Below are 144,179 nucleotides of genomic sequence, written 5' to 3' on the forward strand. Positions count from 1 at the left end.
TAAACCCTCATATAAAAAAGACGTCTGTGAGATGTGAATGTGTGATGTTTGAGGTTATTTTTAAACTTCTAAATCAAACTGGAAGTCTTTATTATTTCAGAAATCCCTAAACTGAATCTCTGCTAAATAATACAGTCTAGTAACACTGTAACAGAAATAATGAAATCTAAAGATGTATTAATATCAATAAACAAATATGAGGTGACTTGGTTTATATCTGGGATCATAGGTTATTGGACAATGGAGTACTATTCTCTATGAGAGACATGTTTGACATTAACTTCTTTTTTTCTTTTTTTAACAGCAGGAAGAATCCTTATACACATTTTTTTAAAGGTTTAAAAGATTTAGATATTTTTCCATTTGTTACTTTGTATTCATTATTTGTTGAATAGTTAAATAAACAGATTGTGATATTTTTCTCAGTTTCTGAAATAAACTTACATCACAGAAAATGTAATTTTTAACAATAATACCTAGACCTGATCATTTTTTTTTTTTTTTTAATAAAAACCTTGGGGGATATAATTTTTATAATCTAATATAATTATATTGTGACTCTGCCAAGTTCATGTGGAGAACGCATTTAATTAACAACCAAAAATATGTGTTTTGTTATTATGATTTTGTAATCCAAGTTATTAAGACCAAAATAGTTCTGTGAAACGGAAATTGAGATGTCAATATGAATGTGTACATGAAATACATGTATAGAATATAGGCATATTCTATTGTTATTTATCCATTCAGTTCACCTTTATTGGGATAATCCAGAGATCCAGAGGAGATACACCATACCAGTGTTTCCACATATGACTGGTATCACACAAACATTCAGCCTTGATTTGACAGCAACATTATAATAGCATTCTGAGAATCATTCAAACAACAAACACATTTTCTCATTTCTCAAAAAAATGTTTGGGTTCAATATAGAGGTCGACCGATATATCGGGCCGATATTTGTCATTTTTTAATATATCGGCATCGGCTGATATCCGTGTTTAGTAGCGCCGATTTAAAGTCAGGCACGTCGGCGGGCAGCCCCGTGTTATTGGTGCGGTGGAAAGTGCTGCTGCCACTGCATGTGAAGCACCCCAAGCCAAAAGTTTTGGAAGATTCAACAGCAGTCCTGGGAGATAAAGGTAGTCAGAGAATTTCACTCTGTAAATGGGGTGGAGAAGTTGGCAGCTCTAACAAACACTGCAGCGTGACGTTACCAAAGTAAACAGTCTCTGACGTTACTCCGCCCCGCTCACAGACAGCAGCGTGCTCGGAGAGACAGCTGTACTGGAGCTGCTCAGAACGGTGAAGGACATTTGTTCGGAAGCATGGTTTGATGCAGACAATAACCAGTTTTCCATCCAACTCATTTGTATTTAGGGATGTCAATATTCGATAATTTCCATGATCGATCGTCGTTTAAATTAATGATCAAAATGCGTCTGCAGCGGTATTATTATTATGTGCAAAAGCCACTTGGAAAAAAAGCTTTCTCGCCCGAATTAAAGGGGTTTTAGTCTGAATAAAATGCTAGTAGCAGGACTATAAAATGAATAGATGTGATTATGATCATTTGATTAAATGAAGAGAGCGCGCCATACGTTGGAGATCATTTTACTTTGTTGACTGTTTCTCGTCAAGGAGACCGCTGAATGCGCCTCTTTAAATGGTTTCGTGGTGCTCGTTGTTGTATTTTAAAACGCATCTGCAATGTTTTCAAATGACACACTATAGTAGTGGTGCAACGGATCATTGATCAATATCTTCGGTTTGGCACACACGTGACCCCCGGATTGATTTATGAAAGAAAAAAAAAGTTGCGCATGTTCAGTCCACACTCAGTGGTAATGGCGAGCGGAGGAATGGAGGAGCTTGAACGCCCTGCGCATTTTGGATTCCCTGTCAGATATAATGATGAAGGAAAGAGGTTAGAGTGAAAAGATTGTGCCAGATCTTTATGAACAGGAGAAGAAAAAAGTTGTGGATGAACTATCCCGAGCATCCTCTGTTGCGCTCAGGACAGACGGGTGGACGTCCAGGGGGACGGAGAGCTCTGTGATGATAACTGCTCACTTCATCACAGCACACTGGAAAATGAGAAGTCGGGCTATTATGTTAAAAAGAAGATATTATGTGCACTTTAAAGGAACACTCCGACTTTTTGGGACTTTAGCTTATTCACAGTATCCCCCAGTGTTAGATAAGTCCATACATACCTTTTTCATTTCTGTGCGTTCTGTAAGTGTTATCTGACGCACCCACCGCTAGCCTAGCTTAGCACAAAGACTGGATGTAAATGGATACTGGTAGCATAGTAATCCCAATAAGTGACAAAATAATGCAAACATTTTACTATTTACATGTTGTGATCTGTATAGTCACAGCGTGTACAAATAACAAGGCTATATGAGACAGAGACCATTTTTAATCGTATAAATAGTGGGAACTATATTCTCACTAGGCGTAGGAGCACAGCTAACGTTACTTGGGCGGATTGGCTACTTGGGCGGAGTGATTAGCGCAACACACGAGACGCGCCGTGGTGAGGAGCAGAGAGTTCGCTCAGAGTTGGAGTAATAGAGTCAGCAATTACTAGATAGTAGATTTATAGTGTACAATCATGGGTGTTCGCTGTATTGTAAATAACTGCGACAATAAACAGGGGAGACCAGGTATTACTATGATGTTTCATAGAGTTCCAACCACAAACGCTGACCTGATGAATCGATGGCTACTTGCTCTGGAAATAGATCCAAACACACCTGTAAACACCATCACGAAGTATTTCGTTTGCTCTGAACATTTTACTGTAGACGACTATTTTGAAGAAATGCAAGTTGCCACACGGACCATGAAACGTGTGCTAAAGGATACAGCCATCCCATCGATAATAAAGACAGGACAAATTGGATCACCTGTTGCTGCGGTAAGTGTTCCGTTATGTTTTGAGATGACTAACATTAGCCATACTGTAACAGTGCCATGCTAATGTAATATAACCTTAGTAGTGAAACTATTACGTGAATAGGGGGTCCGTGTATCCCCTTTATTGTTATTATTGTGACACACTGTATGCAATAGCTATACTACAATTTCATTGAACTATGAATGATCATTATAACAAAATCACTTACTTGGTGGACAGCTGACCATTAGGTTCACTCGGCATGGGGCGTTTCTTCCAGTTGATCTTGTCACAATGGGGGAAAAAAAGACAACTGCCGGGTGTATTAGGGCAGATAAATGTTCCGTGGTAGTGACGCAAATATTTTGATTGTCATCAAGCCTTGACATTGATGGCAATACCCGGTCCCATTCATTACAACAAAGGCACTTGGTTTCTGTAGGCATAGGTTGGCATGTTCCACATTTACAGCACCAGTCCGTGTTCGTTCTGATTCTCCCTTCGTCTTACAGCTTCCAAAGTTTGTAACTCCTCATCTGTGTATTCTGGCTCAAAACTATATGGTTCTGGATCTTGGTTTGATACACAGTAAAATTCCTGACAATTCCTCAAAGTCAGCCATGATCACGAGTCACGTCTAGCTAGTTAGTTACGTTTGTTTTGTTTACGGTCTCGTGTGCTGCGCTAATCACTCCGCCCAAGTAGCCACTTCGCCCAAGTAACGTTAGCTGTGCTCCTTCACCTAGTGAGAATATAGTTCCCAGTATTTATACGATTAAAATGGTCTCTGTCTCATATAGCCTTGTTATTTGTACACGCTGTGACTATACAGATCACAACATGTAAATAGGAAAATGTTTGCATTATTTTGTCACTTATTGGGATTACTATGCTACCAGTACCCATTTACATCCAGTCTTTGTGCTAAGCTAGGCTAGCGGTGGGTGCGTCAAATAACACTTACAGAATGCACAGAAATGAAAAAGGTATGTATGGACTTATCTAACTCTGGGGGATACTGTGAATAAGCTAAAGTCCTAAAAAGTCGGAGTGTTCCTTTAAGTTGATTTCTGTCACGTCCCCGGGCTGATCTGTCTGTTTTTCAATAGTGTGTGTGGTTGTTTACACTTACCATGTGCTTCTGTGTCACCGTGGTGCCCATCTCCGCCCTCTAGTTTCATTATTATCTTGTTATTGGTCACCATCACCTGCTCTGCATCATGATAATCACTCCTTCTCTATTTAGTCTCCTCATGTGTGCTGTCTGTTGTCAGATCGTCGTGTTCTCATCCATGTCTCAGTTTTGTCCTCATCTCCTGTTAAGCCTGCACAGAGATCGTGCCCGTTTTGTTTTCATTGTCTAGTTTGTTGTTTTTTCCCTCTTCCCCCTGCTTTCAGGCAGCGCTACTCTCCAGCCTTCCGTGCTAGCGATCACCGATCGCCGTCACTCTTCTTCTTCGCCGCGCCGCAGCGCGCCACCAGTTCCCGCCTCAACAGCGCCCCCCGCCTCCCTGTCAGCTTATCCGGGCATTGCATCAGTGGATTTCCAAGTGGAATTCGTCCAGGAGGCTCCTTGGATCTGCTCCAGACTGCCCTGTTCCTGGATAGTTTTTTGTTAACTTTTTTATTTTTTATTTTTTGTCCTTTGAAATTTAAAACCAATCTAATAAACTGACCTTTTTGAGCACCTGCAACTGAGTCCCAGTCTCGCCTTGACAGAACGATCTGACCACCATGGACTCAGCAGGTGCAGATCCCCTCAGATCAGCTGTCACCCAGTAGGGCATTCTCTTGGGCCAGCATGCCTCCCAGTTAACATCCACGTCCCGGGAGGTTGAGTTCCTTAATGCCAAGTTGTCGGAGGTGACTGCCCAGCTCCAGGAACTTCGCAGACAGACATCTGCCAGATCGGAGGACCCCACTAGCCTTTTCTCTACCCGTCATGACCCTGAGCCTCATGTCAACAACCCACCTCCCTATGATGGGAACCCTAACTCTTGCAGAGCCTTCCTGTCTCAGTGCTCCCTAGTCTTCGGCCTCCAGCTCCGCCGGTATGCCCAGGAAGAGACTAAGGTGGCTTATGTTTTGACCCTCCTCACAGGCAGGGCCTGTGACTGGGGAACTTCAGTATGGGAGGCCCGGGATCCCTTTTGTGCTTCTTTTGAGTCCTTTCGACTGGAGATGGTCAAATTAATTGATCGTTCTGCTCGGGGTGATGAGGCGGCAGCCCAGCTGGCACGGCTACGGCAAGGAGGCCGTTCAGTGACTGAGTTTGCCATTGAATTCAAGACCTTAGCAGCGGCCTGTGACTGGAATGAGGGGTCTTGCAGAGCTGTGTTCCGTGCTGGTCTTGACGAGGAGATCCAAGACAAGATTGCCACCCAAGAGCTTCCACGTAGTTTTGATGATCTGATCGACTTGGCTCTCCGTGTTGAGAGCCGCCTTCGCCTTCGTCACCAACAATTGTCTGCTCGTACTTCTTGGAGGGTGGGAGAAATGACCAGCGAATCCACCCCGGTCCTGCCTCTGCCATCTCCTGCTGACCCTGAACCTATGCAGGTGGGACGTCTGCATCTCACTCCCCAGCAGAAGCAAGAGAGACTCACCCGGGGCTTATGTCTCTACTGTGGGAGGGCCGGACACTTCGTCGGGAAATGCCCACTAAAAGCCAGGGCCCATCAGTAACCAGGGGGATCCTGGTGGGCACATCTCCTCTTAATTTCCCCCACTCTTCCCGCACACTACTTCCCGTGGGTGTCCAGTTCGGAGGTTCTACTCACTCCTGTTCGGCCCTGGTGGATTCTGGGGCTGGTGGCAGTTTCATGGACACGGCACTGGCCAAGCAGTGGGGAATTCCTGCCATTCCCCTCTCTACTCCTATCTCTGTTCGGTCTCTTGATGATTCCCCTATCACCACCATCACTCACCTCACCCCTCCTGTAAGTCTTATCGTTTCTGGCAATCACCATGAGATAACCGAGCTGTACCTTCTTGACTCCCCGAGTGCTCCCGTGGTTCTGGGACACCCGTGGTTGGTGCAGCACGGCCCTCATGTGGATTGGGCCAGAAACTCAGTTTTGTCTTGGAAGCAGTCTTGTCTTGAGTCTTGTTTGGGTTCTGCCTCTTTTCCTGGTGCTGTGTTTCCTGTTGTGCAGGTGGATGATGCTGATCTGTCCGGGGTGCCGGAGGAGTACTGCGATCTGCGGCAGGTCTTCAGCAAGTCCCGGGCTGTGTCCCTGCCTCCTCACCGGCCTTATGATTGTGCCATCAACCTCCTCCCAGGCACTTCTCCGCCCAGGGGTCGATTATATTCCCTGTCTGGTCCAGAAAGAGAGGCTATGGACAAATATATTTGTGAGTCCCTTGATGCCGGTCTCATCCGTCCCTCCTCGTCTCCTGCTGGCACAGGATTTTTCTTTGTTAAAAAGAAGGATGGCTCCTTGCGCCCTTGTATTGATTACAGAGATTTGAATGACATTACCATTAAGAATAGGTACCCCCTGCCCTTAATGTCGTCTGCCTTTGAACTCTTGCAGGGAGCCAAGGTCTTCAGTAAGTTGGACCTCCGTAATGCTTATCACCTGGTTCGGATTCGAGAGGGGGATGAGTGGAAGACAGCATTCAACACTCCTTCGGGACATTATGAGTACCGGGTGCTACCCTTTGGCCTGACAAATGCCCCAGCTGTCTTCCAGGCCCTGGTTATTGACGTGTTGCGAGACATGGTTAACAAGTGTGTCTTTGTGTACCTTGATGACATTCTCATTTTTTCTCCTTCACTTCAGGTACACACCCAACACGTGCGCCAGGTGCTACAATGGCTGCTTGAGAACCAGCTATATGTTAAAGCGGAGAAGTGCGTTTTCCACTCCAAGTCAGTTCCCTTCCTGGGCTATATCATTTTGGCGGAGGGAATCAAAGCCGATCCCGCTAAGGTAAGGGCCGTAGCCGAGTGGCCACCTCCAGACTCACGCAAGGCACTGCAGCGGTTTCTGGGATTTGCCAACTTCTACAGGCGCTTCATCAGAAACTTTAGTCAGGTTGCTGCACCCTTGACAGCTCTTACCTCCACTAAGGTACCGTTTAGGTGGAATTTGAAGGCTCAGGAGGCCTTTAATGACCTGAAGTCCCGATTCATTTCTGCTCCTGTTCTTTCGTTTCCAGACCCTGAACGTCAGTTTATTGTGGAGGTGGATGCTTCTGAGATTGGAGTAGGTGCGGTCCTTTCTCAGAGATCCCCCAGAGATGGGAAGGTACATCCCTGTGCCTACTACTCTCACCGCCTGAGCCCAGCAGAACGGAATTATGACGTAGGGAACCGGGAGCTGTTGGCGGTCAGACTGGCCTTGGGTGAGTGGCGTCACTGGTTGGAGGGGTCAGCGCAGCCCTTCTTGGTTTGGACGGACCATAAGAATTTGGAATACGTCCGTTCGGCCAAGAGGGTGAGTTCACGCCAGGCTCGATGGGCACTCTTCTTTGGCCGGTTCAACTTCTCTCTCTCGTATCGCCCAGGCTCCAAGAATGTAAAACCTGATGCCCTCTCCCGTCTTTACAGTGATATTAAGAGAACCGGTTCATCAACTGAAACCATTGTCCCTAAAGAAATTGTGGTGGGGTCCCTCTCCTGGGACGTGGAGAGGAGAGTGCTGGAAGCCATACGAGAGAGAGAGGTACCAAGGGGGTGCCCGGAGGGTAGGCTCTTCGTGCCAGCTGTGCTACGCCCTGAAGTTCTCCGGTGGGGGCATTCATCCAAGTTAGTCTGTCATCCTGGGGTTCGGAGATCTCTGGCTGCTATCCGCCAGCGATTTTGGTGGCCATCCATGGCCCAGGACGTCAGGCAGTTTGTGTTTGCCTGCCCAATTTGCGCCCAGAACAAGAGTTCGAATCAGCCTCCTGTTGGTCTGCTACACCCATTACCCATCCCCTCCCGCCCCTGGTCACACATAGCCCTTGACTTTGTCACTGGTCTTTCACCATCGAGGGGTAACACCGTAGTATTGACGGTGGTTGATCGCTTTTCTAAAGCAGCCCATTTCATCCCCCTTCCCAAACTGCCTTCGGCTAAGGAGACAGCTCAAGTGGTGGTTGACCACATCTTCCAGATTCATGGCCTTCCGGTAGACGTGGTTTCTGATAGGGGGCCACAGTTTGTCTCCCGGTTCTGGAAGGAGTTCTGTTGACAGATCGGGGCCTCTACGAGTCTGTCGTCAGGTTTTCACCCTCAGACCAATGGGCAGTCCGAGCGGGCAAACCAGGTTCTGGAACAAGCTCTCCGCTGCCTGACGTCCCATAATCCGAGTTCCTGGAGCCAACAGTTATCCTGGATTGAATATGCCTATAACTCCTTGCCAGCGGCGGCCACAGGTATGTCTCCATTTCAGTGCTCCATTGGTTTTCAACCTCCTATGTTCCCCTCACAGGAGCCCGATGCTGCTGTTCCGTCTGCCTTAGCCTTCGTCCGCAGGTGTCGCCGCACCTGGAGGAGGGCTGAGGAAACCTTGGCTCGGGTTTCCAGACGAACCAAAGCAGCGGCTGACCGTCACCGTACTCCTGCTCCCCGTTACGTAAGTTGTCAGAGAGTATGGCTGTCAACCAAGGACCTTCCTCTCCGGGTGGCTTCTCGCAAGTTAGCCCCCAGGTTCATGGGGCCATATCAGATCACCAAGGTATTGAGTCCGGTGGCGGTAAAGCTCAAGTTACCTCCCATACTTGGTCGGGTACACCCAGTCTTTCATGTTTCTCGGGTCAAGCCTGTGTTTCATTCTCACCTTAACCCATCTGCTACTAACCCCCCCCCCACCCCCCACCCCCCTCCCCGTCTAGTGGATGGTTCCCCAGCCTTCACTGTAAGGAGGTTGCTGGATGTCAGACGTCGAGGTCGGGGATTTCAGTATCTGGTGGACTGGGAGGGATATGGTCTGGATGAGAGGAGCTGGGTCCCGGCTCGGGATATTCTGGATCGGTCGCTGATCGAGGACTTCAACCGGCAGGGTGGTGGTTCCTTCCCTTGAGCGCCAGGGAGCGCTCCTGGGGAGGGGGTAATGTCACGTCCCCGGGCTGATCTGTCTGTTTTTCAATAGTGTGTGTGGTTGTTTACACTTACCATGTGCTTCTGTGTCACCGTGGTGCCCGTCTCCGCCCTCTTGTTTCATTATTATCTTGTTATTGGTCACCATCACCTGCTCTGCATCATGATAATCACTCCTTCTCTATTTAGTCTCCTCATGTGTGCTGTCTGTTGTCAGATCGTCGTGTTCTCGTCCATGTCTCAGTTTTGTCCACATCTCCTGTTTAGCCTGCACAGAGATCGTGCCCGTTTTGTTTTCATTCTCTAGTTTGTTGTTTTTTCCCTCTTCCCCCTGCTTTCAGGCAGCGCTACTCTCCAGCCTTCCGTGCTAGCGATCACCGATCGCCGTCACTCTTCTTCTTCGCCGCGCCGCAGCGCGCCACCAGTTCCCCGCCTCAACAGTGCCCCCCGCCTCCCTGTCAGCTTATCCGGGCATTGCATCAGTGGATTTCCAAGTGGAATTCGTCCAGGAGGCTCCTTGGATCTGCTCCAGACTGCCCTGTTCCTGGATAGTTTTTTGTTAACTTTTTTATTTTAAATTTTTTGTCCTTTGAAATTTAAAACCAATCTAATAAACTGACCATTTTGAGCACCTGCAACTGAGCCCCAGTCTCGCCTTGACAGATTTCATATATTTTAATTTAATAATTTAATGTTAATAAAAAAAGACAAAACGTATGTTTATTTGTCTTGGCCTTTTTTCTTTTTTTTTTTGCTGATCCGAAAAATGATCCGATCCATACGAGGACGAGCGAGTGCGGGTTTGACTAGATGTATTTGGAGGTTATTGCTCACGTCTCGTTCTGCACATATCCAAATGTTTCCATATTCGCAATGTATCTGAATCTTAAACTATAATATTTTTTATTTATTTAATGTAAACTAGACGGAAAGATCATCCTCTACACATGAGCAAAAACGTCCTTGGAATAACATCAGAGTGGACCGGTATACTACGGTCTATTTAAACTGACCAGTGTAACCTTTTATATGTTTGGTTGACTGTACTTTATTTTAATAATGAACAGACTGCGATGTAAGTTTGAAATTAGAATTCACTTTAGATGTTCTGTGTCATTTATACCAAACACAAATGTTGCTGGTTGCTAGTGTGTTTGCAGCACTACTGTTATTTATTTTTTATATATTTATTTTTTTATATTTTTCAGTTTAATTGATTTTTATTTCTAAAAATGTATTTATTTAAATGTATATTTAAATTTACATTTATGTTCCAACAAACTTGAAAAATTCTACTTGATAAATGCTCTAAAACTTTAATGCAAATGATTTACTTATATATATATATATATATATATATATATATATTACCTGTTTTATATATTTAATACTTGGTCAGTTTATTGATTTTGTTTGGTTAACTTTGGATACATTTTTTATTTTAATACCGTGCAGTGCACAAAATTAAGATTCAAGAGATGGTTCAAGTCAGTGCTCAATAAATGATGATAAGTTTAGAAATGTTGTGCATCCACTTATTATTAGTGTGACATTTTTGCATGCAAATGAAGGGGAAAACTTCAAGATATCGGCCCTAAAAATCGGCAGCACATATCGGCCATCGGCTGACCCTGACCTCTAAACATCGGCATCGGCATCGGCTATAGAAAAACCCATATCGGTCGATCTCTAGTTCAATACCACTTTTGCACCCACAATTAATGTTGACCCAATATTGAAATTAACGCACACACACACAAACTTATTTAATATTGTTGGATAAACATTACAATGTAATGTTGATTCTAAACCACTTTTATTTTTTTTTAATACTACTGAACTGTCATCGTGAAACAATGTTGCCATCTGTGTTCAACAACCATTCAATAGCACATCAACAAATTCTTGACCATTTCAAAGACTTGGGAAAACCTTTTAAAATCAGAAGGACAAATTTTCAGCAGCTAAGTCACTTGATTTTAAAAAGTTTAACACAACCAATGACAAAAACATTAGTCTTTAAAAAATAAAAGTGGACAAAAATGGACAATAGCACTACAACCTTAAAGGGGTCATATGATGTTGCTAAAAAAAACATTGTTTTGTGTATTTGGCATTATGAAATGTGTTTATGTGGTTTAAGATTCAAAAACATATTATTTTCCACATACTATACATTATTGTTTCTCCTCAACGCCCCGCCTTCTGAAACGCATATAGTTTTTAATTTTTTTTTACAAATCTCATCGTTCTGAAAAGCGAGGTATGCTTTGATTGGCCAGCTATCCAGTGCTTTGTGATTGGCCGAATGTTTCAAGCGTGTGATGGAAATGTTATTGACATGCTCCCTACACAGTGTTCATCCCTGAGCAGGGGAAATCTGTTGAAGTTTACTTCACTTCAGAACATTCATTCACAGATTTGCGCTGCGAAACGTCTTCACACATGGACAAGTGTGACCTCATATACCTCTGTAAATAAATACAATTTAAATTTACATCTCGCAGACTTCAATGCATTTTGATGAAACATTAATTTGCTTCGAACTGTAATCATGGCAGAATATCCTGAGATGTCCACTTCACAGGGCACTTACGTTTGAAAAGAACTGAAGCCATAAGAGAAACATACAAAATGTGCAGAGCAGGGGGCGCGAGGACTGGAATTGAGAACCGCTGCTCTACACTGCTCAAAACTTGCGTTTGAATCATCAGTGGCAAATCTTTTAAATATGTAAACGTACTTACAGACTGTGAGTCAGAACAGGCATTTTAGCCTTCTCTCCCAGGATCAGAAAACTGTCCTCCATAAAATGCACTGCACACTTCCAGAACAGTTTTGTAAATACAAATTAACCACTGATTTCTAGTTGTGTCCTCTTTTGGAAGACCACACAAAGTATTTTCACTTTCACAGCGTCTCCACAACATGGTGGAAGCAGCGATAGCAAGAATAAAAGTTACGCCTTCTTTCTTTGTGTGAACATTTGGGCGACATTATGCAAATCTTCCCACATCGTGACGTAGAGATGTGGGGCGTGTTTAAACGAGGTGTTTTAGGGGGCGTGGACAAGTCTTAACTTTCATAAAGAATATCTCTTTGGGTTTGAGACTTTAGTCTTTGCAATTTAAGGGATCTTATCTATTCACGAACGGCTTGTAACTCTCCAAAGAGAAAGAAAACTTGTAAATCACATCATTGTAACCCGAAGGTCGCAGATTTGAGTCTTGGTGCTGGCAGGAGTTGTAGGTGGGGGAAATTGAATGAACAATGTTCTCTTCCTCCCTCAATACCCATGACTGAAGTGCTCTTGAGCAAGTCACTGATCCCCCAGTTGCTCCCCGGCACTGGATATATAGCTGCCCACTGCTCCGAGTGTGTGTTCACCGTGTATTCACTTCTCACTGCTTTCTGCAGCAACTAATTAAAAGTTATGGCCGATTTGAAAATTTACGAGCGTGAATCTCCAATGTCCGACTGCAGTGAATGCAGCCAGCACGAGAGGACGACAGAGCGGCAAGAGACTGACTTGTTTAGAAAACTTTCTGAGTGCGCGAAGCGAGGGAACCAGGAGTTGTGAGGAGACACAGGAGGAAAGAGGTAAAAATGGATTATCTATCTATCAAGAAATGAAGCTATAATAAAAGCACAGTGCTAGCATAGCTGTAATGTTGACTTTTAGATGATAAATATCAGGTTGAAGAACGTTATTTCGCTAACTAATGTTACAGTGCACTGGTGTAGTCTACTACGTGATACATAACAACTTTTGTGTCAGAACTTTCACTTTCATTCATAAATTCACCCCGTCTCTGTTTGATGTCAGGCAGTGGCCAAAACTTACTGATAAAGGTAATTTATTGCCAACATAATGTAATAATGTAAAAATATGTAATGTAATTAAGAAGTGTATTAATTGATGACAACAATAAAACCGAACGCTGTCATTACCTGTTGTGTTGCTAATATGTTGACAAGCTCCATAAGTTTCAAATAACTATTAGGCCATCCTTAAAAATATTCTTGTTTGCCAATAACCTGACCGACCCAATTAATTATTTTTTTCCCCTTTTAGTCCGACCGACTTGCCGATTGTTAAGACCCACGGATAGAAAAATGATAGAAAAAATATCTCAGCTCTCAGATTCTGTCAATTTTATTATGAAATTCAAACAATAAATACTCCTCCGCTCGACCAGGAACTCTGTGTAATCCGTATGGCCGTAAACATGGGCAGTCAATGTGCAACAAATGTTCGTGAATTTCACTAATGGTTTTATTCCAGGTCTGTAGTTTTGTGCTGTTGTTAAAACAGCCAACCACACAGCACGCTCTTCCCGGCATCACTGGACAGCATAAAAAACTAAATAAAAATAACTTTTCATACAGCTAACATCTGCTACAGCCGCCTACCGGACGAACGCTACTTCTGCTACTTCCTTAGCAGCAAGGCACTCAGTAATGGTGGCGCTGCTTTTACTTCCGTGTTTCGCCGGGTTTGTGTATACTGACACATGATGTAGGCTACACATGTGCACGCCAGCGTGCTATGAAAGGATTTCACCAATTCATTTGAGAAAACTATCGTCATTCATTCGTATCGTATACACAGACAGAAACTGCAATGTCTTTATGACAACCTGTCAAAATAAAAAAATTTAAAACTGTTAAAATGACCTCAACAGAATCTGTACTTTAAATTTCTGTGTTTATATCTGGTTTTGGCAACTGAGAACCTTTAATAAAACCAAAATTGTGAGAAACAAAGATTAAAATGTGACACTGGTGTAAATCCTGCTGAATATGAAGCAGTGTTTTTTACTTATGTTTTTTTTATTTTGTGTATACAGTCACAGTCAAAAACAGTTTTCTTCCCCACTCATCAACGGTGTCTTAACCTTAATGTCTTCCCTGTGATAATGCCCTTTACTTCTATCTCCTCTTAAGTGAGATCACATTGTATGGTCACTTATTCCTTATACGAACTGTTTCAAATGCAAGACATTGATTACACAAGTTTGTAAATGGCAGCCTGTGCCCTTTTGTAGTGTGTACATATACTATTTATCATCAAACTGTGATAACTGTGACTAAATTTCAGTATGTACGTCTGTCATATATTGCCACCCCTCAAAAGTTCCTGCCCCCTTCTTGCCAATCCATCAATATTTTTCTAGATCTGCCCCTGGCTGTGTGTGTGCTCTTGGATGGGTTAAATGCAGAGCACCAATTCAGCGTATGAGCTACCATACTTGGCAAATGTCATGACTTTCATACGCCAGTGTTTTACTGCTCAGAAAATACAGGTAAAATGAGGACAAGTTCAAAAACTACTTTAAGGCATTCATGGTACTGTTTTCCACATAAAGCTGGACATTGTATGAATTGTAACATTTAAAGTGTGGTGTTCATGATGTTTAAGGATGCAGAGAGAAAAAAATATATCAGGAGTTGGAGAAACCTGATTACTATACATTATTAGGAAATGTATGATGAATATTAGTTATGTGTGCTGTACTTGATCAACTGCAATGATACACACTCATACCCTAGCCTTTCTTCTGGTAGAGAGAAGTTGGTAAGTGGGCATGTCGCACTGTAATTTTTCCTCTGAAGTATTTAGGGGAATAGAAAGACACTGTGAAGTCCATCACCTCAGAAAAAGCAGACATTGACTTGGTTATTGGTGTTCGAAGACCCCCTCTTGTGGTTGTTTATGGTACAGCACACATTGCAGACATCTGTGTTGCTTCTGCAGGTATGTATGTTATTTTCTAGATTGTGCAAAATTGCTTTGAAAGGGAGTTTGGAGGAAGTTGGCTTTGATTAGATCTTTCTGTACCAAAACCTGCTGATGGTGCGTCAGCTCAAACAGGTCAAATATAACAAATCTAATCAAGATTTTCCCAGAATGAAATCCATTTATTGTCTAGCTGTGACCTGTCGGAGTCAGTTGTACATGATTCATTTGAAAACTCTGTCTGGCTGTATTTATCTTGAAGTTGAACAATTTGTTTCATCAGTGCCACACGTATGCAAAATTGATGAACTGAACAATCAAATTCTAGGTTAGTGTTTTCACTATTAGATGAGTTGCATAGCTTCAACTGTAGGTTTAGGAGCTATTGTGTACAGAATGACGTGAAGTTTTTCTATGGCTGTTAAATAAATATGTTTGTTTAATAAATTACATCTTATTTAATTAAATTTAAAGTACCTGATTGACTGAAATAGGTCAGTGATGTGGATGTTAATGGTTACAATGTGCATGTAAGTCAGTCTATAACATGTTACTTTGTATGTAAAAAAAAATAAAAATGAATAAAATTTATGATTTTTAAGAGGTAATACTTAAATGTTAACGTGTTGTGAATAATGGCCTATCCTGTCTGTTTTTAAACTAACATAAACCACGAGTACTCAAGTAACTCCAGTATTGTTTTGAACAGTAGACAAGAAGAAAAAGCTATTTTTCCATCCACCGATTTTTATGCACATTTTGGAATATTGTAATTTTTCACAGGCAACATGGGAACACTGGTTCCTAAATTACATTTTGTGGAGAGAATGAGTTGGTGACAGGATGTAACTGTGTCGACCAATCTGACAATGTTGCAAACTGTTTAACTTTTTCCAAGTGAAGCCGGAGTTACAAATACGAGTGAAGTCTGTGTCAGAGTGCAGCCAAGTCACGACAGAATTTATGACACAGTTTCAGTGTTCTATATGATTTGTCTGTAAACACAAACATGTAATAAAATTATATGTGGAAAATAAACATCGTCATGTGAGCTTTGCTAAGTTTTCACACCCCATAGCATTTGCCCAGACATGTAACCAATTACGTCATTAGGGGAACGCCCACGATCGACTGAAACACGGAAACCAGCGGCACGCGGTGTGAACGGGGCTTTAACCTGTTTTTATACAGTCTATGGCTTTAACACGTGGAACTGAATTTTGACCCATGTGGCGTTCCGTACAGCGTGGCGCAGTTATCTTTGTACTGCGTCACATGATTTAGAATTTCTAGACAAGAAATGAACACAGAGCAGGTTCTGCCGGAGGAGGGGCGAGCCACTGAACCTATTTACAATTGGTCAAATTCACAGCGGAAGCGTTTTCTGATTGGTCATAGCAACAAATTGGATTTTTTTTATTATTACCATCAAAATCTTTTGCAGTTTGAATGTTAATGTTTTTGATCCATCTCTCTTTTACATGAATATTTATTAAGGTTCTCTCACTGTTAGGCAGCAGAATGTCGCGTGCTGTGAATGTAGCTCCGCCCCCTGCACGCTAGTGTTTCGCTCCTGTGAATGAGCGCTTCCTTCCACCCCACGTCGCTTCCGAGTCTTTCTTTTCCCCCGGTGCGATCTCAGTACGGTCGCACATGTCCATCTGCCGCACAACATCTAGAATGCCGTCTAAGACCCTGCCTGCAGCCGAGCCGAGCGCCCTGATGGAGGAGGTGGAGAGCGGCCCGCCGCTGCTGAAGGTGAGAACCGGTCCACACAGCGCTGACTGACGCTATATGATCACACACACACACCGCTAGCGGTACCGTCCTTAGAGTCCAGGGCGCGTATCACTCCTGCTCTGTTCGAGTCGGAATTCACACACTGCACGGTTTAGGGTTTTGATTTGTTTTTGTTTTCCCCAAAAGTGTTCATGAACTCACGTTAAGTCGAAATATGTGACGTAAGTTACATCTGCAATCACGTGTGATTAGCATGAACACTAACAGCACGTGTGTGTGTTGAGTTAGCGGCGATGACAAATATTAACGATTAGCGCTCTGTCATAACTGGGAAGCGACTGAGAAAGGATAAAATAAGAATCCACTGACATTTTATCATGATAAAAAGTTGTATTTCCGTGACTTGATTCATTTTATAATATTGGAGCACAGAACCGGTGTTGTGTAATATTCGGTTCCTGTCGTAAACTGTTCCTGTGGGAGGAGTTTACGTGAATATATTCATGAGGTCCCGTGTTATGGGCGTGTCCTTGAAACAATGCGCAAACGAACGGAACTGATATTATTAGTGCACGCTCCTCAAATCACTGCTTGTTTCATGGATTCTTTTGAACAGGTAATGATGTGTAAATGTTACACATTTAATAGCATTAAATTAAAGTTTTTTCACATACAGTCGGCATCTAGTCATAGCTGGGGGCGTGGCGAGTCGGCGTGGGGGAAAACACAGCGAACATTGTGTGTATCTGAATGACAAAAATGCACATATTGAGCGCTCATTCCCAGAGACGCGTAGAACAATTCTAGTCCCTTTTAACTTTAATATTTACATACACTAGTCCATATCGATATTTGATTCATTTTACAGCCCTAATATAGATGTATTCATTCAAAAATAGCCAAATTCCGTGGCGTTCTGCTTTATACAGCAAGTTCTGTTTTTGACTGGATTCCGCGATTCAATCGTTTCGCAAACACAGACGGGGTGAATTTATCAATGAAAATGTAAAAGTTCTGACACAAAACTAAGTTGTTACGTGTCCACACGCTTTTTTAAGTGGGTTTATGTTCGACACTGGGCTAACGTTACATAGTTTAGCTTCAGGTAGAATGATAAGGCTAATTATATATGCATGCCACTTTCTGAAACAACCTTACACAGTTTTGATAGCGTTAATAATGAACACAATGTTAATGTAGCCTGCCTGTGATGAATGCCGACTGCACACATTTCCACAACTTCCCTTGATCATCCTCACATCGCATTGCTTCTAGCCATTTTGTCCTCCTTTCCGGTTCTGTATGTTTATTAGGAAGGATGTAGAACTTTAATTAATAATTTGTTAGTTTATTGGAGGTACAGAAAACGACACAACAACTCTTCGGCGTGATTGTCCTGTGTATTTCAATTGGCGCCAAAGCAATGTTTCCCCCACGGGCTAAAGTCACATCACGTGACGGGGCGTTCCCGGGGGCGTTCCCAGACAACTGTCTGTATATACCTGTTTTTATACAGTCTGTGGTATATACACACCAGACACAGACACATATACACTGTATAGACCACTTAAAAGAGTTTTATTTTTTATTATTGAAATGTATCTGAAAGCTGAATAAATATATCCATTGTTGTATGGTTTTTTATGAGGACAATATTTGAAAATCTGGAATCTGAGGGTTTAAAAAAAATCTAAATATTGAGAAAATCATCTTTAAAGTTGTTCAAATGAAGCTCTTAGCAATGCATATTACTAATCAAAAATAAAGTTTTGGTATATTTACGTTGGGAAATTTACTAAATATCTTAATGGAACATGATCTTTACTTAATAATCTAATGAATTTTTGCATAAGAAAAATGTATAATTTTGACCCATACAATGTATTTTTGGCTATTGCTACAAATACACCCCAGAGACTTAAGACTGCTTTTGTGCTCCAGAGACACAGATAACATTGGCATTAAATCACAAAAACTAGTGAACTGTAGTTGTATTTATGAAAGTCATATTGTACTTTTAATGTGTGAAAGTATTATTCATGTTGACAATCAGTGGATGGGGAAAAGATAAATAATAGAATATAGAATATTAGAAATATCTTAATCCGCGATGTGCAGATGAATACGTTTTTTAACGAACAAATACAGCCTTGATGAGCATAAGAAGCTTCATTAAAAACATTAAACATATTACTGATCCCACACTTTAGAACGGTAGTGAATACACACACACACACACACACAACAAAAACAAGTAGATCCAATGGAAAAAGAATAGAGAAAACTAGTGTTAAAGGCCTTTTTTGTAAAGAAACAGAGAGAGCAAGTGTTAGAGGTTCAAGTCAACAAAAATATAAAATAGAATTCGAATAGAGAATGCTAGAGATACTGAAGTGAAATGACGAGTAGTTATCTAATAAAAGATCAATAATCAGACGTGGTAGATGTGAAATGTTTAGCGTTATTTCTCTGCTATGATCATCATAAATGATCACTGACGCTTTCCTGCTAGATGAGCCTCTCCTTCCTGCCTTTTGTTTCTCTCCAGAAAAAGAAAAAGAAAACGAAAGAGCAAAAGGAGACGGCCGAGGCAGAGTGTGATTCACCGGCTCCTAAGAAGAAGAAGGCTGAGAAGATGCCCACCGAGAGCACAGACATGAACGGAAACACGGACACAAGCCAGGTCAAGGTAACCCATTTCTCCTGATCTCATGTAAGTCTAAATCATTATTCTGCAGCTCGTGTGTCTTACTGAGGTCTCTGTGCAGCTGAAAAAGAAGAAAAAGGCAAAGGTGGAGGAGGTGATGGTTAACGGAGAGACTGCTCAAACAGTGGACACAGCTGGACCGTCCAGCGAGGACTCGGACAGCGACCGCGAGAAAGTGTGTACACGTCTACACTTCTGTTCATAGAGACACAACCTGATCAGATCAGTCTTCAAACTGCCTTCAGAAGAAGCAAAGCTTTCTCCAGTCAGATTAGATCACTAGATGCAGTCTCGGTTTGGATCGGAGTTTGTGCTGTTCAAAACATTTAGTAAGATTGGGTTACTTTTGACACCCCCCCCCCCCCCCCCCCCAAAAAAAAACTGTGTGGATTTCAGGATAAAAAAAATGCAAAAATTTGTAATATGCAATATATCCCCAAATCTACAAACAGCTGTAATATAATGTTTATTTAAAAGGTTGATATATTTTTTTTTAATAACTGACATTTACACAGTCATCAGAGATGGAGCGGTCAGAAGCAGTTATGTGTAAATGCAATGCAAAACACACAGCGTGTCCCTTTAGGGGCTCCGTAGAGCACCAGTAATCCAGATTTGGTGATTTCTGATGATCTGATCATTTCTTTAGGAAACTCCGGAGCAGAAAGAAGGAGCCTTCTCTAACTTCAGGATCTCCCCGAACACCATCAAACTGCTGCAGGGTAACACCGCTCACACAGCCTCGTGGACAGCTGCTCAAATACTCTGGGACTTTGAGCTAAAGTGTTTTCTCTTTCTTCTAGCCCGTGGTGTTTCATATCTCTTTGACATCCAAGTGAAGACCTTTAACTCTGTGTATGATGGGAAGGATGTCATCGGTCAGGCGAGGACCGGCACGGGGAAGACCTTCTCGTTCGCTGTTCCTCTGGTGGAGAAGCTGCAGTCCGGAGCGGAGGACAAGAGAAGAGGCCGGGCCCCGAAGGTACGGATCAACATCAACATGAACATGATGGACAGTAGTGCTGCGGTGTGGCTCACGCTGGAAACCAGGGCTTTTAAAATGCCGTGAAATATACAGTGCTGCTCAAAAGAGCACTCGTGAAAATGATGCTGTTCGCTTTTTTATATATATATATACATAAATACAGGCAAACAACAATGAAGTAAAACCGTATAAACCTATACACAACTAACCTACTGACAGATTTTCAATATGAATATACTATATTTAAATGTTCACCTCTACAAAGACTGAAAACCTTACCGAGTCCGGTTGAGTGCAGACGTGTGCATCCCCTTTGCAAGCCTCATTTATGTACTGCCAGTCCGAATCCTGTGGTGAAGCTCAGTGGTGCATCCTGGGATACTGAAGGATGAAGGAGCTCATGCTTTGCTGGTTTGCTTCATCATTCAAGAGTAATATATTTCTGGTACATGTTAAACCGTACTTTGTTTCACAGATCATGCATGCTTCAGTATTTGTGTAGTGAACAAAACTGCCATTCAGTGACACAGACAAGAGGAACATGCAGGATTCATATTTAAACCGTCTTTTTCAATTTTAATATTCACAGACACTAGTCCAGATCGCAATTTGAAATTGAGTTACAGACCTACTTTCAATATTAATCCAAAAATCCCGAGGCATTCGGTGCTATAGAGTGAATTAGGAATGGACTCGACGCTCCCGTCTTATGATGAAGGCAAAAATATGCCGGTTTACAAACATTATGAACACAGTTAGCAATATATATAATTACAGTTAGCAGTTGGTTGACGATATATCAGCCGATATTTGGCATATTTTCGATCGGTTGATAAGTTCTTCTGCTTGGGCGATGTGTTGGATGCGGGACTTTTATTTTGACGTCGCTGAGAGCAGCAGCTCACACTCTCTCCTGTTCACCGTCATCGCTCAGTTCTGTCTGATACAACCTTAGAACGTTGAACAAATTAATCAAAAAGTGTACAAAAAGTATTGTAACAATTGCTTTTAAATTATCGGGAACAGTACGGCAAACATACTTTCTCGTGTGCCGTCATCATTCAGCAAATACACATAATTTAAACGCCTATGAAAATTAAATTTCACAATAGTTGCAGGCAGCTGTGAGATCTTGTGAAGTGTGTGTCAGTATGTTTCCTGATGTGTGCTCTGCGTGACGGTCGATCTGGACAGGAGGAGAGGTCAGCTTCAAACTCCTGATTTCAAACTATGCTGCTTAATGCATTTGCACACCGTCATATTCATGTCATTTGCATGTTAAATGAGGGTTACCCTGGCTTTATATGAAAAAAATATGATTCCCAATGCACACAAACTTCCCAGAATACTGAGTGCCCTGTTGGTAACGGTGTTAACTTTCTATTTGTTTATATATATTTTAAAATATTTATTTGTGAAAATACTGTAATAGAATTATAGAAACAGGAAGTTGTCATCTAAATATTAAGTAAAATGAATTTTCAAAAACCCATATCAGTCGACCACTAGCTATTAGTTTCTCTCCACAACAAATCCTCTAAAGTTAAGGCTATGAAAAGATCAATCCAAAAACAATTAATTTAAGGTGAACTGATGCCTACCTCTCATTTGGCACGAAACCAAATATTTCCATGTTCGTGACACATCTGGGTGTTAAAATGTTATTATAGGCTAGGCTTTGTACCTTCATCACAGTGAGGCGCTGGTCAGGCTGAATGCACCGGAGCAGTTCAACTTTTTATACGTTTCTTTAACTATTTTATTTTGATAATGTTGAGTCTGTGACGTGAGGTGCATGTGTGATATTACACCAGCACTGGTTGGTGACAGACATCATTCGAAACTGTCAAGATTTGCCAAATAAAGTTAAAACAAAAATAAAACGTTCTGCCGTCTCGGTTTTCTTTCAGAGAACTTTTGATCATGTCACAACAAACTGAAACTCAGCGCATTCTTTTCTTTAGTTTTGTTAATCCGTCAATGATGGAAGTGAAATATATTTAGTGTATTAGCATATATATTCATGCCATTTTACCGAAATTTGGCACCGATTGACGCAATTTGGTCGGTACCCTTAAAAGTACAGGGTTTGGTACCCAGCCGTAATTAGGACAGGACAGTATGCAGACAGGAAGTGAAGTGGGAGGAGGGATCGGGAAAGGTGCATGAGCCGGGACTCGAACCCGGGACACCCAAAGCACAACAGCACTATATGTCACTTGGTGCATGGATTTTTTTTATCTTGAGAAATGAATTTAGTTGAATGTGTCCACATCTGTGTCCAGTGTTATATGAGTGTGATGTGCGTCCACACAGGTGCTGGTTCTGACACCGACTCGTGAGCTGGCCATCCAGGTGGCCAAAGACTTCAAAGACGTCACCAGGAAGCTGTCTGTCACCTGTTTCTACGGAGGAAGTTCATACAACCCACAGAGTAGGGCTTCCATCCTCACAGGCTTGCTTTTTGACACCGTAATGACTAACTGAATGATCAATGACAAAATCATTTGTAGTAATAATGGAAAAATAAATGTTTAGGTGTTTATTAACCTGACGATTGACTTGTGTCATCAGTGGAAGCGATCCGCAATGGCATCGACGTACTGGTGGGAACGCCGGGTCGCATCCGAGACCATCTGCAGAATAACAAGCTGGATCTGTCTCAGCTGAAGCACGTGGTGCTGGACGAGGTGGACCAGATGCTGGACATGGGCTTCGCTGAGCAGGTGGAGGAGATCCTGTCTGCGTCCTACAAGAAAGGTGATCCACACGCCTCATGCTCCTGAGCACACGGTGTTCGGCCCATCAGAAGATAAACGCTAAACCACGAGAGTCATGAGAGATCTACTTTAGGGCTGTGCGATTTGGAGAAAATCTCAAATTGTGAATAATATATATTTGTCAATTTTGACAAAGTCAAGCTTCAGCTTAATATTGTCAGTAGTGTGCAGCACAGTATGGATATCATTACACTGCTGAAAAAACTAATAGAAGCCATCACAGAAATTCTGATGGTTTCCATTTAAACATTTACTAAATAACTTTTTGTGATTTGGTCATTATTCCAATAGGAGCTCCACGTGGAGCATGCCCCCGATCCATGCCATGGTTCCCCGTTACCTGTTTGCATCTCGGAGTAATATTGTGTCCACATCACAGACTTTGCAATTAGCAAATCTCAGCGTCTCAAATGGCAATTTGATTTCGATTGACGGCACAGCCCTTTGCACGTCTGAACAGGGTTTCTGAACCTTTCTCTCACAGATGCAGAGGAGAAGCCGCAGACGCTGCTGTTCTCAGCGACATGTCCCTCCTGGGTTTACGACGTGGCCAAGAAATACATGCGCTCTCAGTTCATCCATGTGGATCTCATCGGGAAGAAGACCCAGAAAGCTGCCACCACAGTGGAGGTAAAGCCACGCACGTGCCTGTGTTAGTCAGTGAATAAAGGTCATTCTGAAATCCAGACGTATCAACACAAAGAAAACATGGTTTGAAGAACAAAATGTAACATTTCTTATTAATGCATAAAAGCGTTTAGTTAAACGATAACTTATGTCTACAACATTTCATCATCAGTCGAGGGTTTCCTCCTCTAGGTGGAGGCAGTCATTTATATATATATTCATCTAACCTGTTGGACAATAGTTTTAATGCAAACTGTAGAAGTGGTCAGTTACTGATACTCTGGTCTGTGGAATTTTGCTGCTTCAGAACAGAACAAACGTTTTTCTCATTACCTTTGTAATTTGCTTTAATAATTGGATCGCACATGTTCCCTGTGCCTGCTGTCAGTCCTCCATTATACGCAGCAGTTCTTGTTCTTGTTCTTGAGCGTGTGCCGTGTCTGAGCTGTTCTCTGTCGCGCAGCACCTGGCCATCGCGTGTCACTGGTCTCAGCGGGCGTCCGTCATCGGGGATGTCGTCCAGGTGTACAGCGGCAGCCACGGCCGGACCATCGTCTTCTGCGAGACCAAGAGAGAGGCCACAGAGCTCTCCATGAACACCTCCATCAAACAGGTGCAGTATATCATTCTGAATGATGAATCTGAGCCAACAAACACTGGGATGGGGACTCGAGAGCTGATGAGATGTTTTGCTTCGGTCATTTATGAAACTACTAAAACAACAGCTCGTTGCACGCCTCATGCGTCATTACACTATTTCTGCTTCATTGCACATGCGCAGGACTGTCCTGTCTCGGTTTACATGTGCTCTCAGATGAATTAAAAATGATCTACAGTACACCAGCCCTTTCAGTCTGATCAGAATGTCATTGGGATTGATTGAGGTGTTTGCATGAAGGCTTTTCAGTCTGATTGAGTGTTATTAAAACTATTAATGTTCTTAACTGTTGTGGTTCAGAGTGCGCAGTCGCTGCACGGAGACATTCCTCAGAAACAGAGAGAGATCACGCTCAAGGGCTTCAGGAACGGCACGTTCGAGGTGTTGGTGGCCACTAACGTGGCAGCGCGTGGCCTGGACATCCCCGAGGTGGACCTGGTCATTCAGTGCTCTCCTCCAAACGTACGGCTTTCCTCTTTTACTTCAACTGCACTGGTTTCCTCCACTCTCTAATTCAGTTCTAGTTACTGTGTTCATACATGTGGCCGGACCTTTGAAATGTTTCCTTCATTTGTATTTTGTCCTTGATGAGTCCCTGCTGATAGGATCTGTGTAGTTTAAGATGCTCTTGAACAGCGTAGACTTGTGTTGTGACTGCAGGATGTGGAATCATATATCCACCGGTCTGGACGTACTGGCAGAGCCGGAAGAACAGGCATCTGCATCTGTTTTTACCAGCGGAAGGAGGAGAGCCAGCTCAAGTTTGTGGAGCAGAAAGCGGTAAAAACCACTGAACATGGGTTGATCAACAAATGATGGATAAAGTGTGCGATCAGACAAAACGCTGACCAAACAATTCAAAAAGCTTTATTTGTCCATAAACCTTGTCCAGGATTTCTTTCTTATTATTGTATTATTTATATGTGACCCTGGAGCACAAAACCAGTCATAACGGTCCATTTTCTGAAATTAAGATTTATACATCATCTGAAAGCTGAATAAATCATCTCTCCATTGATGTGTGGTTTGTTAGAAGGACAATATTTGTCTGAGATACAACTATTAGAAAATCTGGAATCTGAGGGAGCAAAAAAGTCTAAATATTGAGAAAATCACCTTTAAAGTTGTTCAGATGAAGTTCTTAGCAATGCATATTACTAATCAAAAATGAAGGTTTGATATATTTACGGCTGGTTGATAGCCATAACCTTGTGTTCGCCTGCTCCAGGGAATCACCTTCAAACGGGTCGGAGTCCCAACAGCCAGCGACATCATCCAGTCCTCCAGTAAAGACGCCATGAGGTCCGAGACGTTCTCATACACAGAGTAATGTCTTCATTGGATGTATCAGAATGTGAACGTGATGTATGCTGCTGTTGGCAGGTTCCTGGACTCGGTCCCGGCCGTGGCGGTGGGGTATTTCCGCGAGGCGGCGCGTGAACTGATCGAGCAGCGCGGGGCGGAGGAGGCGCTGGCGGCGGCCCTCGCTCACATATCAGGAGCCACCAGCCTGGAGAACAGATCCCTCATCAGCTCCGACGCTGTACGTCAACACCACAGCAAACACTTCACACAGGATCTGCAAACACTAAACATTTGCTTCAGATGTAATACAGAGCTAGTAGTCTAGCAAAGGCCCAGGACGCGGCTCATTGAATACAGTGCTGGGAATCTGTGTGAAACTCCTGTCTTGTTCTCTCAGGGGTTCACCACCATCATACTGAACTGCTCTCAGGAAATGCACAACATCGGTTACGCCTGGCGCGGGCTGAAGGAGCAGCTCGGCGAGGGAATCGATGAGCACATCAAACGCATGACCTTCCTCAAGGGCAAGATGGTACGTCTGTGTTTTACTGAAGCCAAGACGTCATTTAGGAAAACATACAGTCTGATCTGTTTGCTGGGATGCATTGCCAAAACGTATGATTAGAAACTAATGACAGCTAAAAAATAGCAGAATTGAAGTAACGTTTATATATTTGTGTTTTCCTAACTCTCAGTGAATCTAAATCTTCATTAGGGGTCTAATATTAAATTTTCTTAATAGATTTCTCTCTTTTTTTTTTTTTCTGTGCTATGAATTAGTAGTGAGACTAGGGATGTGTGGTGTTCATCTTCGATTAATATCGAAATTGTTGTCTTAACAATGTGTGATTGACATTATCGAGTATATCGCAAAAACCATTTGAAACGATGAGCATTGGAACATCCCCTACAGAGTGCACTCAAACATTACATGAAGTCTAGTGTACGTATATTACTGTATGTTCTTTCTCTGCGTGATGCAGTCTATTAAAATACATCTAGAATTATCACAAAATTCAAGACATTGGGGCAGAAAATCTATATATTAATACCACTTCATATAGTTACTCAGTTTCACATGAAGAGGGACGTTTGTCTCTCCAAAAATTACCATCATTAAAAATATGATATAGATTTTTAAAAACCGTTCAATAAACAAGAAGGTAATTAAGATACTTGAGTTTTAAACACCGTATTGCATTTTTTTGCTCTCCTTTGACAACAACAATAATTGGAAACACAGCACTGTTTTCGGTCTCGGAGCAACATGATGATGTTTCATTCAGTTTAAATGATTCGGTTCAATCACAACGACTCACTTATTAACAGTGACCTGCTGCCACCTACTGGCCGTTTAAACACACGTGTAACTGCAGGTTAAAAACATCCCTGTCCTGCGTTAAACAGACGCAGCTTCTGTGTGTCCTCTGCACTGCAAAGATTAATTTAGTTGATAAGGATTTCATAATTCACTGATTGAATGGAAGAATTTGACTCAAAAGATTATGGACACTTTTAGAAAAAATGCCTTTATAGAAGTAAAAATAATTTGAAACTAATTGGAAAAGATTAATTTCTATCTCTGCTGCGAGCTGACCACCACACAGAACGTGAAGAACATCAAAAACTTTTTTTGAGACTGAGGATCTGCATCTCTGTTTGTTTTTGAGAGTTCAGGGCTTTGTTTCTAACAGCCCCTGTGTGTGTGTGTTTCTCTCAGGGTGTGTGCTTCGACGTCCCGGCCAACAAAGTGAAAGAGATGCAGGTATGACGATGCACTTGTGTGTTTTGAGCGGCTTGTACAGCGACGCTGGAGGGACGTGTCTGTACACACTGGCGTCTTCTTTCCCAAGCCACTGCCATGTGTTTGAGCGTCGGGTTTCACTAATGGAGGCTTGTCAACATGGCTCGTGTTTCTGTGTCTCTGCAGGACAAGTGGCAGGACAGCCGGCGCTGGCAGCTGAGCGTGGCCACAGAGCTCCCCGAGATGCAGGAGAGCATGCGGCAGAGCAACGAGCGATCCTCCGGAGGCTTCGGCGGACGAGGACGCCGCTCCTTTGGCTTCAGAGGAAACAACAGCTCCGGCGGCAGAAGAGGACGAGGAGGAGGAGGCGCTCAGAAACGCAGCTTCAGCCAGGCCTTCAATTACTGATCTGGACTCTGGGTCGTGTTTTTACTGCCATTTTGCTCTTTACTGGAGCCATCAAATACGCTGATTGCTGTAACTTGCAGTTACGCTATTTATACATTCTGTCCCACTGATATTAAAGTGGTGTTTAAACTACAGCACCGCTGTGTTTCATTGCTTGTAAAACTCTCTTGCTCTTCCGATGTGGAAGTGCTGGAATGACATGATCTTGAAAGAAATCACATTGTGGTAATATGATTAAAATCTCCCGACTTTCTTACGGTCTCTGAAAAGAGAGAAGCCTGTGATTATTAGTCGAGATGACCACGTTTCATCCAGCTAATCAAGGTCTTATATTTGGAGTTAAACGGGGACAGCCCTGGCAGATGCAGGAGGGAATGAAGGCCACACACAGTTTAATCCAAAGCATAAACTCAAGATTTATTGAAAGGTTTGGTGAACAAATAAAAATAGCTGATGTCTTCTTTAGTGACCAAGAAATTATTTTGCATAATTGAACATAATTACAAATCAAAATCATTCAGGCACAGTTTCACTGTCCACTTATTAACATGAATGACTATGCTTTTTCTTCACTTGCACTGCAAAAAATACAAATGCAGTAGTATGAACCTGCTGGTTTAGTTGGTCTAGTCGTATTGACCTGACGAGGTATTGTGAACGTTACAGTCAGTCTGGAAGGAGTAACCGGAAAACTCCATCGTCTCACCTGAAATCAGAGGAGTTCATAGATCTTCATAAGGACATGTAATTCTTATGGTTAGGGGAAACACTTTGTTGGAATGTTATTTTATTCTCCGGTGTTATCTGGGAATAGAAGTAGGATGTTGAGAGGTTTTCTTACACAGGCATCCCATCCACATGGAGTTGGGTCTCCAGCCCCGGTCGCTCTCGTACGAGGGACTCCAATGCTCCGGGTGCTTCAGGTGATCCACGATCTGCAGAATGAATGCACACGGTCTCAAATCAAACATAACTAGAAAAGAGTCGTTCAGAACAAACCTTGGCGTTGGCTTGGCAAAGCATTAGCTGGAGCTGAGATGAGTTCATGAAGGCCACAAAGGGATCATTCACCCAAAAATAACAATTGTGTTATTTAGATGTTTTGAAGAATGCTGGAAACCGTTGATGGTCCCCATGGGGTAAATAAATTACCATTTCCATTTTTGGGTTAACTCCATTTAAAGTGTTTTTTTTTTGAGTGGTTGACTGATACTAATTATTATTATTTTTTACCTGAGTAAACGGATAACCTCAACTTTCTGTTCCCAATAACAATGGAAGCCTGTTTCTGCCACTGATTAAAAAATAAGACGGGGTAATTGTGCATTTATATCTCACAATTCTGAGAGAAAAAAAGACAACCTTGTTTTATTTAGTGGCGGGAACAGGCTTCCATACAAAACAGGTATCCTAAAGGACAAAATACTATAGTAATTTATAGTAAATACTAGTAACTTGAACCATACTAGGGTAAAGAACTTGAGTTCATTTGTTGTGGTAATTCTATTGTTGCTGTGGTAATTTAACAATAGTGATATAAACAAATTACCCAATAAGGTACTAAGATTTCTACAACTATAGGGTATATTATACTACAATACAATACATGTTTAGTCAAAACTAAAGTATACTACAGTATTTTTTGCATTTATCAGTACACTACAGTATGCTGTAGCATTCATTAAAGTGTTATAAATACTATCATATATACAGTATAATAATACACTTTACTATAGTAAGGTATGATTCAAAAACACTAGTATTTACTATAAGATACAGTATTTTTTAAGTCTAAGGTTATAACAGTATTTTTTAAGTTTCAGGGTAAGTTGCCTTTGCAACAATTTAAAGACGGTTGTTCCTGCTGAGAGCAAGGCCCTGAAGATGCTTGTTTTCATGCAAGTGAGACACTTTTAATCTTTGGCATCCTGAGATCTCTTTCGCTCGAGTCGACTCCTAACCTGTGTTTGTGGTTTGTCAAGCCAACACGTCCATCAGAGAGAGATCTTACCTTCAGCACAGCTTCTCTTTGCTCGTGCTCATCTGTTTTGTTCAGCTGCAGTCCTGTGGAGATCATTCATTAGTCGCTTTTAAACCTTCGCTAGTCTTAATTATTGTCCACAGATGAGTACAGTTACCCTGTGAGAAGGTGATGACTGGTCTCTCCTCCTCCACACTGCCTCGGTCATCTGTGAGCTTCCAGAAAGCCTCTGTATCCAGACGGGAAAGATATGACATCTCCATTATAGTGGGGAAAGAAGTTTGTGTCTTAGCTGTAAATCTCTCCAGTGGTATGTTCCTCTGTGTTTGTGGAGACATTGCTGCTTTACTGTCGGTATCCAAACACCTTAAAGCTAAAGAGAAACCTCATCACAAACTCAGACTACTTATGCATTCATGAGAATAAACCAAATCACCTTTAGGAACTCAATATACACAGATGAACTATATGTGAAGTTTCCAGTAATATCCTGAAAGGTTCATATATGTGGAGATACCTTTGCGTCTTTTTACAGTTTTGTTGTGTGGGAGGAGAATATAAACTCTGAAAGCGTTGTGGCCTTTCTTGACGCTCTTGTCCTGAAGCTCTTTGACGTCTGTCAGGGAGTTGAGCGCACATCTGAAGTTTGCTTTCCACGTCTTGGGATCGGGTTCGTCTGTGCCGGGTTTGTACCGCCCTGAAATCCACAAGAGGAGAGGAGAGTATTCCTGGTCTGAACTTTCTGAGCTCAACTTCTCTTTTAAACATGTTTGGTAAAATTACAAATAATATAATGGCTACATTGAATGAGCAGTTCTGGTGCTTCATCTGGACATTTCAGAAGATTTGGGCAAAATCTCTGACTGGATTATATATTAAAATATCAAAAGAAGCCATATTTATTTTAAATAATTATAGATCACTTTTCAGACAAAATCACAAAATGAAGTGTTAGCTTACAAAAATAATACAAAACCTCTTCAACTCTTTCTGTTTGTCAAACTCTGTCTGAAATAAATCTTTTGGGAAAGCATCGTCTAAAAGGGGGTTGACATTTTGAATCAAATGAAAAGACCTTCAGACGTTTGTAAGTAACTTCAGTGTCCGAAGGCTGAGTGTTTGTGGATGAGTTTCGCAGACTCAAAACATCAAGCGAAACTTGACACTACAGCAAATGTGCATTCACTTCATGAAAATACAGATTTGGACACTCATAGGTCGTGTTCCTTAGGGTAACCAATGCATGAAGTACCATTTAATCAGACACATGTTAGTATATAGCATATTTATATAAATGTTTTCATTTGTTTATATGACATTGTGATCATTTCCTGATTGTTACAAGTATCAAAATTTGAATATGGAAAACTTTATATATGAATCATGTCCTGTCTGCTTCATTAGTCATTTTGATCATTTTTATCCATCTGCTGTAATCAGAGAAATCCGTCTCTGTACCTGTGTGGATGGCCCAGTTTCGAAACAGAGTCGCGTCCTTCTCGATATTCCAGCCGTGTCGGGCCGCATGCTTCCAGGGAATCTGGAAAACTCTGGCAGACTACAGAAACACAACACAAATGTATAGAGACTGACGTATCTACCCTTATGAAAAAGAAGTTTATTCAAGTGTGCTATTAGTATACTTCTTTTAAATAAAGAAAATAGGAAAGTATACTTTTTCAGTCTAACTTTTATGTACTTTTCTGGTGTGACATTCAAGTATACTTGTACAAAGTCTAGATATATTTGAGCTTCACTTGTGCTCCAGGAATCCACGTTTCATTGTTATATGGTAGGGGGCATTATTACACATCTTCTGTACAGAATTCCCAAAACACAATTGAAGAAGAAACTAAAACAACAGATGCTTCCACACATAATCTAACACGATCATCAGACATAAAACAGCATCAAAACTGTGTAATGTTATGGAATAAAACATCGACCCATGAAGAGGTAATGACAGTCAAGCTCGGGGTGCTGGTCGACTCCATCTACGTTTTGATTATCTTAAGTCTTTTTATTACAGCTTTTTGTTCAGAATGTTTTTTTCTTTCTTCCTTATTTCTTTCTTACTTACATCCAAGTGTTTATAAAAAATAATGCATGAAGCTAGAATAAAATGTTTTTGTTCCCTGACAGATACCCTGTTCTTTCTGGTGATGTTTGTACGTTCAGATATTCATATAACAAAATGTATACAAATTAATACCTAAATAAGCAGATATTAGTATACAGTGTTGGGTAAAGGATTACAGTAACTATATTACTTTTTTGGGTAACGAAGTAAAGTAACACATTACACTAATAATATTGGTAACTACACTACTTTACTAGACTATAGGAACGTGCTTTCCTAAAAAAAATTCCCTAAAAATGTTTAAAAATTAAAGTAAAGTAATAAGTAGTGAAGTTACTTTTCAAGTCTGAGCCTGGTTTCTCCCAAGGTTTTTTCTCCATTCTGTCACTGATGGAGTTCCGGTTCCTCTGGATTGCTTAGTTAGGATGCTATATTTCCAGCGATATCCTCGACTTGATAACACAAATACTATTTAGACTGAACTGAGCTGGATGATGAGTGTTCACTATTATTCTTCTGCATACTGAAACACATTTTCCTATTTGATACGGTAAAGTTGCTTTGACACAATCTTTAGTGCTAAAAGTGCTCTATAAATGAAGGTTGCTTGAAGCAGCTCTGTTAACTACAGATCTCACCTGGTCCAGCCACACGACTCCAGGGTATGTGCCGGATTCGATCTGTTCCTCCAGCCACGGCCGCAGACGCAGGCGTCCCTGATGCATCTCTGGCTCCGGAGTCTCGACGGACGGCCCTCAGTGTGCTTCTGACTCCAGATTCCTCCAGGAGTCTGTGTGACAGTCTTCAGTGTCGCCGCACCATCACACGCATGCACCACTGAAATCAGTGGCACGCACTCACATTACAGGAGGAAACTTCACACCTCAGTCTGTCAGTCAAAGCTCATACCTGCACCAACAGGTTTGGAGGGTTTCGTCACAACTGTGGGTAGATTTCTGTGGTACTGAGGGACCCGGCACAGTCCCGCCCCTATGCTTCAAACACTATTTTGATTTATTGCACTGAAAGGGAAACAAATACATCAGTACAGTCACTAATATTAACGACAGAATAGCTGGAGAAGGTATTTCCTGAAGGGCCAAACAAATAAACGAAATAGCGCAGGAGAATCTTCAGCTTCAGCTGATAAAAGGAGGTATTTAGCTCTGTGCGGCGGTGCTTTGAGGTTTCTCCAGTGTTATTGTAAGTGTGGTAAAATGCCCTTGAGAGTTACACTTCAGATTCTTATCAGGCAGTCGTGTGTTCTTGGTTACATTTTTGTGCTTCGACTCGTTTCCCGTGAACTTCCCTGAGCTGTTTATGCATCTTAGGTATTTTCCAATGAAACGATTATTAGTCTCGCTCTTTTCACAGTCAAGTCATTGCAAATATGTTGTTCTAATTAACAGTTCCAGCAAACAAACACGGAATGAATGTCAAAACAGTTCTTTGTCAACCAGTCCGTACAGACCATAGTTTGATCGCTGATTAAACGTTATTCTGAAATGAACATTTTCTGTATCAGGCCCATTTGGTAGTTCAGGTCTGTGTTTACAGCTGATAAAATGAGCATATGGAAAGTTAACCTTTATTATCTATGAATTACTCATGCATATTAATGTCAGTCGTGGAGATACTAATGTGTAAGTAGATTTAGGAGTCTTGCATAATGCACACATTCATCATTTACAGCACGCAGCACCAAGATGCATGAAATATATATGCTATATATGAAATCAGAGGTACACACACACACAAGACACAAATTGCAAAGAATAGTTTACATGTATGGAACTTTTTCCCCTTTATCTTCAGGCTGAATCGTACGTGCAGAACAGAAACGTAATATTTTAAGGAATGTGATTAACACACTCTTAATGACTGTAATTATGTAACGATGTTGTCTCTGGAGCTAGTGTGACAGCTACATACATCATATCAGTGTCATTTGAAACCACACCAACAAGTGCTGCTCAATCAGAAATAGGACATGAAATCTGAAATCCACACACTCAGGACAAAATTCAGTTTGACACACTGGTTCCCATACAGTAGAACTGGTTTACTTAAACAAAGCTGGAGAAGGTGCCGCTGTTGCTAGCCCTCATCACACACATCTTAATCTGACTCTGACTGTAATGAAGCTTACCACTGACTCACAGTTTCATGTTTGACTCAGATTAGCTGTGGTTGTCAAAGGTAGCCACAGTATCAGTATCGGTACTGAATGACCTAATTACAGGAGCAGATAATGACGTCTCTCACACACACACACACACACACACATAAACCTATTTTTTTTATTTGATTTGATTTTAATTTTAATGACCACACAGCCAAGCTGGTGGAATTTGTTTTCAGTACAGCTCTTTAGTACAGGTTCCAGCATTACATTAAACAAACAATAAACATATAAAATAAAATAACATACAGACAAACACATTAATACATAAGGGGTCATGCTTAATCCACAGCGGTCAGAGTTCAAAATGTTTATTGCTATTGGGATGAAACTGTTTTTGAAGCGAGTTGTTCTGGAGGCGATTGTCCTATAACGCCTCCCAGAGGGCAGTAGCTGGAAGGCATAGTGTGCAGGGTGGGTGATATTAGAAATTATTTTGTGGGCTCTGCGTAGTGTCCGTTTGTGGTAGAGTGATTCAAGGAATGGTAGGGGTGAACCAATGACTTTGGATGCTCTGTTGATAATGCGCTGTAATTTCTTCCGGGAAAGTGTGTCAAGACTGCCAAACCAAACTGTGATGGATGTGGTGAGGATGCTTTCAACGATGGCCGTATAGAAGCGGAGCAGGAGATGAAACCTTACTCTGAACTTCTTGAGCTGTCGGAGATGGAAAAGTCTTTGCTGGGCTTTTTTGTAGATATGATCTGTGTTGATTTTCCATTTGAGGTTGTTGCTGATATGGGTCCCAAGGAATTTAAATGTATCAATGATGGAGATGGGTTCACCTTCAATGAGCACTGGAGTTTTGGGGGATGGCTGACGTCTTAGGTCGACGATGAGTTCTTTTGTTTTTGATGTATTGAGTAGGAGATCATGGTCTGTACACCAGGTCACTGCTTGGTTGATCTGTGCACGGTATTCGGTTTCTTGGTTGTTGGTGATGAATCTTATGATGGTTGTATCGTCCGCATATTTGTATAGTCCGACAGATCTATGGTGTGATGTGAGCTGGTTTGTGTAGAGAGAGAATAGCCAGGGTGAGAGAACACAACCTTGAGGTGCGCCTGTACTGTGGAACAGAGGGGAGGATGTATAATTGTTAATCTTTAACTTCTGTTGCCTATTCCAGAGAAAACTGTGAATCCAGTGACAGATGCATGGGTCGATATTCATGTCCAGTAATATATTAAAAAGTTTGGCCGGGTTTATTGTATTGAATGCAGAACTGAAATCCATAAACAGGATGCGGGCATATGTATTTGCGGACTCAAGGTGGTTCAGTATGTGATGAATTGCTAAGTTGACGGTGTCCTCAACTGACCTGTTGGCTCTGTATGCAAATTGGAATGGGTCAATGAGGGGGGTGGTGACGGTTTTTAGGTGATTGAGTATGATGTGCTCGAATGATTTCATGACTGCTGAAGTCAAGGCAATAGGTCTGTAATCATTGAGGCAGGAGATGGTCTTGGTCTTAGGAACCGGGATGATAATGGATTCTTTGAAACACTTGGGTACTAAGTTTTGACAGAGGGAGGTATTGAAAATGTCGGCGAAGACCCCAGCCAGTTCTGCAGCGCAGTGGTGGAGAACGGTGGGGCTGATGTTGTCTGGGCCGAGGGCTTTATTCCTCTTAAGTCCCCTGAAGGTGCTCCTCACCTCCTCCTTGTAAATGGTAAAAGGGGGGGGGGGGGGGTCGGGAGGAGATGGTGGTGTAGCCGGTACCTGCTCAAACCTCCCATAAAAGAAGTTGAGTGTATCAGAGAGCTGATTATCGCCGTCAGGTATGGGGGTGGGTTTCTTTTTGTAATTTGTCATGTTTTGAAGTTTTTCCAGATAAAATGTGTATCATTAGAGGTGATTTGTTCTTCTAGTTTAGTAGCATAGTTGGATTTGGCTCTTCTTATTGCAGATCTCAGTTTCTATTTGGAAGCCATATATTTTTCTTTGTTTCCTGATAGATGAGCTGCATTTTTCTCCTTTCTTAACTGTTTAATATCGTTGTTAAACCACGGTTTGTTGTTATTGTAGTATTAGATTTTTTTGATTGGTATGCACAGGTCCACACAGTAATTGACGTATGACGTTATTGCGTCGGTGACGTCATGGAGATCGCCCGCAGTCTGTGCACGCGAAACAACCACACATTACCTTCTTCTGCTACCAACAAGGAACTAAAACAAAAAAATCATAGACAGTCCATACACATAAGATAGCAAAAACTAAAAGACAGGTGAGAGCCACAGACTAAATGTGTGTCATTCTAATTATTAATTGATTGATTATCTGGTTTTATTGGGACCATTTCATTACAATGTTGCTCAAGTAATTTAAAGTTGTTGTTCCTTATGTATTTAGTTTGAATATAATTTATTTTCTTATTTGCATTTAACACAGTTGTCCCTTGCCATCCATGACCCAAATCAGAGCCAGAGCCCGGACCTAGCACTATTTTCATGCCCTAGGTGCATAGTTTCCTATGGTGTTAACTACAAAACCTTTACACAAGTCTAATGTTCTCCTTCATCATTTGCAATATGGTTCATTTTCCACACAGATGTGTTGTCTATGGTCAGTGCTCTGCTGCTGTATTTCACTCGCCGATCACCAGAGGCCCTCAGCAGATCTTTTGTGTTTGTTCTTGAGTGTCTCTCTGTTGGTTGTGTTGTGCTGTCTGTGTTTTGGTTCCCTATGTGTGTCAGTTGTATTGTAAGCCCTGCTGGTTTTACCAACTATTGCTTTGTTTATGAAATATTTAAACTCAAGGACTTTCCACATTCCATTCGCTTCTCTCTGCCACCTTGATTCCTGTCAGTCTATACCTGTCCTATCACGGGAGGGGGGGGGGATGCATATTTTAGACCATAATATATGTGTGTGTGTGTGTGTGTAGGCTACACTATAAATATTTATTGAGCAGTAAATCATCAATCATCATATTTTCATGATTTCTGAAGATCATGTGACACTGAAGACTGGAGGAATGATGCTGAAAATACAGCTGCACATCACAGAAATACATTACACTTTAACACAGATTCACACAGAAAGAGTTATTTTAAATAGTAAAACTATTTCACAATATTACTGCTGTATTTTGGATCAAATAAATGCAGGCTTGGTGAGCAGAAGAGACTTAATATATATATATATATATATATAAACATTAAAAACCTTACTGTTCAAAAACTTTTGCCTGGTAGTGTATATTCTCCACCTGGGTCTCCACCTCCATCTGCCCCAGGTCTTTTTAAACTATGGGGGTGTTTTTTCCCCCAGTGTTCCCTGTGGTCCTTGGCTGCAACTGGTTCCCTTATGAAAAAGAAGTTTATTCAAGTGTGCTGTTAGTATACTTTTTTTAAACTAAAAAAAAAAAAAAAACAATAGGAAAGTTTTCTTTTTTACTTTCCTTTTTATGTACTTCTCAGATATGGGCTTTATGTGCTCCTCATAAATATACCTAAAATGGCATTTAAGTATACTTGATTTATACAAAAATATATTTGAGCTATTCCTAGTATCCGTGTTTTGATTATTATATGGTAGAGGGCGCTAGTGCGCATCTAAGACACAGAATAAAAGAAATAAAAAACACAAGTGAAGAAGAAAAAAGAACCAACAGATACTGACACATGTAATCTAACACGATCATCTGACATGAAACAGCATCAAAACTAACGTTATGGAATAAAATGTCAACCAATGAAGACGTAATAATTACAGTCAAGCATTAGGGTGTTTAACGACTCCATCTACATTTTGATTATCATTCTGAATCCAATTCATAGTCTTTTTTCAGCTTTTTGTTCAAAATGTTATTTCTTTATTTTTTTATGAAACTTAAAGTGTTTAAAAAAAAGAATGCATGAAGCTAGAATAAAGTGTTTTTGTTAACAAGCAGATATCCTTCTCTTTCTGGTGATGTTTGTATGTTCAGATATTCATATAACAAAATATATACCAATTAAAACCTAAATAGGTACATAGTAGTATACTTAAAGTATGATGTAAAGTTCACTTAAAGAAAACTTGAGTATACTTGCAGTATAAAACTAGTAGTTTAATGAGACTATACTTCAAAGTGTACAAAGTATTTAATTAGTAAACTAAACTTTTTACTTTTTTAACTTTTTTAAACTAAATTTTAACTTTTCTGAACTAAACTTAATCAGTTCAATTTTAGTATAATTGCAGTACAAACTAAAAACATAGAGGTAAACTAGTTGTGTACTCAAAGTTTGCTACTGTTATACTTAAAGTATACTTTAAGTCCCAAGTTTAGTCCCAAGGAGTATTGAAACAGTACACTTACAAGTATACTACTAGATTACTGATATTTGTATACTTGCAATATAAAGTATACTTAAAATATACTTGAACTTTACTTAAGTAAACTTGGTTGTAAGGGTTGTCCTGATATAATTTTCATGTTGCCTCCTCTCGAGTCCCAGCCCATGATTCCTTCTGTGTTTGAGGAGTGACAAACAAAACAGGAAATGGGCCCAGTTAAGATGTGCAGAAAGTAAGCAGTGTGTGATGATAGTTTTAATTATATTTTTTATTATATTTAATATTTTAAGTCTTCTGACTAGCCTTTGGATGAGCAGAGGTGTAAAAATCATTCAAAAATATACTCAAGTGAAAGTACTGACACTCAATGAAATTTTTACTCAAATAAAAGTACAGGTATCTGACCAAAATTATGCTAGAGTAAAAGTAGAAAAGTACAACTTACTTAAATATTTAAAAAGTAGAAGTATACTAAGGGATCCAAAAATGTGAATTTTATTAAAATCAATCACTGGACTGTAAAAAGTTAACTTTATAGTCCAGTGATTTTACATTTAAAAAAATACACTGGATAAAAATTTGGTCAAATGCAATGTCACTGGTCAAACGCATCTGTCTACTGCAACAACAATATCCTATAATGGGAAACTCCATGTGGCACACAGTCATGCTGTCCCATGTGTATATGACTGACTGTCTTCAGATGAACACAATCAAAGGGTTTTACAAAAAGATAAACCATCACCCTAAATATAATGGGATGTCCAAAAATGGAGCTTCAAAAGTTACACAAAGTGAACATGATGGAAACCTATATGACCCCTGCTGATGAATCAATGGCCAATTCTAGTGTTTTAAACCTGACCATCACATTCACTTTGTGTGGTTTTTGAAGTGGTCTTGTAAACTTCCATTATTTGCACTAAAAACATCTGTGAAAAAATCTTTTCATATGAAGAAAGTCAGCCATAAGCATCTGGGACGGTGTGAGGGCGAGAAAATGATGAGAGATTCATTACAGACGAAATACAAGAATGTGAGAAAAACAAACTTTACCGGTTCTCAACCAAAAAGCACAAATCCCCCAAACTAATACTTCATTACATTTATCAAGTAAAATGACTAATTTTACACCCCTGTGGCTGAGTAAACCAAACACTTTGAGTGACGGGACATTCAGCCAAGTATGGTGTCCCATACTCAGAAGTCGTGCTCTGCATTTAACCCATCCAAAGTGCACACACACAGAGCAGTGAACACACACACAAACCGTGAACACATACCAGGAGCAGTGGGCGCCTGGGGAGCAGTTGGGGGTTCAGTGCCTTACTCAAGGGAATCTAAGTCATGGTATTGCTGGCCCGAGACTCATACACACAACCCTAGGGTTAGAAGTCAAACTTTCTAACCACTAGTCCACAACTTCCCCCGTACAGGATCCACATACAGGATCCTCACATAAGTCCCTGTTTTGTCCAAATGTTTCAGGATGAAGTGCAATCCCATGTTGATCAAATCATCCACAGACCTGTTTGCTAAGTAAGCAAACTGCAGGGGGTCCAGTAAGGGTCCATTGATGTCCTTCAGATAAGCCAAAACCAGTTTTTCAAAGGACTTCATGGCGACAGACGTTAGAGCCACAGGTCTGTAGTCGTTAAGTCCTGTTATCTTGGGTTTCTTTGGAATGGGGATTATGGTGGAGCGTTTGAAGCAGGAAGGCACTTCACACAACTCCAGAGATCTGTTGAAGATCTGTGAAAAGATGGGGGCCAGCTGGTCAGCACAGATTTTCAGACAGGCTGGTGTAACGCCATCTGGGCCTGGTGCTTTTCTTCTATTGTTCTTCTTGAAGACCTGGCGCACATCATCTTCACAGATTTGAAGAGCAGGAGGTATGGAGAGGGGGATTGCAGGAGGTGTTAACGGATGTGAAGGGAGATGGTCAGAATGGGTGTGGTGGGTTTTCAATCTACAATAAAACTCATTCAGGTCGTTAGCAAGTCGTTGATTTGCCTCAGTGCAAGGGGATGGTGTCTTGTAGTTTGTGATGGCTCTCAGCCCTTTCCAGACTGAAGTTGAGTCGTTGGAAGTAAACTGGTCTTCCAAATTTAGGTAGGAATGCATATATCCTCACAAAAACTAATATAGGATGTCACAATCTCTATGAGTTTGTCCAGATCTGTGGTAGCAGCTTCAAAAACACTCCAGTAAGTGAGGTCAAAACAAAAAAAGCTTGTAAATGTTTCACTGGTCCACCTCTTCACAGTCTTTACTACAGGTTTAGCACATTTAAGTTTCTGTTTGTAGGTTGGTATGAGATGAACCAAACAATGATCAGAGTGCCCCAAAGCTGCCCATGGATAAGAGTGATATGCATCTTTTATTGTGGTGTAACAGTGATCCAACATATTACTGTCTCTGGTGGGACATGTAACATGCTGTCTGTATTTTTGCAGTTCATGGGAGAGATTGGCTTGATTAAAGTCCCCAAGAATGTGATCTCTGTGATCTGATCAGCGAGTTTCTGTAAAGCTGAGCTCAAGTGCACGTGCAGAGGAATGTAAACACTCATCAGAATGAACAAGTAAAACTCCTGCTGTGAATAGAACGGCTTGCAGTTAACAAAAAGCACTTCTAGATCTGAACAGCACATCTTTAATACAGTTACATCTGTACACCACCGTTCATTGATGTAAAAGCATGTCCCGCCGCCGCACGATTTCCCCGTTGATTCTGTGTCGCGGTCCGCTCTGAACAGCTGAAAGTCCGGCAGATGGAGCGCGCTGTCTGGAATGGCGTCATTCAGTCAGGTTTCCGTGAAACACAGAGCAGCCGAGTGTGAGAAATCCTTATTTGTCCATATTGTTGGGTAGAGACCGGAGATTTGCCAGATGGAGTCGGGGCCAGAGCCATCTCTCGTCTCTGGTCAGGGGCTGGATCCTTGGGGTCTGGGCCAGAGCCATCTTTTGGCTCTGGTCAGGGACTAGAGACATTTCTCAACTCAGGTCAGGGGCCAGAGCCAACAGACATTTCTTCTTCATTCTCCTTTTTTCGGCTGAGGTTAAGGAGATAGCTGCTGTCATCATAGGGCTTGGAAGTGAATCGACTGGTGGGCTTTACTGTGGATCAGCCAGCATTTCTGGGGTGAGGACTGAGAAGGAGCTTGGAACTGAAGACTGGAAAATGGATGCATATTTGAGCGCCGTTTGATGTAATGGGTGTAATGGGGGTAGTGGGTGATCAGATAGAAACATTACCAAGCTCAAAACATGTTACATGTTTCTGATGCAGAAAAGCTAGTTCATGCATTCATGACCTCTAGACTGGACTATTGTAATGCACTTCTAGGTGGTTGTCCTGCTTCTTTAATAAACAAGCTACAGGTAGTCCAAAATGCAGCAGCTAGAGTCCTTACCAGTTCAAGAAAATATGTTCATATTACCCCAATTTTACAGTCTTTGCACTGGCTACCTATTAAGTTCTGTATCAGTTACAAATTATCATTACTTACCTATAAGGCCCTAAATGGTTTAGCTCCTGCGTATCTAACTAGTCTTCTACCACGTTACAATCCATCACGCTCCCTAAGGTCACAAAGTGCTGGACTTTTGGTAGTTCCTAGGATAGCAAAGTCCACTAAAGGGCTTTTTCACATTTGGCTCCCAAAGTCTGAAATAGCCTTCCTGATAATGTTTGGGGTTCAGAAAAAACACATCTCTTTTGCCCAGCATTCAAATAATGCATCTCATAAATTGTGACTGCAGTTGCATCTGATCAAATGCACATTCTTATTCTTTATCTTTGGTTAAACTAATTAATTTTATTTTGTTGGATCAGCAGCTATGCTAATGATGTCTCTATTTGTTTCTCTGTTTCTGCTGGGATCTTCATCCTGAGAAGAGATGATGCTGACCCTCAGAGGACCCCAGATGATGCTAACCCTGAATCAACAAACAGAACTAACAAATATTGCTACAAGTGTGACTGCATCATATAATAATTGCTGTTAATAATGTTCATCGTCTGGTTGACTACGTCTTGTATTAATTTTTCTGAAAAATCCTGTCATATGCACACAAACTGACAGTCACCACTTACAAGCTACTACTAAATACTGTATAAACGTAATTTTCGGTAAAGTTGCTTTGTAATGATTTGTATAGTAAAAAGCGCTATACAAATAAACTTGAATTGAATTGAATTGATCTGAGCCATTGGTTAGGAATGTGGAGGGTCCCGGTCTGGGATGAGCTGGAGAGGCAAGGTGTGTTTCAGATGGAGCTGGATGAGGATGAATCCCATTCTTAACTTCTACCTTGTTCAAATAAATTCCCTACCGCAGACACCACAGCTGGTCCTCAGCCCAATTTATATTTGTTGGTCCGGTCTTCTAACAGCAAACAGGCCAGAAACACAGAGTAAGGTATGCAAAACAGCAGTTTTATTGGCAGACGGGCTGTGGCAATGTGAAGCAATGATCAGAAGGTGAGTAAGGAACTTTTGGTTGTTGGTTTACTGTGAGTCCTCTACCTCTTCTATTCTCCATCTATTGGACGGACAGTCAGATGAGTTAACACTCTTCTTGTCAGTTGGTCTACTGGCTTAATGTCTGGTCGGGTAGCCTTCCTATCAGTGAACTCTTGTACAGTAGATGCTGCGATGATTGTGGTTCTGGCTAATGTGGTTTTTCTGATGGCTGGCATTCCCATGGCAATTTCCAACACGTCAATAGCTCTAAGGCTCATTATTATTTGTTTTGGTCACTATTGGATTGAACCCCAACATGGAAATTGGATATACGCCCTGCTAACTAAAGGCTTTAAATGGGCACCTGCGTCTCGACTCCACGACATATGAACACTTCTGTACACTTGCTATCATTTGTCGCCCGCATTATTTACATCACTCGTCTAGAAGTACTTTCAGTATTCATCAGCCATGGTCTAGTGTGATCCTGTGAGTCTGGTCTAGCAACAGGGCTCAGAGGAAGCTTAAATGTTATCAAAGCAACTGCCGAACACTGGTCAACACAACTAGGATTGTCTCCATGGATAACGTTACCTCCCTTGGAAGTATTGTGGAGAAACACTGTGCTCTTCTTATTTGTCGCTCCATTTCTGATAAAGGTTCCTAAATAAACAAAATAATTATTGACAATAACCTGGATATGTTATTTCTTACCAAGACTTGTCAATCACCTGACTATTTACATCTAAATTTGCTTACCCCAACTGGATATCAATATCTGTCGAAACCTCGTACAGCTGGCAAAGGGGGTGGTCTTGCAGTCATTTATCATGTCTCCTAGAACTTACCCAACTTGATTTTCATAACACTGTGACATTTGAGTTTATGGTTATGAAGGTTGGTTTAAAACATCCCCTCATAGTAACATTGATTTATAGACCACCCAAGCAGCAAGCTGAATTCTTCTCAGAACTCAGTCAATTAATAACGTTAACCTGTGCTGTGTCATCCCAGGTTAATCCCATCTTACTTGGTGATTTTAACATCCATGTTGACACTTTCTGCTCTAATACTGCTCAACAATTGTCTGTACTGGACTGTTTTGATCTTATTCAGAATATAAAATTGTCAACTCACACTCATGGTCATACACTTGATCTGGTCTGTACATCTGGTTTGAATAATATTTCTGTCAGTGGTCTGGCTATTCCTATCTCTGACCACAAGCTTATTATTTTTGATTTTACATTAATCTGTCCAGCCAAATGCACTGATAACATAACTATTTCATAGCGTCATGTAAATGCTGTTGATACCAGTACGTTCTCTGCCTCTGTTGCTTCCTCTTCTGTTCCTGAAGTTTTAAATTTTACTTCTCCATCTATGATTTATGATATGTACCATTCTTTTATTTCTAACATCCTGGATGAGTACGCCCCAATTAGGACCAGGTCTTTTCCCATGTTTTACTCCTCTGCTTGGTTTGATTCAGAGCTTCACACTATGAAAGCAAAAAAACAGACAACTTGAACGTCTTTTTAGGAAAACAGGTTTAACTGTTCATTATCTTGTTTATTCTGATTACATCAATAACTATAAAACTGCCTTGAATACAGCCCACTCTTCTTATAGCTCCAGCTTCATTAACAAAGCTAGGCCTAAAGCACTATTTAGCATGGTAATCAAACTAATCCAGACACCAAATCATAGTATCAGCCTACATGAATCTGAAGATTTGTGTTGTACTTTTTTGCACCACTTCCAGGGAAACTTGGATGTTTAATGTGGGACTTTTGATGAGGAACCAACCATTTCTAATTGGGAGCAAACTCAATCTACCCAATCATTGACTACCTTAACCTTAACAAATCCATCTCTAATAGTTGATGTAATACAGAAATTGAATTCCTCTTCCAGCCAACTAGACCCTGCACCTACTTTTCTCCTGAAACACTGTTTCCCTGTTATGTCTGCCCCAATCTCACACCTCTTCAACATGTCTTTCATTTCTTCCACTGTTCCTATCTCACTCAAGACTGCTTCTGTTACTCCTATTCAGGGGTGGGTCTACGTGGTGGCAATTCGATTGGCCACCCCAGGTGCCCCCCCTCCTATAAAATGTCTTGTGATTGGTTCATTTTATGGCCAATCATTTTACAGACTCTACAGAAGTTCGCGATTCAAAGAAGTGCAGCGTCGTCAGAGCAACAACGCTCGTGCGGACTTGGACTTTTACTTTATCAAGTTTGGGAAGTCGAGACACTAGTGATGGGAAGTTCGGATCATTATACCGACTCAGACTTTTGAGTCGCGTTCAGCAAAATGAACAAATCTTTTTTCGAGTCATTTTAGCAAAATGCAATTAAAGTGTTACGTATTACTTCTCTAACACATCTAGTACTTATGCAAACGTTGACACTACAAACAATACAAAACTAAAACGCCATAAAGATACAGAAAATATTAATTAATTCTTTACCTGGGTCTTCAGTCACCTCTTGTCTGACAAGTCTTCGGGTTCAAATCATTCCTTAATCACGTGACAGCCCCTGTAGGATCTGTGGTGTGTTATTATTTTATAAATAAATAAAACCTTGTTATAAATAAAATATTGATTAATTTGTCTTTTTGACTGTCTATCAGTAAATAAACACTAGTCTACATAATAATATAATAATCCAAGTATTTATAGCCTAGTTTAATTTTTAATCCAATTTTGAGTTTGCTGGTATAATAATTGCTTAAATTGGTCTAATATATGTATAAGATGCTTATTCAAAAAGGACATAATGACATAAATTAAAAGCAAATAACATTTTGAATCCTAAACAAGTAACACTACAGTTCTATAGTCTAATCTGAAGGGTAAACTCAAAAGACAAATCATACAACAAGGTAATTTTTGAAGATTAGAATCCACTGGAAAAAAAAACAAACAAAAAAAACAATCAAAGTGATGTCGCCGTCATAGAGACGACTCCTTCTTCCCTAGTCACACTCAAGATTCGAATCGTTCAAGAACGACACATCACAAAACACCAAACAAAGATCTGGTAGGTAACCTTTATGTATGGTTTAACATGTTTGTATGGTTTTCTCAGGTCAATGTTTTTACCCCGTCAGGCTCTGCTCGCGTTGGTCGTGGTTGATTTCAATCGAATGTTCAGTCAACGTTTAATAAAACACAATAAAAGTAAAATACGCTGGGCGCTATCAAACAATATACAGTCATGGTGATTTGCATATTTTGTATCAGTTTATTTTGTGACAGTGACCACATAGCAAGATTGCACCAAATGACAATATGCACAGAATGTTCCATAATAATAATTGTCTGGTGACACGTTACTTGTTAAAGTCAGTTAGATAGTCAGTTAAATTGTCAGGCCTAACTTAGTCATTTACACGTGAAATGACATGGATGCATTCTGTGCATTTCATTCACAATTTGAATTTTTTTTTGAGATTTAGAATAACAGAAACACATAAGTGTTTCTTTTGAAGGCAGGGAAGACAGCAGTGCCAAGCCATGAAAAGAAGTAAAGGTAACACTTTATTTTGATGGTCCCCCTAGGGAGTTTCTTTCAAAGACTTTTTTTATTTTTTATTCTCAAATGTAACTTAATGGATATATACAGGCATGACAAAAAACTAAATTAATCAAAAATGTGCTTTATTACTGCATTTGTTTACAAGTAACTTTATTCAAGTTAAAAAAAATAATAAAATCAATAGGATTTACATTATATACTGTAGAATTTAGCTCTTTTTTTGTTTGTTTTTTTTCACTGGCGGCCACCCCATTCGGAGGCAGTGCCCCAGCATGGCCCCCCCACTAAAAATACTCTAGACACGCCCCTGCTCCTTTTCTCAAAAAACAAATCTGGATTCTGTAAATCTATCTGTTCAGAACTACCATCCTATCTCTAACCTGCCATTTGTATCTAAAATCAAGGAAAAGATGTCACGGTTGGTAAACCGTGATCTCTGGGTTTTGCACTTTGTGGTGAATCTGTGTGTTTCGCGTCTGCACTGATTAGTTTGTGGGCGTCTCTGTTAATTGTCATCAGCAGCAGCTGTCACCCATTACACACTCCCTATATATTGGCTTGTCTCACGTCTTGTGTTTGTGAGAATGTTGTTTCATGTCTGATCTCTGTCTCTTGCTTCTGTGTTGTTTGCGTTGGATGTCCGTGTCTTCCCCCGGAACCTCATCCATTCTCCGCACTTCCACAAAGCATCACGACTTACCTTCGGCTCGATTCCCTGCAGTTCCTGTGCCATCCTCTCCTGCTGCCTTCTCACCGTCACCATCCGGATTCCTCACCGCCGTCTTGGATTGTCGTCTTCCCAGCATTGTGTTGTACCCTTGTTTGTCTGTTTCATATTCATTAAACTGTTAAACTCGCACTTGTTTCCAGCTCCTCCTTCACCCAGTCATCACAAAAGACTGTTGCCTCTCAGCTGCAGTCATTTCTAGCTTGTAACAATCTCTGTGATATTTTTCAGTCTGGTTTTCGCACTTGGCACATTATGGAAACTGCTATAGTAAAGGTTGTCAATGATCTATTACTTTCTGGTGATTCAGGCACTTTATCAATTCTTTTATTACTTGACCTCAGTCCAGCTTTTGATACAGTTTGTCATAAGATATTACTCTCTCGCCTTGCAGAGGTTGGCATCTCAAGTTCTGCATTATCCTGGTTCTCCTCATGTCTCACAGATATGGCAATACTTTATCTCACTGCAAATCTTCCACTCCCTTGCTCATACAGGGAGTTCCCCAGGGCTCGGACCATTATTATTCATCCTCTACATTCAGCCTCTTGGCCAAATAATTTGTCGCCATGGTTTTAACTACCACTGTTATGCTGATGACATCCAGATATATACTGCTTGTCAACCAGATTCTACCCAGTCGATGGCATCCTTATCTTCATGTGTCAGTGAGTTAAAGGAATTGGCTACATTCTAATTTTCTTAGTCTGAACTTGAGTTCAGAACTTGAATTTTAATAATTGGTCCCCGATCTCTAATAAAAAATGAAACTGATGTTTCCAGTATTGACCTTGGTGATGTTTTTATTTTTCCACTGGCTACTGTTAGAAACTTAGGTATCTTTCTAGACCAGTGGTTCTCAACCCGCGGCCCGTCACAAATTCAAATGCGGCCCACCATATGCTGAACAAAAAAAAACCTTTTAGTTTTACAATTAATTTTATTTTTTACATTAATTAAAAAAAATGTAGGCTACTAAAAAAATATAAGCTATAGCCTAATGTTTTTCTGTGAAATTATTTTGTTTTTCAGAAATTATTTTCAGACATGAGCAGACTTACATAACATTATGAACACATAGGCTACAAACGCGCACTTTGGCAGAATTAAATTCAAATATTCATCAACAGCCATTAGTTCTGTAAAACTGAGCATCAGAAATGACACATTTGTTTTTAAGGGAGAAAAAAATAAATGTGGAGAATGCTAGCGAATGAACACAAAAAAATATTCACAGTATCAGTAGTGAAGGAGGATTTTCGGTTAGCCCCGCAACTCACTTGAAGAAGTTCAAGCAAATGGAAACACCATATACTACGCAGCAATCATCCTTAATTGAAGAAATGTGGCAAAACATCTCTGGAGAGAACCTCATAAAATTAAATTCGAAAGTGCTCTCCATATTTGGATCAACATAGGCTACATTTGTGAACGCACATTTTCTGCAATGTCGCGCGTCAAGTCATGCTCCCGTGCCCGTCTTACAGAATGCATCTTAAGAGAATGCTCTGTTAAACTTTCCGTGTCCGCGAGTCCGCTATGGACCGCTAGGTAGGCGTGATGTAAAAATCGTCATCAGAGAGTGTGTGCCGAGGCTTCGAGCAGACGACCGCGCGGACAGGTGCGCGTGGTCAGTAGTCTGCAAAAGCACAATTGCACATGTTCAGGCAGTGTGAAGAAGCCCATTGCCAATCGAACCTGTGCAATCCGTCAATGAAGAACATAAAGACAGCAATGTGCAATAATTCTGGGCAATTGTTTGTTCACATGTTTGTGGCAGAGCGGACCATCAGCGTATGCTTTTGGAAGTATAAATGGAAGTCCGCGTCAGTGCTGGCCGTGTCTGCGTCTGGATTGCTTATGCGGAAAGTATAACACAGGCTTTACAATCGCAACTTCACTGTGCTGTTACTACATCGAGCCGAATTTCACAAAATTGTTCAGCTCCCGACAACAAAAGGTGTTTTGTTTATGGAGAGTATAATTATTTCTTTATTTCTATGAATATAATCAATTAGATATCATCATTTTTAGGCTATAATATTATAAATCAGGTTGGTTTGTATTTGTGACTGTAACGCCACGCCAGCAGAGGGAGCCCTCACTGGAGTACTGACTGTTCACCACTCCCTCTGCTTCTACAGTCATTTCCTGTTTGGGACTATTTAACATGTGCATGACATTTGACTGCGAAGTATTGCCAGTTAACCTGCCTTACCGAGCATTTTCCTTGTGAGTATTCTGACTGCCTGTTTGATCACGAATCTGCCTGTTATCTCGTTCACGTCTCTTGGATTGCCCCTTTGGATATATTGCTTGATTTGACTGATCTTTGTGTTTGACCTGTTCGCCTGCCTACTCGTCTCTGCCTATTGGATAACCCCTGTGTATGTTGAAAGATCGGACTGCCCTTATGGTATTGACACATTGCCTGGTAACACGACTCTGATTGTATGATCTTCCTTTAATAAACTCCTGCAAATGGATTCACATTCTGCCTCAGCCTCTTCGTTACAGAATACTTCGCCTCAACTGAATCCAGCGGAAGTTTCTAACATGCAAGCGACATTCGCTTATCAAAGTGAAGTCTTAAAGGGGTACCAAGATCAGTTGAGTAAACTTCAAGCAATCAACGAGCACTTGACGAGCTACATCCAGTCACTTCCAGCAACCACGCCTAGAGCGGTGAGTTTCGCACTACCAGATAAATTTGATGGGTCTGCTGATAGATGTCGAGGCTTTGTTCATCAAGTAAAGATTTATTTCGACAATCAGGAGGACAAGTTTAATTCTGACGAAAAGAAATGTGCTGTCATGATGTCCTTGTTGTCTGGGAAGGTGATTGACTGGGCTGCAGCTGTTTGGGATACTGACATGAGATTCAGACGATCCTTTGACTATTTCCTGCAACAACTTCAAGAAGTGTTTGAATATCCCACAGGGGGCAAGGATATATCAACTCAACTTCTACAAATGTCGCAAGGAAACAGAACAGCCACCAAGTACGCCATCTTGTTTCGCACCCTCGCTGCTCAGAGTGGGAGGAATGACGTTTCCCTGAAAGCCGTATTCCAGAGAAGCCTCAACATGGATCTCCAGGCAGAGCTCGTATGTAAAGGAGAAAATTCATCATTTACTGACTTCGTCACGCTTGCAATTAGGATGGATAATTTGATGAGACAGACTCCGCGAGGAAAGTATATGAAGGCAATATCGCCTGTTACCACGACTGTAAATAAAACTATAACGCCCGAAGAACCTATGCAAGTCAACTATACCAAACTTTCTGAAAGTGAACGAGCACGGCGATGCCATCTCCGTCTCTGTTTCTACTGCGGTGAACCAGGCCATCGATGCCAGAGATGTCCACACAAGGCCCTGAAACTCATTCTGGTAGATATGGAACACTTGACTATACCTAATAATCAATCCTTCAAACATCCCCTTATCTTGAAAACTGAAGAGCTGTCCATTTCATTAACAGCAATGATCGATTCCGGAGCTGCATTAAATCTCATTCATGAAGATATCATCACGAAGTATAACTTACCCGTCCAACCATGTAACACACCCATCAAGATCAAAGTCATCAACGACACAGTAATTGGAACTGGAATAATTCAACAAACTAAGACACTTACATTGCAAGCGGGGTTATTTCACCAGGAGTTCATATCCTTCTATGTTGATAACTCACCTAAGCATGAAGTCATCCTAGGATTCCCATGGCTGTCCATTCACGACCCCATCCTGTCATGGCATCAGGGTGAGTTGACCAAGTGGTCAGCCTTTTGTGAAAGTCACTGTTTCTCGTCAGTTCCCCAGCCTTGCTGTATCACTAGTGTTGAAAGTCCTTAGAGTACTAAGACTGTCAATATTCCCTCCTGTTACGATGACCTAGCTGAGGTTTTTAGTAAAACTAAGGCAACACAACTACCACCTCATCGTCCTTGGGACTGTAATATTGATTTACTCCCCAATGCCATGCCCCCCAAGAGTTGTGTTTATCCCTTATCTCGCACAGAATCCCAAGCCATGGAGGATTATATTGAGGAGGCCCTGAGTTCAGGACTCATCCGACCTTCCACGTCTCCAGCTGCAGCGGGGTTCTTCTTTGTGGAGAAAAAGGACGGAGGACTCAGGCCCTGTATTGATTATCAGGAATTAAACAATGTCACAATAAAATTCTGCTACCCTTTACCACTGGTCCCTTCAGCTCTGGAACAGCTCCGTGAAGCAAGGATTTACACCAAATTAGACTTACGAAGTGCATACAACCTCATTCGCGGCAGAATGAGAGGCAGAACACGTTGACCATGTCAAGACCGTCCTCACTCGGCTTCTGATGAATCACCTGTAAGTCAAGGCAGAGAAATGTGAGTTTCATGTCAAGCAGACTTTATTCCTGGGTTATCACATTAGTCATCGGGGTGTCAAGATGGACGAGGCCATGGTAAAGGCAGTAACAGAATGGCCTTAACCTTCCACTATAAAGGAACTTCAGAGATTCCTGGGATTTGCTAACTTCTACAGAAGGTTCATTAGAAATTACAGCATGGTTGCAGCACCACTCAGGTGGAGTGAGGAGGCTAATCAAGCATTCAAAATCTTAAAAGTTACATTTACCACGCCTCCTATCCTCAAGCACCCTGACCCTAACTTACCATTCATCGTGGAAGTAGATGCCTCGGATTTAGGCATTTGAGCCGTACTCTCCCAGCGCCATGGTCAGCCGGGTAAACTGTACACTTGTGCATTCTTTTCCAGAAAGTTAACAGCAGCTGAACTGAAAACTATGATGTGGGGAATAAGGAACTCCTGTCTATGAAAGTGGCGATAGAGCAATGGAGGCACTGGCCTCGAGGGAGCAGTCCACCCATTCCAGGTGATTACAGATCATAAAAACCTTGAGTACATTAAAAGTGCAAAATGACTCAATCCTCGCCAAGCTCGTTGGTCCCTCTTCTTCACGCGCTTCCAATTCGCAGTAACTTATCGCCCAGGAAGTAAAAACAGTAAGGCAGATGCCCTATCCAGGCAGTATGATCTTCTCATGGACAACAAAACTCCACAATACATTCTTCCTCCATCAGTAATCATTGCCCCAATTACTTGGGATATCATGGAGGAGATCCAACGGGAGCAGATCCAAGACCCAGCTCCTACCAACTGCCCCCCTAACCTCCATTAGGTTCCACAGGGTCTGCGCCCCAGGGTAATTCAGTGGGTCCACTCCTCAGTCAGCTCTGGCCACCCAGGTATTTCCCGCACTCTACACCTGTTACTTAACTCATTCTGGTGGCCTTCAATATCCAAGGACGTCACTAATTACGTCAAAGCTTGTCAGGTTTGTGCTTGTAATGAGTGGTGCAAGGCCGAGAGACGTGGGAACAGGAGCGAGGCCAGTGGAGTGATTGGAAATGAGCGACACCTGCACGACCCACCGGACTCAAGTCCCACGGAGGAGATGGAGGGATATAAAACCGGAGCGACGACAGTGACCAGGCCTGGGTTTTAGTTGTGTTTGCTTTTTATTTGTGCGCATCAGTCGTCCGTGAGGGGCTGATGCGCTGTTTTATGTTTATTTTGAGCATTAAAGTTTCTTTTTGATTGTCCACCGGTTCCCGCCTCCATCTTCCCATAGTTATGGAGTTTTATCGTTACAGTGGGGCCGAAGCCCGGGAGAAGGAGGGACGCACTGCTGAAGATCCCTAGCCACTGTGGTGAATCCGCGGTGGCATCGAGCAGGCGAGGGAGTGTGCCGCCATGGACGCTCGACGCGGTGGGCTGGAGATCACCCAGCTGGTGGAGGGCCAAGCAGCAGTGCGTCTGGGAACCGGAATGTTTTTTTGTTTTTTTCTCTCTCCCTTCTCTTGTCTCTGTCGCTCCTCCTTCCATCTCCTTTTCTCTCGCCTCGTCTGTCCTACCCCCAGGTTCCCGCAGGTCCCTGTGAGCGGTCCCCCCCGGAGGGGGGGGGGGGGGGTAGAGGGTACAAAGGTGAGTGTGAGTGAGTTATGCATCAACAATACTCACATTGTAAAGAGAAATGTAAAAATGTTTTCCATAAATTTTCAAATATTTTCCTTAGCAGCCATATCACCCTGCAGCCCAAGACTGGTCACCCACTGAAGCTAAGCAGGGTTTGAGCTGGTCAGTACCTGGATGAAGGACCTCCTGGGAAAACTAGGTTGCTGCTGGAAGAGGTGCTAGTGAGGCCAGCAGGGGGCGCTCACCCTGTGGTCTGTGTGGGTCCTAGTGCCCCAGTGTAGTGATGGGGACACTATACTGTTAACAAGCACCGCCCTTCGGATGAGACCTTAAACCGAGGTCCTGACTCTCTGTGGACATTAAAAATCCCAGGATGTACCTCCTTCAAAAAAAGAGTAGGAGTATAACCCCGGCATCCTGGCTAAATTCGCCCATTGGGCTCTGACCATCATGGCCTCCTCACCTTCCCTATATATATATATATATATAAAACACATCAGATCATTCCTCCAAGTATATTGGTTCCAATATCCAATTAGTGCTGGTATAAATTAATGTTTCTTCTCCCCTGGGCAATTAATGCAGACCTAGACATTAGGTTTTGTTTAGTTGCATTTGGGACTCCACAATAAATGATGAACATTTCCCACAACCCGGATGCAAATGTCATGGGATGCTCCCCAGTTTCCACCAACACCTCAGTTATCTTTCTCGAGTTAACCAAATCATTCCAAACAACCAGTGTCGTGCACAGACCTCTGGAAAGGCAGGGGTGAAATGGTGTTATGAGGGGACAATCGTAGACGGGGTGGGGTGTGGTTGTGGGGTATGGTTAAGGTGTATGGGTTTGTTAGGGTGGGCGATATGGCAAAAAAATTAAAATAAATGTTTTAAATATCATGATTTTATCATGATTCTTTGTCATATTGTTTTTTCTATTTTGCAAGCTGTTTGAGCATCACAGCCAAACTGATTTCCCTATTATAAAGACAAAGCTTTTCACTTTAAGGTAACAAAATATGAAAAAGTATGGCGGATATTTAGGCCAAAGTGGGAGAAGATAAAAATCTTTGTTATTATCTTTGTTATTAAAAAAATATAGTATTTACTATATAAATAGTACAATAGTATTTAGCAGGAGCATTCAAAAAATGTAATGAACAAATAAAAATAAAACACTATATACATTGATTCCTATTAAAGCATCTGTTGTAGTTTTTCAGTCAATACACTGTAAAAAAAAAAAAAAAAAGTTGCGTCAACTTAAAAAAATAAGGCAACTTATAGCAATCGCTTTTTTGAGTAAACTTAACAAACTAGTAAAGTGAGTAAACTTAAACTTAAACTTTGAGTAAACTTAAACTTAACTAAAGTCCACCCAACTTAAAATAATAACTTAATATCACAAGTTGTCACAACATAAATAGTCATGTTATCCTAAAAAATATCAGAACAAAATATGTTTTGTTTACTGAACACAAGGCCTATTATCTATAAGCATACAGATTTTATATTTTATTCAAATAGTCTAAATAAATAAAAGACCATAACACGGGTCAAATAACTTTTTTATTATTGAAAGTTTGTGTCCAAAGCACAAGGACATATATTAACTTCTTTACTCAATGCATTTTAGACTGAACTCAACACATGGTACATAATGCATGTTAAATAAATCCAGTGTAAATTATACCTTCATATGTTAGCAGTCTTGTGGCATGAAGTACCTTTTCACATGTATTTAAAATTTTGTTTGTTTTTAAAGGAACTATTACGTGAACATTACTATATTGCGTATTTTAACATCAACCTAATCCACTGGGCAAAGTTACGTCCAGTGCACGTCTTTTTATGTCTTTGCAGACGTTGAAAAGACGTCCACTGAGGAGACAGAATGTTTTATGTCTTTTTTTATGTTTTTTATGTCTTCTGTACGTCTGATATAGACGTTCACAGATCCTCCTTACAAGGTTCTGTGACTTCATTTCTGTCAGACATCTAGAGAAGCTCTTATTGAGAATTAACAGAGGTTTAAATGTTGATACTTGATTCATTTGAAGTCACCATTGTGGTGGAAAGTGTTTGGTTTAGTTGCGATCTTGGTCCAGTTACTTCTTGTGTTAGCTTGTCTCTTGCTGCTGTAACGGTGTATTAGTGAAACACTGAAGATCTGGAATTCATGGCAGCTCTAAATGTTTCCTTTTTTATTATTGGTTTTATGAAGCATTCTAATTTGTTGAGATTTTTGGGTTTTTGTTAAATGTGAGCCAAAATCATCAAAATTACAGTCTGTGTGCATTGAATTTATTTAATACATGAGTTTCACAATTTGAGTTGAATTTCTGAAATAATTTAACTTTTCCACGACATTCTTAATATATATATATATGTGTGTGTGTGTGTGTGTGTGTGTGTGTATAAAACTTTGATGGACATCTGTATAATTACAATAAATGTATTATATTCTATTAAGTAAGCTTTATTTTGATGTGCTTATTTGTTTTAAATGTGTGAAATAAATAATCCCATTCATTCAAGGCAGAAGCAAATAGAAAACTGTCCTCCCATCGCTAGAGCGTGGCTGCAACTGGTGAACACTAAGCTCACATCACTGGACAGCAAAATCACTGCCATAATTGGGGAGGTCTGCCTATGTGGGATTGTGTTGGAAAAGTAAGGAGACACTGATGTGACTGAGGTCACAGAGGAACAAGGTTAAACAGATTTTAAACTTTTATTGTACATTCTGTGGGGGGGCAGGAATGTTGCAAATTGTTTGTCCTCCAGTCATTCCAGAATCTGCAGCAACAGCGAGACACAATAAACACTATTAACATAATTTCAGATGAGCTACGGCAGATGAGAGAAGCGTCTCAGGGGGAAGCATCTGTCCCCTGCAGGGTTATAATATTATATGTTATAGGCTATATCAGGACAAATGGCCACAAATGATGCGTTGTTAAACTCCTCAAGAAGCCAGCCATCACGTCCTGCCCCTGCCTGTAGTCAGTCCCTTACACTGCTATGTGTCAGAATAAAGGAATCATGTGCTGAGCCAGGCCAGCGTGCCACAATGTTTGTGGGGGTCATTTTAGAGTCACATATGACTTGCACATTAATAGAATACACATGCTTTCTGTTCACATAAACAAATTTGTTTTATATGGAGCCTTTATACCAATATGAGTGCAGTCAATTGCACTGATTACATTTGGGAAACCGGACATTGCTGCAAACTGCATTTTAATTTCGGCCTGTTCTCGCACAGTGTAGGGAAACAGTGGGGAAAGCCTTCTTCCTGTCAATCCCTGAGCATAAAACAACCATCCAAGAAGGTTTTCAGGAAGGAGAACTGTAAATTTACACCCTAATACATTGGCAGGGTCAACTCATGCTTCATGATTAGAATCCCAGCTTTCATGATCCCCAGATCCTTGAGAAGGATGCTAATAATGGTTTGTATGTTAGTGTCACACAAAAGAAACAGTATTTGATGAAAGAGGCAAACTGTTGAGATGTGATTATTTAAGTTTCTGTTTTATCAGAGGACATCTTTATCTATTTTCAGTGTTATTTACTGCGTAATAAACTGTTGTGCGTCATTTATTTGTCTCTTAAGAAGCATGTATTAGTTATAAAACAGCTCCTCTCCACCCTTGGACCTGACCCAGTATGTGTACTGTATATGCAGAATGAACAGCGTTTTCAATGAGAATTAAGCAGCCGATTATCTGCACACAAGGAATAGATTAATCAAGTCATTTCTGAAAGAAAATGTGTGTAACTCCTGTTCTTTATTGTATATAATGAGGGACACATCAGACATGTGAACATTTTGGGGGGATTTTACAGGTTAATGTGGTCCTGAAAGCAGCTGAAATGAGAAACTGCTGATTTATAAGGTCCTTCCCCTTCAATATTTATAAAATGTTCAAAACTTCATATTCTTACATAAGGATACATGGAATATAATAGTCATGTGAACTTTGGTCAGAGACATAAACAAGTTTTCCAATCAGATATGTAATAAGGATGTTGAGCTGGGATGAATCTCATGGATCTTTGAACTCTTTTATGGCCGTGAGCGCACTGATATTGCACCCATAACTTCAGATCAGATTTAAGACAGCTCTGCCTGGTAAGCACGACATAGCCCAGCACCGCTTTATGGAGTAAGTGTCAGCGTCTGGAAATGGAGGAACTGAAGCAGCGGGGACGCAAGAGGGAAGGCCGTCACAGGTGAAAGACACGGCATCATTAATATAATCAATCATCTGTTTACAGTTACTGATTAAAAGCTTTCATTGCATTTCTGTGGTAAAATATGTTGAATTCATCATGAACACAAAGCAGTGCTTTTAATTGAAAGTTAAACTCAGTATAGTACCACATTCAATCAACAGAATTAAAATATTTACAATTTTTATTATTTAGATTAATATTTTAAAAAATCGATTTAATCTTGAGCAAGACACAGCTGGATTAAAGTTTCACTGTGAAATTTGGACATTAAGAGTAGTCAGAAATAAATTAAATTACATGTGTGTGTGTGTGTGTGTGTGCACTAAAAGTGGTAACCTGTTATTGTTACATTAAAGAGCTACACCTGATCTTACCCTTACATTCAGTTTTGATGGTGTAACCTCATATATTTAGGTTAGTTCACTAATGCTAAGCAACACTATTTATTTATTTTTTTATTTGAGTATAATCAATACATTTAGATGTTTCCACAAAGCACATTTTTAGGTTACCCTGTCGTTGTTGTTTTAGTTTGTGTGTAAAAAGTGGTAACTTGTAATTGTTACATTAAAGAGCTATTTCTATCTGATCTTACCCTTACATTAAGTATTGATAGTATAACCTAATATATTTAGGTTGATTCATTAATGTTAAGTAAGATTATTTGAAATGTAGTTGTTACACATGAAGCACATTTTTAGGTTACTGTTTTTTCAGTGTGTGTGTGTGTGTGGGTACAGACAGTATATTGTAATATGCTACTAAGTATATTAATACTGACGTAATATAGCAACATTTTTAACATTCCTTTTGTCTTGTCTTTGTGTTTAATTAGCTCTTATATTCTCCAAACTGAGTAGCTACATTTATAGATATTTATATAGATATATATCTACTGGTATACAACCAGGAAAGGTCACATGTCAGTGTGGTGTGGTGAACGTGGTGAATGCCATTCTCACTTTAGATAAATGAGTGCATTAAACAATAAGGCCTGAAAGTGGCATATCGTAAAGTTATGTTGTTAAGCACGAAAAGCCATGGTGTGACTTTAAACTTTAATGGACATAAACTGTTTTACATATGAAGTTCACAACATGCTGAACTGATATAATGCATATTCATTTGACATTTTGTCATGAGGAGAACACACAGGTCTTTTCTTCAGTCTGAGTTTTGACCTTTCACAATGTCTGTGTGCCCAGGGACACCTGGGACCCCTTCCAGCTGAACCCGATCGGAGCTGAAAAAGAGAAGAAGAGAACACTCTTTCGAATCCTGCAGAACTTGGTGGCTGTTATCGTTGGCTTGCTTGTGTTGTTTAGCGGGGTTATGAGCAAGGTGAATCATAACTATTACATAAATATTTATAGAGGATAATTGCACCAACACCCATTACTGTTTACTCAGAGAGAGATTGTGTCTCCATAACAACGTGTACATTCACAAACATATCATGCTTGTGGATACATTCGTGCCAGTTTCTGTGAGTACACACACAGAGCTATTGAGTCATTTAATTATTTTTATCTTAATTGACCAAATATTAAGAAGGACTTGGGCAAAGGCCAATTAAACCATTATTCACTTCAAGACATAAAATATGACAAAATTGAACTCCAAATGCAATAAAACCTTACGTGTACCTTGGCCATGAAGAGGAAGCCACATCTCATCACATATCTCATCACATATCACATGGTCACATGACATATATGACTTTGTGTAATGATCCAACGCATTAAAGGCTTTTTTGTCTTTGTATTGTAGGGCTCTCTGCTGGTTTTGACCACTCTGACCAGTCCAGTGTCTTTGAGAAACAATGTGGACAAACAATTCTACACGCTGATTTTGATGTGTGTACTAGTGATGCCAAACCTGCTGATGTTCCTGAAGTCTCTGTGGAAATGTGTCTTCAAGAGCTATGTGGCCCCTAACCCACGGACACTGGGAATCGTGAGTTGAATGATGCAGATTAACACATAAGAACACTCCTTTCCCCAATATTATATAGAAAAACACATGCACAAGTCCAACAGTTCCTAATATGTGGTGGGCATGTAAGTGGGTAATGAGGAATGAAAAGGGTAAGACGAATGTGATGCATTGGACCATGAATCAAACTGGTAGAAATAGTTGGATAAATTACAAAGTAAACAGCTCACTTACTCAGATATCACTGCTTTTTTCTAAGTCTAAATAAAAAAATTGAAATGACTTCGAGAAATGTGAGGTGGCAGTGAGTAAAAATCAAAGGCACATCTCCATGTGCAAGACCATCATAACACCTGCAGTGTTTACTGAGTATGCTACTGACCGAGGCAAACATGTAAGGTATACACAACATCTGAAATGTGTTACATTATTCTAATGAAGTGGGGGTTTCTGACCTCACAGATTCCAGACTCCAACCTGCTCCAACAAACCTGTCTATAATTATCAGTTATCCCTAATGGCTTTGATTGTGTTGGAGCTGAACTCAACAGCATAGATGTTCAACCCTGCTCCTGCACTGAAAACCCTAATAAGTTGATTGAACTAAATTGATTGAGTAAACTTGTTGCCTCAATTTAATTGAGTAATGGAGTCTCCCAAAACTTACATATTTAAGTTTATTTAACTTGACGGTTTTGTAGACTGTACTTAAATCACTAAATCACAGAGGTTTAAATGTTGATACTTGATTCATTTGAAGTCACCATTGTGGTGGAAAGTGTTTGGTTTAGTTGGGATCTTGGTCCAGTTACTTCCTATGTTAGTTTGTCTCTTGCTGTTGTATTGGAGAATTTTAAAACACTGTGTTTGTGGCGAAAAAAGACAAATTTAAATGAGCTCAGGTGTTATCAGATGTGTTTTGTTGAGGAGAAAGTCATCACATAAGTATTTGGGATCAGAAAATAAGTTTTGTTTGATATTTTTAACAGGCACCAAGAGCAAAATACTTATTTTGAAGATGGACAAAATGAATGTGTTTGAAATAATTTGAGTAAAAGGATCAAGTACTCACACACACAGACTTCTAGATTTAGCATATGCATCACAGTAATGGTGACAAACAAAAGCGCTCCATAGCACAAACCCATCCTTATTTTACAGCCTTTTTTGTTCTGATTGTCACCATTGATGTGATGCATATCCAAAATCTTGATGTCTGTTTGTGACGATGTGATCTGTTTTCTAAAAGTAAGTACATTATTTTATCTACAAGGTTTCTATCCATAAAATTAAATCCACAGTTGCAGCAATACATTTTATTTTACTATACTTTGTCTCCATTACAAGCAAGATGTGTATGTTTGATATCAACTCTCTTTGCCACAATAACAGTGTTTTACAACACACAAGTTACAGCAGCAAGAGACAAGCTAACACTAATAAAGAGCTGATGACACCGGAGCTCATTTAACTTTTGTCTTTCTTCGCCACAAAAACAGCGTTTTAAAATACACTGTTACAGCAGCAAAAGACAAGCTAACACAAGCAGTAACTGGACCAAGATCCCAACTAAACCAAACACTTTCCACCACAATGGTGACTTCAAATGAATCAAATATCAACATTTAAACCTCTGTTAATTCTCAATAAGAGCTTCTCTAGCCCCCGGTTTCACAGACAAGGCTTAAGCCTAGTCCTAGACTAAAATGCAAGTCTGAGTTGTTTCAAATGAAAGAAACTTGTACTGATTGATCTTAAAATATATCAGTGCCTTTGTTTTGTCTCAAGATGCACACCAGTAATGTTTTTTTCTAAGGCATGTTTATAAAAATTACTTAAATGTCCTAATTGAACTATGGCCTAATCCTGGTTTAGGCTAAACCCTGTCTATGAAACCAGGCCTAGATGTCTGACAGAAATTAAGTCACAGAACCTTGTAAGGAGGATCTGTGAACGTCTATATCGGATGTACAGAAGACATAAAAACATTTAAAAAAAAAGACATCATAAAACATTCTGCCTCCTCAGTGGACGTCTTTTCAAAATCTGCATAGACATAAAAAGACGTCCACTGGACGTAACTTTGCCCAATGGATTAGGATGATGTTAAAATACGCAAACATAGTAATTTTTTGTTAAGTTTACTCAAAAAAGCACTTGCGATAAGACAACTTTTTTTTACAGTGCAGTATAGGGTTTACTGTATTTTCATAAATATTGTGACATTTTGTCAAAAGGTCAAAGATTAAATATGCTGTTATTTGTTTTACTTCAATGTGCAAAAAGTGTGCGGTCGAAAATAAGAACATAATTTACATGTTGAGTTAACTTAAATATATAAGTACACTTGAAATTAATACCAAGTTAAGGGAAAATAAGTGTTTAAGTACATTAAATAAAAGAACCAAGTTTGGTGAACTGAGTGATTTAAGTACAGTCTACAAAACCGTCAAGTTAAATAAACTTAAATATGTAAGTTTTGGGAGACTCCATTACTCAATTAAATTGAGGCAACGAGTTTACTCAATCAATTTAGTTCAGTCAACTTATTAGGGTTTCCAGTGTATGGGTCTAACGAGTTAAGCAGTAACTTTAGCTGCCATGTTCTTTCTCTTAAAGGAAAATGATTGGGCCACTTCATCAAACACTTAAATTGTCGTTTCAATAATCATACCATATCAAAATCACGTACCACCAGGATTTAAATCAACATATTTCACTAGTGGAAATCATGCAAAACAACTTTATATCTACATAATTTTACTCACCTAACATAATACACTAAAAAAAAATGTCTTCTTGAAATGTAGTTCAGCAACCAAACAGACCAAAAGGACGATTTTTGTAATCCACCAATCAGTGCTTTTGTTCTGTGTTGCTAGGCAGAATTCCTCCCATGGCCAATCACATTAAAGCAAGAACAGAGTGAGGTTGAGTTTTTCCAAAGGATTACTCATGATTTTGAGCTCACAACACTTGAAATCTTAAGCTTATGCATTTTGAAGGTAAATTAGTTAAATTAACTCATATTTTTAAGTGACAGGGCCAAAATGCAAAATTTTAAGTAATGTTTAGTCAACATTACTTGATTTTTTAAGTCAAGACAACATTAGGGTTTACAGTGTGGTGCCCACTGTCCTGCACAGTTTCTTTCCAACCTACTTCAGCTACTGCTGGAGAGTGGGAGCAAGTTTTAAGACAAATGCTCTGTAGCACTCCAGGAACAGAGTTGGATACCCCTCCTTTAAAGCACTACAAATAAAAATATTACATCTAAAATGTGAGCTGACATACTCTTTTGATGGGCAATGATCTACTAGTGAACCATCCTGATCTAACCCCTTGCCAAGGTGGTCTACCTGCACTAACCCGACAAGTTTATGCACCTAGATACCTGTGGCCCTGGGAACTTGCCAACCAAAGAGCTTGAAAGACCCGCTTTGATTCCCTATGCAAAACAAAGCTAAATTTATTTGGATTTTACAGTAGGTTAGACATACTAGACGATCATTTAGTGTAGGATGCTCACTCAGTCTGCTCATGCTGTTATACAATGACAATGAATTGATGGCAGAGGAGTGACTCCTGGTGTAGCTCCTGTACTTTAGACATGCATGAACTGATGAAATGTGTACCTTGAATGCTATGGAAGTCTCATTGTGCACATGTAATGATTGTTGTAAACGCTTTTGCAGATGTGTGGGATTGAGAGTCTTGTGGCCGTGGGGACCGCGATCCTGGTGCTCATTGTGATGCCTAAGCTTGACGTTTTGACAAACCTCTGCATCCCCGGAGGCATCTGCATCCTTTCGGCCGTGTTTCAGATCGCCTTTCGATTGCAGACACGGAGCTGGATGATCCTCTACCCTATATGCTCCCTAATCCTAGTGCTCAGCGGCTACGTTCTATTGGCAGTCGACTACTATGTGAGGGAGTCCTCTTATGTGCCAGGACAAGTAGATGGTAGCTACATTTATGTAGGCATTGCAATTTTTGCAACGCTGCTAATTTCTCTAAACTGGTGGGAGAACCCTTTTCAGGCCAGCACTAACATTCAGGAAATGCTCAGCGAACTGGACACTTTCCGAGATGCCATTTATCTGTTCACCAGCCTCATTCGAATAGCACTGACCTTGGGGGTGTACTTTCTGTATTACTGCCTGATTGTTGAAGCCGATGCTCGCATTAAATGGGATTCTTTCACCAAAGCCAGTAAAGGCACGGTAGAGATAGGCATTGGGCTGTTTTGCCTGCAGGCATTCTTTTCTGCTGCCTGCCACTGGTTCGGAGTCGTGGCCTGCAAGATCCACTCCATGACATTTGCTTTTGCTCTGCCCGTGTCGTTAACTGGTCCAGTGACGCTAATCCTGGGTATGATACTGTTCTTGACACAAGCTGAGAGTTTGGTCTCTTTATCACAAACTGCTAACTTATATACCTCCAGTAATAATTTTACAGTTAAAACTCCTTTCTGGCCATTTTGTCATGAACTTGAAACTCTCAAAGACGTCAACACCACCCCAGTCGTGATGCTGGAAATTTCATATAGTATCTGCAAAACGTCACTCAACAACCCGAACGCCATGTGGCCTTTCTCCATGCTGGCGCTGGAGGGGGTCTGCATGTGGCTCGGCCTGGTCTCATGCACATATTATGTGTGGAAAATCAAGGTGCAGAGGATCGAACGCACATCCCAACTTTTCGTACGCCGCCTGTATGAATCTGCCTTCATTGACCTCTCTATGCTGCTGAACACTAAAATGAAAGCGGTTCGTACGGCAAACAAGGAGAGGTACATATAAAGCAATGATGTCTTTGAAATGGTACACATAATACTGTACAAATGCATGAATTAAGTCAAAATCTGATTGTTTCCTTTCCTTTTATCTGCCGTATAGTAGTGGTAATGATCATGTGGAAAACTGTGTCATTTACCTGTGTGCAACAATGTGGCATGAAACATACGATGAGATGCTAAAAATCATGACTTCAATGTTCAGGTATGTATACAAGTGATGGATGGGTATTGCAAATATATTTCAGCTCCCCGGAGCCTAGTTGATTGAAAACCCTTAAGCAAAGAAAACACCTAGTTGTAAATGACCGTTAAAGATTTTCTTCAACTAAGGGGTTTTAAACCCCCAGCTGCAGTTCTTCATTCCTTTGGCTTGATTGTTGGTTTCAGATTGGACAGATACCGAGGGGATCCGAAGGAGGAACACAAGGACTGCTTTGACTTTGAATGCCATATTTATGTTGACGATGGCTTCATGTATGAAACAGACACTGAGACAAAGCTTGTCAACAGCTATGTCTGCGACCTTATACAAGTAGTCATGGAGGTGTACAGGTAAGGCAAAGGTTTCCTGTCCGGGATAAGCAAACAGACTGAACAGACTGATGTCAATTATATATATTTCACAACCAACTGTAAACTAAATGTCACCATTTTGCCTTCAAGGGTATTTACAAATAAGGAGCCAGACGAAGTTTCCATCATTGAAACACCATATGGTGGTCGTCTTGTGGTTGTCATGCCAGAGGGAAACATGCTTTACATCCACCTTAAAGACAAAAAACTGATTCGAAACAAAAAGAGATGGTCACAGGTGAACGTCAAAATCATATTCCTTAGTATGAAAAATAATTCAGTCTTTGCAACACTGTTTATTTTGAACATTTGTCTGAATCTGACTGAGCATGTGTCCATTTTCAGATCATGTACCTGTATTACCTGCTTGGCTGGAAAGGATACAATGTCAAAAACCCTCAGAAAATAACAGTAAGTTTTCTTTTTGGTCCTTTAGTACTGAGCATTCGGTCACTAGTGATGTTGGATAAGTCAAGCTTCCCTACTGCTATTGCTCATAAGTTGGTTTACTGATTGAAATAAACCCCTATTCTCCTTGGGCCATGTGCATAAATCATACCGCTTTAAAGTGATCAAACATGGTCAAAAAAGGTCAGACACGTGTATATTGAAGAGAAACAGATGACCTAGTGAGCATATATGGCTGAAGATAACTGTTTTTGACACTGTTTGTTCTTACAGAGACAAAACAACCCGAGTCGAGCCAGTCTCATTTCACTAGATGGTGAGAGTTATTTGCTACCTTCTTATGACAATGACAGCAAGAGGAGGCATATATCTGACGACAACACATATATCATGGCCTTGGATGGAGACACAGACTTCCACCCCGCTGCTCTGATTCTGCTCGTCGATCGTCTGAGAATGTATGACACCGTGGGTGCAGCCTGTGGACGAATCCACCCCACTGGAATGGGTAAAAATCATATGTATTCAGAGAGAAAAATCAAACAACCGAACAGAAATGGTCATTATAGGGAATGTAGGATGTCAAATTTCATAACAGTATTACATAAAACTCACAATAACCTGTACATGACTTAAAAGGAAGAAAGAAGCTGCAGTCTGGATTCTATAGCAGATAATGATGTGCCCTTTTATAGGCCTGCTTTTCAAATGCTGATCAACATACAAAGTCCACTTACATAAATGCTTCTTCACAATCACTGCAGTTTTAACACTGCATACTAGAAAGAGCCATTGAGATGATCAGAAAGCTAATCTCAACAACAAAGGACAGCCAGGATTTACAATATGATAACATTGCTCAACTATGTGAAAGACATAACCTGAATATAAAAATGCTCAGATGCAGTATGCGCACCACACTCCATTCATGTTCCTCTGCCCCATGTTTCAGGCCCAATGGTGTGGTATCAGAAGTTTGAGTACGCAGTGGGTCATTGGCTTCAGAAGACAGCGGAGCACGTGTTTGGCTCGGTTCTGTGCAGTCCAGGCTGTTTCAGTCTGTTCAGAGGATCTGCACTGATGGACGACAACGTCCTGAAGCGATACACCACCAAAGCCACACGCGCCTCTGAGTATGTGCAGTATGACCAAGGTAAACCCTGTTTTTATAGCACTGAATATCTCACTAGCATGCTAACCATTCCACTAAAAGTATCGTTTATGCTTAATAAATAACTTGCAGTTACATTATCTTACACATTTGCCTTTACTCTGAACAGTATATCTTTTTCCTGGTGTGTATTGACACGTGTCACATCTAGTACGGCAGTGTTCGTAAATGCCTAATGGGTGAAAACGTGTTTTCTTTGGAACTGATTTCACCCAAATGCAGGTGAATGGCTAAAAATTTTTAAAAATTACAAATTATTAAAATTAAATTAAATAAAAAAGGCTTATCCCACATGTCAATGCCGTGTTACAAGATACTATTTAACAAAGAATACTTAAGGCCAGATTTACTAAAAGCTTTCATCAGCTCTAACATCTTTTGGTTTTAAAATATTACTACCAGGATTTACTAAAGACGAATTAGCGCTGAAAAGGCGTGGACACTGTTATTTTTGCGCCTGACCTAATCAGATATGCATTTGTAGGGGTTTCCCTTTCAGGCACAAAATTTATGGTAGGAGAAACATGTAATGCAATTTTCTCATTTTTACACTCGTCAAATTACTGGAATTCGCATCAATATTTAACCCCAAAAAAAGCATGTCTTAAAGCAGATGGTAATTAGTGCTGCTCTTGGTAGATTGCGCTGGTCATTATATAAATGATCTGGCTGTGTCTGTGTTCTTTAATGTGCACATTGTCAGTAAATCCCAAGCAGAGTTTGCCCTCCAATTGGTGCTTTTATGGAATTGCGCTCTAATGTGAATTTAGTTTAGTAAACTAAGACATATAACACAGATCTTTACATCAACTTTTGTAAACATTTTTTTCAGTGTCTTTGTTCCGTATAGTAGATGGTTAGCAAGACTTACTGCATCTGATGTTTCTGTGTAGATGATTCTGTATGAATGTATGAATGAGTCGGGTTCCTCTGTGCTCCACCAGTTCATCATGTTACTCATCCGCTCACATTTAGGTGAGGACCGTTGGCTGTGCACTCTTCTCCTGCAGCAGGGCTGGAGGGTGGAGTATAACGCTGCTTCAGACGCTTTCACCAACTCACCGCAAGAGTTCAAAGAGTTTTACAACCAAAGGCGTCGATGGGGTCCTTCAACACTGGCCAACACTCTTGATCTGCTCCACAGCGGGAAAGACACAGTAAAGAGGAACACCTCCATTTCCATCCTCTACATCTTATATCAGACCTTCACTGTGGCTTCCTCCATCCTGGGACCTGCCTCTGTCACCCTCATGGTAGCAGGTAAATATTCAAAGGATGTATTATAGTGATTTGACTGCTCTGCTAGAAATGTCTGCTTCTGATGGGACTGAGGCTGACCTGGTAGACCATTTGGTCAGCCTGTTTAGGGCTTGTGTATTGCCCAACCTGGTAGAGACCTGTTTGAGCTGGTTAACATTACAGACAAAGCTTGGTTTACCCACCTGAACTTCTTAGGCTGGTTTGACCAGGTCAAAAATACTATTTAGGGAATATATAAGTGTATGGAAACTGCTAATATTCTCTTTCTTTTCCGTTTTAGGAGCTTTCCAATTTGTGTTTGGAATTGAAGGCACTCTTTCCATAATAATTGCTGTTGTACCTCCAACTGTTTACATGATCATATGTTTTGTGGCCAAACCCAACTTCCAAATCACCATTGCTGCCATTCTCAGTGTCATTTATGCATTCCTGATGACTGCATCCTTCTTTTCCATTATTGGTAATCATTGCTTATTATCTTTTGTGTGTGTTTGTGTGTGTTTAAAACATGCTTGGTGATATTCCATTTCACTGGATATCTTATTTTAGGTGACATGGTTAAACAGGGAACATTTATAACTCCTACTGGACTCTTCCTGGTGTCTGGTGCGATCCTTTACATGGTGACAGCTATTCTTCACCCTCAGGAGTGCACTTTGATTATCTACGGTCTGATGTACTTCATCTGCATTCCCAGTGGATATCTTCTCCTCACCATATATTCCCTAGTCAACATGCACATTGTCTCATGGGGCACTCGAGAATCCAGCAAGGCGAAGGAGCATAAAAAGCAAGTGGGCATTGTGTGCAATCGTGACTGCAAAATGTGCTGTTGGGATGTGAAAATCCAAGTCACTCAAGAGACCGAAAATCTAGTCCTTCAACAAATTCAGCAAGCTGTCAATCCAAACCCACCAGCTGCCAAAATTGAGCCAGAAGAGCCAAAGGCTGAGACCACCAATGAAGTCGAGGACAGTTTAGATCAGAACAAACACATCCTTGACTACAACGAGGAGATGCCTCGTAAGAAGGACAATTCCAAAGAGAATCTCAACAAGGACAATGAAGAAAAAGACAGTTGCTCTGATAAAAGGTAAAGACTATGAACATGTGTTAGGATTACAATTACCATGCTGCTGAAAAGTTCTTATATTTCCCCAACTGTTGCTTCAAATAAATCTTACAGTGGGAGTTCCAAAAGCTGTGAGAAAAAAGCTGATCCATTTAACGATGACACAGACTATGATGAAGATGATGACGACGATGATGATTATGATTACAATGATTACGATACTCTGGAGCAGAAAGAATTTGTACCTGAGAGTGGTAAGAGATGACATCAATTCCTACAAGTATCTCTATTATCTAGCACACGTGATTCATGATTATCTTGTCAGTACAATGTTCTATGAACTGTCTCTGATTGGTAATGGAATGAGAATCTCTGATTCAAACCACATAACCCTCTCAAACGTACACTATTCTGAGTGTAGGGCTGGTCTGTGCACTGAATTATTGTTTATGTTGTTCTTATTCAAACGGACAGACTGGGTGGAGCCCGTGAAGACAGAGTTCCTGAAGAAACTGACGTATGCCAATCTGAAGAGAAACCTTCAGGAGCAGATCCGATACACACTGAGAAACAAGAACCAGGAGGATCTGTGCGAGGAACTGGTGTCGATCCTCAGCGACACCCTGAACGAGGAGCTGAGGGATAAAGTGGGTCCTGAGGACGTCTTGAGTGTGAGTCAGCTGGAGGAACTGCAGTATGCTCTGAATGAAGCCGCCAGGCGCATCGTGAAGTCCAACCGCATCGAGAACGGAGCGCAGAGACTGGAGAGGCGTGTCAAGAGGGCAATCGAAAGAACGCTTGTGGCTCCACAGGTTGAGAAGCTATCTGAGGTAATTATTTGTGGATGGTTCATGTTGTAATGAGATTTACACAAGTAGGACATGTTCCTTGATCTCCAATGCCATCAATACATCAACACTTTCCTCAGCGGTGTCCAAACATTTTTAAAGGGGGCCAGTTTCTGCGGTCTTTGACACTTATTCAAATCAATCCAATGTATGCAGAGTACATTGAATATGGGGCTATTGTTATACATTTCTTGTATTTTATACTTACAATTAGCAAAATAATTAAAAAATTAATGGGAAAAAGTGGAGATATGGTTAGAAAGCATGAAGATGACCGTGTCAGAATGCCAGTCTGTCAGTCAAGTCCGAATTAAGAGACGCAATAGCAACATGTTATGACAACGATGTATCAAATAATGTGAGAGCAGATAAAAGTAAATGATAAATGAATGAGTGATCGTTACAAAAGTGCTCATCAGATACACTGGACATGGAAGCTGGTTGACAGGAATAGTGTTCAAAGGCCATCAAATGGTGCCCTAACTACTCAAATGTCAGTGATTAATGAGAGGTATCAGATGTTATCATTGTAGGGCCTGGTACTTGACCAGTTATGAGTAGGAATTGATTAGGAATTTGGTTGGCTTTAACTGGTTTACAGGAATACTGTTCCAATATCAACCAAAAATGTATACTGATTTGAGTTAATCATGGTGGGAAAAGCTTCAGTAGATTTCCAATGGTTAAGTAATGCATTTGGCTAGATTAACTGGTTGACTGCACTCGAAATGTCAAGTCTGTAACATGACGCCACATTATATATATTTCCTGTTTTACCAGGATGAACATGATTTCTGGAATAAACTGATAGAGCGTTATCTACTACCCATACACGATGACAAAGCTCACCTAGATGAAGTGACACGGGAGCTAAAGTCGCTACGTAACAAGGTAAGTTTGGCAAGCGAATACTGCATCGCTCCTGGACCACAACTTCATATATTAAATGAGAACTACTCTCTCTGTTTTGCAGGCAGTGTTTTTGTACTTCATAATTAATGTCCTATGGATTGTAGCAACGTTCTTCCTTCAGGCCATTGGCACTGATGTTCTGAGCATCAATATTCCCAAGTACTATCCTAACGGTACTCAGGCACTAGAGCCCTTGAGAGTGGAGCCCTTGAGCTTGATGTTTCTGCTGTCCTTCGCCCTTCTGCTCATCATTCAGTTCTTGGCTATGCTTTACCACAGGTATAACACACATCACGTACTGCCACAGTGGCCCCTGAACAATTAGTCTACTATTATATACACGTTTTTTAATGGAGTCTCTTCTGCTCATCAAGGCTGTATTTATTTGACCAGAAATACAGAAAAAGTGTACATAAATATACGGGAACTTAATTATTTGAGATGTAAAGCCCTGTTGTTTGCCATTACAGAGTATACACCCTCATCCACGTGGTATCGTACAGAAGCACAGAGAAAGACTACAAAGAAAGAGATGAGGTGAGGAGCTGTGCTGCCGTTCAGCCATGGTTCAGGCTGCATATGAAGTGTTCTCCTTCTAAGAGGCAGATTGCATGTTTACACTGATTTAAACTTGGATTAGCTTGTTGTTTTTACAATGTTTTTTGTTTATCGCAGGAGGATGAAGATGAGGGACTGATCCTGGGGAATCCCGTTAATCTCACCGTCACTTCTGACGACTTGTGAAACGCTGATTCTTTCGCTCCTAGTTAGTGAAATTACAGTTGAAGTGAATGATTTCTCACACATGAAGAAGAAGAAGCCAGATTTACACCACATGCCTGAAACTGGAGCTAGGATTTGTTTACCGTAGATGTTTGCACTGACTACCAGTGATTTTTCTATGTATTCCTAGAACAATCCATTACTTGCAAGTTAGTTATTTCTGTGTTATTGTATTAGTTTGCCGAATATTAAACGTTCTGTAACCAAGCTGTCTGGGGGAGTTGGTTTCTGTGGAAAGCACATTTCACTCACAGCTGGATGAGAATCCGGTCATGTTTTTCAAAAGCTCTATGTTCTTACTCCATCAAACAGGATTTATTTGTAGAATATCCTGACCCTTTTCCACATGAGTTGAATTAACTCCATTAGGACAACAACATAAATGTTATGCAATGTCTTCTGAAGGTCTTTGACAGCTTTGTGTGAAGAACAGATAGAGGAGCAGATAAATAGACACTGGAGACATAGTCAAAAGAGCAAAAGCAACGTTTTATTTTCTCTGTAAACATTTTTAACACACACAATCGCATTATGCATGTAAATATATTAATCAAATATACATTACATACAAACCGTGACCTTCAGAGCTGTGTCGAAAGGCTTAAAATGTAATATGTGTAACAGAGAGGACATAGCATAAAATCTGTGTTCATGGATCGCTATTTGAAGTCGCAGTATCTGGTGGATCTCTACGAATCCAGACCGCGGTGCACATAAACCTTTATCATTTGGCCATCTTCTTCTCCATGCTGAGGAACACAATGAGAAACAGACATGGTGTTAGGCTAGCCTGAATACATGAATAACATCAGAGATCAGAAGGAAGGGTGAAAGGTGAAAGGACTTGCTTGTATTTGATGAGTCTGCTGCCCTGAGTGAGCTGAGCTGCTTCATTGGTTAAGTGGCAGGCGAACAGAAGCCAGTTTCTGGGCTGGACCTTATAGGCGAAGCGCATGAACAGCAGCGAGTAGCAGGTGAGAGCTGGGAAAACAAGAGCCAAATCACCTCCATTCACCTTTGACCTCACACTATCAAGCTGTTGTGCAAGCTGCTGGTGTTGTGTCACGTACCCAAGGTCATTCTGCCGCTGATGATCTCTGGACTCTTCTTCATGTCACTGATGGCAGCGATTGGCAGGCCCCAGTTTGCCACCGGACCCCAGAAGTGCTGGAAAACATGACACACGATGCCTATAACATGTGTGCTATGAGCCATGATTAGATTGTAAGATGATAGCACTGAGAACTCACTGTGCTGAGGTGAGAGAAGATCCCCCCGGAGGGGCAGATCGACCAGGAGAGGAAACCATCGTCACAAAGTTAATCACAACCAAACTCATCATATTCATATCACATTATCAATACATAAAGCTCTCTTAGAACAACCTAGGCCTTTCACATGTCACTTTCTGCCGTAAAAGCAATGCCATGCAAAAAAAATGTCATGCTTAGTATTGTTGTTTTCTAGTATAACTATGTAAATATTCCTGAATCAAGATTAATTTATTTGACAAGTAAAATGACTAAAGATAGGTCTTGTTTACTTTTTTAAAAATCTCATTTTTGTCATTTTTCTTGCTTAAAACAAGCAAAAATATCTGCCAATGTGGTAAGAAAAATAATCTTGGCAGATATCTTTGCTTGTGTAAAGCTAAAAATAAAAAGGGAGGGGGGGGGGGGCTTTTTTTCTTTTGCAATGTGTAATGAACACATAAGTAACAACGTAAAGAAGGTTTTATTTCACTGACAGTTTGACTGACGAAAGCATTCAAGCTATTATAAGGAGGAAAACAAATAAAATAAAATAAACCCGTCTTCCCACACTGTTAACGGTTTCTGATCAGAGCGCGGTGGGGTGAACTCTGACCCCGAGGCGCCGCCCTCCGGCTCTCAGCGGTACTGCAGCACTGTCCTTCACACAACAGTTATAGATCATATACACAGACATATTCACCTTCACACAGCAGTTACATATCATGTAACATTACACAGACATATTCACCTTCACACAGCAGTTATATATCATGTACACAGACATATTCACCTTCACACATCAGTTACATATCATGTACACAGACATATTCACCTTCACACATCAGTTATAAATCATGTACACAGACATATTCACCTTCACACAGCAGTTATAAATCATGTACACAGACATATTCACCTTCACACAGCAGTTATAGATCATGTATACAGTTCAAAGCGCTTTTCTGTGTTTATTACGAACGCTGTTCACACTCACAACAGTAATTGTCACACATCGACAGTGTTTATCTCGTTACTGACCTCATGAGATACTCTCTGAACTCTTTACCACGGACATAATCCACGGCTTTCCGCGCCAGAGTGCCAGCCATCGTCAGTCAAGAGATGATACAAGGACGCAGTGAAGTCTACAGTAAACTCTACTCGCTGCTGCAGCTACCAGACGTCAACTGAGAGAGGACAGAGTCACGCAGGCGCGGTAGTAGGCCACAGAGTCTGGACGATGGGGCGGGGCGACACGCCCACCTCAGCGCTTATTGGTTTATGATTAATGCTGCGTTCAAGTTCTCTTGGGAAGTTCGTACGCAAGAGTTGGGAAGTCGTGCTTACGAAGGCATGTGCGTTCAAGTCACTTTCGTAGGAGCAAGATGGCGGAGTACTTTCTCTTAACACAAAAATACAGCAATGTTCTTAAACTCTTGTTCTAGAAAATGAAGAACAAAGAATTGTGCATTAGGTATACTTCGTTTTTTAATGTTTTAAATTAATTTATGAAGCCACTGTCAACTTTATTGTTACAAGTTGCATTGTTATATTATAATGCCATCATATTATGCATCGTCGATTAACTTACTACGCTGTAAATAGAAAAGCCTGACCATATCACAGCTAAATACCTTTAAGTATTGTGTATTCCGCCATGTTAATCACTGACACGCCCCCAACTCGTACAGATCTGGGCTTAAAGAATATCCTGATCTCCCCACTGGTATTTACTATATTGTGGTGGCATTCATGTGCATTCAACTCCTAAATACGATTTATATGAGATGACTTGAACGCACCATAAAATGAGCTTATTGGTGTAGAGATGTATGATGCTGTGAGCAGGCTTGGAATGCGGAAGTAGACGTTCAGATAAATAAACTTTTAATATAAATTAATATATATTACGAATGGGGCTTAAGCCCGAATGTTTTGTCAAAAGCCCCGAATCTTTTAGTTTTTTTTAAAAAAACTTCATTTCCTCTCGGTCTTTCAGACTGGAGCGGCAAAACAATGTAACAAAATATCTATTACTGTGCGTGGTGGCAGACGGTAATGCATCGCGCATCACTCAGCTTGTTTGCCAACTGCCAATAAAAACTAACAAAGACTTCTTTGTCGTGTCATTAGGGGCTGGTGGGCTTTTTATTTCAACGGCGTCGTAGCGATCTCACTGTCTATCCGGCTGAAATTAACATTATGGACATAACAAATTTTTTCAAAGGAACACTAACAGTAAACCTCACCGACCAGAGAGAGATTCAAAAGCAATGTCAGTCGATTTGGGGGGTTACGTTTTCTCGTAAAACCGAAACACACCGCTTGTATCAAATGCTAAGTTATCTCAGGGCATGTTTTACAGCTAATCTCGGCACATTAGTGGGATAAGAAGAGAGATTTGCGTTTTCTGTGTCTTTACACACCAGAACCGTGCCTGACGCGGCGCTGGCGCGCTCCTGCTACTGTAGGTGACATAGAGGGAGACCGCCGACAGACCAGGATCTTGTCTTCACGACAACAATATCTATACTTCATGTTGAGCATAAATATAAAGCCTACTGATAAAGGACACCGTCAACAGTATATGTCTTGACCCCAAAAAAATTCTAACAAAACATTTCTCAGTGGTTTACAGTAGTATCAAATGTACTTAAAAACATACTAAAAGTTTACCAAAGTTTGACTCCAAGAAAGGCCCCATTTTCAAAATGGCAGCCGCCAGGTCCTTAAAATGACCATTACTCCTTTGTATTCCTCCTAGACCAGAAATATTGGTGCCTGATACATGTTTTGGCCATGTAATATTCTAACTAGCATATTTGCATGATAGATAAGTGATTACAAGTCCAATTATATATTAAAGAAATTGGTTACAAGCATATTTATGGGAAAAATATGTACAATTTCCCTTAAGTACAGGTACATGTAAAAAAGACAAATAGAATATCATGGAAAAGTTCTTTGTTTTTTTGGAATTTAATTTAAAAAAGCAAACTTTTTTATATTCTAGATTCATTGCACACAAACTGAACTATTTAAAGAGTTTTTTGTTTGAGTTCTGATAGTTACGACTTACAGCTTCAGTATCTCAAAAAAATTAGAATATTTTCTCAAAGATCAATCAAAAAAAGATTTACAAAACAGAAATGTTCAAGATCTCCAAAGTAGGTTTAATTATGCACTCAATACATGTTTGGGGCTCCTTTTGCAATTACTGTCTGTGGCACTGCAGGTGGCTTTGATGGGGCCTTCAGCTCCTCTGTATTGTTTTTCAGATGTTACTTATCTTCCTCTTCACAATACCCCATAGATTCTCTGTGAGGTTCAGGTCAGGTGAGTTGGCTTTCCAATCAAGCACAGTAATATCATGGTCAGCAAATCACTTGAAAGTGGTTTTGGCACTGTAGGTAGGTTGTCAGGGTTTTGCACTGTCACTTTGTTTTATATTTTGTTTCTTGTGTATAGTGTCAGCACATGGCCTTGTTAATTGTTTTCTCGGCCATGTGCTCCTTTAGGCCGTCCTCCTTTTTTCCTTTTTACCACACCCTCTTGTTAGCCTGATTAGTCTTATTGTGCTCACCTGTCCCTCATGTATTTTCCTCCCTATTTATAGTGCCCCTTACCCTTTTGTGTTTGCTGATTCATGGTCATTCTCAGCCCCTCTGTCTCTGGCTGAATATGTGTCTGTGTCTCCTTGGTCTTGTGCCCTTGTCTAGTCCTTGTAGTTCTTTGTTTTTGTCTTGCTCCTTATTTTAGTAATTTGTTTTTTCTTGCTTTTGGCTTTTAATTTGTAATATTTATTTAGTTTTTCTAGTCTTGATTCTTGGTTTTGTTTGATTTATTCTCTAAGTTGGTTAAATTGGTAATTTCTTATTTTGTTACTTAACCTTTTATTAGCTCATTGGCTTATATCTTTCCTTGTCTTGAGTTTAATTTTGTTTTTGTGGAGCTTTGTCCTGTCTAGTCTTGTGTTCGAGTTCCTGACCTGTCCCCGTGTGCCCTGTCCTGGTTCAACCTACCTGGCACTTGGTCTGTTTCAGAGTCAGTGGTCAAGTGTCTGAGCTCTGCTCTATGGTGCCTTGTGTGGTCTTCTCCATCAGCCTGGTTTAGCTTCCCCCCCTCTGTTGCAAGTATTCTGCCAGTTGTTTCCTGAAGCTTTCCCAGTGGCCTCCCCTAGCTGTTCCTGTTTACTGTTTTCCTGTTGTGGTATCTATTGTTCACTTCACTACCCTCTTGTATCAGTCTGTTTAGTCAATGAAACCTTATTACCTCACACTGCAATTGGGTCCTCCCTCCTAGATCCCTGACATAGGTGCTAAATTCATGCTGCAAAATTAAATCTGCATCTCCATTAAGCTTGTCAGTAGATGGAAGCATAAAGTGCTACAAAATCTCCTGGTAGATGGCTGCATTGACTTTGGTCTTGATAAAACATAATGAACCAACACCAGCAGACGTCACAGCACTCAAATCATCACTGACTTCAGAAACTTTACACTGGACTTTGGATTCTGTGCCTCTCCAGTCTTCCTCCAGACCTTGATTTCCAAATGAAATGCTAAATTTACTTCCATCTGAAAAGAGGGCTGTAAACCACTGAGCATCAGTCCAGTTCTTTTCCTCCTTACCCCAGGTGAAATGCTTCTGATGTTCTGGTTCAGGAGTGGCTTGGTTTTAGGAATGTGACAGCTGTAGCTTTTCCTGAAGATGTCGGATCGTGGTGACTCTTGATGCGCTGACCCCAGCTTCAGTCTACTCCTTGTGAAGCTCTCCTAAGTTCTTGAATCGGCTTTTCCTGAAATTCTTCCCAAGTCTGGTCATCCCTGTTGCCTGTGCACCTTTTGCTACCACACTTTATCCTTCCAGTCAACTTTCTATAAATATATTTTGATACAGCACTCTGTGAACAGCAGCCCTTTCAGCAATGACCTTCTGTGGCTTACCCTCCTCGTGTAGGATGTTGATGATTGTCTTCTGGACAACTGTCAAGTCAGTAGTCTTCCCCATAATTGTGGTTGCATGTTCTGAACTAGCCCAGGAGGTATCCAGTATTTTTACTCATAATTAATAAAACTAATCAAGCTCAAAATGGAATATTATAATTTTTAATACTGAATTAAAATACTGATTTTTATTTTCCCAAGCTGTAAGTCGTACACAAAATTATAACAAAAAACTCTTGAAATATTTCTGTTTGTGTGCATTGAATCTAGAATATACAAAAGTTTACTTTTTTTAATTAAATTACAAAAAATAAAGAACTTTTCTTTTTTTTAAGTAGTCAAGGATTAATTTTGTTTGAGCAAAATGGTATACACTGTGCTGCCAACAACATTACAATGAGTCAAGCAATATCAAATGTCAGTATTCTCTTCTACCATCTTCTGAATTGATGAAAATTGTGAATTTAGTTGTGTTGGGTTTAGTGTAATGCCATCTTTATACTCAAATACATCTATAGAGGATGCATTACATATGTATTACCTTATTAAAATTGAAATGAGTGACCATTTTAGAGGTTTCACACACAGGCCTCAGTTCGGGCTAATACAGGGTTGTTTATGATCAAAGTTATACAACTCCAATTTAAGTTACTTTTGGGTGCAATAACTTTTACATCGAATGTAAAGTCTGTGTTTTTGCAAAAAAAAAAAAAACACGTACTGAGTAGGAGTTACATGACATAGGCTAAATTGTTTACATCTCTGGTTCATCCCAAACAATGATAAAACCTCACAAAATCATGTATTTCATAAGTATGTAATCATGTCAGTGCAATTTAGACAAGTCCAATGGATTCATAGACCCAGAAAACATGGGGTTAGACACCAAGATTACTTGACTAAGTCAAATAATGAAGGAGTTAGGATATTTTAAGGGCTCCCTGCCCATCTTGGAATCCATCTTGAAAATGATCCCTTTCTAGTGGTCAAACTTTGGTAAACTTTTAGTATGTTATTAAGGACACCTAATCCTACAAAAAACAGCTGAGAAACCTTTTGTTAGAATTCTTTTAGGGTTAGGTGTTTTATTTTCATATGCAGCCGCCTATATGTTTGACAGGTGCAGTATGCCAGTGTGTCACCGGTCTAAGGTTTTCAAAAGGCATCACTCGAGTGTGAACATCACTACAACTAGGAAAAAATGATTGTAATTCAAACGCAGCTCCCGTCGGGATTTAAACAGACCTTTGCTCTAAATTCCGATCGGGCCAATGCAATAACGAAATCTGAGCAGGTCTAAAAACTGAAACTGTCTGTGCTGCACTTTACACTTTGGAAAAGTTATATATATATTTTAAATATGAGCAGGCCTACAAGCTGGGATTGGTAATGCTGCACTGTAATCATAGTTATTTATTTATATTTTTCATTATATTTTATTATGTGATATTGGTTTAAGACTGAGAGTATTTTATTTAGTGGAGAACTTTGCAGCAGTATTTTATTTCTTATTCTTTTTTTATTTTATATATATTTTATTTAAAAAGTATTTAAATATATGTACAGTACAGACCAAAAGTTTGGAAACTTTACTATTTTTAATGTTTTTGAAAGAAGTTTCTTCTGCTCATCAAGCCTGCATTTATTTGATCAAAAATACAGAAAAAAATGTAATATAGTGATATATTATTACAATTTAAAATAATTGTTTTTAAATGTTTTATACTTTAAATGATCATTTATTTCTGTGATGCAAAGCTGAATTTTTAGGATCATTATCACATGATCCTTTAGAAATCATTCTAAAAATATAAATATTTTGTTATAACAATATACACTACTGGTCAGTAATTTGGGGTCAGTAATTGTTTTTTTCTTTCTTCTTTTTAAATAAAATCAATACTTTTATTCGACAAGGATGTGTTAAATTGATAAAAAGTGATAGTAAAGAAAATATATTATTAGAATATATATTATTAGATTTTTATTTTTATTTTAAATAAATGCAGTTCTTTTTAACCTTTTATTCATAAAATACAGGGACGTGCACAGACATTTTGAGGGGCAGGGGCTCAAGTGAAATAAAGGGCACTTCTCACAATTAGTTTTTTTTTTTTTTTTTAAACAAAAAAGTATATATATATATATATATATATATATATATAGTGAAAGTGAAGTGACATTCAGCCAAGTATGGTGACCCATACTCAGAATTTGTGCTCTGCATTTAACCCATCCGAAATGTACACACACAGAGCAGTGAACACACACACACACACACTGTGAGCACACACCTGGAGCAGTGGGCAGCCATTTATGCTGCGGCGCCCGGGGAGCAGTTGGGGGTTCGATGCCTTGCTCAAGGGCACCTAAGTCGTGGTATTGAAGGTGGAGAGAGAACTGTACATGCACTCCCCCCACCCACAATTCCTGCCGGCCCGGGACTCGAATATATATATATATATATATATGTATATATGTATATATGTATATATATATATATGTATGTATATATATATATATGTATATATATATATATGTATATATATATATATGTATATATATATTTATGTATATATATATATATATATATATATGTATATATATATATATATATATATGTATATATATATATATATATATATATATATATATAAATATATTAACGCAACTCTGACTTCCTTTTAAAAAAAATAATTTAAAAAGTTAATTAATTTTATCTTCCTCAAACTCACGCAATTGTTTCATTTTCAAAAGATGTCTACAAAATAATCAGTTTACAGAAACCATGGTCTCCTTAGTATTCACTAGGTTTATAGAGCAGCAAAGGAAACCATTCCACAATCTGCATGTTCTGAACACATTTTCTATGCTGCTAGTTTCAAGTATATATGAAGAGTTCAGATGCAAAAGCCTCTAAGTGCCATCTGAAATTTTCTTATGAGGTTTTTTTTTATAAGCTCGTATTTAAGTTCAGTAATTTAACTTAAATGACAATTAATAGGTAATTTTCATTGCCAGTAATGTGAAATAAGTGAACATAAACATACAAGCTTGATAAAAATGATCATTATTGAAGGAAATTTCAGATGGCACTTAGAGGATTTTTCATCTGAAATCTTCATATTTAGAATAACCTAAAAAACAGGTTTCGAGGAAATAAAAAAAGTTAAATTACTTAAATAGTTAATTTATAAATTGTTATTTTTAAAGTTTAATGTTAACTTATTTCTACTCAGTTTTATTTATTAATGTACCAGATGCAGTTACTCAGATTTACTACATTTTTTAGAGTGTATCCTCCATCTGTTTGCATCTGTAGATTTCTTCTAAATTCACCAGTTTAGATTTCTAAATTTCAGGGGGAAAGACTCTTGATGTAAGTCAATAACTGGGGACGTTCTGTATGCAAATTAGGCATCAACTAGTTAAAATGCGCACATTTGCATCTAATTGACAGGGAAATGCAGGTAAATAGGATAAACAAAATAACTAAAGCATATCACCTGTTGGTGATATATGCTTATTTTATTAACTTATTTTATTACATGGCTTGGTTGAATTCCAATGTAGAATGCGGTGTGTTATAACCAACAGACCGCTGTGCGGAGTATAACAGAGCGTTGCCATGAAAAACAGAGCGTTGCTATGGACTCACAGGATTCTAACCGTAGAGACGGAGCGGACTATTTTCTTTAGCGGAAGCAATACAATCGGGTTTAACAATCGGGGGAGAGGGAGAGGGAGCGCCAGGGGCGCTGCACAAGATCCCGTGCCCTTATGCATAGGCAGTCCTAATGGGCCCCCCTCCCCTTGAAAATATATATTCCAGACTTTTCAAGGGCCCTCTCTTCCTTTGGGGCCCTGGTAATCAGTACTGGTTTTACCCCCAGTCCAGCGCCCCTGGGGAGCGCTTCAGAACTCCTGACCTGATATTTAGATACTATATTTCATTAAATATATTTTTTTGACAGGGAAGCTGTGTGCAAACAGAAATATATATTATTTTTCAAAAATAAAAAAAAAGCATCCCAGAAAAAAGGGCACTTTCTCTCCAAGAATAAAAAGGGCAGGTGCTCAAGCCCCCTTTCATCATGTCTATGTGTGCACGTGCCTGATCAAATATATGAGACAGCAGAACTGTTTCAACACTCATAATAAATCAGAATATTAGAATGATTTCTAAATGATCATGTGATAGACTGGATGTTACATGTGACACTGAAGGCTGGAGTAATGATGCTGAAAATACAGCTTTGCATCACAGGAATAAACTATTTTTTTTAAGTATATTCAAATAGAAAACAATTATTTTAAGTTGTAATAATATTTCACAATATTACAGTTTTTTCTGTATTTTTGATCAAATAAATGCAGGCTTGATGAGCAGAAGTAACTTCTTTCAAAAACATTAAAAATAGTAATGTTTCCAAACTTTTGGTGTGTGTGTGTGTGTGTGTGTGTAACAAATTGTCACCAGTCTCTGAACGCCACTAATATACTGAACATTGCCTTAGCCCCTACAAAAATTAACCGTGGTTTTGCTACAAAAACTATAGTTAACTATGGTGTTTTTATGGTTACAGATGGTAATCAATATGCCAATAAATATTTTTACTACAATGAATCCATGGCTTTTTGCAAGGAACTATACAGGTTCTAAAGAACTTGAACCCAAAAACACTTGTCACTTTTCCTATTATTTATCATCTGAGCTGCTCTACTGAAAACCTTATTAATCCTGAATTTTTGTAGTAACCCGCTTCTATATAAAATAATACATTTAATCGCCCCATTAAACATTTTCTAAAATCATTGGTAATTTAAATATTGCACAGAATTGTCACAACTAAATTAAGAATTCATTAATTAGATGGACTTAATGCCTGCCTAAAGCAATACATAGCAAATGTTACCATCAAATATGAGAAACCTTAAAGAACGATAGACTGATGTAAATGACTGAAACCTGTCATCATGCACGTGTTTGCCATAGCTTTTTATTAAAAGTCAAAGTCAAAGTCACCTTTATTTATATAGCGCTTTAAACAAAATACATTGCGTCAAAGCAACTGAACAACATTCGTTAGGAAAACAGTGTCAATAATGCAAAGATGATAGTTAAAGGCAGTTCATCATTGAATTCAGTGATGTCATCTCTGTTCAGTTAAATAGTGTCTGTGCATTTATTTGCAATCAAGTCAACGATATCGCTGTAGATGAAGTGTCCCCAACTAAGCAAGCCAGAGGCGACAGCGGCAAGGAACCGAAACTCCATCGGTGACAGAATGGAGAAAAAAACCTTGGGAGAAACCAGGCTCAGTTGGGGGCCGGTTCTCCTCTGACCAGACGAAACCAGTAGTTCAATTCCAGGCTGCAGCAAATTCAGATTGTGCAGAAGAATCATCTGTTTCCTCTGGTCTTGTCCTGGTGGTCATCTGAGACAAGGTCTTTACAGGGGATCTGTATCTGGGGCTCTAGTTGTCCTGGTCTCCGCTGTCTTTAAGGGATGTAGAGGTCCTTTCTAGGTGCTGATCCACCATCTGGTCTGGATACGTACTGGATCCGGGTGACTGCAGTGACCCTCTGATCTGGACACAGACTGGATCTGGTGGCCACGGTGACCTCGGAACAAGAGAGAAACAGACAAATATTAGCGTAGATGCCATTCTTCTAATGATGTAGCAAGTACATAGGGTGTTATGGGAAGTGTTTCCGGTTCCGGTTTACCTAATTAATGCAGCCTAAAAATCCTTTAACGGATTTGGATAATAAAAGCATATTAGTATGTTATGTGTATGCCAGGTTAAAGAGATGGGTCTTTAATCTAGATTTAAACTGCAAGAGTGTGTCTGCCTCCCGAACAATGTTAGGTAGGTTATTCCAGAGTTTAGGCGCCAAATAGGAAAAGGATCTGCCGCCCGCAGTTGATTTTGATATTCTAGGTATTATCAATAATAAATTATTAACAATAAATTAACAATAAAACACTATACACTGCAAAGTTTAACTTTAAATGACATCAATTAATACATTAAACCAGTTGATCTCAGTTCATTCTCTATTTCCCTTCTATGAACTTAACACACCAATGTGGTTCATGCCACAAAAAAAAAACAGTCCTGTGAACAAAATCCTGTGCAAACATCGGAGTAAAAGCCTAGAAGATCACCACGCCGGCCTCTTCCCTGTACCCTGGTGGGTTTGACTTGGAAAGGGCTCTGCACTGCAAACACTCCCTGATGCTGTTACAATGATTATAATTTATTTTAATATATATTAAGGTGTGCATTGTAGCTGACACCTAAATGAACACATTAGAATTGTTTTATGACTGCAAGTCTTTCTCCTCAAATGCTACTGAGGTTAGAAAAGTGTATACCAATATCGCATGTAACTTTAGAGACAGCTTTTTTTTTACTTTCTTTAGTTTTCTTTTCTCTGCGCCGGATTGCGGATTATAAATCATTTAGGTAAAAACGAGGCCCGTTTATCACATTTACAAAGAAGTATTAATATACTGTAATATTTTTGTTGTTGTTGCTATAAAAACAGACCTAAGCCATCAATAGCCTTTAAAATGACTTAAAATGCATTATATAAAAAAACAATGAGGCAATAATGATTGGTTAATAATAACACTGTTAAAATACATAATGTAGGAAAATACAAAATAAACAATTTATGTACATGTTATAACAAATGCCTGCAAAGGGAGCCAAATGCCATGTATTTGCTGCTGTTACACTTACAGGACAATGAAATCCTTGTGTAGGCTACTGACCAAACATTTAATTCAAATATTCACTTAATCTTTCATTTTTTGCCACCTTTTTGCTATAGATGACACAGCCTTTATAATTTCTTCAACAAAAAACCGTGCATATTACAACCCTTACAAAAATAAACCATGGTTTTGTCAAAGTAAAACTGCTTAATTTCCTTTTGCATGATTTCTGAATGCTTGAGACTAAAAAATAAATTAGAGTCATAATAGAGTTATAGCCATAGGTAAATGTTGAGAGCTACAATTGTAATTTGTAAAGAATACAATTTATTCATTTACTTTTTTTATTTGATTAAAGTTCTATTTTCACCCCTATAGTAGGTGTTTTTTTTTTCCATCATCGTATTTGAGGAAGAGGGCACAACAAAACAATCCTGCTTAGGGCACCCATTTGGCCAGTAGCGGCCCTGGAGAAAGCGAGCAAAGAACACAGCAAACTTCAATCGGATCGCGTTTCACGAATCACGAAGTTTCACGGGTTTGCGGGATGATTTTATCCCCACCTGGGATAAAAGTAATTCAGCAGAGGCGGGGATGCATAGACCAATCCCCCAATCCCCTCCGGCAAATCGCACCCTGCATATATGTAGCCTACACAACCACTTTCACTAACTTCATGCAATCAACGTGGAATATCGTTTTTACTCTGCTCCTGCAGTTGCCACCGTTCTGTTTGTTTCAACGCAAACTGCCACCTGCTGGGTCGGAGCAAAATGTTTAAAGGAGCGGGAAACAAATATGGGCGGGGCAAAACTTGTCGCTCTTGCCTCAAAGTGTCACCCCGCCCCATCGTCCAGACTGCACTCTGGGGTTACTCCAGGCACACGCGATCACGTTAATTCTTCTGTAAACATTTACTCCTGGCAAATTAAAGCCCTCAAAATAATGAAAGCAAAGGTTTAGATATACTTGTCAAGGAGGATTTGATGTTAATTAATGCCACTCGCTCAGAACTTATAAGGAAATGGTATCGATGGAAAAACCGGGGACTTGATGTGGTGCCAGACTAGCCGTTCAAAGCACTTCATGAGGATGGGAGTAAGTGCTACAGGACGGTAGTCATTGAAGCAGGATGGAGACAGCCTCTTCGGGACTGAAATGATGGTGGTAGCTTTGAAACATTTGGGAACAACAGTCTGACTAAGTGAGATGTTGAAAATGTCTGTGATGACATCAGTGAGTATCTCAGTAAATGCCCAGGAATGTTGTAAGGTTGCATTGATCCTGCTGAAGGATCTCCTCACGCTGTCTGGGGTCAGCATCACACCTGGTCGCCGGGAGGAGGTGGAGTCTTCTTTGCAGTGGTGCTGTTTTGTTGCTCAAAGCGAGCGAAGAAGGCGTTCAGCTCGTTCAGCAGAGAGATGTTGCTGTCACAGGTCCGTGGTGGGGGCTTGTAGTCCGTAGTTTTTGTGACTGTTACATCATAAATACACTTGTTGATGTAGGCAGTGACAGTCTCTGAGTACTCCTGGAGGTCAGTGGAGTTATTGTATGTTGCAGCCTGCTTAAACGTATTCCAGTCAGTTGTGTCAAAGCAGTCTTGAAGTGCCCGTGATGATCCTTCCGGCCACACTTGAATCTGTTTTTGAACTGGTTTGGTGACTTTAATGAGCGGTCTGTATGCAGGAATTAGCATGACATTGATGTGGTCTGAGGCTCCGAGGTGGGGGAGGGAGAGGGCTTTGTAAGCTCATCTCTATGATGTGTAAAAAAAGTCTAAAATGTTTTTACCTCTTGTTGGAAAGTTAATGTGTTGGTGTATTTTTGGAAACACACTCTTTAAGCCAGCATGGTTGAAATCCCCAGCTATGATGAGAAAAGCATCAGGGTGTGCTGTCTACTGCTCACTGATGTGCTGGTACAGTTCATTTAGTGCATCATTCCTGTTGCAGTTATTGTTTGGGGGAATGTAAACCGATGGGTGTCCAGGTCCGTGTGCTGGAGGGGGACCAGGGGACTGAGGCAGAGCCAGCGGGATGGGGACCGAGGGCAGAACCAGTGGCCACCACAGTGCTGTGTATGTAACTGCCACCCTGCAAAAACCTGAAACGACCCCCACCGGGTCTGAAGGAACATGAGCGCATCCAAAAGGCAAAGGGGGATGTGTTGCTTCAATTTATAACAATGTTTTCACGATTTCTCAGAGGGCAGGCTTCAAGTATAACTTGTTTGAAGTAATGGTGCTTCATATAACATTATCCAGAGAAACAAATGTTAATGATAAATCCCCTGTGATGTTTGTACTGGCTACTGTTTACAGGCCACCAGGGCACCATACAGACTTTATTAAAGAGTTTGGTGATTTTACATCAGAGTTAGTTCTGGCTGCAGATAAAGTTTTAATAGTTGGTGATTTTAATATCCATGTTGATAATGAAAAAGATGCATTGGGATCAGCATTTATAGACATTCTGAACTCTATTGGGGTTAGACAACATGTCTCAGGACCTACTCATTGTCGAAATCATACTCTAGATTTAATACTGTCTCATGGAATTGATGTTGATGGTGTTGAAATTATGCAGCCAAGTGATGATATCTCAGATCATTATTTAGTTCTGTGCAAACTTCATATAGCCAAAATTTTAAATTCTACTTCTTGTTACAAGTATGGAAGAACCAGCGTGTGTGTGTGTGTGTGTTTTTTTGTATATGTCTGCATTTCGTGTGCACATGGTGTTTTGTTTTGGTTTTGATCGTTCGTCTTGCACCTATCTGTGGCGTTCCTCCCTCCCCCTCATCACTACAGTTTCCGCTTCTAATTGTTTGACTCTGCTCACCTGAATTCAATGTCTGTTCATCTCTTGCTCTATTTATTCCCGTCTGTCGCGCCTATCGGTGCCAGATCATTGTTCGACAATAGTCCATGTGTAGCCATTCTGTCTGATCCAGTCAAGTCTTGTTCTGTCGTGCCATTGTTTGCTGCTAATGGTTTTGTTTTGTTTTTCTATTTTTCCCCACCCTCATTTCCTAGACCGGGCACCGGCATTCTTCAGAAGAGTTTTTGTTTGCTCCGTCACTGGCTCTCTCGTGGCTTCCTCCCCTCTGCGCTCTCTACGCGGCCGCGCTGTTGGGCGCCCCCTGCCGGGTGTTTATGCAAGGACATTGAAGTCTCTTATTTTTCTCTTGGACCTTTTTCCTCATTTCCCGGCCTGTTTCTGTTCGTTGGAGGGAGTTTTTTCTTTTTGACTTTTTGAATAAATTGGTCTCACACTGTAACCTGCATCTGTGTCCAGTTGTGTTCCTGACAGAACGATCTGGCCTAGATGGACACAGCAGGTGCAGATTCTGTCAGAACCGCAGTCACCCAGTAGGGTGTTCTTTTGGGCCAGCACGAAGCCAGACTGACGAACACCACAAGGGAGGTGGAGTTCCTAGCCAACCAAGTGGCTGAGCTGACCACCCGCATCCATGAGCTGCAACGAGAGGCTGCACAGGGTGGTGCAGTTCACCATCTTCCTCGCCATGAGCCTGAGCCCCGATGCAATAACCAACCACCCTATGATGGGGACCCCAATTCCTGCCGGGCCTTCTTGTCCCAGTGTTTTGTGGTGTTTGCCTTGCAGCCACACACATACGCGCTTGAGATGTCCAAAGTGGCTTTTGTATTGACTCTTCTAACCGGCAAGGCTAGAGACTGGGGAACCTCCGTCTGGGAGACCAAAGCTCCCTGTTGTGCTTCTTTTAAAGATTTCCGCCAGGAGATGGAGAGGCTATTTGACCGCTCTGCCAGAGGTCAGGAAGCGGCTGACCAGCTAGCATGGCTCCGTCAGGCGGGTCGCTCAGTGACGGACTATGCAATTCATTTCAAGACTCTGGCAGCTACCTGCGATTGGAATGAGGAGGCCTGTCGATCAATGTTTCGTGCTGGGCTAGAGGATGACATCCAGGATGAGCTGGCCACTCAGGACTTGCCACGTGACTTTGACGATCTTGTTAACATGGCATTGCGGATCGAAGGTCGCCTTCGCCGCCGTCGTCAGTGCCTGGCAGTGTGTCCACCCTGGAGGACTGAGGAGTCGTCATCTGTTTCCTCCGCAAAAACCACTGAGCCTGAGCCTATGCAGGTGGGTCGCCTTCGGCTCACTCCTCAACAGAAGCAGCATCGCCTCGCCCTAGGGCTATGTCTGTATTGCGGCAAATCAGGTCACTTCGCAGCAGGCTGCCCGTTAAAAGTAAAGGCTCACCAGTAAAGAGGGGGATCCTGGTGAGCGCTACCCCTTTATTGCATCCACCCCTCCTCTCGCACTCTCCTTCCTGTCTCAATTCAATTTGGTGATGTCCTTAACTCCTGTACAGCACTGGTTGACTCGGGAGCTGAGGGCAACTTTATGGACCTCTCTCTAGCCACCCGTTGGGTGTCATTCCTCTTCCTGAACGTATTCCTGCCCGTTCATTGAATGGCACTTTGATCACCACTGTCTCCTATGCTACTCCTCCTGTCAATCTTATAGTCTCGGGCAATCACCGTGAGGTGACCACAATGTACCGTCTTGAATCCCCGAGTGCTCCTAGTTCTGGGCCACCCGTGGTTGGTGCAACATGGCCCTTACGTGGATTGGTCCAGCAACTCTGTCTTGTCTTGGAGTAAGTTTTGCGTCTTGTTTGGTGCTGCCTCTTTTCCTGTGTCTGTGTGTCCTGTCTTGCAGGTGGAGGCTGCTGATTTGAAGGGGGTCCTGGTGGAGTACCACGACCTGTGCCAGGTGTTTAGTAAGTCTCGGGACACTTCGTTACCTCCACATCGCCCTTATGATTGTGCCATTGAGCTCCTCCCAGGCACTTCTCCGCCCAAGGGTCACTTGTTTTCCCTTTCAGGCCCTGAAAGAGAGGCCATGGACAAATATATTAATGAATCCCTCAAAACCGGTCTCATCCGACCCTCTTCATCTCCTGCAGGTGCTGGGTTCTTCTTTGTCAAGAAGAAGGACGGCTCCTTGCGTCCTTGTATAGATTATCGAGGCCTGAATGACATCACTATTAAAAACAGGTACCCCTTGCCTCTTATGTCGTCTCCCTTTGAGCTATTGGAGGGAGCCAAGGTCTTCACCAAGCTAGACCTTTGGAATGCGAATCACCTGATTCGCATACGTGAGGGGGATGAGTGGAAGACAGCTTTCAACACACCCACGGGACACTTTGAGTACCGGGTCCTACCATTTGTTCTGACCAATGCCCCAGCTGTCTTCCAGGCCCTGGTTAACGACGTGTTGAGAGACATGGTGAATCTCTTTGTCTTCGTGTATCTTGATGATATCTTGATATTTTCCCCATCTCTGCAGGGACACACTCAGCATGTCCGCCAGGTGTTACAACGGCTGCTGGAGAACCAGCTCTATGTTAAGGCAGAAAAGTGCGTCTTCCATGCCCAGTCGGTTCCGTTCCTGGGGTTCGTTGTTTCTGCGGGGGTGATCAAAGCGGAACCCTGTAAGGTAAGGGCCGTTGCCGAGTGGCCAGCTCCTGACTCTCGTAAAGCTCTGCAGCGGTTCTTGGGGTTTGCCAACTTCTATCGGTGGTTCATCCGGAACTTTGGTCAGATTGCTGCACCTTTAACGGCACTCACTTCTCCCAAGGTACCGTTCAAGTGGAATACTGGGGCACAGGAAGCCTTTGATAAATTAAAGTCCCGTTTTATCTCTGCTCTTGTCTTGTCTATTCCAGACCCTGAACGTCAATTCATTGTTGAGGTGGATGCCTCCGATGTCGGTGTGGGCACGGTCCTATCTCAGCGGTCGCACAGGGATGGAAAGGTGCATCCCTGTGCCTTCTTCTCCCAACGCCTGAGTCCCCCAGAACGGAATTACGAATAGGTAATCGGGAGTTGTTGGCGGTCAGGCTGGCTTTGGGGGACTGGCGTCACTGGTTGGAGGGCGCAGCTCAGCCCTTCCTGGTCTGGACGGATCACAGAAACCTCGAGTATATCCGTTCGGCCAGGAGCCTGAGCTCCCGACAGGTTTGCTGGGCCCTCTTCTTTGGCCGGTTCAATCTTACAGTCCCTGGTCCAAAAATGTTAAGCCCGATGCTCTTTCTTGTCTCTTCGAGGCTCCTGGGGGGAGGAGTCAGCAGACACCATCTTGCTCAAAGGGGTGGTGGTGGCATCCCTCTCTTGGGACATCGAGAGACGAGTAGAGGAGGCCCTACTTAAGGGGCCTGTGCCGAAGGGGGGTCCAGCGGGTAATCTGCTTGTTCCCACCAAGTTGCGCTCTGAAGTAATCCAGTGGGGTCACTCGTCCAGGCTGGTCTGTCATCAAGGAGTCCAGAGGTCGCTGGCTGCCATCCGTTAGCGATTCTAGTGGCCATCCATGGCCAAGGGTGTCAGGCAGTTCGTGGCTGCCTGCTCGGTGTGCGCTCATAACAAGACTTCCAATGCGCCTCCCGTTGGTCTGCTCCACCCATTGCCCAACCCTTCTCACCCCTGGTCACATTTGGCCCTTGATTTTTTCACTGGCCTCCCGGAATCTAAGGGTAACACGTCATTCTTAAGGTGGTGGACCGTTTCTCTAAGGCGGCCCATTTCATTCCCCTTCCCAAGCTCCCCTCAGCCAAAGAGACTGCTCAGGTGATGGTTGATTATGTATTCCGGATTCATGGTCTTCCGGTCAACGTGGTCTCTGATAGGGGTCCCCAGTTTGTCTCTCGGTTTTGGAGGGAGTTCTGTCAGCAGATCGGGGCCTCTACGAGTCTGTCTTCAGGATTCCATCCCCAGACCAACGGGCAGTCAGAGCGGGCAAACCAGGATTTGGAATGTACTCTTCGCTGCTTGGCATCCCACAATCCCAGCTGTCCTGGGTATATAACGCCCATAACTCCCTTCCGTCTTCATACACGTTATGTCCCCATTCCAGTGTTCTGTCAGTTATCAACCTCCCTTGTTTCCCAAACAGGAACCCGAAGCTGCGGTCCCGTCTGCTTTGGCTTTTGTCTGACGGTGTCGACGCACCTGGAAGAGGGCTAAGGCGACCTTGGCCCAGGCTAATATGCGGACCAAAGCAGTGGCTGACCGTCACCGGACTCCTGCTCCCCACTATGTGTGTGGTCAAAGGGTATGGCTCTCCACCAAGGACCTGCCTCTCAGAGTAGCCTCACACAAGTTGGCACCCAGGTTCATTGGCCCATACCGGATCACCAAGGTCCTGAGTCCGGCAGCGGTGCAGCTCAAGCTCCCTACCACGCTTGGTTGGGTGCACCCTGTTTTCCATGTTTCCAGGGTTAAACCTGTGTTCCATTCACCTCTTGTTCCATCTGCCCCAATCCCCCTCCCCCCCATCTAGTGGATGGCTCCCCAGTCTATACGGTGCGGAAGTTGCTAGATGTCCGACGTAGGGGTCGGGGCTTTCAGTATCTTGTGGACTGGGAGGGCTATGGCCCAGAGGAGAGGAGCTGGGTTCCGGCCCAGGACATCTTGGATCGGACACTGGTCGAGGACTTCTACCGGCGACGAGGTGTGCCCCTTCCTGCAGCGACTGGTGGCATCCGCCGGAGGGGGGGTACAGTCATGTCCGCTGTCTGATCACCCCGTTTTTCGGTGTGTGTGTGTGTGTGTTTTTGTATATGTCTGCATTTTGTGTGCACATGGTGTTTTGTTTTGGTTTTGATCATTCGTCTTGCACCTATCTGTGGCGTTCCTCCCTCCCCCTCATCACTACAGTTTCCACTTCTAATTGTTTGACTCCGCTCACCTGAATTCAATGTCTGTTCATCTCTTGCTCTATTTATTCGCGTCTGTCACGCCTATCGGTGCCAGATCGTTGTTCGACAATAGTCCATGTGTAGCCATTCTGTCTGATCCAGTCAAGTCTTGTTCTGTCGTGCCATTGTTTGCTTTTACTGGTTTTGTTTTTCTATTTTTTCCCCTCCCTCATTTCCTAGACCGGGCAACGGCATTCTTCAGAAGAGGTTTTGTTTGCTCCGTCACTGGCTCTCTCGTGGCTTCCTCCCCTCTCCGCTCTCTACGCGGCCGTGCCGTTGGGCGCCCCCTGCCGGGTGTTTATGCAAGGACATTGAAGTCTCTTATTTTTCTGTTGGACCCTTTTCCTCATTTCCCGGCCTGTTTCTGTTCGTTGGAGGGAGTTTTTTCTTTTTTACTTTTTGAATAAATTGGTCTCACACTGTAACCTGCTTCTGTGTCCAGTTGTGTTCCTGACACTATCTGGCCCTTACCCCTCCGTTTTGCGTGTTCATGTGAAGGGGTAGGGGAAAGGGGAAGGGCTAAAGGGGAGAATTGGGATTGGGCCTTACACTCATGCTTTACTATAGGAGGATTACTATTAGGATATGTCCCCAAAACCTTCAAACTGGCTGTTATTAAGCCTCTCATCAAAAAAACACAACTTGACCCCAAAGAACTAGTTAATTATAGACCGATCTCGAATCTCCCTTTTCTGTCCAAGATACTAGAAAGGGTAGTATACTCACAATTATATTCCATCTTAGAGAAAAATGGTATCTGTGAGGATTTCCAGTCAGGATTTAGATGTTATCATAGTACTGAGACTGCTCTCCTTAGAGTTATAAATGACCTGCTCTTATCATCAACAATATTATTTGTCTATAATTTGCCTAATAATAATGTAACGCGCGTCGTTTGTATATGCAGGCATTACAGTTCTTACCGCGCGCTAGCTCATGGGTTCTTGGTTTTGTTGGAAGAAGGACACCGACAGGGAGCTCGGCAGTTCATAACACTTGATTTATTAAACCTGAAGAGGTGAACATCAGGAATTAGCCACATCTGATTACACAGTGTGCATCATCTCTCTCTCTCTCTCTCTCTCTCTCTCTCTCTCCATGATGACGACACAGCTGTTTAACAATTGGCCAGATTCACCACATGGCTACGATCACGTATGTTTCGGGTTAGACGAACCTTTTCAGTTCCAATAATGGCAACAAATTTATGTTTTTAGAACGGTAAAAGCTTTTTTAATGTAGTCTCACTGTTGTAATGAGTAACATTTATCAAGCATATATACCCCACTGTATTAGTATTTAAATAGTGTATATGATTGTTGAACTTTATTCTTGAAAATACTGCGCTGTATTAAGCAGTATATAAAAACTGTTTCTGTTGCTCATGAAAACGTTTCTGAAAAGTCTGTGTATTTGACAAATATTGCATTTAATTGACTTCATCTTTGATAAAGTATGCAACCATTGTGTGTTAACCATTGTGTTCCCCTTTTAAGGTGTTCGAGATCCTTTCGAAATCCTCTGCCTTTTTTTGTCAGTATTTGATGCGAGCAATCGCCGTTGTCCTACAACTTATGTTTTTCGTTTGTTTTATTTATTCTGAGTGATAATTATGGTTTGTTTTGTGAGTTGAATGACTGTGCTATTAATTTGTTTTATATTATAGTTTCCAGTTAAGTGTTTTTTTGGTTTATTTTTTTGCTTGTGTGTGTCTGTGTGTGCGTGAGTTATTGCAAACTTCTTTTGCTAGGTGCTGAGGGCTTCAGCCAGGAATCCTCCCTTGTTTTCTCAGAGTGTTGGTGGTGGTTTGAACACAGGGTGCTGGGTGCAGTCAGACGCATGGACTTTGTGTGTGAGTGATAAGAGTTTACTCTAGTGTGTGGTTGTATTCATTGTTCTTTAGCCCTCAGCCAAAGCTTTTGAATGTAGTGTGCTTTTTTGTATGTTAATTTTGTTGTGACTGACTGCCGAAAGACCGTATTTCTTCTGATAACATTCTTTTTGTGTCCAGATGGTGTGGCGCATCTTGCCTGGAATGCTCAGTTTATTCTAATGTGGTTTTTAGTATTAATAAAGAACTTTTGTGTATGATTCATGTCTCTGTTCCTTACTAGTGCAACCAACTTGCGTGCCTTGATATAAATTATATAAATTTTTCTCTGATGTCAGAGTGGCGTAGTCGGTCCTTTTAAAGCTGCATTTATTCTGTTGTAAGTAGTTAGGCCCTCTGTGCCACTAATTATGGTCGCCTCCTGCCACATCGTGGTGCAGTCGGCAGGGTCTCTTGCACTGGTGTAGGACAGAGATGTGAATTGTATATTGTTAATAATTTTTTCTCCTTCTGACTTTGGTTGTGTGAAGGGTGTCCCAACTGTGGACTGATCATGAGCAGTTACATAAGGGGCCACCAGCTGTGCTCCCAGCTTCTAGTGCTGATCCATCTATTGCTGCGACTCCTCCAGCAGTTAGTGCCTCATTTCCTGATACCGGCCCACCCGAGCGATTTGTGTTTATTACGAGGGATCGTAAGTGCCCAAAATTTAATGGCAGGACTGGCATATATGTTAATTACTTACATGAGTGTTTGCAGGACTGTTAGGAGAGGTTGAGGTGTAGCTGCTCTATTTAAAGATGTCTATCAATGCAAGCAAGTGTCATTTGTTCAGTACTTGTCTTTTGAATATCTAGGGATTGTGCTGAAAGGTGCTCCACGTATTCTATTTATTATTATTTACAGGCCTCCAAAATACTCTCCAGCCTTTGTTGAAGAGGTCACAGAAATGTTATCAATAATTTCCTCAGAGTTTGACTGTTTTGCAATTGCAGGGGATTTTAATATTCACATATGTAATGGGGTGGAGGTAGCATTAGTAGTGGCTCCATATTAGGCTTGCTTGGGACTACAAATGTGTTGGACTACAGATCCCATGAGTCCAAGTACTATAAAGGGGGAAATCAAATCTTCTGGCCTTTCTCTTTGTGGGACCATGTGTTAAGTAGGAGAAGCTGTGTGGTATGTTTCAACGCTGTGTGTTAATGAAACTAGTCGTTGCCTTGTGAACATTATTAAAGTAAATTGTGGAGGTAAGGGTTGTGACTCATGGTTATGGTTAGTGTGGGCCATTTTAACGTGTGTTTGTTTGTTTGTTTGTTTGTTTGTTTGTTTGTTTGTTTTATAGTGTGCTTAAAGGATATATACTGGTGGATGTGAAGTATGTGAAGTTTGCTTTTTTATGGTTAAGTGTTTTTAATTATGTTTTTCATTCTAATATTTTAAAGGGGCAATCATGAATTGTATTTTCTTTGTTTTACAGATGATGCATGATTGCTGTTTACTTTTATCTAAAATATTGGCGGCTTAATGTTGGGTTGTAAGATATGACTTTTAAAAGTTACACTATGATGAAGTGACTTAAATTTATTGTGGGACTGTGATTTATGTTTTTGTTTTGTTTATTTGTTTTTTTTAGTTTTAACCAACCAACGACAAAGTGGTTCCCACTCTTGTACGCATGGTTGACTCTCTTAAGGTGATGGGGTACAATTTGTAGTGGTTTGAGTCAAGTGCGTGTTGGTTTTCTATTACACTTGTAGTGTTATTGGTTTTGTGCTGTGATTGAGTGTATTCTTTGCAGTGGAATTGCCATTGTATGGGATTGGGGAACCCTATGGTCTGTAGCGGGTTAAACCTTTTTGTTCTTTCCGTTTCTTTGTCACTTCTTCTTACCATTCGTGTTTAATAAATTTGTTTGTGCTTGCAAGGAAACACACTGTGGTTGTTGCCCTTCTTTTACACCTTCCCCATTACTTGTAAGGCCTTGGTTGGGTTACAAATGGCGTAGTCGGCAGGGTGTGTTTGATGTTGGGCAGCACACAGTGTGTTACTGTGGACCTTGTTTTTTTTATTGTTATCATTATTATTATTAAAAAAAATTTCTCACTGATATCCACCATTTTGTGTAGGTATTTAAAAGGTATTTGTATAAGTAAACGGCTGTCGTGCAAGAAGAAAACACTGTAACTATGGAACGGGAGCTGACAGAGTTGCGGGAACAGATACGTAGTCTACAGGCTGCAAATGAACAATTAATGCAACAAAGTTCTGCATCCGGCCGTGACTCCCTTAACCAGCCTGTATCCAGCATTAATGCTCCTCCTCCTGTGCCTTTCACTAGAGTGATGTATGTTCCTCGGGAGGGGACGTGTCGACGGTTCTGTGGGGACTTGGACTCTACTTTGAGCATAGAGGACTGGATTGAGGAGGCTGAAGCCTGCATTGGGGATGACAGTTGGACTGTGCGAGAAAGGGTACCATTCCTTTTAGGTCATTTAGGAGGGGAAGCCAGAATGGAGATTAAACTCCGAGGAGCAGCTGAACGTCAAACTCCCGATCTCATATTTAAGGTCTTAAGAAGTATGTATGGAGCAAAACAAACATTTGTGCAGTTGCAGAAAGGGTTTTATGATCGAAAACAAAGAGAGGGTGAATCCCTTATTAAATTCTCTCGTGCACTTATATCTTTGATGGATTCTATTCTTGTAAGTAGTCCAGATGGTGTCCCGAATGCAGACCAAGTTCTCCATGATCAGTTTGTGGAGCAGGTTAAAGATGTAGCACTTAAACGTGAACTTAAACGTTTTGTAAGACGAACTCCACACTGTACCTTACTTGATGTTCGAAGTGAGGCTATCAGATGGAATGAATAAGGCAAAGGAGAGGCTATTCCCCCTGCTGCTCAGTTATGGTGTAATGCCGCTCAAGGTAGAGTAACTGAATCACTTAGGCCTAATGAATCTACTGAATTAAGAGAAATTAAGGAGATGTTAAAGCACCAACAAGCTCAAATTGATGAGATTACGAAGCGTCTTGATGATCTTAAACCCTCAAGTAATGAACCCTCTGTCCCTTTGACAAGGCCAAATGGTCCTCGAAGGTGTTTACGTTGTAATAAATTGGGTCATATTGCCCAATATTGTCGACTAATGTTGTTGATTAATGTTGAAATGGTTAATCAATCTGACCAAGTAATTTCATTTAAGGAAAATTTGCAAGGCAGTGTCAGTGAAATTGTTATTCAGTGCCAGATGTCAGCTTCTGTTTCAAATCACAGTGTGCTAGAAAGGGTCGAATTACCGGGGCTTTCAGAGACAGAAAGGGAAGTGGTCAAACATCTTTTGCATAAATATCAGGATGTTTTTGCTAAGATAGAGCACCATATCCCATTGTTGGATAATGTCCCAGTGCGTCAGCGCCATTGTCGAATTCCACCTAGTCAGTGGGAGGCGGTGAAAGCCCACATTAAGCAGCTGCTGGAGAGTCAGGTCATTCGAGAGAGTTGTAACCCATACTCATCTCCCATTGTGCTGGTAAAGAAAAAGGATGGTTCCTTGAGAATGTGTGTAGATTACGTCATTTAACGTCAGTTAAATGCAAGAACTCGGAAGGATGCTTATCCACTTCACAGGATTGAGGAGTCCCTAGATGCTTTGACTGGGGCAAGATGGTTTTCTACATTGGATTTAGCAAGTGGATACAATCAAGTCCCAGTGGCTGAAGCTGATCGTTCCAAGACTGCCTTTTGTACTCCTTTTGGGCTCTTTGAATTTCTACGGATGCCTTTTGGGCTTTGCAATGGGCCAAGCACTTTTCAACGGCTCATGGAACGAATTTTTGGTGACCAAAGTTTTCAGTCCCTACTGCTCTATCTTGATGATGTGATCATTTTTTCAACAACAGTAGAACAGCATCTGCAGCGATTAGAACTGGTACTGAGTCATTTAAGGCAACAAAATCTTAAAGTTAAGGTCAGTAAGTGTTTATTTTTTTGCCCAAAAGTAAGTTATTCGGGACATGTCGTTTCAGCTGCAGGAGTGAGCACTGATCCAGAAAAGATAGCTGCAGTGGTAAATTGGAAATGGCCACAGACTCTTCAAGAACTTAGGTCCTTTTTAGGTTTTGCTAGTTATTAATGACAGTTTGTGAAAGGGTTCTCGCGTATTGCAGAGCCTTTGAATGCTTTAGTAGCAGAAGTCATTCGGGGCCAGAAAACCAAGCGGCCAAAGGTTTATTTGGGGGATAGGTGGGTTGAAGCCTGTGAAGATGCGTTTCAGACCCTTAAGGTAGCTTTGACCAGTGCCCCTGTGCTTGCTTATGCTGACTTTAGCAAGTCATTCATCTTGGAGATAGATGCAAGTTTTCAAGGCTTGGGTGCCGTTTTGTCACAGGAGTACAAGGGCAAGTGTAGACCAGTTGCTTATGCAAGTCGAGGGTTGAGGCCAGCAGAACGTAATATGCGAAACTATAGCTCAATGAAGTTGGAATTTGTGGCTCTAAAATAGGCCGTAGCTGAAAAATTCAGAGAGTATCTGCTGGGCAATAAGTGTACAGTATATACGGATAACAACCCTCTTAGTCATTTGCAGACAGCAAAGCTGGGAGCACTGGAACAAGGGTGGGTAAATCAGCTTACAGAGTTTGATTTCGATAACAAACATAAGCTTGGACGCAATAATGGCAATGCTGATTCCTTGTCTAGACAAAGCTCCACCCCTTTGGTGGAGCTGGCTTCGATTGCAGTTGTGACCAAACAAATACGGCAGTCTGTTACAGATCAGGGTCAGGTCTGCAGGATTAATAATGTATCTGTCTTTCCCAGACCGCTGAAGGAAAATTTGGGTGTGTTGCAGGAAGCTGACCCTGTCATAGGAAGGTTCATGGTATACTGGGACCGCAAACAGCAACCTTGCAAGAACGCTCTCTCGAACAGCCAGAACTTTTGGTGCTAGTTCGTCAGTGGGAGAAGTTGGAGAAAATAGATGGTGTTTTGTACAGACGATTTTGGCCACAAGAGGGTCATAAGGAAATCCGACAGGTAGTGTTACCATCTGCCCTTAGAGAGGAGGTTCTTACTTGCCTTCATGATGACCATGGTCATGAGGGGATGGAGTGAACTGCAAGGCTAGTAAGAGCACGCTGTTATTTGCCAGGAATGTATAGGTATGTTGAGGACTGGTGTAGGAAATGTCAGCGCTGTACCCTCTCGAAAGTAGTTAGACCGAAGGTGCATACATTCATGGGGCATTTGATGGCTGACCAACCCCTTGATATTGTAGCAATCGATTTTACATTATTAAAACCATCAACTAGTGGAATGGAAAATGTATTAATCATGACAGATATGTTTTCAAAATTTACCCAAGCAATCCCTACTAAAGACCAGACAGCTAAAACAGTGGCCCGTGTATTAGTGGAACGATGGTTTATTTGTTCGGTGTCCCACGAAAGTTACATTCAGACCATGGAAGGTGCTTTGAGAGCCACCTGATTAAAGAACTCTGTGAAATCTATGGTATTGCAAAGACTCACACTACACCATATCGTCCTAAGGGGAATGGTCAGTGTGAGCGGTTCAATAGAATGATGCATGACCAGCTGCGTACACTCCCTGCTGAAAAAAAGAGACTGGCCTTGGATCTTACTGGTAATATTATTAGAAAATTATTAGAAATTATTAGAAAATTATTAGAAAATTTTTAGAAAATACGGAATTAGCTTCCACTGTTATGCTGATGATACTCAGCTATATATCTCAACGAGACCAGATGAAACGTACTCGGTTACTAAACGTAACCTCGGTTCTCTCTAGAAGAGCGAACGAGTACTGCGTCTTAGCTAAGACGCTACGGGAAAAATTCTTTTCACGAAATACTGAAGCAAAAAATTATCCTTAATTTTGTATTTTTGTAAAGCGCATTTGCAGCAGTACACAGCCATAGGCGAGACAGCTCGTTCGCTCATTGGCTTGTTCTGCGGTAACTGCACAGCCTATCGAGTGCAGGCTGATGCAACATCAGACCAATAAGGGCGCTTCGCGCCCTTCTTGCCACTTCCGGCCGAAACGGGTGTGGCCCAACCTATAAAAGGAGCTCGAAAAGGCTGACTTATTTCATCGCCGAAGCGAACCAGAGTGAATCGTACGCACGGCAGAGAACGCAGTACTCGTTCGCTCTTCTAGAGAGAACCGAGGTTACGTTTAGTAACCGAGTACGTTCTCTTAAGAGAGCTCTCTGGTACTGCGTCTTAGCTAAGACGCCACGGGAACCAAATGTAAAACGCCGTGAACGCAGGGATCACACACCAATAAACCTGAAGCAACGCCCAGGATTTACAGTGCACAGTCATCTGAGGGACTCACAGAGAGTCCAGGACAGAAAAGGGAAAAAGCCCTCCGTCCTATATCTAGCAGCATCCGTAGATGCGACAATATGACATCACACAGCCGAGGCAAGGCCTGACCAATGTGGCAATGCGGGTCTTACGCAATGCTGCCCATATAACAGTCGGCAGCGCATAGCGCTCGTGAACTCAGAATTCCCCTCAGGGCCCTGATTCGACTATACCGACAACAGCCTTGCTTGCAAGGCGGGGACCTCCAGGTTATAGAACCTGATAAATGTAGACGGCGAGGCCCAACCTGCCGCCATACATATATCCTACAAGAAGATCCCAGTAGACCACGCCCACGACGAGGCGACGCCTCTTGTGGAGTGTGCTCTGACGCCCAACGGGCACTGAAGGCCCCTGGAAGCGTAAACTAACGCTATGGCGTCAACTATCCATCTGTATAGAGTCTGTCTCGAAACAGCCATTCCCTTGGAACGTCCACCGAACGAGACAAACAGCTGCTCCGTCTGCCGAAAAGCAGCAGAGCGAGACACATAAGCTCTTAAAACCCTGACAGGGCAAAGAAGACTCGAGTCTCCATCCTCCCCTGACACCGGCAGGGCAGACAGGGCAATAACCTGAGCTCGAAACGGTGTGTTGAGGGATTTCGGCACATAACCGTGCCTAGGTTTGAGTATGACCCTTGAGTCATTGGGCCCAAACTCCAAGCACGACTGGCTCACCGAGAGCGCGTGCAAATCACCCACACGCTTCACAGAAGCGAGAGCCAACAAGAATACTGTCTTGAACGACAGATGCTGAAGGCTAACCGATTGGATAGGCTCAAAAAGGGGACCCTTCAAGGCCTCCAAAACCGCCGCGAGGTCCTACATAGGGACTGACGGAGGTCTGGGAGGATTCAGCCTCCTAGCTCCTCTGAGGAACCGGATGACTAAATCGTTCCTTCCTATTGACTGACCGGACGCCGTTTCAGAAAACGCCGCGATGGCCGCCACATAAACTTTGAGCGTGGATGGGGCTCTGCCCTTATCCAACAGCTCCTGTAGGAAGGAGAGGACCTCCGTCACCTCACAACTAAGGGGTGAATAACCTCGAGCTGTGCACCAGCTGGAGAACACCGACCACTTCGAGGCATACAGACGTCGTGTCAACGGAGCTCTAGCCTGAGTGATGGTATTTAGCACTCCCACTGCGAGATCAGCGGGTAACCGTTGAGCGCCCACACATGGAGGGACCACAACTCTGGTTGAGGGTGCCAAATCGAGCCCCTGGCCTGCAAGAGGAGGTCCCTCCTCAACGGTACCGGCCACGGGGCGACATCTGCTAACTGCATCAAATCTGGGAACCATGGTTGGTTATTCCAAAGAGGTGCTACAAGCAGTATTGAACATCTCGTTTCTCTCACCCGTTCTATCACCTGCGGAAGGAGGGAGACGGGAGGAAACGCATAAAGCGGGCAGCAGTTCTGTACATAGGCCAAAGGACGGTCTGCCTTCGAGCAGCGCTCCCCATCCCGAAGTGGAGGCGTCCGTCAACACCATCTTCACACTCGGGGAAGTCCCCAGGCTTACACCTGATCGGTACCAGCCGTTCGCTGTCCAAGGTGCTAGAGCCGCAGCACAGCTCTGATCGACCTTGAAATGCAGCCGGCCAGACGCCCACGGTCTGCGCGGCACCCGAGCCTTCAGCCAGAACTGCCGGGGGCGCATGCGGAGCAGGCCCAGCCGCAGAACCGGAGATGCTGAGGCCATGAGACCCAGCATATTTTGACAGTGTTTGAGCGACACGGTTGCGCCGCAGCGGAAAGAACTCGCTGCGCGCTGAATGCCCATCGCGCGCTGTGGTGACAGCCGTGCCGTCATGGAACACGAGTTCAGAACTATACCCAGAAACAGGATCGTCTGACTGGGGTTCAGCGAACTCTTCGCCCAATTGACACTGAGGCCGAGCTTCTCGAGGTGATCGAGTAAAACGGCCCTGTGGTCCACGAGCTCCGCTCGTGATCGGGCCAGAACCAGCCAGTCATCCAAATAATTCAGCACTCGTATGCCTCTGAGTCTGAGAGGAGCGAGCGCTGCATCCATGCACCTCGTAAACGTACGAGGAGCTACGGACAAGCCGAATGGCAGGACTGTAAACTGGTATGCCTGGCCCTCGAAGGCGAATCTCAAATATCGCATGTAGTTTGACGCTATCTGTATTTGAAAATACGCGTCCTTCAGATCTATTGACATGAACCAGTCCCCTCTGCTATATATATATAGAGACACAGGCTCTACAGCCCCTTTGCTCAACAGTTTTGATATTTCGGCCCGAAGTATGTGTGCTACTTCTGTTTTGACCGTAGTTTCGACGCGTGCTGAAAAGCGCGGTGGGCGTCGAGAAAACTGTAGCGAGTAGCCTCTCTTTATAATGCCTAGCACCCAATCCGAAACCCCTGGAAGCGCTGACCATGCATCTGCATGAATGGCTAAGGGTTGGATGCGAAGCGCGCTCTGTTGACTGGGCAACGGCGGCGCTCGAGTGTGCTGCGCATCTGAGGCGGGGAGCACGCTGATCACAGCGGGCAGATCGCTCTTCCTCGACCCCGTTCCGGCGCTTAACCGACTGGGGGGAAGCTGAGCGGGTCCCGTGGGACTCGACATATCTGCGAGTAACCGTGGGCTGCACGTGTGCACATTTACAACTTTCATCTCGCTGTCTGCCTGTGCAGAATGTACGTGCACGGCCCTCATTTTTACAGAAGCCCCGCGCCGTATGTGACATAGTGTATGTGGGCACTGGGAAGTGGGCACGTTTACTATGCGGCGTGCTCGACCGATCTGTGTCGATCTTATGTGCGCTAGCCCTGTGTGCAGGGCTGTGCTTACATGTGGAGATGGGCACTGGGTAGTGGGCATCGTCACTGCATTTATAGCAACATCGGCCATGGCCGGACGAGCGTGCACGGGTTTCGTTTTTACAGAAACCACATGACGCGTGTGACATAGTAATTGTGGGCACTGAGGGGTGGGCACGCTTACTATGCAGTGTGCGCGACCGACTTGAGTCGACATTATGGGCGCAGGCCCTGTGTGCAGGGCTGTGCTTACATGTGGAGATGGGCACTGAGGAGTGGGCATCGTCACAACATTTATAGCACCATCGGCCGTGGCCGGAACACCAGAAAAAACACTCTTTTTGTGAAACATCTGGGTAGCCGTGATAACGGCTTTTGTGTGCAGGCAAGCGGGCACTCGTGCAGGCTTGCGCATTGCAGAAGACACTGAGGCAGTCACAACTCTTGGAACTGCAACAGCGGCGCGCTTGGGTGAGAGCTCGGCCGCAGCGGAACTCGAACACCGGCGCTTTCCCAGCAGTGCCAGGATGCTTTCGGAGCTTCTGGCTTCACCGCAATCCTCTGCCGCGGCTCCCGCGGTGCGGGGCGATGGCTTGAAGAGCGAGAACGGGGTCCCGAGCTGCATTGCTGATGCTGTCGCGATGGCGCAGCAGGAGGTGGTGGGTGTGACTGAGAGCTCTGTGGGGCCGGTCTAGAGCGGCTAGCTGCAGAACTGGAGCGCTTCGGCAAGAAGTGCTTGAACGCCTGCGAAGCTTTCTGGTCCTCGGCGAATCTCTCCACAAACTCGTTGACGGAAGATCCGAAGAGGCCGGCAGGAGTTAGCGGCGCGAGGAAACCAGCGCGCTCCGACTCCTTGATGTCAGAAAGCATCAGCCACAAATGCCTCTCAGCCACCGTAGCGGAAGCCATAACACGTCCCATGGCCTGTGCAGCGGACTTAGTAGCACGGAGGGAGAGATCCGAAGCACTCTTCAGATCCGCGAGACAGATCGCTTCAGGTCCCATCTCATCCAGCTTACGGAGAAGATCGCCCTGGAAAATCTGTAGCGTAGCCATGGTGTGTAGCGCAGACGCAGCCTGCCCAACAGCAGAGAATATCTGTGCGAGCAGCGATGACGTCATGCGGCAGGCTTTGGATGGCAGCGCCGCCTTAGTCCACCGTCCAGCAGAGGGCAGGCAAAGGTGCGCTGCTATAGCCTGTTCCACCAGCGGAAGTGACAGGTAGCCTCTGTTCTTAGCACCGTCCAGTGTGGAGAATGCTGGCGAAACAGATGAGCGGAATCTCGCCGAGAATGGAGCGTCCCAAGCTTTCGCCACTTCTTCGTGAAGCTCAGGAAGAAAAGGGGCGTGCTTTGAGCTTGAGGAAGAGCGCTCATCCGGAAGATAGCTACCATCCAGCCGGGAACGTGAAGGGGGCGCTGGTGCAGACCACTCGAGGCCGAGGCTCGCCGCGGCCAGCAAGAGTACACGCATCAGCTCCTTATCGATATCCCCCTGTCTGCTGGGCCTCTGAGCAGCGGGCGCGAGATCCACGGAGCTCGCCCAACCCTCACTGCCCAAAGCAAGCAGAGAGCACGTGTCTTCTTCCTCCAACGCAGGCCTGAGATCCACTTCCTCAGATGACGCGTCTGCAAGCAGCGAACGCTGAGCATCGGGAAGCGATGCAGGGGAGGCCGGCGAAGCGGAGGGAACCGGCGAGCTCGGCCGAGCTGGAGGCGGTTCTGGTAGGCGCTGCGAGCGGCGCTTCTTACGGCGCTGCGGCGCAGCGGATGATGCAGGCTTCAAGAAGGATGCCAGGAAAGTCCTCAGAGTCTCCATAGGCATTAACTCGCAATGAGGGCATCTGCCGTCAGCGAGCGCGAGCGCTGCATGGTCCTCACCCAGACAGGAGACGCAGATGACGTTACAATCTCCTTCGCTGAGCGGGGCTCTGCACGAGAAAGCAGAGCTCTTTTGTGAATGTGCGTCACAGGGCGAACACACACACACAGGATATAACAGAACAAGGATGTAAAGGATATGGGCGCCGGATAGCGCAGCAGGAACGGCAGCGGAAGGCGGTGATGCCAGCGGCTTCAGGATGGCTCGTCCTGCTGATATGCTCTTCCAGACGGCGCTTGCTTCCTCGTGATCCAGCGATGCGTGAGCTTCGCTGAAGAGATGAAAAATCAGGTGAGTCAGCCTTTTCGAGCTCCTTTTATAGGTTGGGCCACACCCGTTTCGGTGGGAAGTGGCAAGAAGGGCGTGAAGCGCCCTTATTGGTCTGATGTTGCATCAGCCCGCGCTCGATAGGCTGTGCAGTTGCTGCAGAACAAGCCAATGAGCGAACGAGCCGTCTCGCCTATGGCTGTGTACTGCTGCAAATGCGCTTTACAAAAATACAAAATTAAGGATAATTTTTTGCTTCAGTATTTCGTGAAAAGAGACTTTTCCCGTAGCATCTTAGCTAAGACGCAGTACGAGAGAGCTCTCGTAAGAGAACTTCCTAATTATCTAAGCTAACAGAGTGTGTTAAAAAATAATTTTCTCCAATTAAACTCTGATAAGACAGAGATATTAATTATTGGACCAAAAAACACCACACAGAATCTTGTAGATTACAATCTGCAGCTAGACGGATGTACTGTTACTTCCTCTACAGTCAGACATCTGGGTGTTATATTGGACAGCAATTTGTATTTGGAAATCATATTTCCAATGTTACAAAAACTGCATTCTTCCATCTTAGAAACATTGCCAAGCTACGAAACATGTTATCTGTTTCTGATGCAGAAAAGCTAGTTCATGCATTCATGACCTCTAGACTGGACTATTGTAATGCACTTCTAGGTGGTTGTCCTGCTTCGTCAATAAACAAGCTACAGGTAGTCCAAAATGCAGCAGCTAGAGTCCTTACGAGGTCAAGGAAATATGATCATATTACCCCAATTTTACAGTCTCTGCACTGGCTACCTATTAAGTTCCGTATCGGTTACAAATTATCGTTACTTATCTATAAGGCCCTAAATGGTTTAGCTCCTGCGTACCTAACTAGCCTTCTACCACGCTACAACCCATCACGCACCCTAAGGTCACAAAACGCTGGACTTTTGGTAGTTCCTAGGATAGCAAAGTCCACTAAAGGAGGTAGAGCTTTTTCACATTTGGCTCCCAAACTCTGGAATAGCCTTCCTGATAATGTTCGGGGGTTCAGACACACTCTCTCTGTTTAAATCTAGATTAAAAACGCATCTCTTTCGCCAAGCATTCGAATAATGTATCTCTTAAATTGTGAGTGTAGTTGCATCTGCATTTTTATTCTTTAGCTTGGGTTAAACTAATTTTACTTTGTTGGATCAGCAGCTATGCTAATGATGTCTCTATTTTGTTTCTATGTTTTGCCACGGGATTTACATCCCGTGGTAACTAGGATTTACACAAGCTCCAGTCTGGATCCAGAACACGTGAGAAGAGATGATGCTGACCCTCAGAGGACCCCAGATGATCCTAACCTTGAATCAACAAACAGAACTAACAATTATTGCTACATGTGTGACTGCATCATATAATTACTATTAATTAATAATATTGATATTTCATCGTCTAGCTGACTACGTTTTGTATTATTATTATTTTTTTTTATTTTTTCTAAAATCCTGTCAAACGTGCACAAACTACTAGCTACTACTAAATATTGTAGAAACATAATTTTCTGTAAAGTTGCTTTGTAACGATTTGTATTGTAAAAAGCGCTATACAAATAAACTTGAATTGAATTGAATTGAACTTGTCACAGTTGGTTTTTGGTATAATACCACAGAGTACCAGTCTACAGGTTACTGTCCTTATTTTATGTTAGTACTGGATGACTATGGCCCAACAAATGTGGACTGGATAGTTGACCATCAAGATAATTTGGAAAGTATTTTCAATAATGCCCGAGCCCGTCTTCAGAAGGCTGCAGCTCAGCGTGCCCGTGTAAATGATGCTAAGGTGTCACAGATGACATTAAGGGAAGGCCAGTTGGTATATAAAAAAAGCACATGATCATCAAAGCAGAAAGAAAATCCAGGATGCTTGGGACCCAACCACTTATCAAATTGTTCGATGTCCTGAGGGGCAAGGGTCTGTATTTTCTATCATTCCAGTTCATGGTGGAAAAGTGAGACAAATACATCGTAGTGAGTTGCGACCAGTCTATGTCCCATCAGATAGGCGAACGGAAAGTCCAGGACAATTCCCTTTAAGTGAGGATCCTGAGGAGCAGAGAAGGGATATGATAGTCATGTTATCAAGTGAACCTGGTGTGCCTGCAGAGAATGAGTTATGCATACCACTTCCAGCAGAAGAAGGTGATCCTGAAGAGCTAACTTTACAGCCATGTCAACAACCAGAACAGCCAGTGCAGCGACAGGTGGACCCAGTAAGGCGGACAACCCAGTCCACAGCAGGGCAGCATACAAATCCACATAATCTTCCTCAGTCAGCCGTGTGTAGAGAAGTCCATCCAAATGGTTATATCTTTCTCCCAAGGACAGAGCTCTCCAGTATTGCAAACACCCTGTTTTTTCGACTATGGTCATAGAAAGTTGATCGACGGGACTTTGATTTAAAGTAAGGGGGGTGTATTGTAATGGGGTGGAGGTAGCATTGGTAGTGGCTCCATATTAGGCTTGCTTGGGACTACAAATGTGTTGGACTACAGATCCCATGAGTCCAAGTACTATAAAGGGGGAAATCAAATCTTCTGGCCTTTCTCTTTGTGGGACCATGTGTTAAGTAGGAGAAGCTGTGTGGTATGTTTCAACGCTGTGTGTTAATGAAACTAGTCATTGCCTTGTGAATATTATTAAAGTAAATTGTGGAGGTAAGGGTTGTGACTCATGGTTATGGTTAGTGTGGGCCATTTTAACGTGTGTTTGTTTGTTTGTTTGTTTGTTTGTTTTATAGTGTGCTTAGAAGATATATACTGGTGGATGCCTCAGGGATTGAGTAGATTTATTCATTAACACAGGTACTGATTTTAATTGAATATTGGAGTATGTGTAGTTTGCTTTTTTATTGTTAAGTGTTTTTAATTCTGTTTTTAATTCTAATATTTTAAAGGGGCAATCATGAATTGTATTTTCTTTGTTTTACAGATGATGCATGATTGCCGTTTACTTTTATCTAAAATATTGGTGGCTTAATGTTGGGTTGTAAGATATGACTTTTAAAAGTTACACTATGATGAAGTGACTTGAATTTATTGTGGGACTGTGATTTGTTTTTTTTTTTTGTTTTTTTTTTGTTTGTTTTAACCAACCAACGACAAAGTGGTTCCCACTCTTGTACGCATGGTTGACTCTCTTAAGGTGATGGGGTACAATTTGTAGTGGTTTGAGTCAAGTGCGTGTTGGTTTTCTATTACACTTGTAGTGTTATTGGTTTTGTGCTGTGATTGAGTGTATTCTTTGCAGTGGAACTGCCATTGTATGGGATTGGGGAACCCTATGGTCTGTAGTGGGTTAAACCTTTTTGTTCTTTTCATTTCTATGTCACTTCTTATTACCATTCCTGTTTAATACATTTGTTTGTGCTTGCAAGGAAACTCACTGTGGTTGTTGCCCTTCTTTAACACCCTCCCCATTACTTGTAAGGCCTGGGGAGGGTTTCCAACATTTCATCCATTGTTACTAAGGACGTAGCACTATCTGATCACTTCTGTATTTTCTTTGATCTATTAATCTCTGCTACCACTGAATCTAGATCTGTCTCTGTCAGAAGGAGATGCATAAACGAGAACACAAGTGTACTATTTATGGAGGCTATATCTTTAACACCAAGCATTTCTGCAGACTCTGTTGATATTCTCCTTGATTCCTTCAACTCAAAAGTTAAGAATGTTATTGATGATATTGCTCCAATAATAGTAAGAAAACAAACAGACAGAAATCAGTTTGGAGAAGATCAACAGCAGTTCAGACTATGAAAAGACAATGCAGAAAAGCCGAGCGGATATGGAGGAAGACGAAACTTGAAATTCACTATAGCATCTATAAAGACAGCCTTCATGCTTTTAATGTGAAACGAGCCACAGCTAGACAGAATTTCTTCTCAAACCTTATAAACAGTAACTTAAATAACACTTGTACTCTTTTTGCCACTGTTGAGAGACTGACAACCCCCCCCCCCCCCCCCCCAAGTCAGATTAAGGATAATTGCAATGAGTTTGCTTCCTCCTTTTCGGAGAAGATCATCAATATCAGGAAGGCGATTAGCACATCCTCAAGTAATGCAGGGGTCAGACTGATTTGGCCACAATATCAAAAAGATACGATGTCTATTTTTTAAAAACGATTGATAGCAATATTCTGGAAGACATGAAGTGCAGCAACTAAAATTGTCAACCTGCTGTCTTGACACACTTCCCACATCTTTTTTCAAAAGTGTGCTTAACTGCTTAGAAGCAGATCTTTTAGAAGTGGTGAATGCCGCGCTTCTTTCTGGGACATTTCCAAACTCCCTAAAAACTGCAGTTGTTAAGCCCCTCCTGAAAAAGAGCAATCTTGATAACACCATTTTGAGCAATTTTAGACCAATATCTAATCTTCCTTTTATAGGCAAAATTATAGAAAAGGTAGTTTTTAATAAGCTGAACAAATACTTAAACTCAAATGGATACCTGGACAATTTTCAATCTGGTTTTCGATCGCATCACAGCACAGAGGCCGCCCTCATTAAGATAATAAATGATATTCGCTTAAATTGTGACTCTGGGAAAATATCGGTGCTGGAATTGCTAGATCTCAGTCTTGCGTTTGACACTGTCGATCATAACATACTACTAGAGAGACTGGAAAACTGGGTCGGGCTTTCTGGGATGGTACTCAAATGGTTCAGGTCATACTTAGAAGGGAGAAGCTATTATGTGAGTCTAGGAGAGCATAAGTCTAAGTCGATATATATATTTATATATATATATAGCTTTCCAATGCCGTTGCTGTTGATAATAGGAGTCCCACAAGGCTCAATTCTTGCACCGCTCTTGTTTAGCCTGTATATGCTTCCACGAAGTCAAATAATGAGAAAGAACCAAATTGCCTATCACAGCTATGCTGATGATACCCAGTTTACCTAGCCTTATCTCCAAATGACATTTTGAAAGGGATTGAAACCAGATTGAAAATTGTCCAGGTTTTTCTTTATCACCAGCAGGGTGGACTATTGTAACGGGCTCCTCACCGGCCTTCCCAAAAAGACCATAAGACAGCTGCAGCTCATCCAGAACGCTGCTGCCAGGATTCTGACGAGAACCAGAAAATCTGAGAATATCACACCAGTCCTCAGGTCCTTACACTGGCTTCCAGTTACATTTAGGATAGATTTTTAAAGTACTTTTACTCATATAAGTCACTAAATGACCTAGGACCGAAATATATTGCAGATATGTTCAATGAATATAAACCTAACAGAGCACTCCGATCACTAGGATCAAGTCAGTTAGAAATACCAAGGGTTCACACAAAACAAGGGGAGTCCGCCTTTAGTTACTATGCTGCCCACAGTTAGAATCAGCTTCCAGAAGAGATGAGATGTGCTAAAACACTAGTCACATTTAAATCTAGACTTAAAACTCATCTGTTTAGCTGTGCATTTATTGAATGAGCTTTGTGCGATGTCCGAAACGATTGCACTATATTTTCACTGTTTTTTTTTTTAATGTAAAATCATTTTCTAACTGTTTTTAAATTAATTTTAAGTAAATGTTTTAATCATTTTAAAAGTTTTAAAATTGCTTGTTTTATTTTTGTTATTATTTTTCTTCATGATTATTTCTTTCTTTTATGTAAAGCACTTTGAATGACCATTGTGTACGAAATGTGCTATATAAATAAACTTACCTTGCCTAATGAATGGGTAGGCAAGTGCTTGTATGAGGGCACGCCATATGTCTACCGTTGACCAAGCCTTCTTTTTAATCGATCATTTGGAGGGTGAGGCGCGTGAAGAGCTTCGTTATCGGTCGGGGGCAGAGTGAGGAGACCCAGACCAAATTATTGCAGCATTGCGTGAATTGTACGGTTGTACGCAATCGTATATAGCGTTACAAGAACTGTTCTTCTTTAGGCGGCAGCAGGAAGGGGAGACTCTTGTGCCCTGATGAGCCTATGGGAGAAAGTTAAAGAACTGGCGCCACATTAAAATGTCCAATGCTGGTGCCCTATTACGAGATCAGTTCGTTGACAATGTGAGTGATAATACACTTAGACAACAATTAGTTCGACATAGCCCCAATAGTACGTTGCTTGAAGTGCGCAGTGAGGCAATTCATTGGGAGCGAGAGGGGACCCCGGGGGGTGCAAGGGTTCCAACAGCACACTGTATACAATATGGGGTGCATGGACAGTCACAGCCTGGTGGTAACACTCCAGGAGGGTCATCGGAATTGCAGGAATTAAAAGCGATGATGAAAATGCAACAACAACAATTAAATCAACTTACTCAAAGTTTAGCCCATATTCAGAGAACCCAAATGGGGGGTGGAGTACAGCGATTTAGTCACATTATTTTTAGGCGGTGTAAGCAACCGGGACATGTCGCACGAGAGTGCGAGGGGGGGCATAGAGCTACTTGGTTTCAGCCTACTGTGCCGGCGGGTCCTCCCCGGCATGGCCGTAGCCAGCTATGAGGTCACAGAGGTCCGGACCTCGGTAAACTTTTCATGTTCGAAAATAAAATTTGTTCTCTGATTGACTAATTTGCTGCTAGACTCCTCATATGAATGTCTACATGTATAATTCAAAATGTTTAGCGTCCGTGGTATAAAAATGATCGATGCGAGACGCCTTCGAAGTGAACGAGTCTACAAAGAGTTCTGAGCAAGAGCGTGAGACACAGCCAGATCCAGCTATTTTAAGCATTTTTTGACTTCTTTTCCCACTAAATGTAACACTTTAGAAAGTTAATAAAGTAGGAAGTTGCGGTTTAGGGTCAGCGATAACTTTGTCTTATCTAATTTCCAAAATATTTGAAATAATTTCGGTTTATTTTATTTATTTATAGGTTTTTATTTATTTTAATAGCAACATCTGGCAACATTGCATTGCCGGCATTAGGGAAAGTCGTGGCCTGGTGGTTAGAGAGTATGATTCCAATTGAGCTACAGTGTTCATGTAGCTCAATTGGTAGAGCACTGCACTATCAAGCGCAAGGTTGGGGGTTTGAATCCCTGGGAACACATGATAGATCAAAAATGATAGCCTGAATGCACTGTAAGTCGCTTTGGATAAAAGCTAAATGCATAAATTAAATTTAATTTAATTTTAAATTTAATTCCTAACCCTAGGGTTGTGGGTTCGAATCTCGGGCCGGCAATACCATGACTTGGGTGCCCTTGAGCAAGGCACTGAACCCCCAACTGCTCCCGGGCGCCGCAGCATAAAAATGGCTGCCCACTGCTCCGGGTGTGTGCTCACAGTGTGTGTGTGTGTGTGTGTGTGTGTGTGTGTGTGTGTGTGTGTGTGTTCACTGCTGTGTGTGTGCACTTTGGATGGGTTAAATGCAGAGCACGAATTCTGAGTATGGGTCACCATACTTGGCTGAATGTCACATCACTTACACTTTCATTAGTCTTAGTAGTTATCAAAAAAGGCAGCGGCTATGTACACTAACTGCAAATATCTATAGATTATATTTATAGTATGTTAAAATACCTGGATTTTTGGCTATTTATATTACTTACTGCAAATAGTGCCAATTATCTGTACCTCGGTATTGTAGTACATTATAAAACAGTATGCAATAATAACTTATTGAGTGTAAATTTAATGGATGCCACCTTATTGGAACAATAAAGCCCTCCCTACTCCTACCCTTTTTGATTATTTACATAATTTTCATTGGACATTAATGCTTTTCTGATGTGATTTGAAAAGGTAGAAATTTTGCCAAAAAGCAGAGTCGATTACGTCAAAACAATTTGCCACGTTTAACCTTCTGCACCACTGGAGCTGACTATAAAGTACTGTCTTTTGTAATCTTGACTATCCGAAAAAATAACACGTTTGGTGGGCAATATGTATGTTTGCATGTATAATAAACAATTGATAAAATTATCCACCCCATAAGTATATTAACAAACTTTGATGCCATGAATGGGATATGATTTAAAAATGAGCATCCCTCCAAAAACATCTACATTTCTGTCTCTTTTCAAGTGTTAGAGTATATAATTAGTTGTATTTATAGGGGTTATTATAGAAACCCCCTGGTCCTCACCAATTTTAAAAGCCTGGCTACGGCCATGCTCCCCGGGGAGGGGGACCGGCTCCATCAGACCAGCCGCCGGAAAACTAATCCCCATCGAGCGGTCAAGACGCTGCTCCGTTGGGGAAGGGAGGGGCTCAAGTCACTTGATTAGCTTAGACTCACTTGCTCGTCTGGTGTCGTCCTGTCCACAGCTCGTCGTTCACATGGGAGGTGTTTTTTAAATGTATTTATTTCAGGTTTATTTAACAGGGACAATGCACACTAATAATACATAATTAAATGTACAGTGAGCCAGAATTAGCCCAAAGGCTATTTTACATCTGTAGCCCTGGACAAATCTTTAGATGTCACACCTAAAAAAAAAAAAAAATTTAAACAGAAAGATTAAAATATGACATACATGTTAGAGCCAGCCAACCTCATCGCACAAGAAACACAAACAAACAAACAGACAGGACAGATAAGACAGGATAGCAGCAAGATTTCATGTCAAATATAATGTTGACAGTCCTGATTACCTGTTAGCCACTTCTTTAAGTTAATTTTAAAAGAAGCGTACATTTTAAAATTCCTAATGTGAATTGGAATAAGATTCTATTCACGAACAGCCCTGACTGAGAAAGCTGTTTGACCAAGTGCACTCTTCCTAAATGGGACAATGCAGTCACCTCTTGCTGCACTCCTTGTAGATCTGCAAGCATTTGGCGCTGTTCTCACAAACTGGCACAATACAGGAGGAGCCAGTCCATGCAAAATTTTGTACACAAGACAGAGATCTGCATATATAATCAAGTTTTCGAAATTCAATAGACTATATTTTTTTAAAACATGACAATGATGATAATATATGGATTTCCTATCAAGTACTTCAATTGTTTTCTTATATAGGGAGAGTAGTGGTGTGAGAGAAGTGTTTCTAGCTTGTGACCAGGTTGTCAAACAATAGGTTATATATGTGATAAAATCATTGAGTGCATGAACATCATAGCGGGCCTTTTTGAGATGCAGCTACGGACATATCTAAAATTTGCCAGGTTGTACTTAATGCGATTACCAACCTTCTTAATGTGTAATTTAAAGGTAAGATTGTTATCTATATATACTCCAAGGTATTTAAAATCTGAGATGACTTGTAGTCTCTTCCCTGCTACGACTACATCAGGTTATATACACAGCGGCTTTTAGATTTACTAAAAAACATACATACAGTTTTGGATACATTCAGTTGAAGGCAGTTGTGATTTAACTATTCTGTAATATTTTGCATTGAGTTTGATAGCAGATCAGCAGCTTGTGCTGCACTGTTAGCATGTGCAAAGATTACGGTGTCATCTGCATACATTTGGATGTTGGCATTAGGACAAACATTTGGCAAGTCATTTACATACAAAGAAAATAAAAGTGGAACCAAAATAGAGCCCTGTAGGACACCTGCAGACAAGGCAATAACATCTGATTGATGATTCCTAACTCTAACAAACTGGTTCCGATGTGTTAAATAAGATTCTACCCATTTAATAGTGCATATATCGAAATTAAAAGTTTGTAATTTAGATAAAATAACTCCATGATTAATGGTGTCAAAAGCTTTTTTTAAATCTAGAAAAACATCAAATCTTGTGCCCTGATGAGCCTATGGGAGAAAGTTAAAGAACTGGCGCCACATGAAATGTCCAATGCTGGTGCCCTATTACGAGATCAGTTCGTTGACAATGTGAGCGATAATACACTTAGACAACAATTAGTTTGACATAGCCCCAATAGTACGTTGCTTGAAGTGCGCAGTGAGGCAATTCATTGGGAGCGAGAGGGGACCCCGGGGGGTGCAAGGGTTCCAACAGCACACTGTATACAATATGGGGTGCATGGACAGTCACAGCCTGGTGGTAACACTCCAGGAGGGTCATCGGAGTTGTGGGAATTAAAAGCAATGATGATGAAAATGCAACAACAACAATTAAATCAACTTACTCAAAGTTTAGCCCATATTCAGAGAACCCAAATGGGGGGTGGAGTACAGCGATTTAGTCACATTATTTGTAGGCGGTGTAAGCAACCGGGACATTTCGCACGAGAGTGCGAGGGGGGGCATAGAGCTACTTGGTTTCAGCCTACTGTGCCGGCGGGTCCTCCCCGGCATGGCCGTAGCCAGCTATGAGGTCACAGAGGTCCGGACCTCGGTAAACTTTTCATGTTCGAAAATAAAATTTGTTCTCTGATTGACTAATTTGCTGCTAGACTCCTCATATGAATGCCCACTGCTCCGGGTGTGTGTTCACAGTGAATACCAAGACTTAGGTGTCCTTGAGCAAGGCACTGAACCCCCAACTGCTCCCGGGCGCCGCAGCATAAAAATGGCTGCCCACTGCTCCGGGTGTGTGCTCACAGTGTGTGTGTGTGTGTGTGTTCACTGCTGTGTGTGTGCACTTTGGATGGGTTAAATGCAGAGCACGAATTCTGAGTATGGGTCACCATACTTGGCTGAATGTCACATCACTTTTTAACTTTCATTAGTCTTAGTAGTTATCAAAAAAGGCAGCGGCTATGTATACTAACTGCAAATATCTATAGATTATATTTATAGTATGTTAAAATACCTGGATTTTTGGCTATTTATATTACTTACTGCAAATAGTGACAATTATCTGCACCTCGGTATTGTAGTACATTATAAAACAGTATGCAATAATAACGTATTGAGTGTAAATTTAATGGATGCCACCTTATTGGAACAATAAAGCCCTCCCTACTCCTACCCTTAACTTTTTGATTATTTACTTAATTTTCATTGGACATTAATGCTTTTCTGATGTGATTTGAAAAGGTAGAAATTTTGCCAAAAAGCAGAGTCGATTACGTCAAAATAATTTGCCACGTTTAACCTTCTGCACCACTGGAGCTGACTATAAAGTACTGTCTTTTGTAATCTTGACTATCCGAAAAAATAACACGTTTGGTGGGCAATATGTATGTTTGCATGTATAATAAACAATTGATAAAATTATCCACCCCATAAGTATATTAACAAACTTTGATGCCATGAATGGGATATGATTTAAAAATGAGCATCCCTCCAAAAACATCTACATTTCTGTCTCTTTTCAAGTGTTAGAGTATATAATTAGTTGTATTTATAGGGGTTATTATAGAAACCCCCTGGTCCTCACCAATTTTAAAAGCCTGGCTACGGCCATGCTCCCCGGGGAGGGGGACCGGCTCCATCAGACCAGCCGCCGGAAAACTAATCCCCATCGAGCGGTCAAGACGCTGCTCCGTTGGGGAAGGGAGGGGCTCAAGTCACTTGATTAGCTTAGACTCACTTGCTCGTCTGGTGTCGTCCTGTCCACAGCTCGTCGTTCACATGGGAGGTGTTTTTTAAATGTATTTATTTCAGGTTTATTTAAAAGGGACAATGTACACTAATAATACATAATTAAATGTACAGTGAGCCAGAATTAGCCCAAAGGCTATTTTACATCTGTAGCCCTGGACAAATCTTAAGATGTCACACCTAAAAAAAAAAAAAAAATTTAAACAGAAAGATTAAAATATGACATACATGTTAGAGCCAGCCAACCTCATCGCACAAGAAACACAAACAAACAAACAGACAGGACAGATAAGACAGGATAGCAGCAAGATTTCATGTCAAATATAATGTTGACAGTCCTGATTACCTGTTAGCCACTTCTTTAAGTTAATTTTAAAAGAAGCGTACATTTTAAAATTCCTAATGTGAATTGGAATAAGATTCTATTCACGAACAGCCCTGACTGAGAAAGCTGTTTGACCATGTGCACTCTTCCTAAATGGGACAATGCAGTCACCTCTTGCTGCACTCCTTGTAGATCTGCAAGCATTTGGCGCTGTTCTCACAAACTGGCACAATACAGGAGGAGCCAGTCCATGCAAAATTTTGTACACAAGACAGAGATCTGCATATATAATCAAGTTTCGAAATTCAATAGACTATATTTTTTTAAAACAGGAAATCCATATATTATCATCATTGTCATATCAAGTACTTCAATTGTTTTCTTATATAGGGAGGGTAGTGGTCTGAGAGAAGTGTTTCTAGCTTGTGACCAGGTTGTCAAACAATAGGTTATATGTGATAAAATCATTGAGTGCATGAACATCATAGCGGGCCTTTTTGACATGCAGCTACGGACATATCTAAAATTTGCCAGGTTATACTTAATGCGATTACCAACCTTCTTAATGTGTAATTTAAAGGTAAGATTGTTATCTATATATACTCCAAGGTATTTAAAATCTGAGACGACTTGTAGTCTCTTCCCTGCTACGACTACATCAGGTTATATGCACAGCGGCTTTTAGATTTACTAAAAAACATACATACAGTTTTGGATACATTCAGTTGAAGGCAGTTGTGATTTAACCATTCTGTAATATTTTGCATTGAGTTTGATAGCAGATCAGCAGCTTGTGCTGCACTGTTAGCATGTGCAAAGATTGCTGTGTCATCTGCATACATGTGGATGTTGGCATTAGGACAAACATTTGACAAGTCATTTACATACAAAGAAAATAAAAGTGGACCCAAAATAGAGCCCTGTGGGACACCTGCAGACAAGGCAATAACATCTGATTGATGATTCCTAACTCTAACAAACTGGATCCGATGTGTTAAATAAGATTCTACCCATTTAATAGTGCATATATCGAAATTAAAAGTTTGTAATTTAGATAAAATAACTCCATGATTAATGGTGTCAAAAGCTTTTTTTAAATCTAGAAAAACAGCACCAACAACCCCTCCTTGATCCAACTGTGACTTGACTTTTGTCAAAGAAATAGCAATTAGCTGTTTTTGTTGAATGATTAATACGGAAGCCGAATTGATATGGATGTAAAGAATAAGAACTAGTGTTTAAATGATTTATAATTTGTTCTAAGAGTTTTTCGGCCACCTTACAAACCACCGGCAAGATACTAATAGGTCTATAGTTGTAGATGGACAAACGATCACCTCCTTTAAATACAAGAAAGACTGCAGCCAACTTCCACACATTTGGGAACAATCCCTGAGCAATAGAAAGGTTAACAATTTCCGTAATTGGGTATAGTAATGATTCAGAGAGCTCTTTCAACATAAGTGTTCATTCCAATGACATCTTTCGCTCAAGATGGCCTCCGAGATCTAATCACTCTCGAAACATCTGCCTCAGTAATATATTCTATGTTGAATGCTGGCTCTGTTTGTTCGACTTGACAAGGAGTGTTCTTATATTCAGAAGAAAAACACTTGATGATATTTTCTAATGAATCAATTAAATAATTATTGAGAGCATTGGCTACTTCAGCTGGCTTAACTCTTAATTTTCCACCAACAATAAGTTCAATTGATTTGGCATTGTTAACATCATGTCCCATTCATTTTCTTAACTGACTCTAGTTTTAGTATTAACTCCTGCTTTTTCAATTATGGTCAAAAAGAAGTTTGCTTTTGCTATCCTTATCTCTTTGACTACTCTATTCAGTAACATAGTGAAAATATGTCGATCACTGCTTGCTTTAGATGTAATGGCATATTTTAAACCATATCCCGTTTTTTCATTAAATTTAAAATATTTGTGGTTGTCCAAGGAATGGTGTTCTTTTTTTCCTATGTCATTGTGTGCGTGTAAATGTACGGTACAGACCAAAAGTTTGGACACATCTTCTCATTCAAAGAGTTTTCTTTATTTTCATGACTATGGAAATTGTAGAGTCACACTGAAGGCATCAAGGGCTATTTGACCAAGAAGGAGAGTGATGGGGTGCTGCGCCAGATGACCTGGCCTCCACAGTCACTGGACCTTAACCCAATCGAGATGGTTTAGGGGTGAGCTGGACCGCAGACAGAAGGCAAAAGGACCAACAAGTGCTAAGCATCTCTCGGGGAACTCCTTCAAGACAGTTGGAATACCATTTCAGGTGACTACCTCTTGAAGCTCATCAAGAGAATGCCAAGAGTGTGCAAAGCAGTAATCAAAGCAAAAGGTGGCTACTTTGAAGAACCTAGAATATGACATACTTTCAGTTGTTTCACACTTTTTTGTTATGTATATAATTCCATATATAATTCCACATGTGTTAATTCATAGTATTGATGCCTTCAGTGTGAATCTACAATTTTCATAGTCATGAAAATAAAGAAAACTCTTTGAATGAGAAGGTGTGTCCAAACTTTTGGTCTGTACTGTATCTATTGATCTCTGCAGTTGTTGTGTAAATCTTTGACTGTCTTCTTACAACGATCTTTCTAAAAGTATGTTATCCCAGTTGATGCTCTGGATGGCACTTATAAACTGACCCTGCATTTGTTGGGGATATTTAAAGATTCTTGTTTTTGGACAAATGGAGTGAAACACTTGTTAGTTAGCTTCCTGGCTATCAAGATCATATTGTGGTCTGATAGTCCAGTCAGCATATTAAAGGATTTAACCATTTGCTTTGGCCTATTGCTAAATATCTTCAAAGTTGATGTTAAAGTCTCTCATAAAAATCACCTCCTTATTAAAATTACATTCCTTTAACATATTTTCAAAATGTTTATAAAATATATTCTTAGAAGGAGGGCAATATAGTGTAATAAGTGAGAAGGACATAGATGGAGATAAAGTTATGTTAAGTCCAATACACTCCCGTGTCTTGTTTAGTGGAAACTGGCTCTATGGTGACCACTGTCACAGAAAGTTGTTTTACTACTTATATTAAGCATTGGGGACCAGAACGCCTCCTTTCATGCCAGTGGTTACAATTGAGAGCGGCGAACGGTTTGTAAATTCCATATATAGGGTACCTGGAGTTGGATATTGAACTTTGCAGTTGGTTGCTCTCTGGGTGTGGGGCCTGGTGGTCCGGGATCCTCCTGGTGGTTTGGCTTGCCAGGTCCCTGGAGTCTTGGGGCTGAATGTTTTGGGCCGCTGCTACCAGGAGCTCTTTGGCCAACATGGTTCAGCTCTCTTTGAGCTACCGACTGTGTCACAGGCTCCCTAATTCATTACACAGGCACTGCAACCCTGTCATCAGGTAGGCATTAAGCCTTTAGGGGTCAAGTCAGGGTGCGGGGTCGTCAGGTGAACCATATTCTGAGGGGTACATTAAAGCTAGTAGCTGCTACCTGTTCGACCCATTATAGCAGTGGGACAGTCTTATTTGAACCACCAGAGGTAGGTCTCCCAGCAGGCTTGTTGGCATCTCCTGAATTGGTGAGAGTGGTCAAGGGAACTGTATACATACCGGTAGTCGGCACAACACAACAGATATTATTCTTTATCCACGAGTTACTATTGGCACTTTAAGATACGTGAATGTGGTAAGTTTGCCCTCTGAGGTTAGCGAGGTTCAGCCGGTGGCAGTGTCAGCAAGTGTACAGGCGGCTCGAGTTACTCCAGTGCAGTATCAGATTGATTCTCTTGATCGGTTTGTACTGCCAATGGCCAATCAGGTGAAAGTTCGGGCCTTGCTGTTGAATTATGAATCTGTGTTTTCCACATGTGAGGGGAACCTTGGGTGTACAGGTCTTATCTCTCATGACATACCCCTTGTAGACCATACTCCCATTAGGCAGTGACAGCGGCGGATACTTCCATCTGAATATGAGGTAGTGAAGGCACATATAAATCAGCTTCTTTAGGCACAAATAATTAGGGAGAGCAGTAGTCCCTATGCGTCACCTATTGTGCTTCTGAGGAAGAAGGATGGTGGTGTGCGCTTGTGCCTAGACTACCGCCATCTGAATGCGAGCACAAGGAAGGATGCTTTTCCATTACCTCGAATCGGGTGCCCTTGGACTCACTGACGGGTGCCCAATGGTTTTCGACCATAGATCTCGCCAGTGGGTATAACCAGGTACCTGTTACAGAGGGGGATAAATATAAAACGGCCTTCTGTACTCTTTTTGCTTGTTTGAGTGGAACAGGATGCCCTTCGGGCTGTGTAACACTCCTAGAACCTTCCAGCGGTTGATGCAAAGGCTTTTTGGTGATCAACAGGGACAGTCTCTCCTTTTGTACCTTTTGTGTGGTGGTCCTGAATCGGCTGCAGAGGGAGGGATTAAAAGCTAAATTGGGGAAATGTTCATTTTTCAAGCGAAAGGTAAGATATTTGGGTCATGTGGTCTCATCTGAAGGGGTCGCTACAAACCCAAGTAAGATTGAGGCAGTGGCCCAATGGCATTGTCCCACTAATGTGGGTGAGGTACGTTCCTTTCTGGGATTTGCCAGATAAAGTAGCTGCTCCATTGCATGGGCAGGTAGCAAAGCTGACAAATCCAAAACGTCAGAGATGTTCAGAGCAGGACTTTGCTGATACCTAGTCTATACAATGTCAACAGAGCTTTGAAGAGCTGAAGCGGGACTGTCTGTGGCCCTGCTGTGTCTTCCCCAGGTGTTATTTCCATACAATAGTATCCCTCATCAGAGTACTGGGGAATCCGCCTACTTTTTGATGTTTGGCCAGGAGCCACGGCTCCCAGTCAATTTTCTGCTTGGGAGAGTCCAGGAGCCGGAGGTTGGCTGTGTGTAGAGGTGGGTCTTAGAACATCAGAATAGGCTCAAAGTAGCTTTCGAGAGGGTGAGAGAGCAGCTAAGAACTGCGGCTGAATGTCGCAAGGCTCGACATGATGGACAGGTCCGGGAGGAACCTTTATGGGAGGGCCAGTTGGTTCTTCTTCGAGCTTTTAATGTGAGAGGTAGACATAAGATACACAACCTCTGGGGCCCAGTAGTATACCAGATTGTGAAAGCAGGCAGGCAGGTATATTCTATTGCTCCAGTGGACAATCTGGGTAAAGTGAGACAAGTACATTGCTCTGTAATAAAGCCATGGGTTGGTAAAAGTCCTTCCGTTGACCCCCCTTCGTGCAGTATGTTGGGATCAATAGCACCCGCTGAGGAAGAGGAGATTGGAGATTGGTTTGAAGTGGTACCGGAGACCCCTCAAGAGTGGCGGAGGTCAGTGCCACTAGTGGAGGTCCCATTAGGAGTCTCCAGAAGGGACCAAACCTTTGCAGATGGTCTTCCGGAGGAGGGAGAAGGTGCAGTGGTTATACTGCAGCACCCACCCCAGGTAATGTGATGACTGAAGTGGGGTCACCAGAGCTTACTTCTCATGAGGTGGATACGGGGGTAAGGCGTACAAGGAGGCTGATGGCAGGACAACATTCAAATCCACATCACCTCCCTCGAACAGTAGGAAGATCAAGGTATGAAGTAGGTGCAGGCAAATGTCTTGTATCCAGTGCTGTGGTTGCCTGAAAAGCATAGATGTATAAAAAATGTCGGGGGTAGATTGTGACCAGATGCTCTTCTCCCAGGTTGTTCACTAATAAAAAATTATTAAATGAATTGCCCTTTGCCGCTGACAAATTTCCTTTCAATCTTTGTGATATGTCATTTCCGATCGGCCATAAATAGCCTATTTTCATTCCCGTTGAGACATGTTACTTCCAATTGACCCGGGGGTTCTCTTTTGTTTCCAACGTACAGGGATTTTGACTGTGGCTGTGCTCCTGAAATGGCGATACTTTTCGCTTGTTTCAGGCATATGTAAATCAGTTTATGCGACACTGCAGGATCAAAACGAGATCAAGTGATCTAGAAGTGTTACGGTTCAGAGTGCTTGACTGAGTTTATTGTCGGGTAAGCCTTTATCATAGGAAGTTATGGGTACTATGTGTTTAGGCATTAATCTGGACAGTGGGTATGCTTTTAGCTTGTGTCAGCCATATGCAAACCAGTTCATGCGGTGTTGCAGGATCAGAACGAAACCAAACGATCTAAAGTGGTTTGTTCGGAGCAGTGCTTTAAGTGGGCCAAAAGAGGTGCCAGTACTCTATTATAGCCTGGGGGGGTAAGGGGGTGTCTGCGGTCTTGGGTGACGGGATGGGGGGTTTATGATATTAGACTTCGTAGCCTATAATAAAAGATAATGAATTATTTTTTGAACACAGTGCCGCGAACTGTCAATCACTCCTGTACGCATGCATCACTGTCCTCCTCGCAGCTGCAGCAACTTGTGCTCTCTTCATCAAGCTTTAAAACAAAAAGGGGATAAAAAGGTTGTATTGTCTTATTCATTTATTTAATTAATCTATATGACAATCTAAATTCGTGCCTAGCCACCTACGGTATTTTTTTGAACTTAGAAAAAAGATGCTGCAGCCAATGAGCAGCCGGCAGGGGGTGGTTGCAGGACGACTCAATCTCCGCAGACAGTTTTTAATGTTTATCAGACAATAACTACTCAAGGTTTTGCTTTAGTATAATTTTCGGGACAATTAGGGCCAGATTCGGGATTCGGTACAACAGTTTATATTTCGGGACTGTCCCGAATTTTTTGGGATGTCTGGTCACCCTTCCTGAAAGAGCTACTGCATTACTTCATTAGCTTGCGTCTGACCTACAGCGCTATCATTGAGGCTTGGTGGGGTGTCAGCCAGCGAGTCATCGGATTATGACCGTATTGTTTTAGTACTCAGAGTCTGAAGCCAGGAGAGCATATGAAGGGTTGTTCACTGTATTTGAATTTTTACTGAGCCGAGTGTGCGCGTTTCACACACCCTCTCCGGCCACGTTGAGTTGTTACTGACAGCGGCAAAAGCGACGCATGCGCTTTTCACTTGTAAAACTCACTTTTGTAAAACTCACTAACTTGTAAAACCGGCCCACTTAAAGCACTGATTCGGAGTGTTTGACCTGATTCTATCGTCGGGTAAGCCTTTTCCTGATTGGGTTGAGAACATTGGGCATTTGTGCGGGTGTTAACCAACGTGTTCGAGATCCTTTCGAGATCCACTGCCTTTTTTTGTCAGTATTTGATGCGAGGAATCGCCGTTGTCCTATAACTTATGTTTTTCGTTTGTTTTATTTATTCTGAGTGGTAATTATGGTTTGTTATGTGAGTTTAATGACTGTGCTATTAATTTGTTTTATATTATAGTTTCCAGTTAAGTGTTTTTTTGGTTTATTATTACTATTGTTTTTTGGTTATTGACTTGATCTACTCTTTATTTCTCATCGTGATTGTTTTGCTTGTGTGTGTCTGTGTGTGCGTGAGTGATTGCGAAATTCTTTTTCTAGGTGCTGAGGGCTTCAGCCAGGAATCCTCCCTTGTTTTCTCAGAGTGTTGGTGGTGGTTTGAACACAGGGTGCTGGGTGCAGTCAGACGCATGGATTTTGTGTGTGAGTGATAAGAGTTCAGCTGTCAGCTTTTACTAAATAATTAAAACTGTAAAGCTTTTGCAAAATAAAGAAAACATCTCTCTGCAGTTTCATTTTCCTTTCTGAAAACTTTGGAACGTGTCACAATGAACCGTAATTTAGCACATTTTTTTCTTTCATTTCGTTAATCTGTCAAAATAATTTAAGTGAAATATATTTAGTGTATATGCCTATGTTCCTTTTCATTAAAGCCTATAGGGGTTAGTTTTTCTGTTTTCTCCATTCACAGAAGCGCTGCAGGTGCGTGTGATCTGTTGAATTCATCTTACACTATCCTCAGATAAACTCAAGGGCAGTGCATTGCCATTGCAACTTACCTACTGTATGAGTTCACAGCTGAGTGGACATTTCACTCGTTGGCTTCAGCGTCACATTTGCATATGACGTACTACTGGAATTCATGATTTGTTGACAGCAAATTTCAAATATTAAATGGAACGATAAAATAACGTTATTAACTGGTTAATGGCCATTTCAAATTTTTAATTCTGTTCCGAACTACAAAATTTGATTTTATTTCTGGTTATGTTCCTGTCAAAATTTTGTTTGTTTCCGGTTTTTGTTTTCGTTCCTTGATCCAGTTCAGAGCCCTGGTTTAAATTGTTCTTATATGACCGCCATCAATTCGTAGCAGTGAATGAAGAAGTATCATATCGATCACAAGTGCAGTATGGAGTACCTCAAAGCTCATTACTAGGGCCGCTACTCTTCACGCTTTATATGTTACCCTTGGGAGATATCATCAGGGAACATGGTGTTAGCTTTCACTGTTATGCTGATGATACTCAGCTCTATTTTTTATTTGCAGCCCGGTGAAACACACCAATTTACTCCTGGGGAACTAATGGAATGCATAGTCGATATAAAAAACTGGATGACGAGTAATTGCTGCTAAATTCTGAAAAAACAGCGGTGTTAATTATAGGACCTAAAAACTCTGCATGTAATAACCTAGAACACTGTCTAAGGCTTGATGGTTGCTCTGTCAGTATTTCGTCATCAGTTAGGAACCTAGGTGTGCTATTTGATCGCAATCTTTCCTTAGAAAGCCACGTTTCTAGCATTTGTAAAACTGAAATTTTCCATCCCAAAAATATATATAAATTGCGGCCTATGCTCTCAATGTCAAACGCAGAAATGTTAATCCATGCATTTATGACCTCAAGGTTAGATTATTGTAATGCTTTATTGTGTGGTTGTTCTGCACGCTTAGTAAACAAACTACAGCTAGTCCAAAATGCAGCAGCAAGAGTTCTTACTAGAACCAGGAAATATGACTATATTAGCCCGGTCCTGCAACACTGCACTGGCTCCCTATCAAACATCATATAGATTTAAAAAGATTGCTTATTACTAATAAAGCCCTGAACGGTTTAGCACCTCAGTATTTGAATGAGCTCTTGTGACATTATAATCCTCCTCATCTGCTACTTTCTTAAAACTCAATTTGATAATACCTAGAATATCAAAATCAACTGCAGGGGGCAGATCCTTTACATATTTGGCGCCTAAACTCTGGAATAACCTACCTAACATTGTTCAGGAGGCAGACACACTCTTGCAGTTTAAATCTAGATTAAAGACCCATCTCTTTAACCTGGCTTACACATAACATACTAATATGCTTCTAATATCCAAATCCGTTAAAGGATTTTTAGGATGCAATAATTAGGTGAACCGGAACCGGGAACACCTCCCATAATGTCCGATGTACTTGCTACATCATTAGAAGAATGGCATCTACGCTAATATTAGTCTGTTTCTCTCTTATTCCGAGGTCACCGTAGCCACCAGATCCAGTCTGTGTCCAGATCAGAGGGTCACTGCAGTCACCTGGATCCAGTACGTATCCAGACCAGATGGTGGATCAGCACCTAGAAAGGACCTCTACAGCCCTGAAAGACAGCGGAGACCAGGACAAGTAGAGCCCCAGATACAGATTCCCTGTAAAGACCTTGTCTCAGACGACCACCGGGACAAGACCATAGGAAACGGATGATTCTTCTGCACAATCTGACTTTGCTGCTGCCTGGAATTGAACTGCTGGTTTCGTCTGGTCAGAGGAGAACTGGCCCCCCAACTGAGCCTGGTTTCTCCCAAGGTTTTTTTCTCCATTCTGTCACCGATGGAGTTTTGGTTCCTTGCCGCTGTCGCCTCTGGCTTGCTTAGTTGGGTTCACTTCATGTACAGCGATATCATTGACTTGATGACTGCCTTTAACTGTCATTTTGCATTATTGACACACTGTTTTCCTAATGAATGTTGTTCAGTTGCTTTGAAGCAATGTATTTTGTTTAAAGCACTATATAAATAAAGGTGACTTGACTTGAGCGGGCTCCGCAGCCTTGGAAAGGCTAGAAGAGAGCCCCGCCGCCTCGCAGGAAACATCAGATGGCTCCGCCGTTGTGTGAAGGCCTGAAGCGAGCCCCGCCACGTCGCAGGAAACATCACCAGGCTCCACCACTATGGGAAGACCAGAAGTGAGCCCAGCCGCCTCGCAGGGAAACTTCTGGGTAGTCACCCCAACCCTGACGGCTGAGCCACTCAACTGGAGAGCCAGGTTGATGTAGTCCTCCAGCCTCTCATCGGGGTGCCAGAATGGCATAAGGGACTTGAAGGACTTGGCTAGTGCTCCCCAGAAGAAGACCATTAAGCAGGTCTTCTCTGTCGCCAAAAACCGAGCTGCCCCCATGAAGTCCCAGGCATAATCCTCGATAGTCCGAATTCCCTGGCTTGATTCTGTCCCGGCGCTAGAGACGGCACCGTGGAAGAAACAGGGTCTGGGTCCAAGTGCAGTGAAAAAATTACTTTTTAATAAACTGAAACAAAAGGCCAACAAGGCAAAAACAAAACAGAAACAAATCACGGGAACAAGAGCAGACGCAGCCGAAATGCAAAACACGAATCACCATTAATGCTTACAAATCACAATTACAATTAATCCAGCCATACAGAGTCGTGTGAGAGTGGAGAATATATAGTCCTTGACAATGGGCAACAGGTGTTTGTGTGTAAGTGGGTGAATAGGTGTGTGGAGTGAAGGTGAATGAGTCTGGGAGATGGGGAATTGGCTCCCTCTGGTGGTGAGAGCGAGGAACACCGGGTCTGGACTCATGACAATATGTTACTACCTGTATATGTTAAAAGAAACCAGAAATAACTATGCGAAAAGACAAAAAAACTAATATATTTTGATCCCAATTCTATTTTATACCCCTCCGCCTACCCCTTCCCCTTGTCCCTTGAAACAGACTGTCAAGGGGTAGGGGAGAAAATATTCCCCTAAGGATTGGGACACCACTACCATGACGTCACACGCCATCATTCGTTGTCTAGCTCTTACAATACACACATATACTGGTGTGCTGGTGTGCATTAGAGCCTTTAATTATCGTTCTGTATTAATGACACACACACACACACATATTGGAAATTGCGCAGCTCACACATCCAGGAGAAAATAAACTTGTCAACGCTGCCCCATGACTTTTATTAAATACAGTTTAAAAAATAAATAGTTACATATTTTCCAGCGACGAGAGGATACAATTGCTGTTTTTAAGTAAACTCGAATACACGCAACTTCCATTTCTCTCTCTTTCTCTCTTTCTCTCTCGAATAGGCAATATTTGAGAAAATGATTTAGCGTTTTCTAATTATTGGGGGGATTAGCCCCCATCAATGTGTACGGCAGGTATCGCCCTGATCAGATGCTGTGGCACTATCATGCAGTCTGTAATGATATGACATTAGCAAATATTAGTGATTTTTTGCAAACATTTCTTTGAGTAACATGTCCGTTAATATGAACTCACAATTGAATGTAACATAAAACAAATTATTACTTTTCGTTAAAATCTTTATTTAATCCAAAAAAGCTTACATTTATGTCTCTTTTTGTTCGCTGTAGCAGCCATGTTGCCGAGATAATTCATACCCCTTCGTTTGAAGTGTGGTCCCGAAAAATCTTCGTTTGAAGGGCTATCTGGCCCTTCCCCTTACCCCTTCCCCTCCAACCAAAAGAGAACTGAGACACCCCTACCCCTTCACGTGAACGCGAGAAATGGAGGGAAACGGGAAGGGCTAAGGGGTAGAATTGGGATTGGGCCTTAATCTGTGACTATTTGTACTTGTTATGGAAAGTGATCTTCTTATTTTTTTTTCTATTTCATTATTTTTTAATTGTCTTTGTTTATTGTTGTATTTGTTTTGATGTAGCCTAATATTATATATATATGTTACTGTCCTTTTGTCAAAGGGGATTACATGTTTTTGACACAAATAATGAATGGTGTTTTAAAAACTAATTACTTTGTAATTATGGTTTACAGTCTCTTCTTCAGTATTTGGGAAAGTAGTTGGCTTGGAAGATTTTATTAGATCTGACTTTGATTCATCCAAATTACTTTTTAAATTGTCTGCAATCCATCATCAAGTTCTCCTGGGTTGAAAATGAGCATTTTCTCACAACTTTAGTTTACACAAAACTTACATTTGGAACAATTGTTTTATTCTGCACCATCACAAATCTTTATTTTATAAAAACTGGTTTCAATATAACATATTTTCCTATTGGACATGATGGACAGTTATGGATATGTTCTTAATGACAAGGATGTTTGTTTAAGACATGAATTTGTATGTCATCCTAAGAGTTTTACAGTAAATGCCACACCAAAACACATGGTATTATTAGTCAAAGGGATTCTTTCACATTCTCCTTGTCTGGTGAATTTTTGAATAGAGGTCATAAAGGTAACACATATATTAGAAGTGTCTTCATTGATAAACTTCATCCAAAGTAAAGCTAATAGAACTAGATGTTTCATTCCTTTAGTAGGAAACTTTTGATCGTAGCAATCGGTGTGGAGTGGTTAAACAAAAGGAGGGTAAGGTATGTCATTGTGGTCATCAGGTGGGAATCCTGCTTCATTGACGTTTCATTGATTTAAGCCCACTAGGTCTCCAGAAGGCTCAACAGTGTATCCAGCGTCCAAGGTACACACCCCTCCATGCCATACCCTCTATATCCCTGATGGGCTCTGCATGTCAGGGGCGTCCTTCTCCCTGAGTAGGGCCTAAGCCTGATCGCATACCATCTGTCTCTACCTTACTGCCCAGATGGGGTCCTTGCGCTTGATCCAGAGCCAGTTACTGCATTTTTCAGCAGCATTTGATATGGACTTGATGGCCTGTTGGAGAGAGCGACCCTTCATCCCATTTTTTTTTCAGCAAACTGGTGGTAGATGTTGCAATAAATCCCCTGCATCCCACCTCTACTGGAAAGATGCTAGTCTCCCAGCCGTTCTGGGATGCTTCAGCTGCCAGGTCGGAATATTTGTTCTTTTTCCTCTCATAAGCCTCTTCAACCCCTTCTTCCCATGGTACTGTTAATTTGACAACATATACCAGCTTTGTTGTTGGAGACCACAGGACCATGTCTGGCTGGAGTGTTGTGGTGGTTCATTTCTTCTCCAGTATTGATGCCAGCTCTCTAAGTACTTGGTTATGCCACCAAGTAAAGCGCCCTTGGCTGAGACTTGTAGTGCACCCTGAGAGAATGTGCCTTAGGGATGCAGGTACTTGACACAGGCGGGATCTTCTCCATACCACTGTTTCAGATTTTGAGGGTATGGTAGTAGGTCGTATCTGGCTCTGATGACAAAACTCAGCAGTGCTCCATCCATCTGCCAGATGTCACTCCAGTTGAGCTTTTTCTTCTCCAGGCCCTCCCAGTTGGTCCATTTCCCTTGCTTGGCCATTGAGACAGCTTTGGCGTGTCGCTCACCCTCCTCCTTTTCTCCTGACTTCTTCTAACACTAGCTGTCTCTTCTGCACTGATGTTGCTTTGTGCCACAGTGGAGTTTTTGGTATGAGTCGGAACCCTGCCCTCCCATGCTGTACTTGTCCAACCACATCTCTGAAGTGAAGCGCAGACTTTGCACTCTTAACAGCTTCTGATGGAGTCCACTTCCTTCACGCTACCACCCGGGGGCCGCTGTTCGAATGACTGCATCCTCGGATTCAGACGAGCCTTGCCTTGGTGCATTCGAGTTCTTCCACGAGCCCAATGGAGATGCTTCTGCACTTACTGGGCTTTAACTTCATCCTTTCCCATGTTATATTTTGATGAAGTTTCTCCAGCAGTCTCTTGGTGCAGGGGACAGTTGTTGTGAGTGTTGTTAGATCATCCATATAAGCTCGAATTGGTGGTAACTTCTGATTACATTGTAGTTGTTCTCCTCCCACGACCCATTTTGAGGCTCTCATAATGATCTCCATTGCCATCGTGAAGGCTAATGGGGAGATTGTGCACCCCGCCATGATGCCTACCTCCAGCGGTTGCCAACTTGTGGTGAAGCCTGATGTTGTAAGGCAAAACTGTAGATCCTGGAAGTAGTGTTTCACTAGGTTTGTGATTATACTGAGCACCTGGAAGAAATCAAAAGCAGCCCACAAAAACGAATGAGGGACTGAACCATAGGCATTGGCCAGATCGAGGAACAAGACATGAAGATCTTTTCCTTATTCTTTCCAGTCTGGATTTGATGCTATATGATACTGTTATGTCCAAGGCATCCCGAAAAGCCTGAGATACCAGCCTTTTGGATTGATGTGTCAATGAAATGGTTTTGTTTTAAATACTGTGTCAGTCGTTGTGCCAACTCACTGAAAAAGATCTTGCCTTCAATGTTCAGCAGGTTTATTTGACGAAACTGTTCAATGGTGGTTGAGGTTTTTTCTTTTGGGATGAACACCCTTCCCGCTCTTCGGCCGGCTTTCTGGATGATTTGCCACAGAATTTTCAAAACATCTGGAGCATTCTTATAAACACTATACGGTACGCCGTTGGGGCCTGGTGCAGATGCCTTTTTCACTGCCTAGTTCACCTCCCTCAGCTTAGGAGGGCTGATATCAAACTGATGTTATGGTGGTGATATTGGAGGGATGTCAACGATCGGTTCATCTTTTTTTCATCAGTATAGATGGTTCTCAAATGCTCTTCAACCTGATCTTTTGATATTTTCAGGGATCCACTCTTCTCCTTTGTGAATATGCTTTTCACAAACTTAAAAGGGTCTTTGTAGAAATTGGTTCTGGCATTTTCTTTCTTCTTCCGACGCATCCTTAGGCTTTCTGCTCTCCGAAGATTTGAGAGCCTGTGCTTTAGGTCCTCCTGAAGGAAGTTAATGCCTTCCCTTTCTTCTACTGTTGCCTTTCTCCACAACTTTCTTAGCCATCGCCTCTCTTTCATAAGTTGTTGAATTTCTTGCAGCCGACGGGACTTGGGGGCGGGAAGCATGTCATTCTTTCTTACTTGCTCCTTCACTCCACATTTCTCCTGTCCGTAGCTGTAGATAAGGTCGCCCATCTTCTCCAGCTTCTTCTCGGCTGATCCTTTGATGTTACTTAGGATAAGGCTTCAGTCTGTGTTAATAGTTTCCAACTCTTTGCTGTTAGACTTTGGCCATTTCACCAACGGCTTACGTCCTTGCATGTTTTCTTTTTTGCGGTGGGCCGGTTGTTGTCTTGGACTGGTGTTTCTGCCTGAAGCTCCCTTTTCATTCCCTGGGATGCTGATTCTCTGTGGACTGTGGGTTTTTTCCTGCCACTGAGTTTCATCCGACTGATTTAACTTTTTTCTTGACAGACTCCAGTCAATGCGGGTCCCTGGGTTGGTGGTTTTCAGGCTTTTCTTCCGTCCTTGATCTACCTTAAGACAATGGGTTGATGTTACTTTTGCCCATCCACACACCGAAGTCTGAAGAACATGTCAAGCTACTAATTTCTCAAGAGTCTTGCTACTTCCTTCTTTCGATGTCATGCCCATTCCAAGAGTCATTACCGGAGGTCAGTCTGTGAGTCTTATTGCGCCCCTGCTCTCGCAAACAATAAGGGTATTTTTCTTTTTGAACTTTTCATAGTCGGATAAGGTGGCTCTTGTGCCCTAATAGGGGTGACAGAGCCTGCTGCTATGGGTAGCTAGCCCATAACAGCCCCGTTGGGGTCTATTTCCTCCTGTCAGCTGTCTCTCCATGCTGTCACATGGTCTTTCCCTTGTCACCAGCTGCACTTTCACTACACTCACACAAACACAAACACACACACACACACTCACACACACACACACACACACACACACTTAAACTCACACACTCACTCACACGCACACACACACACACACACACTCACTCACACACACTCACTCACACACACTCAAACACACACACACACTCACTCAAACTCACACACTCACACACACACACACACACACTCAAACTCACACACTCACTCACACACACACTCAAACTCACACACTCACACACACACACACACACACTCACACACACTCACACTCACCCACACACACACACTCACTCACACACTCACACTCACACACACACACACACACACACACACACACTGTTAGTGCTGTTTTTTTCAGTGCTCTGTGGTGTTTGTGTGGAGGCTGCTCTGGCTGTGTGTGAAATGTTAATAAGTGTGTTTTGTCTGTGTTCAGAAGCGCCGCTGCTGGAGACGGACACGTGTGTGCAGGTAAGACTCTCACAGAGAACATATCACAATCATGTGATGCACATCTTTCAAAAGTAAACTCGAAACAGTTTTGCCATGTTCTTGGTTTTGAAAAACTTCTACATTTTAATGAGTTTTCAAGAGTGTTTATTTAATAATATATATATATATATATATATAGCATCATTCCTCCAGTCTTCAGCGTCACATGATCTTCAGAAATCATGAAAATATGATGATTTACTGCTGGAGAAACATTTCTGATTATTATAAATGTTGATATAGTTGATATATTAACACAGTTGTGCTGCTCAATATTTTGTATTTTTCAGGATTCACAGATGAATTGAAAGTTGAAATGATAAATGTCTTTACCCTCACTTTTGATCAATTGAAATATGTCCATATTAATAAAAGCATTAATTATATTTTTTAATCTTGCTGACCCTCATCATGGGAGCATCATGGGAGACTGTGTTCATTGCTGCGCTCATTGGCTGTGAATGCTGACTCTGGGGATTGTGGGTAATGTAGTTTTCGCTGTCCATCACTGCAGGGTACCATACATCCCTTCCGCAGAAGTCACCGCTCCGTCCTGGGGAAGATAGCGCAGGAGTTGAGTTTGGTGACATCTGACAGACGGGTGAGTCTTCACTCTTCATCTCAGGAAAACAGCAGAGCACTCAGCTCTGAATGAAAACATACCAAAGACATAAACTCCCTGCTCCCTGAATTCTTCCATGCTGTTAATGCAAGGTTTGAACAGCATTATTTGATTATGATATATGGGGTTGGGAATCGAAAATCAATTCCATTTCCAGAATTAGGCACCTAAGGTCAGGAATCAGGTACTTAAAATGACAGTTCCACCCATCAGTTCCTGTGTGTGCATCAAGTCATTGAATCACTCCATTCATAAATTCCAGGAGATTAGGAAGTTTTTTCTTTAGATTTGTGAGAGAACCACAACCTCCATCTAAAAGTTTCTATTTATTCTGCACACAAACAGCTCTAAATCAAGTCCAGTTTTTATCTAGTCGGCTGATTTTTGTTCATGGTACTCTGCTGCAATTAAATGTTTTGCAAATGACATATTTAAATATTTTAATTTTTATTTATTTATTTTTTTACCTCATTGGAATTAAAATTGGGAATCAATATTGATCAAATCAAGCGATAATCAACCATTATAATATGAGTTTGCTGAAATCCAGCCGAGGTGGAGTAGTGTTTTTTTCTGACAGCAGGGGTCAGTGTTTCACTGGTCTCTCTCTCACACACACTGCACTCACAACAACAAAACATTGTGCTTTTGTAAAATAATGAAATCATTCAGAATGTGCTTTCTGCCGTCTCGGTTTCTGTGAACCTGAGCGCAAAACTCTACTATACTGTATCTTTGCCTTACAGACATGACATATATCTAGGTCTTTATCTATAAAGAGTGAAATGTCTACTTTCAAATGGAAGACAAATATTCTCAGATGATGACAGGCGCATCACTACTGCAGAGATGACGAGTCAGTGTCGTCGATCTCTTAAACTGAAAACAAAGAATCACTGGTATATCAGTTAATTAATAAAATGTTAATGCAGCCTCCTTAACTGTTTTTCTCTGACACATTCATTATCATCACTTTTGCTGGAGCGCTGTGGCAAGCTTTATGTGTTCACTTAAACACTTATTAGTCACCATGTAGGTAATTAAAGGCTAATTAAAAATATTAAATTGTTTATTAATAAATGTGTGATTAGTCGACTAAAGCTTCAAAAGAACGACTGCTAGTCGAGCAGAAAAATCCCTAGTCGATGACAGCACTAGTAACTAATATGATATCAAACAAAGCATTTGCTGTGTAACCTGAAGCACTGGCAGTGTGTCATTGTTTCTGTTTCCTGAGAAGTGATCGTCAGATTGAGCTGCAGTAAAATCCCTCCACACATCGCTGTGATGTGAGTCTGCTGTGGTTTGTGTTGTAGGTGGCTGTGTAATAGTAAGGTTTTGATGTGATGTTTTTATCGTGGTGCTCTGCCGATATTTCTTGCAGGAGCAGCAGTCTCAGTGTACTTCCTCCCACTGGTTTCTGTTTTCCCACCAGGTGTTAGTTTTAGTTTGTCAATAAAGCTTTTAGTTTACATCTGGAGCTATCTATTGTTATTTTAATGTGCCACGTTGACAGACACCCGAGCCGAGCCGCTCGATGCGTGTTCCAGAATTCAAAGACAGCTGAGTGCTGCAGTTTGCAAATCTTTCTTACCGAAAGTACCAGCAAGCAGAGAAAGCTGATACTCGTCTTGGGCCGCTGCGACTGTGCCTCACTCGCAGGCTCCTGAGCGTTTCGCTTGTGTTTCGGATAACCGCTCGTCACTGAGTGCTTTAATGGGGCCGAGCTCCCGGGAGGCCTGCAGTGAGACGGCTGAAGGTCAGGGTTCGAGGACGATCAGATGTGTTTTGATGCTCTGGCCTGCAGATGTTATTAAATATTCAGCTAAAGATCCTGGCTTGGTTTACCACTGCGTCTTCATTTCCTCTTATTCTTCATTGATTAGGTCTGTAAACATACACAAGTCAGCTTAATCTGCACACTGTGTGCTACAAGATGTGTGTCTCCTGCGTCCCAGCTCTGGGATTTATTCATGCATCTGTCATTACGCCATACTTTCACCCGGCACATGCGTTTCTTTCAGGTTTGTTTTTTTGGACTGTGTGGACGGGCTCAAATGCTGTTTTTCAAATATGTCAGATTCAGATCAGTAGTGTTTTTTCATATCGTTCAGTATCGATAAATATTGACATTTTTTATAACCTTTTTTTAAAACAAAAATCAACAGAATATTTTTTTTCTCTGGATTTTACCGCCGAGTTTTTAATTTAGCCAATTTATTGAGACAAACCAAAAATTTTTTGTTTTGTTTTGTTTTAACAGTCAAACACTCACAACATGTGCCAATATTGTGTTCTATATCGAACAATTTTTATATTGTTATCGTTGGAGTACTGTCGATAAATATCAATACCGTTTTATCACCCAGGCCTAAGTGGTAACCATGAAAATCTACAAATAATTGAACTATGGTAACTTTAGTAAAGCCATTTTCATAAGAGACTGCCAGTGACAGGCATAAAATACAACCTTTTTATTCTGACAGTGTATGATTTATATAAACATTAAAGAATAGAACATGATCAATATAAACTTTTAACGTTCAGTTTGAATTAATGTGATTGCACAAACTATGTAGGCTACAATTTCAATTAGTTTATTGTAAATAACTAAAACATATATTTTGTTCTGTCTTCTGATAAACTAGTGATCGACCGATATTGATTATTTATAACCGATAGTAATTATTTGCATGTTTATGTGCCTGATAACCGATATGCAGAACTGATATTTATTAACTGTTATAAAGTAAATAAATGACTGAGTGAAGTAAGAACATGCTTCTCTTTGCTTTTTCCTCTTTTCAGTCATCTTTTTTGTTAAGTGTTGAAAATTTGTCTTTCATGTTAAATTAAATCTTTATATTACAACAATAAAAACATTACATATTACAAACATATTTATAAAAAGCATCAACAGAAACAACACTAATAATAACAGTAAGCAAAATAAATGTAGAATGTTTAATGTTTTCAAATGGAGAAAATAAAGAAAGGACGGAGTCATATTTACTTCATTTTAAACTACAGTTGTAGTAAGTTTATAAGCTGTTTAATAGCTACAGAGTCAAGAATAATTCACTGGATAATGTTAATTAGCTGAATAATATTCTCTGAAAAATATTGGAATATAACAAAAAAAACATCGTATTTTATTGCATTTTCTCTCGTTCACAGTTACATCTTTATTGGGACAGGACTTAATGGATTATTTAACATGGCTCTAAGATATAGAGACCAACTCACGGAGTCAAGCTGCATAAACTACATATCAAGCATTTATGTAATGCATCTAATGAGCCTGTCCTCCAACAAAAAACGACCATATAGGTCGTTTGTGCAAGCACCTTATTACGACCTATATTTACGTTTTAAAGTTAAGTTCATGCTAAATTATGATTTATTGAGCATATACATTTTCGTGAACATCCGTTCCCTGGGATCGAACCCATGATAGCATGATTACATATCAAGGTATAACGCAATAATCTACCAACTGAGCTACACGAAACGCAAACCAGAGTGCAAATAAAAGAGTACAAAACATTAATATGAAAACGACCTTTTGCCGATAGGGGCGCAATTGTAGTATACGCTCTGATGGGTCGTATTTCAGGGATTTGGACAAACGACCTATACGAGCGTATTGGTTGGAGGACAGGTTGCATCTAATATGTGCATAACTGGCTGTAATGTTAAATGAAGTTCAGTAACTGCAAATCAAGTACCTGCATGCCGCTGTTGTTGTCTCGTCTCCCCTCAGACGCTCTGCAATGGCGATCCTGCGCACAATTCTCAAAATACCCGCAGGATGGCGCCATTTATCGGTGAATCTGATATTACAAAACTGATACCCGATATGGTAAAAGGCTTAAATATCGGGGAAAATATCTGTAAATGGATATATCGGTCGATCTCTGCTGATAAGCAAGGTTCTGGGCTGCCGTTCTGCAGCTCTCTTATAAAACACAGCCCTGTCTGAATGCACTGTCAAACGTGAACGCTCTCTGTGTTCACACCAGCAGGAAAATAGTTCTGTCCTACACAATTAATCACTAACAGTGAAGTGAAGCGATTGCTCTCTGGGTTAGCTGTGCTTGTTTATTTCATGCTGCATGTGAAGAGACAATCCTGTTGGTTAATAACCAGCTGCTGTTGTTTAAACAGTAAAAAATGTGCTTATATTAATATTAGGGCTGTAATACAAGTAACATTTGAAGTCTATTCAATTATATGATATGCCGATTAATTCATGACATCAACTAATGACAAATAAATCATACAATTTTGGTTGAGAAATTACCCCAAAAGATTGTTTGAAGTCATTATTGTGTTGGATGATAAAAGCATTGAATAGACACTACAAAAAGTAGCTGTAGAAAGAAATGATTTGATTCAACATTGAATTTATTACATAATTTTTTTAACGCTGTAATGTGGCCTTATGTTGTTTTATGAAGTGGCATTTAGGTAAATTTACACAGAATGAATGCATTTATACTTCAATTAGAATTGCATAAATAATGCTGTGACATATTTTATTTTATTTTTTGAATATTGAAATCTGGTCTTTAAATGAAAGGAAACTTTTTTTTAATGTGAAACTGATCCGATTCCTGAGCTGTGGATTCCTGCAGTAATGAATCACTGCTGTGTGTTGATCAGAGAATCAACAGTTCTGCTGTGACTTTGACTCTAATTAGCAAAATTAAACAAAAACAGACAGCAATCTGTCTCAGTACAAACGTATGTTGTGTCAGTTAATATGGTGTTATTATTAGGGGAGGCGGCACTCTTGCTGCTGTGATATTGCTAAGCTTTATCATTTGATATGAATAAAACAGGGTGGTTCTTTTTTGTCCTCATACAGTATCTTGAATTCTACACTCCTATAACTGCACTCTAATAGTCTGATCACAGTCAGTCAGTGATCAGCATGAGATGACTGACAGCTGTGCTTAAATCAACAGCCCAACTTACTATGATTTTACATATTTATTTATTTATTTATATATATATGTGGTGTCACCGCAGGTAGAGTCTGTCTACACAGACAGGACGCACTTTTTGTCAGTAGCCTACGTCACACATGTGTCCCTGGAGCAAAGAAGCAGTCATCAGGAGCACAGGGATATATGTAGAAATAGACAACAATTCATTGTATCAGTCACAATTATAAAAAGAAATGTTGATTCAGTGATACACAGACATCTTGGACTTATATAGACAGTATATTAATGTGTCATTAATCATTAGTGTGTTTAAAGTCCTCTAGATGATGCTGTACAGAGTTGTGTATGCTCTCATTGATCACGGTCTGATTCTGCTGTGTTCGTCTCTCAGTCTGATCACCTGTCTGCTGAGCGTGAAGAAACCCAGTCAGGTGTTCTCCTTCTGGTGAGAACAGTCTTTGTGCTTGTTTTCTCTCGTCACACTTCTTCAGCACAGCGTCGACAAACACAGGACACCAGACAAAAGTGCATCAAACCGATGGTCTGTTGGTCTAACTTCATAAAAATTTAACACCATTAAGTAGATTCATTAAACTACAGTAGGTGAATTGTTCTGATGTGTGTGTGTGTGTGTGTGTGTGTGTGTGTGTGTGTGTGTGTGTGCGTGCGTGCGTGTGTGAGTGTGTGTTCACTGCTCTGTGTGTGTGCACTTTGGATGGGTTAAAAGCAGATCACGAATTCTGAGTATGGGACACCATACTTGGCTGAATGTCACTTTCACTTTACACTTGTTAATCCGATCGGTCTCGTGGCTGCTCAAGCTGATATTGTCTGCATTTTGAGAGGAGAAATCCATCTGTTTAATATGTAGTTATTACACAAATAACTACTTCTGACTTCATCTCTGATGATTGTGTCAATGTAGTTTACAATCAGTGAGTTTTTAAATTAAATATAAAATTTTAGTTTGATACTGACAGCTGTTTTGGGATATATTGCATGTTAGAAATGTTGTATTTTAAAGTTTTATACATTTTTGTGCATGAAATCCATATTCAAATGTATCCAATCTTACTAAATGTTTTGAACCGCACAAACTGAGGATTTAATCCAGATCCAAACCAAGTTTTGTGATCTAATCTGAATTGATAATGCTGTTTTTCATTTGATCAACCCATTTGGTCGGATCTGATCAGAGTAGGTGTGAACGGCTGGCTCCAGGCCTTCAATAGCCGCATTTCCACTGTCGGGTCTGTGCGAGCCAGGGCTAATAGTCTTGGGCCAATAGCCCCGAGGCCAGAATAGCGCAGGGTTTCCACAGTCAGGGCCTGAAGCTCCGCTGCACGTCACTAAAACACGCCCTTCACACGCCTCTCAGGAACAACGTCATGCAACCTCATCATTTCACCAACAAAGAGAAGTTATCAAAAAAACGAATAAGAAATAAATCACTGGAACACATGCGATCACACAGGAACATGATAAAAGCGGCTGTTTGTTTGCATGCTTTGTTATATATTCAAATTCAAAAGCATCGATGTTTTACTATAGAATAAGTGAGACATTGATCATAATTAATTAATTTATCAGGACTCAAAATTAATCACACAGAAGTACATTTATTTCTATTTTATTTATTTTTAACGCTTATGAAAATAGCCTGCTTATTCAGACGAGTCTGTTTCTGTTTGTTTGTAGCCACAGTAGCCGTCACATTTAGAATTAATGATAATAATCTCAATTTTTATAAAAGCTCCCAAACAAAAACATTATTATATTTTTTTGATAGGCAACGTGGAGCTAAACATCGAGACGAGACTTATGACATATAAGTTACTAAATAAATACACAATTGTGATAGAGAATAAGAAGCTGATGTCTGATTTCTTCAAGCGGTCATATTTACCATGTTTACTATGATAACGTTAATGTTTAGCGTACACAGTCCTTTACATCGCTTATAAATATTTCAGCCTTGTTTAGTGATTTATAATCCATATCGGATGAAGTTTTTTCAAGCCCCGGAAGTGACAGTGGAAACGCGACTGGCCCTGGCACGCACTAGCACGCCCGGTTTAGGCTCGACAGTGGAAACTTAGCTAGTGATGAAGCAGATGTGCCAGCTGTGTGTGTGTGATGTCAGGTATCTGTGTTGATGTGTGTTTGTGCTCTCACCTTCGAGCGTTTTGAGGTGCTGGCGAGGTTTGCCTCCACTGTGCTGGTTCAGCTGGGCACACTCTTCATCCTGAAGGAAAGGTGAGATCTCTGTGTGTCTGCAGAACTTGATCCTGTTGATATTTCTGTGCTTGTGGGAATATTGTGACCCAACTGATCCACACACACACACACACAGATGAATGAGCTTGCTGATGCTAGTTTGGTGGTTTTGGCATGATGTTGTGAACTACCTCTGTTATTTAGCATAAACTCCAAAATTACTGGAATGAGTACTTGCGTGTGTGTGTGTGTGTGTGTGTGTGTGTGTGTGTGTGTGTGTGTATGTGTGCTCTTGTTTTTGTGTCATATCAGGACACAACTCTGTATAATGACATGGGTATGACAGGTATTACAAGGAGAGGGTGACTTATGAGGACATAACCCATGTCCCCATTTTTCAAAACGCTTAGAAATCATACAGAATGAGTTTTTTTGAGAAAGTTTCCTGTGAGGGTTAGGTGTAGGGTTGGTGTAGGGCCATAGAATATACAGTTTGTACAGTATAAAAACCATTACACCTATGAGATGAACACACTTTACACAAAAACAAATGTGTGTGTGTGTGTGTGTGTGTGTGTGTGTGTGTGTGTGTGTGTGTGTGTGTGTGTGTGTGTGTGTGTGAGAGAGAGAGTGTGAGTGTGTGAGTGTGTGTGTGTGTGTGTGTGTGTGAGTGTGTATGTGCTAACTGTGTGCTTCCTCCTCCCTCAGTGTGGAGCGTTTTGTAGAGCAGCCCAAGGTGCACACGTGAGTACAACAATCACTGACCTGATCCTCACACAAATCTATTAGCAGAAAGAGAAGAAAAACATGTAAATGGGTAATGGGTCTTCATTAAGGCAGCAGCAAGTATGCCATAAAAATGTGTATTATACAGGTGCTGGTCATATAATTAAAAAATCATCAAAAAGTTGATTTATTTCACTATTTCAATTCAAAAAGTGAAACTTGTATATTATATTCATTCATTACACACAGACTGATATATTTCAAATGTTTATTTCTTTTAATTTTGATGTTTATAACTGACAACTAAGGAAAATCCCAAATTCAGTATCTCAGAAAATTAGAATATTGTGAAAAGGTTCAATATTGAAAACACCTGGTGCCACACACTAATCAGCTAATTAACTCAAAACACCTGCAAAGCCTTTAAATGGTCTCTCAGTCTAGTTCTGTAGGCTACACAATCATGGGGAAGACTGCTGACTTGACAGTTGTCCAAAAGATGACCACTGACACCACAAGCAATCAGGGCTTGAAAACGAAAAAAAAAAAAATCAATCGGTTCACTCCGAGCAGAATCGATATTTTAACGTTTCTGTTCTGCGTTCCTCTGATATTATTACCGTTCTGAAACCGGTTTGGGTGCAAGAAAAACCGGTTAATAACGTTATTTTTTCCAAAAAAATAAAAAATTATGTGCCTATAATTTGCCTAATAATAATAATAATAATACAATAATAATAATAATAAATAGAGATCTAACGCTTAGTCACAGCCAATACAGCATTATCTTCTCTAGATTTTGGCCAAATGTAAGATACTTAAAAAAAAAAAATCTATCAACACTTTAAAGACATCAAACTATTTTTAAGATATTTAAAAATGTTTGCTGCATTGTAAAAAAAAAAAAAAGACACTTGCATAAGATTGCGTTTTGAGAGTGAAAAAAAATAAATAAAATTAAGTCACGGCTCAAATCGCATTTTATTAGCCCTATTACTTCCGAAATAATGAAGGCTAAAATGCCTGTAACTAGTCCAAACTAAAATGTTTAAAACATTATAAAAACAGTTCTTAGTTTATCTCCAAAGCAAATCCTCTAAAGTTATAGGCTATAAAAACGTCAATCCAAAAACACATTAAAGGTGAAGCTGATGCTACCTCTCTCATTCGGCAGGAATCCAAATGTTTCCATGTTCCCGACATATCTGGATGCTAAAATGTTATTTATTATATAGCGTTTGTACTTTCAGTTATTATTATTTAAAATAATCTTGTTGGTTAACGGTTGTTGGTTAGGGAAAATAACGAAATTAACATCCCTAATCAGTATGGTGCAAATAAATATAGAATAATAGTTACTGTATAATAAGTAACGCTGTATTTGCATCCGAAAGTCGGACTCCAAATTTCAGTCTAAGAATTACTTTGAGGTTAATACAGCAAATGAAAATTGTTCAGCTTACGGTAAATTTGAGAAGCTACGCTAGGCTATTTTCCCCTCACTCCACAACAAATCATTTCAATTTACAGTATTTAGAAAAGAACAGGAATTAAAAATATAAGAAGCTGCATATTAACGACAAACCAAAACTAATTAATTTATGCCAAAACGAAACTCAATCCAACGTTGGGTCTCATTCAACACAAAATCAAATGTTTCAGTATTCGCGATGTATTAGAATGCCAAATGATTATAAAAAATAGCCTATAACAGTGTTTATTATAGTTTGTTAATTTTAATGTTTGTAAACATTTTGTGTCTGCATTATGTCTATTTCTGAATGAAATAATCTTTTTTTCTCTCTAAAAAAGTATAAGTATATATATATATATATATATATATATATATATAAACATACTTTTTTAGAGTGAAAAAAAGATTATTTCATTCAGAAATAGACATTATATACCATGCAGCAAACCTTTTTAAACATTTTGATAATTTACTGAAAATAAATAAATGACTTTTTAAACCGTTTAACTGATTATTAATCAGTCAAAATTAGCTAAAACAGTTTGCTGCATTCATGCACTCAGAAACCGGTGACTGTGAACGAATCAGCAGAGCTTGTACAAGCTTTTGTCATCGTTAAATCTTCCCCGGACGTTTTGAAATGTCGAAATTGGGTTGCGCATCTATCTGTGCATGATGATGTCCAATGCCATCGGCGAGCAGAGCTTCTCAGAGTTGGGAATAATCAGAAGAGAGCCGCGGTCCTCAGTTGGGCAGGAAAGGTTAAGCATGCTGGCGCTTGAGTGTCGACCAACACCAAGAATAAATAGGCGGTTTTTGCGCTGCGTCATCAGGCCTAATTTGGTCTTAATCCGGCCCTGAAGGCTGTGCATTGCCACAGCTGAGCGGACATTTCACTCGACAGCAAATTTTAAATATTAAATGGAACGATAAAATAACGTTATTAACTGGTTAATGGCCATTTCAATTTTTCTATTCTGTTCGGAACTATAAAATTTGATTTAGTTTCCGTTTCTGGTTCTGTTCCTGTCAAAATTTCGTTCGTTTCCGGTTTTCGGTTTCGTTCCTTGAACCGGTTTAGAACCCTGCAAGCAATAGGGATAATCACACCCTGGAGAGGATTGTGAAACAAAACCCATTCAAAAATGTGGGGGAGATTCACAAAGAGTGGACTGCAGCTGGAGTCAGTGCTTCAAGAACCACTTCACACAGACGTATGAAAGACATGGGTTTCAGCTGTCGCATTCCTTGTAACGTCTCGCTTCAAAAAGGACTGGGCTGCTGCAGAGTGGCCCACAGTTATGTTCTCTGATGAAAGTAAATTTAGCATTTCCTTGGAAATCAGGGTCCCAGAGTCTGGAGGAAGAGAGGAGAGGCACACAATCCACGTTGCTTGAGGTCCAGTGTAAAGTTTCCACAGTCAGTGATGGTTTGGGGTGCCATGTCATCTGCTGGTGTTGGTCCACTGTGTTTTCTGAGGTCAAAGGTCAACACAGCCGTATACCAGGAAGTTTTAGAGCACTTCATGCTTCCTGCTGCTGACCAACTTTATAGAGATG

General features: G+C 41.3%; 4 protein-coding genes and 1 long non-coding RNA gene across 7 annotated transcripts; 3 read left to right on the forward strand and 2 right to left on the reverse strand.

Annotated features, from left to right (window-relative positions):
* The first annotated feature begins 16,277 nt into the window (after positions 1-16,277).
* Positions 16,278-27,906, forward strand: ddx21 (DEAD (Asp-Glu-Ala-Asp) box helicase 21). 3 transcript variants are annotated; one of them, XM_059566877.1, is made up of 16 exons: positions 16,278-16,434; positions 18,965-19,105; positions 19,185-19,298; positions 19,773-19,845; positions 19,927-20,105; positions 22,425-22,542; positions 22,683-22,868; positions 23,373-23,518; positions 23,979-24,128; positions 24,474-24,635; positions 24,834-24,953; positions 25,402-25,475; positions 25,557-25,716; positions 25,876-26,010; positions 27,199-27,243; positions 27,409-27,906. In XM_059566877.1, the coding sequence occupies exons 1-16, from the start codon at positions 16,330-16,332 to the stop codon at positions 27,628-27,630; spliced, it is 2,130 nt and encodes a 709-aa protein (XP_059422860.1). In that variant the 5' UTR covers positions 16,278-16,329; the 3' UTR covers positions 27,631-27,906. The 3 variants fall into 3 exon arrangements, 2 of the variants coding, with proteins under 2 accessions (XP_059422860.1, XP_059422861.1); XM_059566878.1 differs by having other exon boundaries at positions 16,281-16,434; positions 18,971-19,105; XR_009437556.1 differs by lacking the exon at positions 27,409-27,906 and having other exon boundaries at positions 25,557-25,780; positions 25,836-26,010; positions 27,199-27,244.
* A 121-nt stretch (positions 27,907-28,027) lies between these two features.
* On the reverse strand, positions 28,028-33,946 carry LOC132157509 (interferon regulatory factor 1-like). The gene is made up of 8 exons (XM_059566879.1): positions 32,601-33,946; positions 32,330-32,528; positions 31,070-31,169; positions 30,129-30,308; positions 29,769-29,984; positions 29,642-29,694; positions 28,472-28,565; positions 28,028-28,336 (listed from the first exon to the last, which is right to left on the reverse strand). Exons 2-8 carry the CDS (start codon positions 32,414-32,416, stop codon positions 28,257-28,259), a joined length of 810 nt encoding a protein of 269 aa, XP_059422862.1. The 5' UTR covers positions 32,417-32,528; positions 32,601-33,946; the 3' UTR covers positions 28,028-28,256.
* Positions 33,947-57,011: 23,065 nt separating this feature from the next.
* On the forward strand, positions 57,012-71,102 carry LOC132157510 (chitin synthase chs-2-like). Its single transcript, XM_059566880.1, has 19 exons — positions 57,012-57,132; positions 58,341-58,476; positions 58,906-59,091; positions 62,766-63,862; positions 63,969-64,070; positions 64,256-64,420; positions 64,532-64,679; positions 64,787-64,852; positions 65,123-65,357; positions 65,802-66,002; positions 66,996-67,280; positions 67,561-67,740; positions 67,830-68,373; positions 68,467-68,606; positions 68,827-69,182; positions 69,981-70,091; positions 70,174-70,391; positions 70,583-70,649; positions 70,788-71,102. Exons 1-19 carry the CDS (start codon positions 57,086-57,088, stop codon positions 70,854-70,856), a joined length of 4,353 nt encoding a protein of 1,450 aa, XP_059422863.1. The 5' UTR covers positions 57,012-57,085; the 3' UTR covers positions 70,857-71,102.
* A 261-nt stretch (positions 71,103-71,363) lies between these two features.
* mpc1 (mitochondrial pyruvate carrier 1) lies at positions 71,364-73,371 on the reverse strand. Its single transcript, XM_059566881.1, has 4 exons — positions 73,183-73,371; positions 71,966-72,062; positions 71,744-71,876; positions 71,364-71,644 (listed from the first exon to the last, which is right to left on the reverse strand). Exons 1-4 carry the CDS (start codon positions 73,255-73,257, stop codon positions 71,620-71,622), a joined length of 330 nt encoding a protein of 109 aa, XP_059422864.1. The 5' UTR covers positions 73,258-73,371; the 3' UTR covers positions 71,364-71,619.
* Positions 72,719-73,335, forward strand: LOC132157513 (uncharacterized). Its single transcript, XR_009437557.1, has 2 exons — positions 72,719-72,860; positions 72,910-73,335. It is a non-coding gene; the product is annotated as an uncharacterized LOC132157513 (long non-coding RNA).
* Positions 73,372-144,179: the final 70,808 nt, after the last annotated feature.

The sequence above is a fragment of the Carassius carassius genome, chromosome 14 (assembly GCF_963082965.1).
Source record: "Carassius carassius chromosome 14, fCarCar2.1, whole genome shotgun sequence".
In the NCBI taxonomy this organism is placed as follows: domain Eukaryota; kingdom Metazoa; phylum Chordata; class Actinopteri; order Cypriniformes; family Cyprinidae; genus Carassius; species Carassius carassius.

Excerpts from the sequence above, each read along its gene's own strand:
- ddx21 (XM_059566877.1), top strand. The coding sequence starts at position 16,330 with ATGTCCATCTGCCGCACAACATCTAGAATGCCGTCTAAGACCCTGCCT. Across the intron at positions 19,846-19,926 it reads CACCATCAAACTGCTGCAGG|CCCGTGGTGTTTCATATCTC; the intron begins GTAACACCGCTC and ends TCTTTCTTCTAG. Across the intron at positions 20,106-22,424 it reads GAAGAGGCCGGGCCCCGAAG|GTGCTGGTTCTGACACCGAC; the intron begins GTACGGATCAAC and ends GCGTCCACACAG.
- LOC132157509 (XM_059566879.1), bottom strand. The coding sequence starts at position 32,416 with ATGCATCAGGGACGCCTGCGTCTGCGGCCGTGGCTGGAGGAACAGATC. Across the intron at positions 30,309-31,069 it reads AAACTGGGCCATCCACACAG|GGCGGTACAAACCCGGCACA; the intron begins GTACAGAGACGG and ends TGTGGATTTCAG. Across the intron at positions 29,695-29,768 it reads AGTCATCACCTTCTCACAGG|GACTGCAGCTGAACAAAACA; the intron begins GTAACTGTACTC and ends TGATCTCCACAG.
- LOC132157510 (XM_059566880.1), top strand. The coding sequence starts at position 57,086 with ATGGAGGAACTGAAGCAGCGGGGACGCAAGAGGGAAGGCCGTCACAG. Across the intron at positions 58,477-58,905 it reads TTAGCGGGGTTATGAGCAAG|GGCTCTCTGCTGGTTTTGAC; the intron begins GTGAATCATAAC and ends TTTGTATTGTAG. Across the intron at positions 70,392-70,582 it reads TTGGCTATGCTTTACCACAG|AGTATACACCCTCATCCACG; the intron begins GTATAACACACA and ends TTGCCATTACAG.
- mpc1 (XM_059566881.1), bottom strand. The coding sequence starts at position 73,257 with ATGGCTGGCACTCTGGCGCGGAAAGCCGTGGATTATGTCCGTGGTAAA. Across the intron at positions 71,877-71,965 it reads CAGCGGCAGAATGACCTTGG|CTCTCACCTGCTACTCGCTG; the intron begins GTACGTGACACA and ends TTGTTTTCCCAG. Across the intron at positions 71,645-71,743 it reads AGCAGACTCATCAAATACAA|CATGGAGAAGAAGATGGCCA; the intron begins GCAAGTCCTTTC and ends TGTGTTCCTCAG.